Raw genomic sequence first — 107,134 nt, 5'->3', positions numbered from 1 at the left:
CCTGGGTGGCTTGGTCGGTTAAGCGTCCGACTTCGGCTCAGCTCATGATCTCACGGTCCGTGAGTTCGAGCCCCGCGTCGGGCTCTGTGCTGACAGCTCAGAGCCTGGAGCCTGTTTCAGATTCTGTGTCTCCCTCTCTCTCTGCTCCTCCCCTGTTCACGCTCTGTCTCTCTCTGTCTCAAAAATAAATAAACGTTAAAAAAAATTTTTTTTTAATAAAAAATAAAAAAAATAAATCGAAGGTTTGTGAAAACCCCACATCAAACGGCACCGCTTTTCCAACAGCATTTGCTGACTTTGTGTCTCGTTTTGGTAATTCTCGTACTATTCCAAACATTTCCATTATCATTGTATACTTCTGGTGGCTCATGGGAAGAGGGCAAACTATTAACAGTACCAGGAATTTGGAAGTTGTTTCCAACCCTCATGGATGACGCTGAGAGAGAGAGAGAGGCAAACCAAGAAACGGACGCCTTAAAAAAAATTTTTTTTTAATGTTATTTATTTTTGAGAGAGTGAGCGAGCGGGGGAGAGGCGGAGAGGGGGACAGATGATCTGAGGCGGACTCGGCACTGACAGCAGAGAGCCCGATGTGGGGCTCAGACTCATGAACCTTGAGATCATGACCTGAGCCAAGGTCGGACACTTCAACCAACAGAGTCACCCAGGCGCACCTGGGGACGAAGGAGTGCACTTGTCCTGATGAGCACTGGGTGTTGTATGGAAGGCAGTGCTGAATAACTATGTTGTACGCCTGAAACTAACATTACTCAAATTTAAATAAAAGCTTCAAAGATTTTTTAAAATGTTTATTTGGGGGAGGGGGGCAGGAGCAAAGAGGGAGGGAGACAGAGGATCCTAAGCGATCCTAAGCGAGCCCTGTGCTGAGAGCAGAGAGCCAGACGCAGGGCTGGAACTCAGGAGCTGTGAGATCCTGACCTGAGCCTAAGTCCAAAGGTTAACCGACTGAGCCACCCAGGCGCCCATAAATACATATTTTTAAGTACAGTCTACCTCCCAACGTGGGGCTCAATCGCATGACCCCAAGATCAAGAGTCTCTTCGTACTCGTCCCACTGAACCAGCCAAGAGCCCCTGAAATAAAACCTTCTAAATTTTTCTTTAAGGTTTATTCGTTTTTCAGAGGCAGAGCATGTGGGGGGAGGGGCAGGAGAGAGGGAGACAGAATCGGAAGCAGGCTCCAGCTCTGACCATCAGCACACAGCCCGACGCGGGGCTCGAACTCACGGACCGCGAGATCAATGCCTGAGCTGAAGTCGGACACTTAACAGACTGAGCCACCCAGGCACCCCTTAATAGATATTAAGGCGCCCCTTAGATAAATTTTTTTTAATTTTTTTTTAACGTTTTAGTTATTTTTGAGACAGGGAGAGACAGAGCATGAGCAGGGGAGGGTCAGAGAGAGGAAGACACAGAATCTGAAACAGGCTCCGGGCTCTGAGCTGTCGGCACAGAGCCCGACGCGGGGGTCGAACTCACGGACCGCGAGATCATGACCCGAGCCGAAGTCGGCCACTTAACCGACTGAGCCACCCAGGCGCCCCAGATAAATTTTTTTTTTTTTAAATGGAGACGCCTGGGTGGCTCAGCAGTTGGTGGCTCAGTTGACTCTTGTCAGAGTTGACATCTCCTGTCTGCTCCCATTGACACACAGGTGCGATTCCTATCAAAATCCCAGCAAGATTTTTTTTTTTGTAGATTTAGGGAAGATTGGTACAGCAGGCAGGCAGCTTAAGGGGCACGCAGACCTTCATGCGATGTCCCTGTTGTGTCCCCTCTGGACACACGCACTGCCACTCGGGCACCAGGCTCCTCCCTTTCTCACATCCAGACCTTTGCTTAGCCAGGTCCCTCCTCCCGGTGCGCCCTCTGCCCAGTCCCCGCTCAGCACCGAGAGCCTCCCAGTGGCTCCCTCGTCGTCCCCCACTCCAGCGGGCCTCCCAGACTTCTTGGGGAGACCAGAGAGGCTGGGATTTCCCTAGGACCTGCCCGGGCCCAGCACCCGCCCAGCACCTGGCAGGGGAGGGAGCTGGGGAGCTGACAGGAGAGAAAATTCCCCTGGAACCGGTTTCTCTGCTCCCTGGCCCAGCTGGGGCACCCACCCCGGGGAGAGGCCAAGGCCAAAGACCCGGGCCACCATGGCCTCAGCCCTAAGCCCACCCCGGGTCCCCAAACCCAAAGGCGCTCTACCTTCACACTACTACGAGAACTTTCTGGAGAAGAAGGGACCCTGTGACCGGGTAAGGCACTGCTGAGCTCCTAGGCGGCTGCACTCACCTCTCTGAGCCTGGATCTTCACACCGGGCCGAGGGGGCGGGGTGGGTAGAGGCTGGGGCCGGGCGCCTGCTGGGGGTGCTGGAAAAGGTTGTGCCCACCATCTGGCGGTCTCTGACTCTGGTTTATCTCTTTCTCTGTGTCTCTCCCTGTCTGCCTCCCTCTGTCTCCCTCTTGGTCTCTCTTCTCTTTCTCTTGGATACAAACAGATCAGGGACTTCCCCCAGGAAGTGGAAAACCTTCTGGCTCCCAGGTCCCAGCCCCACAGTAAACTTGAGCCTCAGCTGCAGGGGGGGGGTGGGAGGGTGGTCAAGGCCAGGAGAGGTAGCTGAGGGGGCCGCATCTGGCAGGACCAGAGACGGATACAAGCCCAGTCCCTCCTTCCCTGAGGCGCCCCACCCCCCACACTTGTCTCATCTTCTGCTACAACCCCAAACACCCACCCACTGCGTTCCCTGGCCACCCCCACCGCCACTGCGGATTGCGGATTGCGGTCCCCTCCTCCTTTCCTTGTGCCTCCAAGTGCCCACCCCCCACCGCCCCCCTCAGGCCTACACACCATCTAGGCCACAGGGGTCCCCACGTCTTCTTGACTCCCAGCCCTTGTGCAAGGGACTCTCCGTCGTTGTGCCTCGGTTTTCTCTATTACACAATGGGTATAGTAGGGCCGTAACCATGGTTACTGGAGAAGGGGTAGCCTTCAGGGGTCTGGGGTCCTGACTCCACAAGCACTGTTCACCGGTATTAACGCACCCAATTCCTTCAGCGGCCTCTGCGGTAGGTTCCTCTTTATCGCCATTTCATGGGTGGGGAAACTGAGGCACGGAGAGCTTAAATACCTTGTGCAATGGCGTATAGTGGGTACAGGACAAAGCAGGTCTGACCTGCTGAGTTTAATCACTTACTGCTCTGCTCCCAGGGCCGAGCACATGGTAAGTCCTCAGTAAATGTCAGTTAAATGTATCTACGGACAGATGGGTAGGTGGATGGATGGGTATGTCGATGGTTGGACAGACATAGAGACGGATGGGTGGGTGGGTAGATAAGTGGATGAACAGATGGATGGGCAGGCAGATGGACAGATGGACAGGTGGACGGATGATGGCTACTGGGCATCAATATGAAAACTATCCTCATTATCATTACGGACTAATGAAAGTACCTCCTCCTCCTGGCAGTCTTCCCGGATTTCCCAGTTGAAGGGCCTTTCTCCAGATCTCAAGGCCTAGGGTTTGTCCCTCTCGGGGTACTGATTACTCTTCCCTGGAAGATTTAGTATCTATGCTTTCTTTTTAGTTTTTAAACGTTTATTTATTTTTGAGAGACAGTGTGTGAGTGGGGGAGGGGCAGAGAGAGAGAGGAGGGAGGCACAGAATCGGAAGCAGGCTCCAGGCTCCGAGGAGCTGTCAGCGCAGAGCCCGACACGGGGCTCGAACCCACGAACTGTGAGATCGTGACCTGAGCTGAGGGTGGACGCTCAACCGACTGAGCCCCCCAGGTGCCCGAGTATCTATGCTTTCTATATTCTTCTGGAAGACAACCTATTTAGAAACAGAAGCCATGTCCCATATGTAGTATTTTGCCTCTGCAACAGAACTGGGTGCAGAGTAGATGTTCGGGGAATATTTGCTGGAAAAAACCCAAACAAACCCATTCTCTTACCATCTGAGCTGTATCAGCCCCCTTGGACCACCAGAGAGTTAGGACGTTTATAATTCAGAATCCTGGGGGGAAATCCTGAATCGGCAACACTTCTAGAGTCCAGAACCTTGTGAAATTCTGAGACTGCAGACTCAGGCCCACAGGAGATCCCAATAACTATTTATGGGGTGGACAAGGAGAAGGGGGTGTATGTGTGCGAAAATGGGTACATAGACGGGTGGGTGGGTGGACGGTTAGTTCAACTTACTCCTGGATCTCCTACCTCTGTACACTGGCCAGGGGCGGGGCGGGGCGGGGCGCCGCTCTGCATTCCCCATTCCATCAAGGAGGATTCTTTGGTCCTTTCTCAAAGAACAACAGATCCCCAGAAGTTGGGCCATGGATGGGGAGGGCCTCCCAGAGAAGGCAACGTTCGTTCAAAGACCCAAAGCAGGTGATGAAGGAAACTGTGATGATCTGGGGAAAGAGTCTCCAGGCAGAGGAAACGGCCAGCGCAAAGGTCCTGAGGCAGGAGTGGGTGCCATGGAGGTACCCGGATTTCCCTTCTCACCTCCTTCTCTTTCCCTACCTTTGGTCCCCAGGATTACAAGAAATTCTGGGCAGGCCTCCAGGGTTGCACTCTCTATTTCTATAATAGCAATCGGGACTCCCAGGTAAGGAGGGGAATGAGCTGGTCGCCCCCCCCCTCCCCGCCCCCCTCCTTTGACCTCAGGGACCAAGCATAGGGGGCGGGTGTTTCGGCCAAGCCAGAGGGCCTCGGGAGCCACAAGCCTGGCGCTCAGACCCCTGCTTCCGGATCCCCAGCACGTGGAGAAGTTAGACCTAACGGCACTTGTGAAGCTCACAGATGACCCACCCTGGGGAAGCTCCCGAGACCCAGGCACCCATTTCAGCCTGGTCCTCCGGAACCAGGAGATCAAGTTCAAGGTAGGCCCCTCCCTCCTTGTCACACTTACCACTAACACACACTAGCACGTAGTCGCACGGAGGCTACCACTGGGTTGGTGACACTGGCCGAGTCACTTGACTTCTCTAGGCCTTGGGTTCTTCGCCTGCAAAATGGGACAGTACACAGAGAGGAGCCAGAACAGCACGCGAGCCACAAGGATGGGCCCCCGGCCATCGCTCAACCTTGCAGCTAAGGTTGTCGAGCGCCTCCCGTGTGCCGGACATTCTCCTGGTTGCAGGGAACAGGACAGTTAAAACTCCTCACCGTTGTGGAGTTTGCAGTCGAGCGGGGGAGGCACGCAGTACACACTACAAGTGTGTAAAACATATCTGGAGGGGCAGATGGCAGGAGACGCTTGGAAAAAGTGCTAGGGAAAGGACGGAGCACGCTCAGGGTTACCATGTTAAACAGGGCGGCCGGGGAAAGCCTCACTGAGACCCGCCGGTGAGGGAACCAGCACGTAGATACCTGCGCAAAGGCTCGTGTGTGTCTGAAGAGCCTGGAGGAAGAAGAGGAAGAAGAGGAGGGGGGAGGGGGGAGGAGCAGGAGGCTGCTGGGCAGAGGGAGGGAGGAGGGCAGGGAGGGGACAGGGCGTGCGGTGCAGGGCTTTGTGGGCCCTAGGGAGGACTTGGGCTTTTACCCCAAAGCAGACGGGAGCCCGGGGAGGGTTTAGAGCATTGGCGATACAGGATCTGATTTGTATTGTTTTCAAACTTGACGCAGTAACATTAAAGAATTCTATCCCACTTTCCTGAGGACTTATGATGTCCAGACATCCTAAAGTAACCCGGGTCCCAACTCGTTTAATCTTCAAAAGAACCCTTGGAAAACAGTGACTATTATTGCTCGCTCCCATTTCACAGATGAACTGACCGAGGCTCATCGCCACGGGCTCTTTTTCTGTCCCTCCGCAGGTAGAGAGCCTGGAGTCTCGGGAGATGTGGAAAGGCTTCATCCTGACGGTGGTGGAGGTAAGACTGGGTGCCTCCTCGGAGACCCTCTTTTCTCCTCCCACGCCACAGTCCTCAACCAGGCCCCCAGAGTCTCCTACACGGGTCTCACGCTGGTGGCCTCTGAGCCCAACGCAGCCCGCAGACGTCTTCTGTTTTCGCCAACAGTGTTAAAACTGTGAAAGTGATCTGCCATTATTTAAGAGCCAGGAGTTTTTGTCAACATTCCTGATGTCTGCTTTAGTCCTTTGTCCCCTGTCTGGCCCCGCAGCCTGTAAAGTTTTGAGACCCTACATTCGAGCATCTGATCTGTCCTTCCCCTCCCTGAAGTCTCTTCACCCCTGCCCTGAGGAGGCGCAGGGTCGCTCTGGAGCCCCCGGGCCCGGGTTCCCATCCTGGCTGCCTGGGCCCGCACCCCGACCTCAGGGTGCCCCTCGGTGACGGGGGCACCAGCCGCCCGTGCCCTGACGTCCAGGCGCCCTCGGGTGCCTCATCTGCCCTCAGCTCCGCATCCCGTCCAACCTGACCCTGCTGCCCGGACACCTGTACATGATGGCCGAGGCCCTGGCCAAAGAGGAGGCGCGCCGCGCGCTCGAGGTGCCCTCGTGAGTGCCCGGCCGGGCCGCGCAGCCCCGGGACGGCGGCGGGCGGAGGCGCGGGGCCCAAGGGGCGGCCGGCGGGGTCTGCGGGGAATCCCGTCTTCCGGGACTAGGTCCACGTGCCGGGGGCGGGGCTCCGCGGGAGGGTGTGGCCGCGCCCCAGGGGCGGGGCCTGCGCGGAGTGAGGGACGCGTCCCCCCCAGCTGCTTCCTGAAGGTGAGCCGGCTGGAGGCGCAGCTGCTCCTGGAGCGCTACCCCGAGTGCGGGAACCTGCTGCTGCGGCCCAGCGGGGACGGAACGGGCGGCGTGTCGGTCACCACCCGCCAGACGCTCAATGGGTGCGCATGCGCGGCGCAGGGATGGGCGGAGGGACGCGGTCTCCGGGGGGCGGAGCCAGAGTTCGGGGGGGGGGGCGGGCGTGGGATCCCGAGGCCGGCCCCTCCCCGGAATGGGGGTGGGGTCCACGCCTGGGGGCGGAGCCAAGGGCCGGACGGAGGACCCCTTTGGGGGAGTGGTTAGATCCTGAGGCGGGGGCGGGACTCTATAGGTGAGGTCAGACCCTTGGGTGAGGATGGGCTCTTCGGGGCGGAATCGGGGCCGGGTCTGGACCTCCGGAGCAAGGAAGAAATCAAATCCAGGGGTGGTAACCAGCCCTTTGGGCGGAGTCAGGACTTGTGGGTGGAGTCATAGGCCGGTCTTCCCCTTGAACCAGGGTGGTTGAATCAGGCTTTGGAGGTCCACTTTGGGGACGGATCAGAGCCTGGCCCTAAATCCTTCTTTGGGATAGCCAGGTGAAGGGTAGGGCCACATCGAAGGCGGAGTTAGAACCCACGGGCGGGGCCTCCCGGGGGTGGAGCCATCAGGGCGTGGCCCTCCACATCGAAGGCGGAGTTAGAATCCACGGGGCGGGGCCAGAGGAGGGGCGGGGCCTCCCGGGGGTGGAGCCATCAGGGCGTAGCCCTCCTTAGGTGCAGTGCCAAGACAGCGGCGGGGTCTTCCTGGGGGGCGGGGGTATGCAGTCAGTAGAGGGCCTGATTCTCCCGGGAGAGTCACGCCAGGTCGGGGCACGGTCAGTGTGCGGAGGACCAGGTTAGCCCCTCCGTGGGGGCGGAGCCAGGACGAGGGGCGGGTTCCTCCTGGGCCTGCGCCCGCCCCCTCACTCACCACTTCCTGGGCAGGTCGTCGGTGGTCCGGCACTACAAGGTGAAGCACGAGGGCTCCAAGTATGTGATCGACGTGGAGGAGCCGGTGAGCGTTGGGCTGGGGTACGGGAAAACGCAGGGTGGGGGCGCCTGGGTGGCGCAGTCGGTTAAGCGTCCGACTTCAACCAGGTCACGATCTCGCGGTCCGTGAGTTCGAGCCCCGCGTCAGGCTCTGGGCTGACGGCTCAGAGCCTGGAGCCTGTTTCCGATTCTGTGTCTCCCTCTCTCTCTGCCCCTCCCCCGTTCATGCTCTGTCTCTCTCTGTCCCAAAAATAAATAAAAAACATTGGAAAAAAAATAAAAAAAAAAACGCAGGGTGGGGGTCTGCGCCCCTTCCCCAGCAGCCCCAACTGCGACCTCTACCCGCCTCCAGTTCTCCTGCGACTCACTCGACGCAGTGGTCAACTATTTCGTGACGCGCACCAAGAAATCGCTGGTGCCCTTCCTGCCAGACGAGGACTATGAGAAGGTGCTAGGTGAGTGCGGCCTCAGGGAACTCCGGGAACCCAGTACGTGCCTCTCCCTCCCCTGCCCCCACGGGGCACCCCTGGGTCAACCCCCAGCCGCCGCGCCTCCTCTAGGACCACTCTCTGTTCCAGGCTACGTGGAGGCGGATAACGAGAACGGCGAGAGTGTGTGGGTGGCACGCGAGGCCCCCGCGCCCCGAGCCCCAGGTGATGCCCCCGCCCTGCAGCCACCGCTGGGCCATAGTGCAGGGAGACCTGGGATCCACATGGTGCCGCCCGTGTCCAGTCTTGGACCCAGAGTTACAAGGACCCAGAAATTACCCAGACCCTGCCCTCCGGGTTGTGGAGGGGGGGACAGAGCTGGACACACTTCCAGCCCTGTGGGGCTGAACCTGGGGCTGAAGACAGCAGTGCCTAGAGTTGGGGAGAGAAAGGGGGGAGGCTTCCTGGAGGAGGCGGTGTTTGCTTAAGGCCTCAAAGGATTTCAGTAGGTTGAGATGGGCAATGGAGGGGACGGAGGGCTCACCTGGACCGACATCTACCCAGAGATGGGAACCGGGGTGGCTATTGAGAAAGGGGTGGGGGGCGGATCCCGTTTACAAGGCGGGAAGAAGATGCTAGGAAGGCCTCTGGGCTGAGCAGACGCTGGGGGCCCCTTGTGCACAGTGGGCACGAATGTGCACACATACACACGTGAACACTCACAAACACGAATTGCGTCCACCTGCACAAGCAGCTCACGTGCAGACACGTGCACGGACAAGGGCTCCGCACATGCACGAACACTCGTGTCACACGATTCCCGTCCCGCGTGGCGCACATACACATACCTTAAGCCACAGTCACGTGTGTGGACACGAAGGCTCACTGGCGAGCACAAATGTGGACACGTACAGGCATGTGGGTGCACACGCTAACGTAGACAAATACTAGCACCCTCGCGGGTGTCAGGCCCGTATCCACGCATTCGGGTGCGTGTACAAACCCTCTGCCTGTATTCGACTATGCAAATTCACTCGGTGTGCCAGATTATGCGACACAGGGACGCAGACACCGACTCCTGGGTGAGCGTGTGTAAGAACCAAGCACGCGCAGGGTCACACGCGTGAATCTAGCAATTGCGTTTCTCACCAGGTCCCGCGCCCCCCTCGGGTGGCCCCAGGCAGCTGCCTCCCGTGCCCGTCACACCTGTGTCGAGCCAGAACAAGCTGACCCCACTCCCGAACGAGGACGAGAACTACGTGATCCCCATCGCACACACCCCAGCCGCCACCTACGTGAACGGGGACGGTAGGCGGGCGCGGGGGGGGGAGACGGGGACAGGGGAGGAGGCTGAAAGGTGGACGTGACGTGACGTGACGTGCCACACCTTTGTCCACACAGTGCCTTCCCCTAGTCGGCCAGTCATCCGGAAGCCCAAGAATGTGGCAAAGGTTCAGGCAAAGCCTCCAAAGCTACCAAAGCCACCCGTTGTGCCCAAGCCAGGTAGGGGTCCCGCCCCCGAGCCCTTCCCTTGTCCGGTGGAGAGCCGGCCTCAGTCCCTCCTCTGCCCCCTCCTCCAGAGCCCCAAGGCCTCCACGGCGGCCTGGCCAAGAAACCGGCGGTCAACTCAGCGCAGGCTTTCTTCCCCACGACAGGTGAGGCGTTTGGGGGTCCGTGTGGCCGGTGACCCGTGCTGTCACGCGGGACCCACACTCCGAAGGGCCCCACGCTTGGCTTAACGCTGTGCGGTCTTGAAACCCCTCAAGGCTTTTGAGTAGATTTTCATTTTTCACGGGGCCCGCAGATTCTGCGGGTGGGGTGGGGGGGACAGCGTGGGCTGGGGACCCCTGATGCGGCTGAAGTCCCCCCGCCCCCCCAACCAGGCCTGGCGGATTTGACCGCCGAGCTGGAAGAGAAACTGAGGAGGAGACGGGCGCTGGAGCACTCGGCCGGCCACCCTGGGGACCTGTGAGCCAGAGAGGCGGACCCCTCCTCCCAGAATAAAAGCTCAAGTGACCCCGGGGCCTCTGCGTCTGGCCTGGGGGGGGCGGGGCGGGAGGCAGTGAGGGTCTGGTAGACGTCTGCCCACAGCTGGCCCCTCTTAGCAAAACCTGCCACCCGGCCCTACAAGAAAAGCCCATTTTACAGCCAGGAAAGCCGAGGTCCAGAAAGGTTTGGGGCACACTCAGTGCCACCCAGCCCCAAAGGACCATCAGCACGGCCTGGCCAGTGATTGACCTTTATTAGGACGCGAGGTGGGGAGGAGGGCCCGCCCCGGGGCCCGCCGCTCCCCAGTGGTGACCCCCGCAGGAGTTAAGGCTCCAAGCAGCAAGAGAGGAAAGGGTGCTGGCTGAAACACCCGAGGCCTGGGAGGGCCCCCCTCTGGATCAGCCGGGCGGGGCGGGCGGTCCAGGCGCCTAGGTGAGGCTGGTGTTGGAGCTGCTGGTGGCACTCCCCCGCTTCTGCAGGCAGCGCACGGAGCTGGGGACCTGCAGGCCCGTCGTCACCTGGAAACTACCGCACCACACCTGGGGCACAGGGGGAGGGGGGCAGGCGGGCTCAGGAGCAAAGCCGGCACCCGGCGCCGCCCCCCCCCCCCCCACCCACCCCGATCCCCGCCACGGAAGGGTTCTCACCGTGAAAGCGGGCAGCAGTGGCTGTGTGAACTTGGCCTTGAAAGTGTGCAGCAGCTGTTTGGTCCGGGCGTTGTAGAAGGACAGGAGGCCTGGGACGGAGGCAGAGCGACAGGGGGACCGATCAGGGGATCGTGGCGGAGGCGGGACGGGGAGAGGCGGCTGGGGACGCGGCCCGGGGCGCGGGGGTCACCTTGGTGGAAGTCACAGTGCACGCCCAGGCAGTCGGGCACGGGCGCGTCCAGCACCTTGGCCTTGTTGGCGTGCTTGGCGGTGAAGCTGGCCTGCAACCAGTTGTTGACGTGCAGGCACCAGGACGCGGCCGTCTTGCCCAGCTGCTCGAAGCGGCCCAGGCTGCGGTAGGCCACCCCCACGCCGAACGCCTTGCTGTCCGGCTCGAAGCGCACCTCCCAGTAATGCTCCCCGCCGTCGATCAGCGTGTCCCCTGTGGGGCGGGGTGCAGTCGGGTCCCGGGGGGCCTTGCGCCAGGGGGCGGCCACCTGGGTACCCCTCAGTCCTCGGCCGCGGCTTCCGGGCCGTCCCCGGGCCTCAGCCGCCTCCTCTAGATGCTCCGAGGGCCCGGATACTCGCCAAGCCTCAGCTCATCCTTTCGGGTTCTCTGCCGGTGCAGGCTACTCGTTCCAGATACTTCCAGGCCTTGGAAGCTTCCTCCAGAGCAGACAATTCCTCCCCGTGTTCAGACACCCCTGGGTCCTCAGTTCTCTCCGACGCCAGATCACCCCCAAACCCTTGCGCCTGGCGGACTCCCAAGTGTTCCCACCGGAGCGCAGAGTCTCGCCGGCGCGCCGGGCCCCTCTCCTACTGCCCTGTGAATCTAGGGTCTCCCCGGACCCCCAGCCCCTGGTGGAGGCCAACTTCCTCCAGGCCCGACTGCACATCCTCTCCTGCCCCCGCCTCCCTCTCCCGTCTCAGCTCCTCCGCGACCTCAGCTACTTTCCCAACCACAACCGGGCTCCGTCTTCCCAGAGGCCCCGTAGCCCCCTCTCAGGTGTCAGCCACTCTGCAGAACCCCCACCCCTCCCCCTGCTTCCTCCCCGGACCCCACCTCTCGCCAATCTCAGATGCTTTCGGGAAAACCCAGCTCCTCCACAGAACCCCAGCTTCTCCTCAGGTCTTGGCTTATCCCCAGGACGCGGCTACTCTCTAACCCCGCCCCTGCCCGGGTACTACTGACCGCACTGACTCCTGCACCGCCCCCCCCCAGCCTCTTCTGGGAGCCCCCTTCTGGACAGCGACGATCCCCCTGAACCCTGGTTCCTCCGTGGGCCCCATTCACCCCATCGCTAGCTGTCTCCCACACCAGCGACTCTCTCTGGCTCCCCCACAAACCCGGCTGCCCCGTAGGTGACCATTCTTTCCAGCTACTCCACAGACCCCAGGACGCCCCCTGGCCGACCTCCAGGCCACAGCCTCCACAAGTTCTGCCCCCCCCCCACCCCCAGGAAGCCCACCCCCTCCCCCCTCCCCCCGGCCAGTCCTCAATTCCTCCAGCACCACATTATTGGAACCATTCCCAGAAAGCTTTGTTGGTGGCTGCCTCAGTTTCCCCAACCAAAGGAGTTCTCTCCACCCCCCACCATCAGGGCCCTGCCCAGAGTGTCCCCTCTGCCCTCCTGTCTTTGCCCCTCCTTACCCAGCACCGTGTAGGACTCGGCCGTGAAGCGATCCCGGCCCCCACGACCGGAGGGCATCCTCTTGGGAGACGGCACGCCTCTGTGAGTGACAGGGACAAGGCTCAGAGCAGCCCTTACTGTCCCCACAGGAGGGTTTCCCTGGCCCCCCGCCGCCGGCCGCGGTCTTTCTGTCAGTCCTTCCCAGGACTTGGCTCTTTTCACGCACTGGGCCCCTCCTTCCAGAACACACTTCCTCGTCTGGAAAACTACTCAACTGTCAAAACCCAGTTAAAACTCTCTTCTTGGGGCGCCTGGGCTAGTCGGTTACGCATCTGACTTCGGTTCAGGTCGTGATCTCACGGTTCATGAGATCCAGCCCCGCGTCTGCGCGTCAGCGCAGAGCCCGCTTCAGACCCTTTGTCTCCCTCTCTCTCTGCCCCTCCCCTACTTGCACGCACTCCCCTCCACCCCCCCCCCGCCCCGAAAATGAATACACATTATAAAAACAAATCTCCTCTCCCTTCTCGGGCTCCCTCCTTCCACCCCAGCCTTGACCACGCTGGGCTCTGGGTGTCCCTGCCCCGTTTGACCTCCTCCACCAGAAACTCAGGGAGGCCAGGGGGCAGGCTACCTGGCGGGGGAGTTGACGGGAGACGCCGTGCGCCCCTTGCCGTCCTTCTCGCGAGCCTTGATGTCCTGCACCTTCCCGCCCATGGCGTCCCACTCCACGGAGAGATCATCCACCCGCAGGTTCTGGTGAGATGTGGACGCGTCCAGGCGGAACATGAACGCTGGGGCCGGGCAGACGTGGGAGTCACAGAGATGGGGAAACCCGGAGAGACACAGAGAGAGAGACAGAGAGACAGACAGTGACCAAGACAAACCATGTGACAGGGACGGAGAACAGAGAGCGACAGCAGGGACTAAGAGAAAACGAGAGAGGTTGCCGGGCTCAGAGACAGACGGATACAGAGCGACAGGCAGCAGGACACCAAGAAAGACAGACGGGGCAGAGCCGAGGGCCAAGGGAGGGAAGGCTGAGGGCTTGTTGCCTGAGGGTCCCCTAGGTCTGGAGCCATTTTCAAAGCACTGGTGGTGTTTCTGCTGGAGGGTAATCACAGGAAGGGGCCCGGGCTATAGCACGACAGTTAGGCTAGACTCTAGAAAGTCCTCCTCACAGAGCACACAAAGGTGTTGCTGCAGGAGAGTAAGCTCGGGCTTCACTACTGATATCCCATCCCCAATTCTAAGAGCGCTTATCTACTTTTTAGGAGAGAGAAAGAGAGAGGGAGGGTGTGTGTGTGTGTGTGTGTGTGTGTGTGTGTGAAAGAGAGAGAGAGTATAAAACCCATCCAGGTATAATGGGCTCAACTGCAAAAGCAAAACACCATGGCAGGTGTATATTAGACACTCAGGTTAAGGAAGCTACTGGGGACTAAGCTCCGAGCTTCCTGGCAGCCAGAGCAAAAAGAGTCACAGAGCCTCGATTAGAAGATGCTTATTACACACGAGTACCTGGGGCCCCAGGGCGAGGGGTTATGGAGTCACAGCCAGGGTAGGGGTGGGAACCAGTCACCTGGTGTCTCCAGGGTCACCGACTCGGAGAACTCGCCTGCAACTGCCTTATTACAGGCCTTCACACGGAAATTCATGTATTTCATGTCAAACTTGAGACCTAGGAGCAACAGAGGGATCTCAACGTGGCATGCACTTTGAGCAAAAGACTACAGGTCCCTGTGTCCCACGGTGGTCCCAGTACTCATTCTAAGGAGCACTTTGCAAACGACATCTTATCCCTGAGACACCATCCTTGCCCTCATTTACCTGTGGTACTATGGGTACTTGGCTCCGCCTCCAATCCAGACTGGCCAATCAGGATGCTTAGGGACACAGTAACAGCGATTGGTTCAGGAATGGGCACGTGACCCAAACTGGCCAATCAGAAACTTCCCTGGGACTTTGGGCTGGTATTATAGGGAAGAGAGTTACTGTCTGAGGCTGGCCAGCCGGGAGGAAGCTCCTCTAGGGAAAATCTGTCAGTGCATTTGGCAAGCCTCCTTCGGAATGTCGCATCCACACTCAACAAAGGCAGGGAACAAAGGCGAACCAGCCATTTGATTTGCTGGAACCCCTCGATCTCCCCGTGCCTGGTTACTTAAAGATATTCCCTACTTCTAGGATATGTCCCCCGCTTTCTTTCTTTCTTTTTGGGCTCGTTTCTTCCAGTCTTCAAAAATAAAAAGCAGCTACCCAGTTGTCCTTCCCCTCAAGCTAAACCTCTTTGGAGAGCTGTCTACACTCTCACCCCTTCTCTGCTGCCTCGCTCACTCTCCCTCCTCTGGCCTTTGTCGGTCCCCCACCTCGCAGGACCTCCTGGCTGACCACTCCTTCCCTCCTGGAACATTCTCTCCTTGGCAGCCACGGCACTGTCGTCTCTTGGCTCCCCCCTCTGTTTGTTCTCCCTAGGTCTTCTTTGCAGGCACTTCCATCCTCAACACCCTTAAATGTCAGGGTGACTCTGTCTGGGGCTCTTATTCGTGTCACCGTGCCCCTGTCCCCTTCTTGCACCTCAGACATCATCCGTCCACCAGAGCACCCACTGCCCAACCCCTGGCTCAGACCGCATGCCCAGTTGCCTCCTGAGTGTTCCCCCTGGGACGCCCGTCCTCTGATCATCCAAAACAGTACTCAGCGCCCCCTGCTCTAAAACCTCCCATAGCTCCCCTTTGGCCCATTCTTCCTCTCACTTGTCCCCACAGATGTTGTTCTCTCCGCAAACCTAACTTAATTCCGGACACAAAGGCTCGCAGTGCTCACTTTAGCAGCATGGAGACTAAAAGTGGAATCACCCAGGGGTGCCTGGGTGGCTCAGTTGGTGCAACAGCTGACTCCTGACCTCGGCTCAGGTCATGATCTCACCGTGCGTGAGATCGAGCCCCGCGTCGGGCTCTGCACCGGCAGCGTGGAGCCTGTTTGGGGTTCTGTCTCTCTCTCTCTCTCTCTCTCTCTCTCTCTCTCTCTCTGCCCCTCCCCCACTTGCTTGAGCTCTCTGTCTCAAAATAAATAAGCTTTAGAAAAATAAAACAAAATTGGAACGATATAGAGAACGTTAGCATGGCCCCTGCAGAAGGGCGGCATGCAAATTCGGACATAAAAGGCTCAGCGCTCTGGCCTCTGAGCCCTAGATCAGGCTGTTCTTCCTAGAAGACTCTTCTCCACCCTCCCCTCCTCTGTCGGGCCTCAGCCTGGCTGCCACCTCTTCCAGATGCCCACCCAGACTGTCTCCCCCTTGTCCAGATCCCCTTCCCTGAGAGTCCAGTACATTACTCAGCAACACCACCTACTGCCCCAGAGCAGAGATTAATTACCAACCAGAAGGCTCAGCTTCTGAAACCTGGGACCCATGTGCCTATGGGCGGTCTGGACTCACTGTGTGCCTCAGTTTCCTATTCTGCAAACTGGCAATCGCAATGCCCAATCCCAAGCAGGGGTCACGTGAGGACGCGATGAGTCGAGGCATGTACACACCAAACGCTAAACCAAACCCCTCCCGACTTGTCCAAGCAACGGAGACGACAAATGACGACACGGGTTCGTTGCCTAGATGAGAGCATTCGTCCCTATGGACATCACACGCCTTTCAGTGGATTCAACGTCCTGCCCTGCGGAACGCACTCACTAGGAATGTTGCAAAAGGCAACAAGAGGGGGGTGACGAGGGGGTGACGCATCGGGAAGCCTGGGAGGCGACAGACCTCCACGCTGACCGTGGTGGCCGGTACCTGAACTTGCACACGGGACGAAACCGCATACGGGCGTACACACGCGCGCGCGCGCACGGACGAGGGCACGTAGCGCCAGCGAAACGCGGACCCACGAGGCTCCCGTCTGTTCCTTGGTTTAGATATCGAGCTACAGTTACGGAAGCGGATTCTGCGTCTCCTGCCCCTCCCCCACTTACGCGCTGCCTCTCTGTGTCTCTCCAGAATGAATAAGTGTTTAAAAAACTAAAATAAATAAAATAAAAACAAAGCCGGGGTGGGGGTGGGGGGGGGGGGGAGTGGGATATGTTTGTTTTGATTCCCATGCAAAGGATAATAAACCAGTAGCTTCTCAGGCCCTTTTGCTGGCTGCTGGCTTTTCTTTCCTGCAATTAGCATGCTCATTAGTAACCATGCATGCTAATTACAGATAAAGAACAGGCTGATTACAGCCCAAGAGCTGTAGCGACAGTTATCTTGTGGGCACGGCTCTCCCCGCCGCTGAGGATTTCCTCCGGCGCAGACGGCTGCTGAAACTCATCAGGGACCCCCGATTTTACCCTTCTGGAGACACTCCCCTTCCGGCTGGGGGGAATCCCCACGCTTTCTGCTTTCTTACGACTGCCAAGGAAATCCCCCAACGCTGGGAGGATGCCAGCTCCGGGGCGGGACTGTCGCCAGTCTTGCTCACTAGGGCAAGGGCAGCACCGGCAGGCGCTCAACGCCCGGAAATGAATGAATGAACGCTGCATAGGAGACGCGAGACGCCGATGGGGAACGCCTTGCCTCCCCGGGCCTCAGTCCTCTCATCTGTAAACTGGCGGTGAGACGCGTGTCCGTTGTTCGTTACGTGCGGGGCAAACATTTAGCACATAGTAAGCCCTCCGGAAACGGCGCGGTGCCTGTCATCAATATCGTTTTTATTATTATCGCTTCGTTACTCCTGATCAGCCCAGCGGGGCCCCCAGTTGATGGGGAAAAGGAGCCCGGAGGGGGCTGAGCCCAACGGGGCTGGGGGTAGGGGGCGGGGTGGGTGTCAGCAGCAGGGCCGAGCTGCTTACCGGTCAGGGTGTACTCCGTCTGCCGGATGCCCTCGATGACCATCCACGGCTGCTCCTCCTTGAGGCGGGGCGGGCCCTCGAAGTTGGTCCGCCTGTACTCCAGCACGTAGTGGTCGATCTTGCTGTCCTCGTCCGGCATGCGCCACACCAAGGTCACGCAGTTGTCTGCCACCAGGGACTCGGCCAGGTCAATCACAGGGGCGCTGGGCACTGTCCAGGACGGGAGGGGGGGGAGGGGGGGTCAGGTCCTTTGCCTGCAAGGGCGATCTTACAGAAACCTCACCCGCCATTTAGGCCTTCTTGGGGGCCTCCTCTGGAGCCCAACCTTGGGAGCGGGGCCCCTCCGGGCACTGGGGCCTGGGGGTGGAGCTTCCACAGGGTTTCACCAGAGTGGGGTGGTGGGGAAGAGCTTCCTCAGGGTTCAACCAACAAAGGCCTGGGCCTTCTCAGAATACCACCATTTCAGGATAATTTCTAGAATTCTCTCATAGGGGCATGGCCTTCATGGGAGGTGGGTAGGGCTTTTCAGAACTGGGCCACCAGGAGCGGGCTTCCTCATGGCCCCCCCCACACACAGGCAGGGTTATCATCAGGGCCCCACTCCCAGGGGCGGGCCTCCTCGTGGCCCCACCCACACAGGCAGGATATCCTCGTGGCCCCACCTCCCGGGGCGGGCCTCCTCGTGGCCCCACCCACACAGGCCGGGTATCCTCGTGGCCCCACCCAGGCTGGGTATCCTCGTGGCCCCACCCAGACTGGGTATCCTCGTGGCCCCACCCACACAGGCAGGATATCCTCGTGGCCCCACCTCCAGGGGCGGGCCTCCTCGTGGCCCCACCCACACAGGCAGGGTATCCTCAAGGCCCCACCCCCAGGGGCAGGCCTCCTCGTGGCCCCACCCACACAGGCAGGATATCCTCGTGGCCCCACCTCCAGGGACGGGCCTCCTTGTGGCCCCACCCAGGCAGGGTATCCTCGTGGCCCCACTCCCAGGGGCGGGCCTCCTCGTGGCCCCACCCACACAGGCAGGGTATCCTCAAGGCCCCACCCCCAGGGGCGGGCCTCCTCGTGGCCCCACCCACACAGGCAGGGTATCCTCAAGGCCCCACCCCCAGGGGCGGGCCTCCTTGTGGCCCCACCCACACAGGCAGGGTATCCTCGAGGCCCCACTCCCAGGGGCGGGCCTCCTCGTGGCCCCACCCACACAGGCAGGGTATCCTCAGGGCTCTACCTCCAGGAGCGGTGCCTTCGGGATTTCAACGCCAGGTTTACCCCAGCCTTTCTCAGGCTACCCTAGACTCCTGGGCCATTTCCCTGAAAGCCAGGCCGGGAGAAAGTTCCCCTCTCACCAGGTAGGAACTTGAGTGCCTGCAGCATCCTGCGCTCCTGTGCAAAGTCCACCATGAGGTGACTCATGTTGTCGCTGACCTTGGCTTTCAACGACAGCCGGAAGGCAGGCGCCATCGTCACACTGCAGGGAGGAAGATAGAGGCAGCCTGCCTGCAGGCATCTCAAAAGGGCCCAGGCCTCTGGAGCGGGCGCGGGAGACCCAGTCCCCTTTGTTCTGGTTCAGTGTGCTGGGCCAAGGGACCCCACCTTCACACCAGGGACAAGGCACTGGGGTGGGAACCAGATCCCAGTATCTTACCCATCTTTGATTTGCTTGGCAGCCTAGAAAAAGGGACGGAATAAAATTCAAAGTGTTGTCTTCATTGAATCAGAAAGCCACTACACAGACAGGAAGACTGAGGCCCAGAGTGGGCCACTTGGCAAAAAGTCCCCACCACTCGGGCAGAAACACTTGGCTGTGCCCCAAAGGGATAGGGGGCAAAGACAGGCTCCTACCCCCACCCGCAGTGCCCAGTATATACAGCTGGCCAATTTGGCAGATAAAAATGCAGGGTGCCCAGTTACCTCTGCGTTTCAGATAAACAAAATGATTTTTTACTATAAATGGGCCCCATTCAATATTGGGGACATATATTGAATATTTCATGGGATATATTATATTCAAAAATTATTCATTATTAAATTTAAATTTCAGATCAACCACAAATAAGTTAAAAAAATTTTTTTTCAGTTTATTTATTTTGAGAGAGGAGGGAGAGACAGAGCACAAGCAGGGGAGGGGCAGGGAGAAAGGGAGAGAGAGAATCCAAAGTAGGCTCTGCCCTCTCAGCACAGAGCCCGATGTGGGTGGCATTCGATCTCACAAACCGCGAGATCATGACCTGAGCCGAAATTAAGAGTTGGATGCTCAACCGACTGAGCCCCCCAGGCGCCTTCAACCGCGAAGAATTTTTTAGTATAAGTATATCCCATGTGCTCTTTGGGACATACTTCTGAATGCTGCCCGGGCCACACTTACACTAAAAAATCACTCATGGTTGATCTGAAATGCAAATGTAACCGCGTGTCTATATTTTAGCTTGTAGTCCTACCAGTATGGCTTCGGAGGCGCCCACCTGAGGGAAGTCCTCGCTGTCCGTGGCCTGCAGGGTCTGGTTGGCCGTCTCCAGAAGCTCCTCTGAGCTCTCCAGGGCCCGCGTGCAGGCAGCCAGCTGGTTCTAGGAGTAGCATGGCATTGAGGGAAGAGACACCTCACCCCACTGCGCCAAACCCTCGCGGTCTCCCCCGCTTTGTGGGATCGGGGACACCACGCCTTTCTCCAACTCTAGGTTGTGGGGGTGGGGAGGCTGCAGGGAAATCGGGGCTCACTCCGGGCAGCACAGCCGAATCGGCTGGGGAATCCCTTTCTTGAAAACTCACACGCCCAGACCCCACCTGAGCCTTGGGGCCCCAACTTCTCCCACGCTGGGAAATCTGGGATGTTAGGAAGTTGTCCGGGAGGTTCTGATGCAGCCCCGGTGCCTCAGTTAGAGTCCCAGACCCCCTAGGGGCTGTACGTGGCAGGGGTGGGGGGGCTGGCAAGAGGCCATGCTGTCGGATCTGGGGACCCGTGGGAAGGGCCGAGAAATCGGACGCGTTGGGTGAGGACAGGAGGGGAGGAGCAGCCAGACGTGGATGTGGTGAAGGAGAAGGGGGTGGGGGTGGGAGCAGGGACCGAGAGGGAGAGCAGGTGGGTACACGGATCACGGCCAGGGAAGGGGCAGAGCAGAGGCCAGGAAGCAGAGGAGGTGAGGCCAAGGCCACTGGGGTGTCTGTTCTGGATCCGGGAGACACTCGGGGGCACCTCCAAGAGGCGGTGTGGGAGGAGGAGCAGGTGTGGAGGGAGACCCTGAGGCCAGCTGGGCTCTGCTGAGTCTGAGGGGTGCAGTGGGGGGGGGGGGTAGGGTCTGGGTGACGGTCCGGAGCGCGCCCCCCCCCCCACGCCGCCCCACCTGCAGCTCGTAGGTGCGGCTGGCACGGTCCTGCTTGATCTTCATCAACATGCCCTCCTTCAGCTCCTCCAGGAGGGAGAAGAGGGACTGGAACTCTGCCTCCAGGTCTTCCTGCACCTTGGTGGAGTTGGCCTTGGGGAGACGTTGTGGGGTCAGGACGGCCAGGATCGGCCAAAGCCCAGGCTCAGACGGGGACACGGAGGCCCGGACGCGGCAGCCGGGCACAGTCCGACGGGCATCGGCGGCAACAGGCTGGCTAACTCCCGTGGCTGCCCCCCCCCCCCCGCCCCGGCCCTTCTGGCCCACGAACTCCCCACCTCCTTCCGTCCCTCCTGCAGAGGGGACTTCCTCACCTCCACGTTCAGCAGCATTTGCTTGAGGGAGTAGATGAAGCTTTGAATCTCTTCATTCTTCACAGCCAGCGTGGTGATGATCTTCCGCAGAGCCTCCTGCCCCCGCCCGAAGCAGGCACACGCCAAAGCCGGTAAGCCCCTCGGCCAGGCCCGGCACACACACACCCCCCCCAAACTTGGGGCTCCCCACTCCGCCTTCCTGGGATCCAGGAGATGTGGGAGCCACCGTGCCAGTGAGCTTGGGCACCGCCGTGAGGCAGGCCCTGGGCGAAGCTCTGGCCCTACCTCCCCTCGCCTGGCACGTGCCCATTTGACAGGGGAGGAAACTGAGGCTCAAAAAGAGCCTCTGGGGAAGGCGCCGACCCTGGGCCGGAGCCAGGTCGGCCTCGGCACAAAGCCTTCAACCTGAGGGCGGGGCATGATCTGGGGTGAGGGGCCACCTTGGGAACAGGGATCGGGAAGAAGAAAGGAGGAACCTGGGAACGCGGGGCCAGAGGGCCCAGGCCACTGGGGAGCGGGGCAGGGAGGTCTGGGGGAGGGGACGGAGAGAAGAGAAGCCGCGTGGGAGGATCCCGCTGGGGCCTGGAGCCCTGACCCGGGCCTCCCACGGGAGGGACCCCCTCCTGGCCCCTCTTCTGGGGGTGCGGGATCGGTGGGATCACCTGTGCGGAGCCGGAGCGGCGTCCTCAGGGGCGGGGCGGGGCAGAGACCGGACACCTGGTCCGCAGTCCGCATGGAAGGCGTGGGGGATGGGCCAGGCTGGGGCTGGGATGCTGGGCGCCGGTGGGGGGCTTGGAGGGGATGCGCCTGGACCCGGGCCAAGATGATGAGAGGTCGGGGCGACGGCGGGGGGGGGGGTTGGGGTGCTGGGTCCCGCACTGGGGGGCTGGATCCCGGCGGGGTGGCGGCGGGGGTGGGGCCTCGGCCGCAGAGCAGCTGCGGGGGTGGGGGTGGGGGGCGCTGCGGCAGCACCTGGTCCCCTCCCCTGGTCCACCCCCGCCCCGCCCCGCCCCGCCCCGCCCCGCCCCGCTCCTACCCTCTGGTCCTCCATGGCCGCGGCCCAGGTCGTCCCCGGCCCGGCCCGCGGGCCCCGCTCGCTCTTCTGGTCCTCAAGCCGCCTTTGCCGCGACCACGAGCCAATGGCCCGCCGAGCCCTCCCCGCCGCCGCCGCCGCCGCCGCGCCCCCCGTCAGCGCTCCATCACTGGCCGCAGCGCGCAGGCGCGCCCCCCGCGGCAGCCTGGGAAACGTAGTCCTGCGCTGGGGTCGCTGAGAGCCGGGACCCCCCCCCCCCCCCCCCCAGAGCCGGGGGCCGACGCCGGTAGCGATGACGGAGCTGGCGAGAGCCCGGGACTGGGAAGGAGCTTGCCTGGGTTCGACCACCCGGGTGGTGACCTCGAGCCCATCCTTCGTCCCCGTAGTGCCTCAGTCTCCGCACTCGGGCACCCACGCAATTTCGTGGCTGCTCCTCAAACTGGAAGGCCATGCCCACCCCTCCCGCGAGATCTGGCCCCTCACTGCTCACGCCAAGGTCCAAGAGGATGGTCTCCTGCCAATGCCTTCTTTCTCTCTCCGAGAAAAATAGCCGAACTCCTATACATCCCGCAAAGCCCCGGCATCTCACATCTCCGCTTCCAGCAGCCTCTCTGCCTGACCGGAATCCACAAGGCCAAGAATGTCTGTGTCAACCTTGGTCTTCCCGGCCAGCCCGGGGCCAGATCTCCCCAGGATCTCCAGCATTGCCTCTCAGCAGAGGGTGGGGGGAAGGGTAGAGTTTGAGAAAGTCCAAGGGAGGCTGGCAGCCTGCGCCGGGGAGGCTGGGACACTGTATGTGCTACGACAGTGTGGTCAGAGTGCCGCCGCCGCCGCCGGGGGCCATCTGTGGTTGACAGGAACGCTTCTGGGGCGCACGCAGGCCCTCTTCTTTCCGGGTTGAAAAAGAGGTCACACTGTGGTCGGGAGCCAGACACTGAGGCCTAGGGCCTGTCCCCTCCTCCCACCCTGGCGAGTGACAGATGTAGGGCTGGGAGAAATTTCAGAGCTTATGAACCCCCTCAATTGGGCCCCCAAACTTCTCCGCCAGCTATGGGGACAGGGGAACCCCCCCCACCCCCGCCCTGTACCCGTTGGGGGACCTGGTACCCTCAGCACAAATCCATTGCTCTGAACCTCAAAGGACGACATTTTGGGGGCAAAATAATTGAAGCTGGGATTCTGATCTTCAATCCAGGCTCAGGCCTCTCCTGCCTGCTCCCTGCCCCCCCCCCCCACCTCACCTAACCTTCCAACGTGTCCCCCCGCCCCGGCTCAGGTGTGCTTATATAGAATCTGCCAGAAAGATTTCCATTCACTGGGACGCATTATCCCATTCACGTACACGTGCTGCCTTTCAGATTATAAATAAATAAATAACCAAACGAATCTTGGGGGAAACTGAGGCAACAGACGGGAGGAAGTGGAGCCCTAAGAAGCATGGGTCACCTGACTGACGTCTACCGCCTGGCCTGGGCGTCACATCTGCCCCTGTGGCAGGGGCGGAGATTGTGGCCAGAGGTCTGTCGAATTGAATGGGGGGTGCGCACCAGCCAGGAGAAGGGGGGGTGCCCGATGGGCCAGGAATGGAGCCCCTGGGCACAGCGCTGGTCTTCCTGGTGCAGTTCTGGGGTGAGGACGGGGGTCTCCCTCCCCCCTGCCCTCCTTCCTGTTGTCCATCACCCCGGCGGCCTGCCCTCTGGCCCAGAACCCCCGGAAACCTCTCCCTCTGCTCTGCTAGACACGGCCTGTTTCTCTCTGATACGCAGAACCTTCCAAGGGTTGCAGGTTCGGGGCGACCGGGGGCTGTTGATTAAGCACCCGGCTCTCGATTTAGGCTCAGGTCGTGATCTCACTGTTCGTGGGATCAAGCCCCACTCATGCGCTGACAATGCGGAGCCTGCCTGGGATTGTCTCTCTCTGCCCCTCCGCCCCCCTCTCAAAATACATATATAAACTTAAACAAAAAAAACGAACCAAAAAACATCACAAAACAAGGGTTGAAGGTTCTAGCAGGGATCCTCAGAGTGGGGCCCTAGGAGAACATTCACACCACGCCCTGCACACCAGTCTCTCAGCAACGCGCTCCTGCGCGTTCTCTTTCTTGCCCTTGGCTGGCCTGCTGGCTTTTCTTTCTTTCTTTCCTTTCTTTTTTTCTCTTTCTTTCTTTCTTTCTTTCTTTCTTTCTTTTTCCTTCTTTCCTTCTTGCCTTCTTTTTCTTTCTTTCTTCCTTCCTCCCTCCCTTCTTTCCTTCCTTCTCTTTCCTTCTTCTCTTTCTTCTTTTCCTTCTTTCTTTCCTTCTCTCTTTCTTTCTTTCTCTTTCGCTTTCTTTCTCTTCTTCCTTCCTCCCTTCCTTCGTTCTCTTTCTTTTCTTTCTTTTTTTCTCTTTCTTTCTTTCTTTGTTCCTTTGTTTCTCCCTTCCTTCTTTCTTCCTTCCCTCCTCCCTTCCTTTTCTCTTTCTTTCTTTTTTCTTTCTTCCTCCCTCCCTTCCTCTCTTTCTTTCTTTCCTTTCTCTTTCCTTCTTTCTTTTTCTTTCTTCTTTTCTTCCTCCCTTCCTTCCTTTGTTCTCTTTCTTTTCTTTCTTTTTTTCTCTTTCTCTCTTTCTTTATTCCTTTGTTTCTCCCTTCCTTCTTTCCTTCCTTCCCTCCTTCCTTCTTTCTCTTTCTCTTTCTTTTTCTTTTTTCTTTCTTCCTCCCTTCCTTCCTTTCTCTTTCTTTCTTTCTTCTTTCTTTCTTTCTTTCTTTCTTTCTTTCTTTTTCATTCTTTTCTTCCTTCCTTCCTTCCTTCCTTCCTCCCTTCTTTCCTTCCTTCCCTTTCTTTCTTTCTTTCTTTCTTTCTTTCTTTCTTCCTTCTCTTTCTTTATTTCCTTCCTCCCTTCCTTCCTTCTCTTTCTTTCTTTTTTTTCTTTCTTTCTCTTTCTTTTTTCCTTTGTTCCTCCCTTCCTTCTTTCCTTCCTTCCCTCCCTCCTTCCTTCTCTTTTTCTTTCTTTCTCTTTTTTTCTTTCTTCCTTCTGTCCTTCCTTCCTTCTCTTTCTTTCTTTTTTTCTTTCTTTCTCTTTCTTTTCTTCCTTCCTTCCTCCCTTCTTTCCTTCCTTCTCTTTCTTTTCTTTCTTCTTTTCTCTTTCTTTCTTCCTTCTCTTTCTTTCTTTTTTTTTTCTTTCTTTCTTCCTTCTTTCTTTCTTTTTCTTTCTTTCCCTTTTGTTTTTCTTTCTTTCTTTTCTTCCTTCCTCCCTTCTTTCCTTCCTTCTCTTTCTTTTCTTTCTTTCTCTTTCTTTCTTTCTTTCTTCCTTCCTTCCTTCTCTTTCTTTCTTCCTCTTCCTTTCTTTCTTTCTTTCTTCCTTCCTTCTCTTTCTTTCTTACTTTCTTTCTCTTTCTTTCTCTTCTTCTTTTCTTTCTTTCTTTGTTCCTTCCTTCCTTCCTTCTTCCTTCCTTGTTTCCTTCCTTTCTTCCTTCCTTTTCTTTTTTCTTTTCTTCTTTCTTTTCTTTCTTTCTCTTTCTTTCTTTCTTTGTTCCTTCCTTCCTCACTTCCCTCCTTTTCTTTCTTCCTTCCTTCCCTCCTTCCTTCCTTGTTTCCTTCTTTTCTTCCTTCCTTTTCTTTTTTCTTTCTTTCTTTTCTTCCTTCTTTTCTTTCTTTCTTTCTTTCTTTCTTTCTTTCTTTCTTTCTCTTTCTTTCTTTCTTTGTTCCTTCCTTCCTTCCCTCCTTCCTTCCTTTTCTTTCTTTCTTTCTTTCTTTCTTTCTTTCTTTCCTCTTTCCTTCCTTCTCCTTCCTTTCCTTCTTTCTTCCTTTTTTCCTTTCTTCCTTTCTTTCCCTTCCCAACATGCCCAGGTTGATCCCACCTCTAGGCCTTTGCACCTTCTGTTCCTTCCACCTGAAACACCTTTCCCCAGATTTCATCTCTCCAGCATCAGCTGTCATGGCATCTCAAAGGCCAGGCACTTGATGCAAACGCACACATTCCAGGGGGGTCTGACGGGCACCTCAGACTTCTCCTGGCCCCAAGCAAACTCTTCTCTTCTCCTCCAGCCCTGCTTCTCCGCCAGTGTCCTCCATATTGGCCGAAAGCCACCTGATTCACACGGTCCCTGAGGGTAAAGCCTTGGCCATCGGCCACCTCGCCCTCTCTTGATTCTGTCCTTCTTCGGCCCTTCCGGGGGCAACCTTCAAAATCTATTTAGATTCTGTCTGCTTTTCCCCAGGGTCCAGGTCCTGATGCCACTCTCCTGGACCCTCGTCCCACAGCCAGCCCTGATCCTCCCAGCCCACACTCTGTCCTTAACCAGGGCAGTCAGGGCCACCTTTTTAACACTTAAATTGAACCCCGTTTCCTCCCCGCTCCCCTGCTTTCCCATCACACTCAGATTAAAAAGCAAACTGGGGCGCCCGGGTGGCAGTCTATTAAGTGTCCGACCTTTGATCTTGGCTCAGGTCATGATCTCATGCGGGTTCAAGTCCCGCATTGGGCTCCGTCCTGATGGCGCAGATCTGCTGGGGATTCTGTCTCTCCTTCTCTCTGCCCCTCCCCTACTTGTGCTCTCTCTCTCTCTCTCTCTCTCTCTCTCTCTCAAAATAAACTGTTAACAAAAGATTAAAAAGCAAATTTCTCTGCTTTCCACATGCCCACCTGCCCACCTCAGCCAGACCCCACCTTGCGGCCTCCAAAGCCTTGTATAGGCCATCCCCTCTCTGATTCCGCTTCCACCCCGTCTCCCCCGCGCCCACTCTGTTCCGGCCCCAAGGGCCTCTTCACTCTTCCTTTAACCTCCCAGGAGTGATCGTGCCCCAGGACCTTTGCATGGACTGCGCCCTCTGCCTGGAGCGCTCTTCCTCCCTATTTTCCTTTCTTCCCACATGACTGGCTACTTCTTACCATTCCAAACATCACCTCTTCCGAGACCACCCTCCACAACCAGATTCTCCCTCATCTCATCCTTATCCTCCATTGTGATTCGCACTGCACGACTTCCTGGGTCTCTCTCTCTGTCAGCTCCACCATGGCAGGAATGGTTGTCTGTCTCCGTCACCTCTGTGCCTGTGTCTGTGGTGTCCAGAACAGGACCCGGCACACACGGGGCAGGATTGGTGTGCCTCAGTGAGAAGTGACCCTGCAAAGATCATGTAGTGTCACCTGTGTGGGCTAAGAGAGTAAGTCCCATAAACACACACACACACACACACACACAGAAAGGCCTTACTCACGTCTTGTGTCCCCTAGTCCTGCAAGGAACTGCAGGCCTCAGTGTGCAGCAGGGTCCCAAACTGCCGCAGGTGAGGGAGGACAGCCAGGTGACCTTGGCCCGCCAGGTGGTGCAGTCCCAAGCCTGGGGGCAGCAGCTCCGTGTCGGGGGGGGGGGGGGGGGGGAAGAAGGACGGTGTCTTCTTGTGTGACTCACATGTCACCAAAGGCAGGTTCAGCCTGGGGTCTGCGGGCCCCGGTGGCAGCTTTCCTGGGAGTCGCGTGGCAACCTCAACCTGCGGGGACCTCGGGACCCTCAACGACAGCAGGGACCACACGGGCTGGGTGACCGTGGAGATTCCTGAGTTGGAGATGGCTCAGGGCAATGGCACGAAGCGTGTGGCCGACAAAGGTAGGAGGCAAGTGGAGGGAAGATGTGGGCCCTTGGGACTTACAGAATCTTAAGACCCTAGAATCTCAAACTCCTAGAAATCTAAATTCGAAATCCTTCAGATCGGATTCTTACAGAGACCTTGCAAACTCAAGAACATCAAATTCTAGAATCACAGAACCAAAGATATGCTGGAATGGATCATTCTAGACCAGGACTCAGAAAACTCTGTCAAGAGCAATTATTTTCTGCCTTATGGAGCTGACATTCTCTGTTGCCACCACTCCCGGCTGCTGTGGTAGCCGGAAAGCAGCCCTAGACTGGACACGCGTGAATGTGCGGGCCTAGGTTCCAATAAAACTTTATTTAAAAAAAAAACAAAAAACAGGCAGGGGGCCTAATTTGGTCCATAGTCTGCAGTTTGCTGAGCCCTCTTCCAGAATATCGCAATCATAAAGACTCTTGAATATTTATAGTTCTGGAATTCAGATTAAAAACAATCCCAGAATCTTTCTAAAAATGTGTTATTAAAGTATATCCAACATACAGATGGGGCGCCTGGCCGGCTCAGTCTGTGGTGCATGCGACTCTTTTTTTTTTTTTTTTTTTTTAATTTTTAAAGTGTATTTATTTATTTTTGAGAGAGAGAGAGACAGCACGAGCGCCCCACGGAGCATGCAACTCTTGATGAACTTGAACTTGATCCTGGATCCTTGAACTCACAAGTTCAAGCCCCACATCGGGCATAGACATTACTTAATAAAAAAATGAATAAAAATACAAGACGGGCGCCTGGGTGGCTCAGTCGGTTGAGCGTCCGACTTCGGCTCAGGTCATGATCTCACAGTTCATGGGTTCGAGCCCCACATGGGGCTCTGTGCTGACAGCTCGGAGCCTGGAGTCTGCTTCTGATTCTGTGACTCCCTCTCCCTCTGCCCTTCCCCCGCTCATGCTCTGTCTCTCAAAAATAAATAAATGTTAAAAAAATTTATCAGGATAAATAAATAAACCTTAAAAATCAAAAATAAAAGCTCTTCAGGAGGCTGATCATGAAAACGGGTTGGGAAACACTGACATAAAGGAATAGACGATTCTGGAATCTTAGCACGGCAGTAGCTTAGATACTTTGCATAGGCTTTTAGGATTTTCCAGTCTCAGAGTGTGTAAGAGCAGGGAATTCTAGAATCCAGGTGGAAAACCATGGGCTCTCAAGGCTGGAAGGGACCTCGCAGATCGGTCAAGCCAGCTGCCTCCGGTCACAGATGAGAAAACTGAGGCCCAGAGAAGGCTAACACGTGTCCAGGCACGTGCAGCCAGCTTTCTGGAGAGCCCAGCGCGTAGGTTCTCCCCACTCTGCAGGTCTCCTCGCTCTGGGCCAAGCCCTGCACGGGGCAGGGACACTCAAGCTGACCCAGGGCTCCTGCTCTCCCGGCCTGCTCAGTTCCTGGCCCAATGCCCATTCCGCTCCCGTTGGCAGGAGGGCGGTCCGTTAAGGCTGTCCTGCCTGTCCCCACCTTCTAGTAACGTGATGCCTGCGTCCAGCTCCCTACAGCTGGCTTCCCCACCCCGGAACAGCTTCTGGAACAGCTTCTCGGCCGCCCGGAGGGACCAACTCCAGTGTGAGAACACGCAAAATGAAGAGGTCGGGGGCACTGGGCCTCATGTTCGTCGCAGCAACTTTGGCTGGAGTTCACATCAATTACACAGCCCTGGAAACAAAGCCCCACTGGGCCGGTCACTTGCTGTGTGACCTTGGGCAGGTAACTTGACCCCTCTGTGCCTGATTCCTCAGCGATGGGTTAGGTTAGGTGAGTTTGAAGTAATCATATCTACAGAGTTTATTACCGGGTCTGGAACATAAGTCCTCAGGAAACGTCAGCGATTATTTCGATCTGTTATGTGGATTACATTCGGCCAGACTCACAAGTTCAGGCCAGTGTAAGCTTTTTCTTTCGTTTCTTTCCTTTCTTTTTCTTTCGCCCCCCCCCCCCCGAAACAGAGAGAGAAAGGGGAGCTGAGGTGAGCAACACTTTTGCTCAAAGCGGGGCTGAGACCCAGTTCCCTTGTATGCAAAATAGGCTAGACACCAGGATTGAGCTCAAAACCCAGGAGGGGAGGAATCGTGAGGTCCCACGTGGGGTAGGGAGGCTGTGACCCTGAAGGGTGGAGGCTGGACCCGAAGGTGAGCACCGCCACCCCCACCCCCACCCCCGCGACACGCAGGTTCCTCCTCTGCAGACCGCCTGCTGCCCAACGCGAACCACACCTCCAGCCACCCAGGTGAGCCCCCGCCGCGAGTCCCGCCTCCAGCTCCGCCCCCTGTGCCCCGCCCCGCCCACCCCCCTCTTCAGGACTCCTGGTCGCGCCGCCGGTGGCAGGGGCCGTGGCCGTGGCCGTGGCCGTGGCCGTGGCCGTGGCCGCGGGCGCGGGGATTCAGGTAACCGCGCAGGTAGCCGGGAGGACGGCGGGCGGTTTCCGCCGGCGGCCCTGCCCCCGCGTGGCGGAGGCGGGAACTGCAGCTACTTGGCGAGGCCGCGGCGGGCGCCCCACCTGCCCCTTCTGGAAGGAGCGCGGGTGGGGCTGCGGGGTTGGGGGGAGAGACGGAGAATAAAGGGAGAAGTCTGGCCCCAACACTCGTGTTCTGCAGAAGCGGAGGAAGGCTGGAGAAAGCCAGGCGGTCTCCTGGGATTTTTCCCCTGTTAGTCTGTGGCATCCCTCCCTCCCCCCCACACCCGTGCAGGGGATCCTCTCTAGGGTAACGTCCTCTACCAGCCCCGGGGGCGCCCAGAGAAGACTGAGGCGTGGCCAGTGGAGGGGAAGGTGCTGGACATCCCCACGGAGGTCCAGACGGGTCTATTCGATCTCTTTCCCGCAGACCCCAGACCCCCAGCCACGTTTGGCCCAGAAGCCTTGCCCCAGCCCCAGCCCGGGTCCCCCCATCTCTACAGTCGGTGTCTCCCCTGACCCACGCCCCTCTGGGCAGCAGAAGCCAAGAGGGCTCCTTGAAGAGGGATCGGAACCCAGAAAAGACACCCACTCCCCCCCCTCCCCCCCCCCCCCGCCAGTGGCCACGTGAAAATGTGACTGATTTCCAGAAGGGGTCGGGGAGCCCAGCCGCACAGCCCAAGACCCGTGTCCTCACAAGGAGGCTGGATTCCTCCCTCGCCCTCTGGGCACTCAAAGGCTCATAAAGAAAGGAAAGGCAGATTTTGTGGTGACTTGGGGAGCGTTAAAGATATCGGAGCGGTCGTCTGGGGGCCCCTGAGCCCCAGGACGCCTGGAGGGGTCCGCTGTGGTGAGGGGGCTCTGTGATGACAGGCCAGCTCCCTCCTCTTATCCTTGGAGGGTCACGTCCAATTAGCAGAGAAGTGATGCCCCCAACCTCTACCGGGCGCCTTGAGCCGGAGGCACCGCCCTCCCTGGGTAGGCTTGGAGATGGATGGCGAGGCGGGACATGGGGGTCCCTGGAATTTATCAGCCCCCGGGGGGCTCTGGCTCCACTGTCACCTTGAAGTGACACCAGCTGGGACCGGCTCCCCTCCCCCATTTCTGCTGTTTCCATGGGGACAGATGTCCATTCGCAGCAGCATCCGGGCCACGGCTGCCCGCCCCGGCGGAAAGGAGGGGCCGGGTGGGGGCAGGGCTGGCCTGAGAGCCTCCCCCCCCTCCCTCGGTTTCTCCATCTTTGTATCTGCCCGGGATCGGCTCTCTCCGGGTTTTCATCTGACTTCATACTCACTCTCCCTGTTTCCCTCAAGCCCTCTTAGTTGTGGTCCATCCCCCAGCCGGGGTGGGGGAGACCCGTCTCCCTTCTTTCCCTGGGGCTGGGATCCCCGCCTCCCAGAAAGGACACTTGAAACGCACAATAACTTATTTATTTTCCAGGCCAGAGGAAGGCTGGGAGACGCAGTTCTGTACCCTAGAACCCGGGAGAGGGCCAAGAAGCGGCCCCGATGAAGGCCCAGGGCTTGGAGGGGCAGCGAGAGTCTCCCTCCGGCTTCCCTCCAGCAGCGACTCTGGGCCCTCGCGGTGCAGGGCAGGGGCTGAAGCTCCTGGGCTCAGGGCGTCTGCACGACCACCGGGTACAGCAGGGCCAGGTGCTCAGCGCCCTGCACGGGCAGCGGCCGGGAGCTGTAATGCAGGACCAGCTCCGGGACGCTGGCGAAGGGGCCGCTGTGCTGACCCAGCACGAACTGGTTCTCTCGGGTCCGGGCGAACTTCAGGTGCAGGAAGCCCTGGCTGCCCCTGGGGGACAGGCATCGCAGAGCGCCTTGATCACCCCAGACCTGCTCAGGATCTGCGAGCCTAAAGGCAGGCTGGAACACAGGCTGCGCTTTTTCTCCAAACCTTCTGAGCCCGTGCCCTACCCTTCCGGGGCTCCCCACCGGTTAACCTTCAGTCGGGGGTCCCTCTCCTTTCTAAACTGTCTGCCCAATGGAATGATCTTGAACCTCAGAATCATTGTATCCTTAGCATGAAGGAAGCGCTCGTGGCAGGGGCAGGATTGAAACCTATTCTCCAAGCTCTCTTCAACCTTGTTCTTTTAGGGATCTCACGCTCGGATGCCCAGCAGAGTTTGGGGGCTTGTTATAATCCGACACACTTAGAATCTTAGAGACGCACGTAGAGTCGGGATCTCCAACTGAAATGCCCATAAGGGCCACTGGGAGAGTCTGGCCCCGATGAACACAAACGGATACAATTCAACTTTTGGACTGGAGGAGCTGGAAGGAAAGGTCTGGGGGCGCCCGGGTGGCCCAGGCGGTTGAGCTGCGAGTCGATTTCGGCTCAGGTCGTGATCTCACAGCTCGTGAGCTCGAGCCCCTCGTTGGAGCCTGCTTGGGATTCTCTCATTTTTCTCTCTCTGCCCCTCCCCCGCCTGCTCTCTCTCTCTCTCTCTCTCTCTCTCTCAAAATAAATAAACTTAAAAAAAATAAAGGAAACATCTCACCCGCATCCTACATCTACTGGAGACCACGCCCTCCGGCCCTACAAGGCCCGCCCCACTGGTCCCATAAATCCCCTCCACTTTCCTGAATCCGGCCCTCCCCCACCCCCCACAGCCCCGAAAGCCCCGCCCACTGACTGCTGGCGCCAGGCTTGGCTGCCACCGAATTAACCCGAAAGCCAGAGGCGGGCAGTTCTGCGACCCTCGGTCCCTCCAGGGGGGCTGGGGTCTCACCTGAGGGACAGGGAGCAGTCTTGGGGACTGGTCTCGCTGAGCCGCACGAGGTAGCTGCCTTCCTTGCAGAGCGACAGGAGGCTCTCGGCATCGGCCCGGCTCAGTGGGCCGTGGAACCACCTAGGGGGTGGGGACAGATGTCTCCTCAAGGGTCATCCCCGTTCAAACGCACCCTGGGGCCTGGTGCAGGCACAGCCGATTCAGGGACTTGTGACCTCCAGGCAAACAAGTGACAAAAATTACCCCCGGGGTTTCTCAGGGGGAGCCTGGTTTCCAGGCAGCTGAGCCCAGGTCCACGGGGAGCCGCTCCCCCCAGTTCAACAGATACACCTGACCTTGATCTCTACAGCCTCCCCAGGCGAGGTCCCCAGTGTCCTGTGTCCCCTTCCCTAATCCCTCAAACTGAACCACTTGCGTGGGGCTTTCACGAGACTTGCCACATCCCGTATCCCCACCCACCTGTAGCAACCTTTCCCGAATATTTCCCTGCAATGTGCTCAGGGAGAGGTTAGCGGTTGCGAGCCGGGGGCTCAAAGGCAGACGAGCGCCCAACAGACTCGGCGGTTGTTTGCAAAGAAAGACCCTTCTCCCCCGGTGCCCCCTTCTTCACCAGTCAGTTCTGTGTCACGGTTTGGGAACAACCGTGACAAACACGCAGGCTGGTGCCCTCAGGGCTGGACTCGGCGGGCTGTCAGGGACTTCCCGGAGGAACCGCTAGGCTGCAGAGGCACAGAAAGGACCCGGACTCCCCCAGCTCGCGCACCTAGAGGTTAAGCGACTTGCCCAAAGCTGCACAGCCAAGAGACGCAGGGCAGAGGCGTGAACCCAGAATCTGATGCCAGGGGGAATGGCCTAGCTAGGTGTCTGTCACGGGGGCAGGCTCCGGTCCCCAGCGAAGATGGGCAGAGGAAAGAACTGAAGTGAACGAATGAGTCCCAGGAATCTGCAGCTGGTACGGGATGGGGAGGGTCCTCCAACTGGAGCTTTCCCACTCACGGCTGTTTCTCCAGGGGCAGGGCCGGGTCCACGCGCTCTGCGGGCTGGGGGCTTCTGGGTGCGGGTTTCCGGAGCTCTTTGGCCGAGCCTGGGGTCCTTTCCCACTCCGGGCCGTCAAACTGCACTGGAGGGGGGAGGGGGAGGGTTAGAGAGGAAACGGTTAAGTCCAACCCCCACCCGGGAGGGGCGGGACCGGGGCAAGCCAATGCACTCTCAGTAGGGAGGCGGTGCCAGCTTGGGCAACCTATCAGAGTCCCCAGTAGGTGGGGCCGGGCTTAAGGGCTGGGGCAGGACTGGCGCAGGAGCAACCAATCGGCCTTCAGAAGAAAGGGGTGTGGTCACTCAGGTGTGCTGGCTTGCAGGGGCGGGGCAGCTCCACGAGGGACCAATCGGAGAGCAAGGGGCGGGGCTAGAGGGGAGGGGTGGTCATTCTGCAGATTCTGGCCAAGTCCTGGAGCCTAGAGCCCCGCCCCCACCCAGACATGGACAGGTAGAGTGAGGCACTGAGCCCCAGCGTCCCTCCAGGTCACACAACTTCTGGGGCCAAGCTGGGTTTGCACAACTCTCTCTGGCCCACGTTATTTTATTTCTTAAAGCTGACCGTACGGTTACCCTCTTTACAGAAGAGGAAACTGAGGTCAGAGACTTGGCCATGCTTCCCCCACTCAGGACCTGACCCCAAGCCCACCTAATGACAGTTACTAAGAAATGCTACCCTCTACCCCAACAGCACTTTCTACCATTCACTTCGCACGCGCCCTGTTCTGTAGGTGCCAGAATGACCCCCGTTTGAGGGGTAAGGCAACTGAGACTGAAAGATAAAGTCTCAAGCGAGTGACATAAACCCAGGCCTAGCCTATCCCTGCGCAACACCGAGGATAAAGAGTCGGTTCCATCGCCCTCTAACGGTGTTTCTGCTCCCAAGGAAGATACAAGTTCTCCTAGGAAGAGAAATGTATGGTTATCAGTCCTTCACACTTCAGTGAGAATGAGTAAACTATCACGGCGGCAGGCGACTGGGGTCTATTTTGTACGTTGAAGCAGGGGGAAAAGACCAGATCAAGAAATGGAAGGGTGAGGACATTCAGGGCCCGTGGAAGGGCAAGGCCTGGGTCGGAGGGGCACCTGCAAACGCCTTGGAGATGTGGTCTTTCTTCCACTCCCAGGGCTGGTCATACTCATCCGCTGGCCGCTCATCCTCCTGAGGCAGCCGGCTCTGGCGAGGTCTCCTTCCAGAAGAGGGCCCATCTCCTGGCACTCGGTCCTGCTCCTCATAGGGGGTGTCATACAGCTGCACCCCCTTGCACGGCAGTTCTGGGAGGCCGAGAACACTGGTCAGTGCCCACACCCACCAGGGACCCTGCCACCTGCCCCCAAACTCTCACCCTCCCCCCCCGCCCTCACCGCTCACGGCCCTCTGGGCATCGTAGGGCTCCATGTAGCCGTCATCTGAAGGTGGCGGATGAGGCTGGGCATCGAAGGGGTCTGAGTACTCGGTGTCGAGTTCCGACTGGAGAGAGAAGTAAGGAAGTGGCCCGAGGGGAGTGGGGAGACTGAGCCCAGCGGTGGACACCCCCTCTGGAGGGATGGCGCCCCTCTCTGAATCATCTAACCCTTCCGCTCCACGCGGCTCATTTTCGCCGGGGTTGGGAGTCCTCTCCACCTACCCACCAGGATTTGTGCACAGACGCCAGCTTCTCCTCCTCTCTGCCTCCCTGCAGTTCTGACTCTGACACACAGCCCTGCCTCCCTCCTTCAATAATTGTTAATGCTTGTCAGATGAGGAAAGCAAGGCACAGAGAGGGTAAGTGACTTGCTAAGGGTCAAACAGCAGGCGAGTAGGAAGCAGGGTCGTCTGCTTCCCGGAATCCCCGCCCCCTCCTTCCTCTCTCTGTGCTCTTAAACCACTGGGCTCTTCACACAGTCTCTGGCAACCCTCCTCAAATCCTTCTCTGTCTCCACGGAGGGTTTGGGCCGGCTCCCTCATCCTCTAGGGAAAATACTGAAAAAAGCATGGGCATTGGAGGCAGGTCTGGGTCAAGTTCTACTGAGCTAGGGCCCTGCAACCTTGGGCCAGATGCTTCTGTGAGCCTCAGTGTCCACTTCCGTGAAATGGGAATAATAGCGGAGGAGGGGCACTTATAGTGGTGAGGATGTCCCAGGGCTCGGCAGGGCGGTACGGCGGTGATCCCCTCGGATCTGTTTGGGGAGCTGGGGGGGAGAGGACGAGAGGTGTGAGCAGGGGACAGGAGGACAGGGGGACAAAGCGGGGCCAGAGAGGCAGTGGGACCACCAGCGCCGTGCACCGGGAAGGCACAGATATCAAACTCCATTCAGCAGGTGGAGGACTGAGGAGGGCCTGGCTGGGGCCCTGGCCTCCCCATGAAACAAGCTTCCCCAAATCCAGGCAGCCCAGCCTGGCCCTCCCGGCCACGCGGTCTCCTGGGGCCACCCCACCTCTGGGACTCAGCCACGCACCTCTTCCCCAGGGCTGCCCAGCAAGACCTTGGCTCTGGCCATGTCTGCAGCTTCCACCTTGATGAGCCGGTGCTTGGGAGAGTCGTACTTGGCGTCTCCGAGGCCCTTCGAGTCCCCGGCGCCGGCGGGGTCCGACTCCAGGCGGCTCTCCGAGTCCTCATAGGGGTCCTCGAAGTCCAGATTCTTCTGTTCCCGGTAGGCCCTCAGGATGTCGCTCTCCGTGTAGTCGGGGGTGGGCGGCTGCGGAGGGGGCCTCCGACCGCCAAAGCTCAGGTAGTCGCGTAGCCACTTGGCCATTTGTGCGTGTGTCACGCCAAACCTGGCCACCGTCAGAGGGGGACCCACATGCCCCCTTTCTCCGAATAGTTCCCGGGGAGGATGGGGGAGGAGACGGGTGGGGGGGAGGAGGAGGAAGAGGAGGAAGGAGAGCAAAAGTCCACCTTAGCCCGGCTCGGCAAGGACGGCGCGGAAAGGGGGCGCCCCGCAGGGCCCTGAACGCCGAGCGCCGGATGGCCGGGCCAGGGCGAGGGGCATCCGCGGAAGCGCGCGGAGTTTCCGCGGGAAGCGCGGTTCCCGTGCGCCGCTCGGCCGCCCGCCGCCTCCGGGAAGCTCCGGGATTCCCTTCTGGGGTCTGGGGTCGGGGCCAGCGCCGCCCGCGGGCGCCCCCAGCCCCGGCTCAGCCCGGACGCCTGGGTGCTCAGCGCAGCGGGCGGGCTCCCCCGGGGCGCGGGCGCCGCGCGCAAAGTTGGGCCACGGGGACGGTGACCTCCGCGCGGCGCATCCTTTGTTGCGCTCGTCTCCGCTCCGGGGGGAGCCCGGGTCCCGCGGCCCCCGGCCCGGCCGCCTCGATCCCACCCCAGCCGCCGGCACAAAGGGAAATAAAACCTCCTCCAATCCCCCTTCACGCTTTCGGAGAGACTTTACCCGCCGCGGCCGGGAGGTGGGACTTTGGGGAGGGGGCGCGCGGGCGGACGCCCCAGCCCCTGCCGGCCCCCAGCCGCGTCCCGGGCAGCGACGTCAAGGCTTCCCCGCCTCCCCCTCCGCGGCTTCCCCCGCCCCCTCCGCTCCCCCTGCGCCCCCCTCCGAGGTGACTGAGACCTTCAGCTGTTCTGGGAGGGGAGGGGAGCCGCTGCCCGCGCTGGGAGGGGGGGTGCGGGGCGGGAGTCGCGGGGCCGAGGCCGCGGCAGCTGGACACTGACCCGGAGGACCGCGGCTGGCAGGAGCGAGCGTGGAGCGCGGGAGGTGGGAACAGACGGGACTGACCTTGCTCACGAGAGCGAGAGGTGCAGAGGCGGGGGACGGGGCGGGGAGGGGAGGAGGCGAGGTGGAAATTGGCCGGGAGACGGGGGTCTGGATTTGGCCGCGAGAAGGGGTGAAACTGACCGGCAGAGGGGGTGAGAGCCACCACCGTTGAGGGTTGAAATTGAGCCAGCCTCTGGCGGCGCAACTGACCAGCAGACTGTTCCAGAGGTCACTGGCTGAAATTGATATTGATGCCGCGGAAGCAGGCGAGGGGCGACGGGAAGGGACGGGGGCCTGGCGTCCCCTTCCCAGGAGGACGCTTCTCTGCACCCCCCACCCCAGGGGACCAATCGCAGCCTGGGGGAAGGGGGCTGGGGCAGCTGGCCGTGGGAAGGGAGATGCTATCTGTGCCTGGCGCGTGTCCTCAGCATCTGTCCCTTTGTGGCTTCTGGGGGTGGAGGCAGGGAGGGGGACGGAGACGAGAGGGGTCTCGCCTGGCCTGGCCGCCTGTTGGCAGCTGCGGCTGTCGGGGGCCGGGAGGGGGGGTGCGGGGCGGGGGGGGGGGGTTGGTGAGGACGCTAAGAGGTCTGGGGCAAGGGGAGCAGAGAGGTGTGCTGGCCAATTCCAGAGCAAACAGGCCTTTTCTTTCCTCACAAGGGGGCTTGCTCAGCTCCCACTAATGCTGAAGGAAGAGAGGGGTGATCGGGAAGAATGGGACTCCAGGTTCCCTTCTCCCAGTGCCCCCCTCCCCCAGGGCGGGCAGGTGCCTGTGGCTGGGAGGGGGGTGGGGAGGATCAGAGAGAAGTCCGGAGCTGACAGTGAAAATGCCCCTGGGGAACGACAGTGGGTTGGGCAAGGTCTATGTTGTCTGTGCCTTGCTTTCCCGGTTTGAAAAGTGGGGCTTCTAACAGGAAGCCCCCCAGGGAGCTCAAGGAAGGCTTGTGGGAAAGGAGTGAGTTATTTTTTTCCCCCATGGGGAAACCGAGGCACAGAGAGGGGGAGGACTTGCTCAGAGCCAGCCCGCAAGCTCATTGCCTGATTTGGTTTGGCCGGGGTGGCTCTGGAGACCCAGCAGAGTGTCTTTGTGGAATTAGTGGTTCCCCGTCTCCCGCCCCCATGCACACCGTTAGCCCCATTCTGCAGGCCGAGAAACTGAGGTCCAGAGCTGACGAGGCAAAGCCTCTCGGCGCAGCAGAGGCCCCCATGGGCCTTCCTCTTTTCTGCTTTGGCCGTGTGGCCCACATGAACCTGTTGAACTCGGTCCTCCTCCTGCAGCCCATCCGGTCGCCCCCACCCCGCCCCGCCCTCTCCAATCAGCGACAAGGCAGTGTCCCCCCCCAGGGACTGCCGGGGAGCACGGCGGGTAATTGTCCTGTTTTCTGTCAGCCGCGAGGCAATTCCCAGCTCGGGGACGAGCCGTTGACAGATCTCATCAAATCCGAGCCCTCTCCCGGTCGGATAAATACGAGCCGTCTGAGGTATAAATATTTGAAAGGGGCCTTCTAATTACAGCGTGTGTCAGAAATAGCAATTAGAGGCCCCGGAGGCAGAATCAAACGGCGTTTGACTTTCCTGCGCTTCTGAGCTGGCTGCTCCTGGGGCCGGCCCCCGCCTCGTCCTAAGGAGAGGAGCGGGGAAGGGGTTCTGGGAGGAGGGAGGAGCGGGAGACGGTGGATGCCGACAGCCAGGCTGGGGGTCTGGCGACCTTGCGGCGTGCCCTTGAAGAGCCACATGAACTCTCGGGTTTCCGCTTTTTGACTGGGAGAGGAGGGGGCCCGCTGTGTGGACGGTGGGGAGCAGGTGGGGTGGTCTGGGGGTGCCTCCCTTCCCCCAGCACCCGTGGTCCCAGAGGCAGTGTATCAGGGGCGTCTCCTGGGTGTGGCTCAGTGTCTGGAATCCCAGCCCTCCTGACCTTGGGTGGTGACCTCAACTGTTTTCCCCGTCTCTGAGATGGGACAATGACCGCTTACCTCTGTTGAGCGCTTTCGGGACACCGTTGGTGGCACGTTGTTTTCTGTTTTGTTTTTTTTTCCTTTTGAGATACAGTTCGCATACCTACGGTTTACCCACTTGGCGTGTGCGTTTCAGTTTGGGCATGTTCTCAAGATCGTGCAACCGGCAGCACGAATTCCAGAACATTCCCATCACCCCCAAAAGCAACCCCATCCCCATCAGCAGCCTCTGCCTATTCTCACCACTTCTCTGGCCCCGGCACCTCTGATGCACTTTCTGTTCCTGGGGGCGAACTGCCCTGGACATTTCACGCACAAGGAATCACACACTATGTGGCTTTTTGTGTCTGGGTCACGTTTTCAAGGCCCATCCACGTTGTAGCAGGTGTGAGCGCCTCGCTCGTCTGATGGCCAAATAATGCTCTACTGCATGGCACACAGTAGGTGCTCAGTATATGCTTTAGGTGGATGGGATCTTAAGAAGCAGCCAGATGGGGTCCCTGGCTGGGAGCTGTCCCGTCACTCTTGTCTCATGAGCAGCCAGTCTGGAGGTGGGAAGGGAGCCAAGGCACCAGGATAAGAAAGGACCCTTGGGGATGGCTCATGGGGAGGCCTAAACACTCCTACCTCAGAAGACTCAGTCTGATGGAGGATAGGTGCCTGCCTAATAGGCTCCCAGTCTGATAGGGGAGGCGTGATCTGACGCTCTGAAACATTCAGTCTGATGGAGGAGGTATGGCTCCGACCTCAGGGGCTTCTACTCTGATGTGAGAGACGTGGCCCTGCTTTTAGGTGCCCCTAGTCTAACGGAGGAGACGGGAGCCTGTCTTTAGGAGTCCCAATCTGATGGGGGAGGCATGGTCCCAACTTCAAAGGCCCCTAGTCTGATGGAAGAGACACAGCTGTGTCATCACGAGTGGCCAATCTGATGGGAGGGGCACGGCCCAGCCCCTGGAGGCTCTGTCTGCAGGAGTCGCCGCGGAGCGTGGTCATTAAAGGTATAGCCTTGGAGCCTTGCGGCTGCAAACCCAGGCCCTGTCCCTCGCTCATTCTGAGCCCTTGGCCAAGGAGCCTCCCCTCACGGGAATGAGCCAGTTAGAGCTTGGGAAATGGGCCCTTTGTGCAGTCCAGGCTCAGGCAGAGCGGGCTGTTTGGAGGGGGGGGCACCCCCACCAACTCCTCTGATGTACCGCAGCCCCCAGGGGATTGATGGAGGAGATTCCGGATGAGGCCTGACAGCTCCCCAGGATGACAGACACGGAGCTAGTGAGCGAGCAAGCGAGTGCGTGGGGAAAGGGGGAAGGGCAGGCTCTGGAGAGCAGGAGGGGGGGTGCAGGGGGTGTGGGGGAGAGGAGGTGGGTCGAGGCTCTGCAGGATCCGAGCACACACATACACCAGACACTGATGTATGCTATCCTTCTGCCACTGGATCCTGGGCATGGGAACCGGGGCCAAGAGCAGACCTGCTCCCAGGCCAAAGGGTGGGAGAACGAGGCGTGAAGGCCTGCAGGGAAATAGAAGAAAGTTCCAGCGAAGTGGGGGGTGGGGAGGGGTTACAGAGCGGGCAGAACTGCGGGCCTCCGCTCCCTCCTCTGTGAATGGGGAGACACCCACTTAGGCCACAAACATCTATTGAGCACCTACTTAGTGCCTGGATGGTCTTAGGTGCTGGGGATACACCTGTCCACACAGCTACCCTTGCAAAGCTCATTGTTGACAGGGCGCCTGGCAGGTAGACCCTCGGCGGACCTCCAGTGACCCCAAACTGCTGGTGGTCACAGCCATGTGTAATCCCTTCCCCGTCAACGTGGCCGGAACCTGCGGCTTGCTTGCGGCCAGAGTGACAGGGCAAAGGTGATGGGATACCATTTCTCAAAGACTCCTGCTGTGGTGGCTTTCTGAAGCCGGCTGTCGGAGGTCCCTGTAGGCAAGCGCCCTGAGGGTGGCCTCCGCCCAAGAGCCTGTGAGGAGCCAGATCCTGCCAACAGCCACGTGAGCGGGCTTGGAAGGGGATCCTGCCCCAGACGGGCCTTCAGATGAGACCGCAGCCCCGACCAACATCTCAGTTGCGGCCACGAGACCCTGAAGCAGAGAACCCGGCAGAACCACACCCACATTTCTGTTGTTTTCAGCTGCTACCTTTTGAGAGATCTTGTTAGGCGGCATTAGCATATACGGGGGGGGGGGTAATAAACACACCTCGGGCCGGCAACCCCTCAGGCCACCATCTCGCCCCGCTGTGTGTTCGCCCAGAGTTGTCACGGCCTCCGGCACACACGTATTTCCTTTCATACCTTATTGTTATATTTAGGTGGGTTTACTATCTTATCCCCCATCTTCCAAAAATAATGTCACCGTTATGAGTGGGGACTGTTTTTTCTTCACTGCCATTGTCCCAGTGCCTGAAACAGATCTGGGCACAAAGTAGGCGCTCAAAAAAAAAAAAAAAAAAAAAAAGCTACGTGAGCTCAGAAACTTAAATGAGTAGATCTGCCCAACAGCTTGGCACGGGTTTAGCAAATGCTGAGTCCTTCACGAACGTTCGCTCCCATTACTCACCCAACCGGATCCCGCGTACTCCGTCCGGTGCGCCACTGAGAAGAGGGCGGCTGGCGGCCGTCCTCAGGGTGACTTCAGGCAGCAGGGCCGCGGGCACAGCGTGAGCCTGGGGATCGGGGTGAGGAGGGGTCCCGGCCACCCTCCCGTGGAGGCTGGGGGAGCGGAGCAGGAAGTGCAGAGCTGGGCGACCCAGGCAGGGGTGGGCTGACCTGGTGGCTTTGCGGGTCAGAGTCTCTGTCCTCCCTACTCAACTCGGCCACTGCAGAGCGAAGCAGCCATGCTATGTGCCGATAACACTTTATTTACAAAACGAGGCTGTGGGCCACGTTTGGCCCACCGACCGTGGCTCGCTAACGTAGGCGGGAGGATGGAGTCGATACTCTTCACCCTGGTAACCGATGGCACGTGTACGTGGCTACAAGTAGGGTGGCCCCAGAACGGGGACGTCTGCAGGGAGGAATCGGAGCGAACCAGAGAGGCCCAGCCTCCTGCCCTCTTCGGGCTGGACGGTTTACCCTCACCGCTGGTCTGAACAGGCACGTCGGGGGCGTCATGGGCGTCGCGGAGTGTGGGGAAAGCAGGCAGTGCCGGTCTCTGGCGGGGGTGTGCAGCTTCCCAGCACGCGTGGACTTTCGGGGTGTAAACGCTCCAGCCTCCACTTCTCACCAGGCGGGGGTGAGCAGGCTCCTGCCCCCCACCGGCCCTGTCTTCACAGCAGAGGCCCCCGGGTCCTGATCGGAAGCCCTGGCTGGATCCCAGTTCACCTCAAGTCACACTAAAGCACAGAAACCATCGTAGGAAAGCAGAAAGCAGACCCCCCAAAGCGGGGTCTTTTCAGGGCGCCTGGGTGGCTCCCGGGGTGGCGATCTCACGGTTTGTGGGTTCGAGCCCCATGTCTGGCTCTGGGCGGACAGCTCAGAGCCTGCTTCGGGTTCTGTGCGTGTGTGTGTGTGTCTCTCTCTCTGCCCCTCCACCGCTCGTGTTCTCTCGCTCTCTCAAAAATAAACATTAGAAGAATTTTTTTAATTAAAAGAAAAAGTGGGGGCTTTTCATCTCGCAAACAGCGAGAAGCACAAAGCCTCATTATCAAATGCCGAGTGAATGAGTGAGAGGAGGGCTGACGTCCGCGACCCCGGGAGGAGCGGCAGGAGAGATGGGGGAAGGGGGGGTGTCAGGTTGTGAAGGAAGCTGGTGGGAACACAGGACCTTCGACCAGACGAGGCTGAAGCAGAAGAGAATTACACCAGAGTTGACAGCCGGCAGCCTTGAAAGAACGTGAGCTTTGGAACCAGGTTTACTAGTCACGTGACCGTGTCAGCGATCTAGTGCTACATAACAAATCATCCCCAAACTCAGGCCGATCAACAAACCCTGATCGACTCACAGCTTCTGAGAGCCAGGCGCCCACGCTGGCCACGTGTGCTTCCGCGGCCCCGCCTCAGAAGTCGGCGGAAGGGCCCAGGCCAGGCGGCAGCTTCCTTTCACTGGTTTGCAGGTTTCGCGGCGGGAGGGGGCGGAGCTAGCGCGTGGGCGGGGCAACGGGGGCGGGCCCCAAACACCGCCCACCCCTCCCTGCCATCCAAGGGAGGCCGGGGAGTACCGCAAAAGCCTGCTGGAAGCCGAGGGCTGTTCCAGGGATGCCACAGCCCCGGAAGGAGGGCCAGGAGGGCGGCAGCGTGAGCCAGGGACCCCGAGGGCCCCGAAGGCTGGTAGGTGGGGGGACAGGGGAGAAACCGAGTCCGGGGGTGGAAGCCCTCGCTGGCCCGACCAGCCTCCAAGAACATTTGTGTTTGTCCGCTCATGGCCCTGGTTGGTGCCAAGGCCTCCTGCCGACCAGCAGCTGACTACGGACACCTGACCTTGACCCGGAGAAGGGCCTGGGCAGGGGTCTCAGCTGCTGCCGCTGCTGTCCTCGCTGTCCGAATATGCCCCCAGCTGGCTCAGGGAGGAGGTGCCGGGCGTCCAGGGTGCAGGGTCAGCCGCCTTCCCGCTCTTCCTGGGGCCTGGGAGAGAGGCGAGAGCGCCTGGTAGGGGGCGCCCCTCCCTCGCCCCCCTCCGCGGGTTCCCAGCGCGCGGCAACAGCACTGGGGGCGCTGCTGCCACCTGGCGGCCCTCTGAGGTGCTGCGCTCCGATCCCGGGACCCCGGAGCACCTACCGGGGGTGGGTGAAGCCTGGCCCTGCCTGGTGCTGCGACCCGGGTCTGTTTTCTTCACCACGACTAGGCCCGACAGCGGGGGCCTGTTGCCAAGGGTGCCGACGCTCCGTTCCCAGCTCTCCGCCTTCCTCTTGGCTTTTGGAGCCTGGGGGTAAGTGGAGGGGACACGAGTGGGTGAGCTGTCCCAGATCCCCCCTTCACCCGCACATCCTAAGTCACACACCTTTTCACCTCCATGCCTTTACTCACTCCGTTCACTCCACCTGCCATGCCCCTTTTCCTCTAATGCATTTGGCGAACTCCTACTCACCCTTCAATACCCACCCAAGTACTGGCTCCTCTGGGAAACCTTTCTCCACAGTTCAAGCTCAAGTGAGTGCTGTATTTCCACGCCCCCAGCACCCTTTCACCCTTTTCTGCCTCATTACGTATCCCCCCCCATCCATCCATGCTGTGGGTTCCTGTCCTGTTCACAACTGCGTCCACAGTGCCACACGTAATTCTTGGCAGGAAGATGCTCTATCAATATGTTTGATGGAAAGAGGGGAAACGGAGGCACCCACTTTCGGGACTAGTTAGGGGAAGGCAGAAAGGGGCTCAGCCTCACATCCAGCTCTTCAATCGTACTGGGAGGAACCCCTTTTGCCAGTTATGTTGAAACAGAGAAACGAATCCCCTGGATCAGGAGGTCCTGTCTGAGCCTGGCGCTGGAGCTGCCCTCGCGGGGCCCACCATCCGAGGGAGGACGGAGGAGGGACAAGAGTAGGTCACCAGGACAACACCCGTCTTGACAGCAGGACATCAGCGTGGCACGACAGTGGAGGGAACGGCAGCCACTGTTGACAGGGCGGTGGGGACAGGTCTCCTCAGAGAGGGGACCCGGGCTGACATCAGAGCGAGGAGGAGGAGCTACAGGCAGAGATGCGAAGGGGGCTTCGGGCGGCCCTGTCGCAATCTGCGTGCTGGCCGGGGCCCCGAGAGCGGCGACCAGGACAGACGCGGCCCAGCGGCGGACAGAGCAGTTTTCTGACCCGGCATCACTGAACGGTCTCACGCGGCCCCCACAGCAGGCCGGCGCCCGCGCTTGTGAGCACTCGTTCGAAACCCGTCCCTGCCAGCTGCGCTCACTGCCCCTAAACTGAACCAAGGACACAGGGACGGACAGACGAGCTTCCGTAAGGGTCTCGGTGAAGGTTTGGGAAGTCTTGACGGAGGCATATTGTGCAAAAGGAAAGTCGGTTGTCACACTAGGCGTGAACAAGACACCTGTGAGGGGGCTGGGGGGGACGGGACATCAATGAAGCCTTCAAAGATTGATGGGAGGACAGCGCACGACCTCCAGAGCCATTCTCTCTGCTGACCGTCAGGGGCAACTCAGCGGGAGCATGGCTACCCCACGGAAAGACTACCTTTCCCATCCTCCTTTGCAGCAGGATGTGGTCAGGTGGCTCGGCTCTGACCAATGGGATGTGAGCAGCAGGATGTGCGGCGGCCCCGGAAAGTCCCCCTCCCCTGCCCGCCCCTCTCCTCTCCGGCCAGGATGTGAAGGTGGCACTGGGACACCATGCAATGAGGGCACCCCCCTCCCCCTCCCCCCACCCCCGCCGACAGCAGAACTACGAAGAAGGCAGGTGCCTGGGCCCCGTGCTGTGGGGCCACCTTCCATGTCCGGATGGCTGTGCACAACTGTCGCTGGAGAGAAAAGTAACCCCTGTGCAGTTGAAACCCTTGTTACCTGGGGTCCTATCCACTGGCGGGGCTTGCAATCTAGTAACCCGGACCATCGATACGTTTAAATGAAAATAAACGATTTCTCTCATTAACCCCCTTCTTCAGTTAACAAACCAGAGTGGCCTAGGGGCGCCTGGGCGGCTCGGTCGGTTAAGCGTCCGACTTCGGCTCAGGTCACGATCTCACGGTTCGTGAGTTCGAGCCCCGTGTCGGGCTCTGTGCTGACAGCTCAGAGCCTGGAGCCTGCTTCGGATTCTGTGTCTTCCTCTCTCTCTGCCCCTCCCCTGTTCACGCGCTGTCTCGTCTCTCAAAAATGAATACACGTTAAAAAAAAAAAAAAAAAAAAAGAGTGGCCTTGACCTTGGTGGATAAGACAGCTGTGGTGCAAAGTCCACCTGCCACATCCTTCTCTCCCCTCCTTTCTGCCAGCACAGGCCGCCTACAGGCCCCAGTTCCCGGGCTCTCTACAGCTGCCTGTGGCCCGGAGGTTAGTCCAGCCAATGAACAACTTCGAGGGGCTGACAGGCAAACATCGGAGTTCTTAGGTCTCCACCTTGGAGGGTCTCACTTGTTTCAGCGGCTGAAGCAGCGGCCGGTAAAGCAGAGCCCGTCTTGACCGTGAAGTTTTACCGGCACGTGACCACGGCCACTCATGCCCGCAAGATCCAGGGCTGTTTGGGGCTGCGACGGCGGACTTGAGCCCTTACGACACACGCGGTCTGGCCTTTGGAGACCAGGTGAGGCCGACCCCCGGCCCACCCTCTCAGATTAACCCGAGAACAGGCGGAGGTCCGGGCGTGCACTCACCTCCTCCAGGATGGCGGTGGGGTTGGGCCGCGGGGCCGGGCGCGGCGGGGCAGGAGGAGCAGCGTCCTCTTCTGAATCCGAGTCCTCCAACAGCCTTCGTTTCCGGGCTTCCTCCACCAGGGCCCTGTGGGACGGCACGTGGGCCTGGGACGTCCTGCCGGGGCGCGCTGCCCCTCCTGACATCGGCGAGTGCCGGAGGCGGGGTGGGGGCACACAAACGCCTTAAAAACAATCTTCTCTGGGGGTGCCGCGTGGCTCAGTGTGGTGAGCATCGGGCTCTTGTTCTCGGCTCAGGTCGTGACCTCGGTGAGATCGAGCCCCGCGTCGGGCTCCGCACTGAGTATGGAGCCTGCTTGGGATTCGCGCTCTCCCTCCCTCTGCCCCTCCCCTGCTTGTGCTCCCTCTTTCTCTCAAAATAAATACACGTTAAAAAGAAAAAAAAAATCTCTGTCCACTGAGGGCAGCGAGTGGTTAAGTGCTTGGCCGATGGCACCAGCTACCTGAACCCGAACCCTGGCCGGGTGACTCGGTCGGGACCGCGCCTGGAGTGCCCCACACCGCAGTCCCTCGACTGCCAGAACGATCAGGATGACCTCAAACCAGTGCCCGGCACTCAGCAAGTGCCGGATAAACATACACCCTTCTCACTGCGGATCACCGTATCGCCGACCTGCCCACGCCACGGGGACCTACTCCGTGCCCCTGTCCCAGGCCCTGCGAATGCAGACACCCAGCCACCTCAGATTCTGGAGGCGGGAGGGAGGGAGGCCATAAACCGGGAGAAGGTTCCCCGGTGGTAGGTGCCGTGCACAAAGTGTGAACACAGCAGGCCGGGCCTGAGGCTCCTCCTGGCAGATCACCAAACCTGGGCGGGGCCTTGGGGACCCCGACACAGACGCCCTGAGAAAGTGAGACGCGGGGGGGATGGGGGAGGCCTCCCGGAGAAGGCGGCCTTTGAGGGAGCCCGGGAAGACCTGGAAGGGGGGGGTGTTCCAGGCAGAGGCAGGGCCGGAGGTGGGTCAGAGCACCCTGGCCCCCGCCCGGCCCCGCCCGGCCGACTCACGCGGTCTCCCTTTCGTCCTCCTCCTGCTCCCGCTTCTGCCTCTCCTCCTCGGACAGGCGGTGCTGCCGCAGCATGGCCTCAAAGTCCACGTGCGCCTGCCGCTGGTTCAGGTCCTTGAGCTCCTGCAGGTTCTCCAGCACCTCCATCTCCAGCTTGGAGTCCTTGGTTCGGTTCTCCAGCACCTGGCGGGCAGGACACGGGCTGCGTGCGCCTGCGGGGGCCGTGGGGCTCGGCACCCGCCAGGGAGAGACCCCCCCCCCCCACCCCGCCTCCATCCACAGCGCCCGCTCGGGGGCCTCCTGCCCGAGCCGCACCCATCTCACAGCTCCGAACACCGAGGCCCGGGCACGGGGAGTGGTCATCTGAGGCCGCGTGGCTGGTCAGTGGTGGGGCCAGTCGGCCTCGGCTGCCAGCCTGGCTCCAGCATGAAATGGGGGCGCCCGGCCGGCCCAGTCAGTGGGGCGGGCGGCTGGATGTCAGGGTCGGGACCCGAACCCCCGTGCTGGGCGCGGAGCCCACTTAAAAAAATAGTTACAAAAAAGGTTAAAAACGGACACCCTGAGCCACTGTTGTGTGCCAGGCTGAGATGTTTCCAAACGGAAGGTCACTTAATCCTTGCGATAGCTCCGTTTCTGTCGAGGCTCGGAGGGGCAAGGCCAGCCCACGTCTCCGAGACAGGGGCGTTCGGAGCCGGGCACAGCCGGGCGTGGGGCCCGCCCTTGGCCGCTTCCTGGCCGCGTGACCCTGTGCTGAGCCTTTGGGAAGTGGCGGTCCCGGGGGTTTGAAAGTATATCCCCCCGTTCTCCGAGGTTCCTCCCTTGAAAGAGCAGAGCCTGAATTCCCTTCCCGCGAGTGTGGGCCGGACTCCGTGACCCGCTCCTAGGGAGCAGAGCAAGACGGAATGATGGCCTGTCGCTCTGAGGGCGGCGCCTTTCCCGCTTTTCTGGATCCCTCGCTTTGGGGAGGGCGGTGCTGCGTGGTGCGGGTGCTCAGTGCCGGGGGGGTGGGGGGGGGGGTCTCGGGCAGTGCAGTGGAGGGACCCGCGTGGCAGAGACGGAGGCCCCTGCCAGCTCCCTGAGGGCGCCAGCATGGAAACAGCCCCTCTGGTCTCGGTCGAGCCTTCAGAAGATGTGGCTTGACTGGGACTTCATGAGAGACCCCGGGCCAGAGCCCCCCACCCCGGCTCAGCTCCCTGGGGCTCCTGACCCTCAGAAACCGTAGGATCACAGATGTTTCTTAGCTAAAGTTGCAGTTTTGGGGCGACTCGCTAGGCTGTAACCCCCGGGGCCAGTGTGGGCGGACAAGGACGAACGCGACCACGCAGGCAGCTCCGGGCACACGTAGCCCCTGCAGAGCCCGCCTCCCCGCCCCCGCCACCCTGCTGAACCCTTCGCATCAGGTCCCCCGAGGCAGCTCAGAAACCTGGCAGAGGGGCGCAGGAATAGCCGGCATCATGCGGGTCGGGGAGATCGGAAGGGGCACAGATGCTCTCTTTTTTCTGAGAAAGGCAACACAAGGCACAGGGAGGCCAAGTGCCTTGCCCAAGGCCACACAGCCAGCGAACATTCAAGAGAACGGTGCCTCCCACGCTTCTGGGCTCCACGGCCCGCGGTCATCGGAGTCTCCCGCGCTAACACGGCGCCTTGTGTTCTCCAGTCCGACCTCCTGCCTCCCTGTATCACCTTCTTCTGGCTGCATGACCATCTGCCACCAGCTCAGTGGCTTAAAACAGCACGAATCTCCCCATCTGCCCGCTAGCGTGGGCCAGGAGGCGGGTACCGCGCGGCACGGCTGGGTTCTCCGGCAGGGTTTCACCAGGCTGACGGCAAGGGCCAGTGGTCTCACCGGGGGCCCAGGCTGCTCTTCTGAGCTCGCTCAGGCCGCTGGCGGAATCGGTTCCTTGCGGCCGAGGGACTGAGGGCCCCGCTGTCTTGCTGGCTGTTGGACGGGGGGCTGCTCCCAGCTCCTGGGGGCCGCCCACTGCTGCCTGCCAGGTGGCCCCCGCCCCGGGCTTGCTCCCACACGTGGCCCAAGTGCTCGGGACCCAGATCAGGGGGCTCGGGCGGCAGGGCAGGCCCTGGATGAGCTCTCTTCCCTGAGGGTGACTGGCAGCCAATCTAACAAGCGGATCCCAGGAGTCGGGTCCTGTACACGCAGCCCCGGGACCACGCAGGGTGCGCGAGCGGCAGGGAGGGGGTGGCGGGGTGACCTGGAGGGCCGCGGCCCGGGGGCTCTACCTTCATGGGGTTGTTCAGCTCCTCGTCTTCCCGCTCCTTCTGCACCCGCTTCTCCTCCTCCTCCAGGAGCTTCTCCGCCTGGAAGTTCCGGGTGGCCCCGTGCTCCATGCTGTAATCCGTGTTCTCTGGGTCTGTCTGTAAGGCGGGGGGAGTGTGTGTGTGGGGGGGGGGGAGGACAGACGTCAGTCCTGTGTCCTTGGGCGTCAAGAGATCCTGCCAGCCCGCAGCCCGCAGCCCGGGACACCTTCTCTCATGCTTCACTCCTCCTCCCGCCTGTTCTTTTCTTTCCTTTTTGTAAAAAGTTTATTTACTTGTTGAGCTAGTTAGTTAGTTTATTTTGGGAGAGAGAGAGAATCCCAAGCAGGCTCCAGGCTCTGAGCTGTCAGCACAGAGACCGACGCGGGGTTTGAACTCACGCACCCGGAGATCATGACCTGAGCCCACGTCGGAGGCTTAACCGGCTGAGCCGCTCGGGCGCCCCTCCTTTTCTTAACACTCGGCTCGTTTGGTGCTTTCTAGAGCTCCTGTCCCCTTCGCCAAAACTGCCAAATTCTGTAGCCTGGACTTTCACACCTCTCTCTACCCGCCCTCTGCCCCCCTGCCGCCCTCCCCGCGATTGCAAATACGAGTCTCTGGGTCTTTGCGCGCATCCCGTCTTCCTGTCTGCTGTGTGCACGTGCGCGCACACGTATGCCTCTGCTGTGTGTGCGCGCGCCTTTCACAATTCTAAATCACACATCGCGTCCGTGCACAGCGTGCCCCTGTCTGCATTTATAAAACGGAGAGAGGGAGGAAATGTAAGCTGGGCTCCTGGACGAGACCCCCACGCTGGAAAGGTGGCATTGGGGAAAACGCGGAAATCTACATGGCGTCTACGCAGCGCGAAACCAAAAAGGGCCGGGTGGAGGGTGATCGCTCTGCGCGTGCGCGCGCAGCGCTTCTCCTGGACGCCGTACAAGAAACCTCCGAGCGACCGTTTCCACGCACGGGGCCCGGCCGGGCAGAGGAGGGGGCCAGATCTGCGGGTGCGGGGCCCGTACTCCCGTCTGAGCTGTGTCTACCTCACACGGGGACGCGCCCGCCCTCCATGTCCCCCTCGCTACGTAATCGCCTGAAATTCTCCACCAGGAAGCCCGGTTTCGAACATTTTGCCACAGTGCCTCTGGTCTTTAAACAAACTCATACAGGGGCGCCTGGGTGGCTCGGCCAGGCGAGCGTCCGACTCTTGAGGTCAGTGGGGGGTCGTGATCTCACAGCGCGTGCGTGGGTGGGAGCCCCGCATCCGGCTCTGCGACGTCAGCGGGGGGGGGGCCTGCTTGGGATTCCCTTTCTCTGCCCCTCCCCCACTAGCGCTGTCTCTCTCAAAGGCAAATAAAATAAACTTTAAAAAAAAATTTAAAAATTTAGGGGCGGCTGGATGTCCGACTTCGGCTCTCAGGTCGTGATCTCACCGTTCGTGGGTTCGAGCCCGGCCTCGGGCTCTGCGCTGACAGCTCGGAGCCTGGAGCCTGCTTTGGATTCTGTGTCTCCCTCCCTGTCTGCCCCTCCCCTGCTCATATTCTGTCTCTCTCTCTCTCTCTCCCTCTCTCAAAAATAAAGGTTAAAAAAATATTTTTTAATACAAAGTCATCAAAATATGTAATTCTTTCAATGTCCTTTTTCTTCATTTTACCCAAATCTTGTTCATTAACCCAAAGGGAAGAACGTATGGGGAGAAGATAGTACGTAAGGACGTGAAGAGAGAGCGGGAGGCTCTCCTCGTCCTCTCCCCAAATCCTCGCACAGTCGTGAGGGTCACCGGCGGTACAGCTCCTCACCGCACGGTCACTAGCTCCCCGAGTCCCTCGTTACTGTACATGTGGGTTGCTTCTGCGTTTCTGCCCTTACAACTCCCCAAAATGCCTCTGTTTCCTGGGGATCAAGTGAAAGGGGGATTCCCTGCCGGGAGAGGATGGGCGGGGAGCCCCCGAGGGGGCAGGGCCAGCCCGGCTGGCGTCTACCTTGAAGGTGATCTCTGCCAGGCACCGCGTGCACTTGATGTAGAAGCGGAAGATGGGCAGGCCCAGGTAGGCCTCGTTCTGCACGGTCTCCTTGCGCGCGTTGAACTTCTTGCCCTTGTAGATGTATTCTCCGCACGTCTTACACCTGTGGGGCGGGACAGGGGGACTTGTGCCAGCTCGGTACCCGGGTTCCTGCGGTCGGATGCTCGGGCATTCTGGCGGATGGCTGCTTGCATACCTCCAGGGACGGGGAGCTCCCTCCCTCCCACGGCAGCCTGCCTCAGATTCCCCCCATCTTGCCCGTTCTTCCTCCTACCTGCCTGGGTCTTGGTCCCAGGGTCCCCTTCTGGGGAAGCACCCGGACGATCCAGACCCTCTGAGACTCGCCGGTCACACGCTCCCAGAAGCCTGGCTGGCGCTCATGGGGCATCCTAGCCTCCACAAGGTTCGGTGCCACCAGGAGGGAAGGCACAGGAGCCACACGCCTCCGGGCCTCTGCCCTGCACTTCACAGAGCCCAGGACACCCTTCACCTTTCAGACCCCAGCCCTGCTGGCGTGTCTTCTGACGTGTCCCTGACCACATCAGCTAAGCAGCCTCCCTTCCTGCCACCTACTCAGTCACCCTCCCTCATGCCTGATTCACACGTCCCATGTACACCGGGAGTGAATGTGCCCGAACACTGGGTTATTATCTCCACCCCTTCTGACTGTGGGCTCCGCGGGCCAGGGGCTCTGCCGGTCTCCTTCCCCGCAGCATCCCTGGGGCCCAGCCTGGGCCCTGGCACACAGCAGGCACCCAGAGTGATTGCTGAATTAAAAACAAAACGAATGAACGAAGGAGAGCGAGAAACAGACTAACAATATATAAACGCTGAATTTCACTCAACCAGGGGTCTGTGATGGTCGGTATATCTAACTTCTACATGCGGAAACGTGAAAATCTGTAGGACTCAGCATTGCGGAGGCGGTCGCTGGGAAGCAGGGCAGAGGGCAAGATCTGGGGACTGCGAGGGAGAGGGGATCACGGAAGGGGTCAGATGGGGGGCAGGAGGGCCTCTCCGAGGAGGTGAGGTTGTTTTTTTAAGATTTAATTAAAATAAGTAAATAATTAATTTTTTGAGAGAGGGAGGGCGTAAGTGAGCAAGGAGCAGAGAGAGAGAAAGAGAGAGAGAATCCCACGAGGAGCAGAGACAGAGAGAGACAGCGAGAGAGAGAGAGAGAGAGAGAAGCAGGGCTCACCCCAAGTGGGGTTCGAGCTCACCCGACACGGGGCGTGAAGTCACGAACCCTGAAATCATAACCTGAGCCGAAGTCAGATGTTTAACTGACTGAGCCACTCGTGTGCCCCAAAGGTTTCTTGTTTTTTTAATATTCATATTTTTAAGCTACTTATTATTTTTTTGTTATTCTCTACACCCAATGTGGGGCTCAAACTCACAACCCTGAGATCAACAGTCACATGCTCTACAGACTGAGCCAGCCACGCGTCCCTGAGGGGGTGAGATTTAAGCCAAGACCTGAAGTGTGAAGAAAGCACCAGCCACGTGAGAGAAGAAGGAAGAGGGTTCCAGGCAGAAGGAACCGCCCGTGCAAAGGTCCTGGGGTATGAAGGAGCGTGGCTGTTGTGAGGAGGTGAATTAGTACCCAGGGCCCCATCTCCGCTTAACACACTTAACTACCAATGATCAAGATCCGGGGGGGTTAATCCTGAACTGTGAGGAAGGTGACGGCTGGTCGACTCATGTGCTCACTGGGATGTCACGTGGGGGGGCACATGAAGAGGCGCACGGGGGGGGGGCACTCACCTCATGTTGAAGGGAGCCATCAACCTCACCACGTACTGCCGATCTTTGGGGAGCTTGAGCTTGGGGATCTTTGACGGGTCAAAGTCAGGCGGGTAGTATTTCTGTGGGAAGTGAAAGCAGCAGGGAGCTGTTTGAGCCACAGGGAAGGGCTCTGGGGACCGCCAGACCCAGGTCCCCAGGACCGCCCTGGGGTTTGATGACTTCGTGTGACGGCTCCTAGGACTCCGCATACGCTCGTACTTATGGCAACCACTCAAAAGGACACAGAGAGAAATCAGCAAAGGAAACAGGGTGTGTGTGTGGGGGGGGGGGGGGTCCGGGGAGACTAGACGCACTGTTCCAGGGTCTTCTCCCAACGGGCTCACACAGGACGTGCTTGATTACCCCAGTAATGAAATACGACAACACACGTGAGACGGTGTCTCCCACGGAGGCTCACGGGGACCCAGCGCCCAGGGTTTTCGCGGAGGGAAGTTCACGCAGGCCCCACGGCCTCGCAGGTTCTGACGTTCTAGACTCCAGGAGAAGGGCCCACGCGCAGCGTAGACCACGTTGTTCGTACGGAGTTTGAGCCCAGGGAACCATTCTCATCAGGGAACAGTGGGAACCAGCCTGAGATTCAAGTTCCCGGATGCCAGCCAAGGTCCACTCTCGCCAGCCTGCCTTTCTGACGACGGCAGCCTCAGTTCTGCTGTCTTAACCCCGGCACGGGAGGCTGAGGTGGGGCATACGGGGAAGGCAGTTTGGGGTTATAAAAACAACTTCAACGGACAATCAGAAAACACAGCAGCTTGTGTTCTGGGCACCTACTAGGCGCCAGACGCCACGTGGAGCACTTTACCTGCCATGTCCCACAGAATCCTTGCAAAGACTCTAGGAGACGGGGTGCGACGTCCCCATTTCACAGAGGAGGAAACTGAGTCCCTGCGGGGACGGGACTCTGGGGGAAACAGTGGTACAGTGGTGCATAGGTTACGGATCCAGGGACCTGGGTTGGACTCCTCCACCCCGTGGCTATCACCCCTCTCTCTGGGCCTCATTCTCATCTGAATGGACATAACCCGTCCACCTCCTTGATGCGATGTGCGTGCCACTCGCGCAACGGCCGGCGCGTAGAACTATCCACCAGTAAATTAGACAAACGGTTCCCAGTTGGATCCTCAGGATGGAAGGACTTTAAGGGACACGAAGTCCAGCACCTGAACTGGACTGCGAAGGGGCTGGGGGTGCATTCCTAACATGAATGTTTAAAAGATTAGAACGCTGAGCCGCAGGAAGGAGCATCAAACCGACCCTGCAGATCTGGGCTCTTGGCCTGACATCCTGGACTTACCCCCCCCCCCCGCCCCCAGGCTGGGGAGCTCACCCCCTGACATTTCTGAGGGGTGGGGGGTGGGGACAAGAACTGGAAATTCAAGAGCTCTCTTTTCCAGAAGCCGCATGCTGACTTCTGAGCCCCCCTCCACCTCACAAAAGTCCCCGTTTCACAATACAGGTAGGAGGCTCCCCCGCCAGCAGAACGCGAGGGCTGAGCAAAGCCAGACCCGTATGTGGGCGGGGCTTCCGGGAGCCACGGCCCTGGGGCGTGGCGTGGGGAAAACACCGATACTCTTCAAGACGAACCCCCCCACCCAGGGGAAATGATTGGCTAATTCCCTTCGGAACATCCAATCAGAGGACGTGACCTGGTAAATAGCCTAAGCTCCGCCCCCAAACACCGCGAAGGCCCACCCCTCACAGAAGGTGATTGGGAGGTGTCTGAAAGCCACGCCCTGCGGAAGATCGTTGGAGAAAAGAAAAAGGTTCCAATAGGAAAGTACAGGAAGCCCACCTAGGCCGGAGCTCCGAGACGTCCCCTCTCCGGTAGAAAGCCCCAGTCACCAAATACTTACGTTTAAAACTTTTCGCTCCGACATCTTTGCCTCCTACTCCTCCCACAAGGGCCAGAGGACCGCTTAGGCTCGGGGTTTGCCGAACTTCCTTAACCGTCCCTCGTATTTCCGCTGACGTCACTTCCTTCATTCTATTATTGGTTGGAGCATACGCAGGTTCCCTTTTCATTGGCTCAGATCCCCGCCTGTCAAGACCCGACTCCGGCTCTCTCTTCTTCCGAGTTGCAACCTCGGAAGTTGGCAACAAAAGCTCCGGGAGCCGGCTGATTGGAAGTTCAAGGCAGGCGCTCCGCCCCCTAGAGGTGAGCAGGGGCTCCTAAGTATTCCGTCGTGACGCGCCGTGGCCGCTGCTCGCGACATTCCCTACTGTTTGCTCTTTCTTGGCGCGAATACCGAGGTCGGCGTTGAGCGCTTACGCTGTGTGTTGGGCTGCGGGGACCCACACGTGTTCCCGTGCCGCTCACCTGGGGACTGGGGTCAGCGCCCCCGGGCTGCACGTGTCCGCAGAGGAGCACCCTGGACGCCACCCCGTCCAAGTTTACCTGGAGTCCCCGGCAGACACTCAGAGACCAGGCTCCACACCCTCCTCCCCTGCGCGCGCGCGCACACACACACACACCAGCTCCCACACCCATCTCCCCTGCACGTGCACGCACACCAGCTCCAAAGCCACCTGCCCTGCACACACCAGAGACACAGACACACATGCACGCACACCAGCTCCCGTACACACATCCCCTGCACACACATACACCAGCTCCCACACCAAACACCTGGTAAGGGATCTGGGGATAATGCAACAGGGCAGTGTTGGGACAGTGGAAAGAAGGGCTCCCTGAGATGGTGTATGAGCTTCCTGTCGCTGCTGCGAGGTTATTATCACAAGCTCCCTGTCCTAAAACCACACACGTTTACTAGCCTGCAGTTTGGAGGTCAGAAGTCTAAAGTGGATGGGAGGAGGGCTCCAGGGCAGAATGTGTTTCCTTGACTTTTCCAGTTTCCAGGGGTTACCCACATTCCCCAGCTCATGGCCTGGCATCACTCTGGCCTCTGCTTCTGTTGTCACATCACCTTTTCTCTCTCCCTCTGGCCCTTGTCATTATCCTGGGGCCCCCTGGATCATCCAGGGTAACCCGCCTCGATGTTCATTAACTTAATAAAAGATCCTTAATCGTCAAATTAAGGATTCTCATGATTCTTAATCACACCTGCAAAATCCCTTTTGCCATGGTAGGTACTGTATTCACAGATTCTGGGCATTAGGAGTTGGGTATCTTTGGGGGGCCATGACTTTGCTGGCCATAGACGACGTGGTCCGGAAAGACTTCTCGGAGAAGGTGACCTCCGAGTGAAATTCACAAACAAGTCCGTGGATTTTCTCTGGTCTTCGGTCTGCAAGGCTTTGCCCCCTCCTAGAGAAGTCTTCCCAGATTCATGTCATTTTTGTGTCCATCCACAATGAGGCTCACCCCCAGGCAGCTTTTCAGGAGGTAGGTGGTCTGAACGCCTGAACTGAACGGATTCCACCCTCTATCCCAGGCAGAACCCCTGCCCCCAGCCCCAGGACTCCGCCATCCCCAGGCTCTGCCTCCGTTCCAGCCCTGACCCCATTCATAGGAGCTGGGAGTCGCTGTGTGTGTGTCCCACTCCATTCTCTCCTCTCTGGGTCTCATCTGGGTCTACTGAAGGAAGGGAGGAGGAATCCTCATTCCAGCAACAACAGTCTTTTTCTAGTTAAACAATAAAAGACATCACACGTTCACAGTTCATAAAGCCCTGTACTGGGGTCTAAGAAAGAAGTACATCCCCATTTCACAGATTGACAAACTGAGGCTCAGAGGGGGCGCAAAGTGATTTGTCCACAGTGGCCCAGCAACTCAGCAGCAGCGAATCCAGGCCAGTTGGGTCCCATCCGCGGCAGTGGGGAAGGGGGAGGGTTGGACGTCAAGGACCCAACCCCTCCTCTGGGGGTCCTAGAAAGCCCTGCTACTTGTCCAAGATCATGGAGGCAGTGGCAGGGAGACTCCAATCACTCACTTCCCCATAGTCGGTGAGGTCCTGAGCGGCCACCTGGATGCAGTACTTGGCCTGGGGCCTCAAAGCCCTGAGGGTGAAGGATGTGGCTTCAATGGGCCCCACCTGAGAGCAGAAGAGAGGGCCAGGTCAGTGGGAAGGACAAGGCTGGGAGGGGCCGCTGTGCACAGAACTGCAAGACCCAGACCCTCACCCAATCCAAAAGACACGTCCTCTGCGGCCCCCTCCACCGCGTTGGGGCTTCCCCATCCCTGGCCCCAGAGCCGCCCGGTTCAGGATTCCTTGGGGGACTGCACGGGCCCCCAGGCTGTCTCAGCAGCCAGACCCCAGCACCCCACTCCTCCTCCGGGCTCCCTCCTGGCCCCCTGGGTTAACCTTGTTTTTAAGTTTTCGGTATCTTCTGATTCGAGATCTTCAACGTCTTGCTGACCAGGGTCAGCCGAGTCTCAGAGTTCGCAAGCAGGCCAGGAGCCTGCCTCTCACGTACAAACCCACAAACCCGCCGACTGGACTCACACCCCTCTTCCTCTCTCTTTCAAGCCGGCACTCCCCCTGCCTCAAAGCCTCTGGGGCTGGTGCAGCCCAGAGCCCTTCAGACTCGCCAACCCCGAGCTGTCTACCTCGTCCTGCCTTGCCTTTCCGTGGAAATCCCAACAGAGGCACAGCCGGGCTCCCGTTTCTGCCTCCTGACCGTCCTGATGTTGCCCCAGGGCCCCCCTCTGTCGGGAAATCTACTAAATCTTCTTGCCGAGGCACTGACCTCTCCACATCCTCACTTGGCCACCTCCGTAGACGACAACCCATGGGCACGAGGGAGGCACACACTCAGCAATTCTCTGGCCTGATATTCCCACCCTCCCTCCCAGAGCCGGCCCTTTCCTCCTGGCCCTTCCTTTCCTCCTGCCGGGTCCCCCTCATCCTCAAGGACGACCCATCCCAGCCCCCAGAGGCAACCTCCTAGCCCCAGACCTGACTGGCTCCCTCTCGGCTCTGCCCTGACCTGTCCTGATGGTCGCAGGATGTGGTGATTGACATTTCGCATTTAGATTCAAGGTTGCGCAACTTTGCGAATACACTCAAAGCCACTGGCTTCGTATAGTGTTGTGCACTTTAAAACGGCGAGTTTTATGGCATGCAAATTCTGTCTCAGTTTTAAGGATTGCGAAAATATTTAAAATAAAATTAATGAACGCTAAATAAAACTTAAAAGCCAGTTCCTTAGCTCAGTCTGGGTGGCTCAGTCGGTTAAGCATCTGACTCTGATTTCAGCTCAGGTCACGATCTCACCGGTTTGGGAGCTCGAGCCCTGTCCCCCGGTCGGGCTTCTGACTGACCGTGCGGAGCCTGCTTGGGATTCTCTCTCCTCTCTCTCTCTCTCTCTGCCCCTTCCCAACTCGCGCGTGCATAGCCTTCCTCTCCCTCTCAAAATAAATAAATAAACTTAAAAAAAAAAAAAGGCCAGATCCTTGGCTACCCACCCCCCCCTCCTTGCAGACACGTGTGGTTCGCGGTACAATTGTGGGTGCAGACGGAGAACATTTCCATCTTCCCAGAAAGGCCTACGGGACAGGACTGAAGAAGCCCTGAGCTCCTGGTCCCCGCTTCCCAGGCTGTCTGGTACACAGCTGACCTTCTCAGTACCCTGCCCTTATTTGTTTTTTCACTTTGTAAGCATGCAAAACAACGGATTTGTTTTCAAGCAAGGTGAGAGTCACATGACATGAAATTCACCCATCCAAAGATACCATCCAGTGGCATTGAGTACCTTCCCACTGTTGTGCAACCGTCAACTCTCCTTCCAGAACATCCCATCGCCCCAAAAGGAAGCCACGGGCTCATCAGCAACCTCCCCCACCCCGCCCCCCCGGCCCCCGGGCAGGCACGAGCCCCCCTCCCGTCCGTGGATGAGCCTGTTCTGGACGTTTCACACACGTGGGCCCACACCACGTGGCCTCTCGTGTCTGGTTCCCTCCCCGCACGGCGGGTGGGGGCGCCTGGCTCCTGCTCGCGACCCGGGGAGGTGCGCGTGCGCGGTGGACGCGTGCATCGCTGGGCGCGCGCGTGCGCGGTGGACGCCTGTGTGTTTCTGATTCATCCGTTGACGTTTGGGCAGTTTCCACGCTTCGGCTGCTGTGAACGGCGCTGCCGTGAACGTGTATGTGCGAAGATTTGTTCGCGTTCCCATCTGCCGCCCCTTTGGGTAGACAGCCAGGAGTCCAATCCCGGGGCTGCCCCCACGTGGCGCACTGGCTGCGTTTGAGGCCCCAGCGCCCGCCTGCTCCCGCGGTGCCCTCTACCCGGGGACCACCCTCCCCTCCTCCCCTCGTCCTCCTCACCTGGCGGAAGCGGGCAGATCTGTGATGCTTGTATCGGATCCAGTACTTGAGTGAGAAGGTCTCCGGGAAGGGCCAGGACCGGGGGGGTTCCCACTGCACCCACAGCCGCTGCCCAGGGATGGGGCTCAGGCGGACGCCTTCTGGAGGGTCCGGTTTGACTGATGGGCAAGCAGGATGCGGGGTCAGGAAGGGATGGAAGATTCCCTCCTTCACGCAACCAGATCCTTATCGACGGTCTACTGAGTGTCCATTGGTGGCCTGGGCACTGGGGACACAACACAAACCCAACCCCTGCCCTCTTGGAGCTCAGTCAATCCCCTGGAGCGAAAGACCAGGAACAAGAAGCAAATCCGTAGGTCGTGAAGGGTAAGGAAGAAAGATCGAGAGTGCCCGCAGGAGGAGAATGGGTTGCAGTGCTTTTCTGAGCGTCATTCACACACCGCCAAGCTCACCTTCCTGAAGTGTCTCCAGTTCAGTGGTTTTTAGTACGTTCACAGACTTGTGCAACCATCACCACTTAACTGAGTGAGCCCCCCCCCCCCCGGTGCCCCTAGACTTTCTTAATAACCACCAGCAACATATGAGGGTTTGCAATCCAGCAATGTGCTCGGAGAGTTGGCGGGGGTGGGAGGAGCTCACTGAGGAGATGAGTAGAGGCCTGAAGGAGGTGAGGGAGTGAACTCCCCCAGAGAGATCTGGGGGAAGAGGATTCCCGGCAGAGGGCACAGACAGTGCAAAGGTCCTGGGGCAGGACCTGCCTGGTGTGTTGGAGGGACAGAGGAGGCGCGTGTGGCTGCAGTAGAAGGAGTGAGGAGGAGAGAGGGAGGAGGGCAGGGAGGGGATGCGGCAGGTGCGCGGGGCCTTGGGGATCCAGGGGAGGAGGACTTGGGAGTCCTGGAGGGCTGTGGGCAGAGGAGGGCTGGACCCGACTCGGAGGCTCGTGTGCACCCTCTGGTGGCCACTGTGGGGAGGACGGACTGTGGGGGTGAGGGCTGGAGTCTGGGACCCGGGTGCAGGGCCAGACAGGGGCTCGGGATGGGGAAAAGTGGGTCTCTTCTCGAAGAAATACAAAGGTGGGGCTGACGGGACCCAGGATGGGTGGCAGGAGGCGGGTGGTGAGAGGGGGGAGGGGCAGGAGCAAGCTGACGGCCTCCACACCCCCCATCGCTGCCCACACTCACTGATGTGTTCCGGAACAAAGGGCACGAAGCTGCTGCTGGTGCCCCGGGGCTGCACAGCCGTGACGTTGAGTATGTATGGCACCATGGAAAACATCTGGACGTCTGGGATGGTGCAGCTGGTGGCCTCTGGTGTCAGCTGGAGGCAGGGCCGGCTCTCCCCGTGGGCAGCCACGCCCAGCCTGGACACGCAGGGACAGTATGAGGGCCTCGGCCCTTCCTGCCGGCCCGCCTGTGCCCCGGACCCCGTGCGGACAGCACTCGAGGACCACGGGCTGGGATCCTGCTGTTGGCTGGGTGACCCTGAGGGAGCCGTTCGCCCCAACATCGCAGAGCCTGTGGTGACCCAGGGCCAGGGGTACCGCCCCACAGGGAGATGCTAGGGTTCGGATGCTACAGGCTTCTGGAATGTCAAAGTTCCAGCCTTAGAATTGCAACATCCCAAGGTCTATGGAATCACAGGTTTGGAAATAAGAAGATCCTGATTCTGCTGAGTTCTGAGGCCCTGAGACTTCAGACTCTAGAGACATTCCAGAACATTCCAGAGCCTTCCAGAATATTCCACAGGCTCCGACCACGCTGTTGGATGCAACGGTCACCGGCCATGAGTGGCTCTCCACCATCTGAAAGATGGCTGGTGCAACCGAGGGTGTGTTTCTAATTTATTTCATCTACCCTCAACGTCAAGTTCCCAGTTGGGTGAATCGATTTTCCCAGCCACAAATTTTATAAAACATAACCAGAGACCGAGAATTTCCAGTGAATGTTTAGCACGTGAGTTGAAACGTGCTATAAGTGTAAAATGCATGTGGAATTTCAAAGAAGACTAAGCATAAAAAGGTTGTGAAATATCTCCTTAATTTTTAAAACATTGACTACACGTTCAAATAATTATTCTTGAATCCTCTTAAGTAATATCAACTTCTATCATAAACGTAAATACACGGATCATACATAAGCATGTTAAATTACATCCCATCGTATTAAACGAGAAGTCCTCGGGATGTTTAGACGTTACCGAAGTAAGATACCAAAGTCAACTTCACAATTTCCCTTTCCTTTTTAAACGTGGCTTCTCGAAGATTTTAAACAAGGCACGTGACTCACAATCTGTATTTTAGGAAGTGTATTTCCCCTAGCTGGTGCTGCTCCAGAGTCCCGAGGGTTTCAGGTCTCCCTAAGCCTCCAGCTGTCCTGGTCTCAGGGCCAGCAGGAAACCCCCCCCCGCCCCGGAGGCCCCCCTAGCACTCTGACCTGTACGTGGCAATGAAGGAAGTGGGCCTGGTGGGGAGCGGAGAGGCCGGCAGGGTCCAGATGCAATCCACGGCGATTGGGTACCTAGAGGCCCGGCACCGCACCCTGGGCTGGGTGGGGGCTGCTGGGGCCCCGGAGGGAGAGGGAGCAGGGTGAGCTTTCAAAGTCACCCTGGGGATGGTCCGAGCCCTACTGTGTGCCTGGCGCCAGCCTCCCCGCCAGGCACACAGTAGGTGCCTAATAAAGGTTTGTGAAATGAATGAATGAGTGCGTGAGTGAAAGGCACCTGCCTCATCTCCCACCTTCTCTAGCACCTGGGAAGGAAGTATTAGCCCATTTTCCAGATGGGGAGACTGAGGTTTATTTTTTTTTTAATTTTTTAATGTTTTATTTATTTTTGAGAGACAGGGCGCAAGTGGGGGAGGGGCAGAGAGAAGGAGGGAGGCACAGAATCCCAAGCAGGCTCCGGGCTCCGAGCTGTCAGCACAGAGCCTGACGCGGGGCTCGAACCCACGAACTGTGAGATCATGACCTGAGCCGAAGTCGGACGCTCAACCGACTGAGCCGCCCAGGCGCCCCAGACTGAGGTTTAAGGAGCCTCAAAGGGGACCTGGGTGGCCCCTCTCGTAACAACTTTGTTTCGAAGCAAGTGAAATGGATGCTATAATTAAAACGTCTCTCGTTCCCTCCCTCCCTCCCTCCGTCTCTCTCCCTCTATCCAAGCTGTGGCTGCCGCTTCCTGGTGCCACTTTGCGGTGGGACTCATCCTGTGTCTCAGTTTCCCCATCTGTGCAATGGGATGGTAACGGCCTCCCCCCTGCACCGGGTATCCAGTAGGTGTGTGAGCTCCCACCCCAGCTCAGAATGTTCCATGGCAGGCAACCTCCAGGCCCCAGGGAACGTCCCTCTGCCCTGGCCTCCCAGGCCCCCGGGGGTCCCACATACCTTCTCTCCCGATGCAGGGTGAGCAGCCCACACAGAGGGCGAGCACCAGAAGGAGTCTTGAGGCCATGACTCCGCGGGCTCTGCTGTCATGAGCTGGGGCAGGAGCACCTTGGGGAGGCAGGGGACTGGAGTCCCACCCGAGGGGGGAAGCACAGCCCCCGGGTCAAAGCCCCAGCTTCTCCTTCCCCAGATATGACTCCCCCACCCAGTTGGCGGGGCCAGTGGAGAGCTGAGCAGGGGCTGGGGCGGCGGTGGTGGCGGAGGAGGTCCCTTCACTATCGCGGCCACCAGCGGGGCTCTGGAGGCCCCGAGGGTGCGGGCAGGAGAGGAGGCCACGAAAGAGAGAAGTGGAGACCCCGTGGCCTTTCCCACAACAGCCCGGCTGCCAGTCCTTCCTTCCGCCTGCAGCGAGAACGGGGACGGGGAAACCCCCGGAGGGGGACAATGTCATGGAGAAGGATGAGAAAGGAACACTGTGGGGAGGGACACAGGGATACACACAGAGAGGAGAGAGCAAGACACAGAGATGGGAGACCGTGAGACAGGGGCGGAAACAGAGGAGAGACACAGAGACAGACAGAGACCTAGGGAAGGAGACAGGGTGAAGAGAGGCCCGACCGCAGTGGTGGGGACCCACCCTGGCCAGGGCTCCACACGCCAGGCCACAGAGAGACAGAAACGCAGGCCCCGGGGACGGAGCCCCACCTGCGGACCTTATCAGAGCCACAGGGATCCCAAGGGACAGGCTGAGCCCCTACAGACATGGTGCCTTCCCTGGACACCCAAGGAAACCCCCGGGACAAGCCACACTCCTGCCTCCCCTGCCTTAGCTAGAAAGATCCAAGAAACCCCAGGGGATTTCTGGGGACTTGCCAGGGGCAGGGAGGCTGGGGGTGGGATGCCCCCAGCAAGGCAAGATTCAGGGTGAGGAAAGTGACACAGGACGGGCAGACGCGGATCCTGCCTTCACTTGACATCTGGGTGGTTTGTTCCTCATGAGCTTCGACACCACGAACACAGCATTCCTTCCGGGGACCATGTGGTTGGCGCGGGGGGGTGAGCACCTCACCTCCTCATCCCTGCTCGTGGCCACCCTCCCCTCCCTGAGGGGGGCAGCGATCAGGCCACACACTTTCATCCTTGGCTCCAAGAGCTTTTATTTCTGGGGTCCGGGGTGCTGCCTGGCTATGGGACAGACAGGACAGATAGGACGCGGGAGAGGGGACCACAGATTCTCCGGTGGGGGCGGGGGACGGTCAGGGCCGGCCTTGACACTGGCCAGTGTGTGCAGGGGGGCCAGTGGGGCAGTGGACACAGCCAGGGGCGGTCGGGAAGGCCCAGGCTGGTCTGCGAGTTTGGGAGGCCAGTGCGGGAGCCCGGACACCCCTGCGCGGGGCCTGGCGGGCGGAAGGCCAGTGTTCTGATGCTCAGCGGCCCTGAGCCTGAAGCCTCTGCATCTGTAGGATCTGGCTCAGAATCTGCTGCACATCTTCGTCCATCTGACCCTGGGGGTGGGGGGCGGGGTGGGGAGGGGGCGGAGAGAGAGCCTGGGCACTCCCCGTCTTCCCATTCCCTCCCTCCCCACCCCTGGAGGCCCGGAAGCTCTCCCCCCACCAGCCTCCCCCTGGAGGCGGGACTCACCTGAATGGCATACAGGAGGTGGCTCCTATACAAGGCCACCACTGCGCTGTGGTCCCTGGCAGCCTGCTGTGGGTATGGGGGAGGGGGGCTCAGAAAGCGGGACCCACCCTCCCCAAGAACACGCCCCACCGCGCCCTGGAGACCCAGAGCCCCCGCACCAGGGTGACAGCTACTAAAATGCTGAATAATTTTCCTCCCATGGCCGCCGGCCCGGCCCGGCCCTCTCCGGGGATCCCTGCCCTGTGCCCTCACCTCCAGCTGCTCCTGCAGAGCCTTAACCTGGCCCCGGAGGGCCTCCACCTCCGAGAGGCCTGGGGCGGCCGGCTGGTCCTTCAGTGCCTCCTTGAGACTGAAAACTTCCTTGGACAGCTCTGTAATCTGGGGGGGGGGGGCGGGGCATGAGGGGGCATCAAGGCACCCTGAGCCTGGGCGGGCGTAGGGGGTGGGGGCTTTGGACCTCTCCAGGGCGGCCAAAAGCAGCCCGGCCCTGGGGGGGGGGGGCGCTGGGCCAGGCAGCCCTGGGTTTGGGTCCCCTCCCTATCCCCTTCTTGCAGGAGATCTCGGGAAGATGACTCAACCCCTCCGAGCCTCAGTTTCCTGCTCTGTAATGTAAGGGGAAACACAATTCTCACCTTGGAGGGTCACTGTGATTCTGAACAGAGGTTAAGTCTAAACTCTGCCTGGCAGACAACAGGTGCTCAATAAATGCAGAGCTGTACTATTCTACTGTGGATCAGAGGTTCTCTCAACCAGGGGGCCATTCTGCCCCCAGGGGACTCCAGGAGATGTCTGGGGACATCTGTGGTTGTCACACCAGGGGTGCTTCTGGCATGGAGGGGGTGGAAGCCAGGGATGCTGCTCAGCCCCCACGGCACCCAGGACGGCTCCCCGGTGACCCGTCCCGAGTGTCACCAGTGCGGAGAGGGACAGACCCTGCAACAAATCCACCATAATCTCTACCACAATTTTATTTTCATTTTGCAAGAGGCGGTATTGGGCTCAGAGAGGTCGACTGACTTGTTCAAGGTCACACAGTGAGCTAGGGCTGGGTGACCCGGTGCCAATGCACCTGGGGCTCTGGGAGTCACATCCGCTGCCCAGTGACACAATGTGAGACTTTGAGCCGCTCACTTTGCCTCTCAGACCTTCGGCCTGCTCATCTAGAAAACAGGAATAAGGATGCCTTCTGGCTTTCGGGATTAGAAGGGAAGGAAAAGCGATAGGGTGTGAAAACCGCTCCACCCAATAGCCACAGGCTGCTGTTAGCCATCACTGTTCTGGTCCCGGGACCAGAACATCTGGTCCCAAGACCAGAACTTGGGAACCTGGGTTCAAACGCTGCCCGAACCACTGCATGGCTGTGTGACCTCGGGCAAGTGGCATCACCTCTCTGTGCCTCATTTCCGCAAATGGGGACAATAAAAGCACCAATCTTATGGGAAGCTGATATGAGGATTAAATGCGTAGTCCATGTCAAAGGCATGGCAGGGGGCCCAGCATGCAGTAAGTGCTCAATAAACGTTACTGTAGTTATAATTCATAGTTACAACAGTAGCCCGTGTGTCTGAGTTGTGCCCTCCCTTCTCTGTGCCTCCGTCTCCCATCTGGAAAATGGGATGACCTCCCAAGACTCTTTCATCTGGGACATTCTTGGATTTCCCCCAACCTCTGTTGAGTGGGAACCCCTCAAGTGAGCACAGGAGAAGGGGACGCACCTTCTTGTCCTTTTCCTTGGCCATATCCAGGGCCTCCTGGGCACGGCTCTGGGCCTGGCGTGCCCGCTCGGCCTCGGTGCGGAGCCCCCGCAGCTGCTGCTCTGCCGTGGCCAGCTGGGCCTCGGCCGCGTGACGTTCACTCTTCATGAATAACGCCTCCCTCTGGACCTGCAGCCCAAGCCCATGTGTGACCGCAAGGACATGTGGATCCCAGATGCCTGGAACCCAGAGCCTTCTGATGCTTCTATTCTGGCCTGAGGACAGTCAAGCCCGTTTTGACCTTGAGGACTTTGACTCAGGGCAGTTTGGGGTTCTTCCTGGGCACCATGAACTTTCTGACTCTGCCAGAGACTTCTGACCTGCTAGCTGTGTGGCCTTAGACAACTGACTTAACTTCTTTGTGTCTCAGTTTCCTCATATGTAAAATACGGGTAATAACAGCCCCCACTTCACAGAGGGATAACGGGGATAAAATGAGCAAATACAGGAGATCTGCTTAGAATAGCACCTGGCACACAGGAAGTGCTATATTTGAGTTGTTGTGCTGTCGTCATTACTGATGCTCCTTTCTCGTTCCGTGTCGTGAAGGTTTATAGATTTCTTACAACAGGAAAGAAAACCAGAAGGCTTTGGAGGAAAAGCAAACCAACATCCAAACGATGACTGCATTTTCACAAAAATACCAAGATCGGAGCAATGTCAGCTTCACAAAAACTGGTCGTGGGCTGGAGGCTGGGAGAACTTTGGCCTTTATAGAAATATTGGCTCCGGGGGAACAAGGATAATAGGTAGAGGTTCTACTCAGTACAGACTGGCTACACTTTAACAATTAAGAGAGAAAAATCAGAGGTGTCTGGGTGGCTCAGTCGGTTAAGTGACCAACTTCGGCTCAGGTCACGATCTCACGGTCCGTGAGTTCGAGCCCCGCGTCAGGCTCTGGGCTGATGGCTCAGAGCCTGGAGCCTGCTTCCGATTCTGTGTCTCCCTCTCTCTCTGCCCCTCCCCCGTTCATGCTCTGTCTCTCTCTGTCCCAAAAATAAATAAACGTTAAAAAAAAAAAATTAAAAAAAAAAAAAGAAAGAAAAGCAACGATAACTCAGCACCAAAATCTACTGGGCTCAAAATATTAGATGAAAAAAATCTTTGGGCAGGGGCGCCTGGGTGGCTCAATCAGTTAAGCTTCTGATTCTTGATCCTGGCTCGTCATGATCTCGTGGTTTGTGAGTTTGAACCCCACCTTGGGCTTTGTGCTGACAGCTTGGGATTCCTGCTTTCCCTCTCTCTGCCCCTCTCCCAGTCACTCTCTCTTTGCCTCTCGCAAAATAAATAAATGAAGTGAAAAAAAGCCTCTGGGTGTAACATCCTCCTACTTTCGGGCTTAAGCATTGAGAACGATCATAAAACGACAAGCTCTAAACAGCCCGCCGGGAACCACAGGATGTTTTGAACCAGCGGGGAAGATGGATGTCAGGTAAAACCGTCAGTGGTTACAAAACAACGAGTGGGCCCCAATCCCTGCCTCACACCATACACACCGTTCAAAGATGCAGGGTAAATGTGACTGGAATTAAAGCAACAACGTTTCTGAGAGACACTGTGACCTTGGGTGCACGGAGGTTTCATACACAAACCACAGAGAGCCCTAACCTTTCGAAAAATGATGGGGCTGGCGGCTCAGCCGGTTAAGCGCCCGACTTTGGCTCAGGTCATGATCTCCTAGTTTGTGGGACCGAGTCCTGCACTGAGCTGTTTGCTGTCGGCACAGAGCCTGCTTCAGATCCTGTGTCCCCCTCTCTCTCTGCCCCTCCCCTGCTTGTACTCTGTCTCTCTCTCAAACGTAAGTAAACATTTTTTTTTTTTAATTTTAAAAAGAAAAGGAAATCAAAAAAAGAAAAGAAAAATGATGGGCTCAAAATGGCCCAAAGGTTTTTAAAAAGACACACAAACGGAACCACCCAAGAGATCCGAAGGGCTGCAGGGTCGGCCATCCGCCTGGAAACGCCGCCGAGGGTCAAGGGTCTATAGGATCGAAAGCAATGGGGTGGCCACGCCCCGCGGCCGCAGGTCAGACTGCCAAGGCCAGGGGGGTGGGGGTGCGGCGGCCGCGCTCACCTGGAACACCTCAGCGCTGGTTTTCTCGTGCCGTCGCGCCAGCTCCTCCAGCTGCCCCTCCAGCCGGGCCACGTCGGCCTGCAAGGCGCCCACCACGCGCTCGTGCTCCAGGCGGGCCACGCTCCCCGCGCGCTCCCGCTCCAGCTCGGCGCGCAGCCGGGCGGCCTCCTTGCCCGTGGCCACCACCTCCTGCTCCAGGCCGGCCGCCCGGCCCCGCAGCTCCAGGGCCTCCTCCTGCAGCCGGTGGTGCTCGGAGGCCGGCACGGCCGACTGACGCAGGGCCTCGGAGGCCTCGCGCAGCTCCGCCAGGCCCCGCCGGGCCTCCTCGCAGGCCGCCGCCAGCTCGGCCGCCCGGGCCTCGGCCGCATCCCGCGCGCGGCCCAGCTCGGCGGCCACCGCCCGCTGCTGTTCCCCGGCGGCCGCGGCGGTGGCCAGCTGCTCGCGGAGCACCTGCAGCTCCCGGCTCTGCTCCAGCCGCACCTCCTCCCGCCGGGCCAGCTCTGCCCGCAGGCCCCGGGCCTCCTCCTCGGCCAGCAGGCGGCCAGCGCGGGCCTCGTCCAGCCGGGCCGAGGTCGCCTCCAGCTCCCGGAGCCGGGAGTCCCGGACTCGGAGGTCCTCGCGGGCCTGCTCCAGGGCGGCTCGCAGCTGCACCGCGTCGCCGCCGCCGCCGCCGCCGCCGCCGCCGCCGCCGCCCCCCGAGGCCCCGCCACCCTCAGCCTCGCGCATCCGCTCCCGGAGCCGTCCAGCCTCGGCCTCCGCCGCCTGGCGCTTGCCGTGGGCCGCCTCCAGCTCGGCGGCCGCCTCCCGCTCCCGTTGCCGGAGGGCCTCCTCCAAGCCTCGGATCCTGGTCTCCAGCTCCGCTTGCAGCTGTTCTGAGGCCTCCGCAGCACCAGGGTGCAGGACGGCGCCCAGGGGGCCCCTCGGGGCTGTGGCCTCCACGGGGGTGGTCTCTGTGCCCGGAAGCTCCGCCTCCACCTCACCCGCTCCGTCGGCCTTCATCTCTGCTTCCTCGGCTTTTGGCTTTGTGGCCTCGGCTTCTGGGTTTCCTCCCTCTTCTGGAGCCTCTGTTTCTGCAGCCTCGCCCCCCGTGGGTTTTGTTTCCGTGGCCTCGCCCCCCGTGGGTTTTGTTTCCGTGGCCTCGGCGTCTGTGGGTTTTGTTTCCGTGGCCTCGGCCCCCGTGGATGCCGCTTCCACGGTTTCATCTCCTGCAGCCCCGTCGTCTGTGGCCTCACCTCCGTTAACTTTGGTTCCCGGAGCCGTGGTGCCATTAAGCTCCATTTCCATTGGCCCGTCGTCCCTGGTGGTCTTGACTCCCGTGCCCTTGCCCTCCCCAGGGGCCGCCTCCCCTTCTCCAGGGCCGCGCTGTGCTTCCTGTCGCTCCAGTGCCCGCAGGGCGTCGGCGTGCCGCCTGCGGAGCTGGTCAAACTCAGCCCGGAGAGAGTCATAGAGGGCCAGGGGGATGACCTCGGCTGACCCGTTTACTTCCATCTCATCCTTCTCAAAGCTCTCCAGGATCTGGGAGGTGGTAGCAGGGAGCCGGTGGGAGCTTGGGGCCACGGGGGCACAAGCGGCCTTGCCGCCACCTTCCCTGCCCTCAGACTCACCACGTGCCCACGCTGACCCCCGCCTCCCCCCGGGGACGATCCCTGGGGTCCTCAGATCTGTCCCCACCCCACCCTCCGGTGCCGCAGTTTCCCCACCTGGACCTTCTCCATCAGCTCCTGGTTTTGTCTGGTGAGTGCGGCCACTTGTTCCCGCAGCGAGGCCAAGAGCTCCTGGGCCGAGGGGCTTAGCCGTTTGGAGAGCAGAGCCTCGGCCCCTGGTGGGCGCACAGAGTCAGCCCCAAGGGTCCTGGGCCACGGGGACGGGAGCTGGGGGTCTGGAGCAGTGGAGGAGGGCCGACCTCCCTCCCAGCTTCACACTCTCTCCGTGCCTGTGGGTCAAGGCCCCGTTTCCCGGGGACCCCAGGGACAAGGTGGGCAGGGAGGGAGGACGGGGTGGGGCTCACCTGGAAAGTCAGACAGTTCACCCTCCTCATCCTGCAGGGTGGCCACGTCATAGCTCGTGTTCTCCCGCTCATTCTGGGGGGAGGGACGGGGTCCAGCTCGGGTCCTGTCCCCCTCCCCTCCCCAAATTCAGAGTGGACAGGGGTGTGCACATCTCCCGCACTCCCCCGGGGCATCAGACGGGATCTGTTTGGCCCACGGAGTTTACTCAGTGCCTACTGTGTGCCGTGGGGCTATGCTGGGCCCCCGGGGAGGAGCGGCGATCAGCCCCGCCGCTGCCCAAACACGCGACCACAGCCCACTGACTGGAGTCATATGTGCGGCCTGGGTGTGTGGGCTGTGTCCTCACAGGGTCTGCGAGTCCACGCTGGGGTCACGTGTCTGCGCGAGTCCCGGATCAGGTGGCTCAGGGTTTGTGGGTTTGTGGTGAGCACGTGCGTGTGGCGTGCCCCCCCCCCCCCCCGCTTCTCCCGTGTGAGCTCCTGGGATACGTGTGATTTTGTGCTTGTGTTTTACTCTGGCGTGTCTGTGAGTGTTTCAACGTGTGTGTGTCCGTGTGCGCGGGCATGCTTGTGTATGTACCTATGTTTGCGAACGGACGTATTTTGGAGAATACACGTGCGTGTACACAGATCTGTGGCCCTGTCGTCCGCGTGTGATCGGATGAGAAGCGTCTGTTGGGCACACGTTGAGTGTATCCAGGGTGCGTGTGTGATTATGCATTCACAGACTTTTGCTGTGGTTGCCAGCTTTACGGGCAGGGCCACGTGCGGATGACCGTGGTCGTTCATCTCTGTGCGTACAGGCTACGCGTTTTGAGACGTGTCCGTTTTGTGTCCGGGCCGTGTGTCTGTGGGCGTGTTGCCTGTGATGGCACGTTTGCGCCGCGTTTGATTGTTGGGAGTGTGGCTGTGCGCGTGAGAGACCGTGTATGTATTGGTGTGGTTGTCCTGTAGCCGCAGCAGGAGAGGCCCCGCCCACCTCCAGCAGGGACAGCCTGCTCTGCAAACTCTCGACCTCGCGTCCCAGGCTCTCCTTCTCTTCCTGCTTCTCGGCCAGCAGCTGCTGCAGCTCTTGTACCTGGAAGGAGGGCAGTGGGGGGGCTCGGCCAGCCTCCAGGAGGAGACGCTGGGGGGCGGCTGGCGGGGCTGGCTCTCCCCACGGCTCCCACCTACCTGTCTCTCCAGGCTGTGTAGGGAGCTGGCCTCTGTCTCTGGCAGCTGACGGGAAGAAGAGGGGACGGGGCTTGAATCCGGGTAGAAGGACCTCTCCTCCCCGCCTCTGCTTAGTAGCCCTCCATCCCGACCGACCACAGACGTCCGTTGTGTCACCTCCTGCGCACCCGGCACTGCTCTGCCCCCTGACTCATCACGAAGTATTTATTCAGTGTCAGACCCTGTTTGGGGCCGCCCATTCATTCACTGCCTCACTCAAATATTCGCTCATCCAATAAATATTCATCAAGCATCTTCTGTGAGCCCATCCCGGTCAACCATGGCTCCGCTCACAGGCTTATAGTCAAATGGGTGACCATGAATAAAATGTACATCATGTCCAATAGCAGTAAGCACTTTGAATAGAAATAAAGGAAACTCAGGGCGCCTGGGGGGGCTCAGTCACTTGAGCGTCCGACTCTTGGTTTCGGCTCAGGTCATGATCTCGTGGCTTGTGGGATCGAGCCCCACATCGGGCTCTGTACTGACAGTGAGGAGCCTGCTTGGGATTCTCTCTCCCTCTCTCTCTCTCTCCCTTCCTCCCTCACTCACACATGCCCGCTCTCACTCTCTTTTTCAAAATAAATAAATAAACATTAAAAAAAAAAAAAAGAAAGAAAAAATGAAGGGAACTGGGAAGTAAATCCGGGGTGTCACAGTTTTATATAAGGTGGACAGGGAAGGCGTCTTTGGCAAGCGGTTTCTGAGCAAAGACCCAAAGGAAAAGAGGAAGGAAGCCACAGGAATATCTGGAGGAAGCGTGTTCCAAGCAGAGGGCTCAGCACGTGCAAAGGTCCTGGGGCAAGACCAGGCCAGGCGTGTTGGAGGAGCCAAAAGGAGCCCGTGTGGCTGGAGCAGAGTGAGGGAGGGGGGAGGGAGGGAGGAGGGAGCTAGGAGAGACAGGGGGAGTCTTCCCCACAAAACTGCACTCCACCCCAGGCTGAGCCCCAGGCCTGTGTCTCTGGGGCCCCTCACCTCCTGTTTCCTCCGTTCCTGGTGCTGTTCCAGGCCCCGAATCTTCTGCAGCAGGCGGCCCCTCTCCTGGCGCAGCCGCACGATCTCCTCGTAGGCATCGCGATCATCCTGTTCCCCCCAACCCGGGGGCCCGCCATCTTCACATGAGGCCCAAGGGCTGTCCCCTCCCATATCTGAGCCAGACCTTGTCCCCCCCGCCCCCCCGCCCGCCCCTGTTCCGCCCCCACAGCCGGGACACCTCTCACCGGCATGGGGATGCTGGCAGGGGGCTGAGGCGCTTTCCGCTTCTTGGGGGCCCCTCGCTTTTCGTGGCTGCACACAGAGTTCTGGGGGAAGGGGTGGAGGAAGCCCGTGGGGAACCTGTCAGCCTCTCACCCAAAGACACCGGGCCAGCAGGGCCCCGCTATCCGCCATCAACCTCAGCCCTTGCCCTCACTTCCCGTGTGAGCCCGAGCAAGACCCTGCCTCTCCCCGGTCCTCACTTATCCCAGCATAAAAGGGGCCACATCTCCGGAACGTTCCAGATCTTATGCTTTACTCCCAGCGTCTCGTTGTGCCTCGGTACTTGGTACCAGACCAAATTGTCTACGAGTTCCCTTTCCCCGTGGAGCTGAGATGATACACGGCTGGGAGAGAGAAAGAGGCCAGACTTGCCTCCTTGCCCCAGCCCCATGATTTGGCCCCGTCCCCCCCAGTGTTCTCACCCACTTCTGAGAGTTATGCTGTAGATGCTGCTGTCACTTGGTAACAGCATACCCTGAAGGAAGCATTCATCCCAAACAGATCTTCCTAGGTCACAACCCTGGGACAGAAGTCCACCTCTTCTCTCCCCATAAAGCTTGGGACCAGGGGGAAGGTAGCGTGTGCGGGGGGACGACTCATTCACTGCTTAGGGATCCATACCTGAGACGATGCCTCGCCTGAGTCATCCTCTAGGAGGGCAGGGAAGAGAGGGAAGCAGGGTCAGGCACTCCGTTTTAGGGACTCTCTTCCCAGCCCTAGGAAGGGCACTAGTGAGCCCAAGGGACTTATGGCAGGGGTGGGCTCCCAATTCCCCAAGAGTCAGGACTTTTAAAGTAGGACTCGACTACGTTTGCAGCTGCTGATAGGAGGGACCTTGAAACTCTCAAAAGGGGAGGACAGGGGCACCTCCAGGATGGGGCAGGTACGGGGTGCCAATTCTTAGGAAAGGCAAATATCCGAGCATAAGGATGACCCAGGAAAGCAGAGTGGACCCCCCAGATTATTCTAAAAGCTCCGGGGACCCTCGAAACTGTTCTGAGCAGCATCGGCGGAGGCATGCTTCTACGATGCAGTAAAGAGGGATACCTTGAAACTGTCTCCAGCGGAGAAAGGGAAGGAGATTCGCTTTGGCCGGCGCCTGGGGAGGTGGGGGGTGGGGGTGCATACCACTGGGTGGTGAGGGGCGCTGAGCTGCCTCCTGCAGGAGGTGCAGGATGAGTTTGTCTCCCGCCAGGGCGCCGTAGTGGGCAGCATCCTGGCCCAGGGCGTCGGTGATGCCCGGCTGGGCCCCGCCCTGAAGCAGCACCTCCACTGTTTCGGGGCTGGCCCCCTCACAGGCCAGCATCAGGGCTGTCCTGCCAGGAGAGGGGGCTGCTGAGGAAGCGAGGGCATTCTCAAACCCCCAGGCCCTCCTCCATACCCAGGCTGCGTGGGGGAGGGGAAGAGGCAACTAGATCCCCCACCCACAGAGGCTAAGAGACTTGCCCAAGGTCACACGGCATACAAGGGACCAACTGGGATGGGAGATACTCACCTGCCCTGCAGATCCTGGTCATTTGCGGCAGCCCCCTGCTGCAGGAGGAGGCGGCACAGATCTGTGTGACACATCTGAGCGGCTATGATAAGGGGTGTTGTACCTGACTGGTGGGAATCAGGGGAAGGACGAGACAAAATGTGAGAGGCCGACCTTGGGAGGTAGGGAAGCCCACACGACTGCCCCTGAACTTCACTCCAGACCCTTTTGACGCTTTTTAACGGGCGCCTGGGATGCCGCCACTTGGTGACAGCGTACCTCAAGTACAGTTCCCAAAAAGTTCCCGGAGGCTCACCCGATCTCGGGGACTCAGATGTGCCTTGAAAGAGCAAAGGATTTCTGAGCAGGAAATGCAACCGCCAGCCGCTGGAAAAAGAGGGAGGGTAGGTAAGGCAAGGTTTAGACATTTTTTGGTGGGGGGGGGGCGGGCCTTCCGCCTGGTGTGATTCTTATCCCTTATTTTGTGACAGAAGTTCCTACCTTCCCTGGGAGGGCAATAGCAAAGGTACGCCTCCCTATTTTACAGATGAGGAAACTGAGGCCCACCCAGGTGCACGGTCAGCCAGTAGGGTAAGAGACAGAGCTAGGATCAGGTCTGCTAATTCCCTGCCCCGAGTTCCTGCCACATCCCATCATGGCTCTCTTTTAAGGTGGAAGTTTGGGCTAATTTTTATGCATTTCCTCTCTTCGCTTTAGCCTGCAGTACGTGCCTACCATGGGCCAAGCCTCATACAGAGACTGGTAATGTTCACTGGAGGGATCAGACGTCAGCTGAGCCTGGGCAGGCTTCATGGGGTTGGACCTGAGTTCTGAGTCTCGAAGGTGAAAAGGAAGACGGTAGAGGTTTCTTAGGAGCCGTGAAGCGGGAAACAGCCTTGTAAGGTCAAGGAAGGGGGGGGACTGTGGGTCCAGAGCCGCAAAGGAGGAAGGGTTTCATGGCATCACTAGAAATGTCAACAAGAGGGGCACCTGGGGGGCTCAGTCGGTCAAGGCTCGGGTCATGATCTCACAGTTCGTGAGTTCGAGCCCCGCGTGGGGCTCTGTGCTGACAGCTGAGAGCCTGCTTGGGATTCCCTCTCTCCCTCTCTCAAAAAGAAAGAAAGAAAGAAAGAAAGAAAGAAATGTCAAGAAGGCCTATCTGATTATCTGCTGTGTGCTCGAGGGGGGACGGCATTTGGTTTTCTGCTGCAATCCCAGTGCTTAGAACAGAGCCTGACACATCGCAGGAACTTAAATATTTATTGAATGAAATAACCGGCTGAGCTTCCACAGTGTGACCACTAGGTGGCAGCACACGCCAACTGCCCGGAAGTTTCAACCCACGATTAAAACCCCCAAAGCAAATCCCAGCTTATTCTGTGTTTCCAAAAGGTCAGGCATTTCTTGAGTCATGAGCGAAAGTCATTCCCTGATCTCATGGGCATGGTGGACAGATGCCGGGTCGGGTTCTGGTTCAAGCGGGCGGGTCCCTTGGCCTCCCTCAGGAAGGAGTTTGGATTCAATGACTATGAAGGATGCTTGGATCTTTGCCCTTCCTGAGACTCCCTAGGAAAGTACATTCTGGTCACTGTCCTTACCACCACCATCGTTCTCGCCCAGGCCTGGTGCTTGGGGGTCAGACGGCCTGAGTCTTCCCCGCTTTCTCGTGGCTGAGCCTCAACCACCTTGCCTGTCCGATGGGGTGACTGGGGCTCAAAGTGTTCCTGAGGATTAATGCTGAGCCTGGGGACTCGCGCACAGCAGGGACTCGGTGAGGAAAAAGGAGGAAGGAAGCAGAACGCTCACGGCCAGTCCCCCAGGACCCGGAGTAGAATCATCCCCAGCCCAGCACCCTCTGGGTCATGGTGGGCAGGGCGGAGCTGGGCTGCACCCACCTGCATGATGGAGGGCCGTCCATCCACTGCTGTCCACGATATCCACCACGCAGGACGCCTGGGGAGGGAGGGGTGTGGGTCGTTGGAGGCTCTCCAGGAACTGGGACCTGCCCCTTCTTGGGCTCTGCTGTATTTCAGGCTCCCGACCTATCTCTTCCCTCCCCCGTGCCCGCTCCGCGGACCCCACCTCTTCATGGACTCCCAAGTGACTCTCTTCGCTTTTTCATGCAAATTGGTGACAGAGGGACTCATTGGGAGTTCAGGAGCAGCTGGGGGCTTGGGGGCTTGACGAGAGCTCCGAGAGTGGCTGTAGCCACCACCTAGGGTTTGAGGAGAAGCTGGGGCTCAGGAGATACCTGGTGTTGGGAGCATATCTCGGGTGTGTGAAGTATCTGGACACTCAGGGAGTATCTGGTTGTCCAGGGAGTAGCTGGGGCTCAGGAGCAAAGGAGGCTAAGACACACCCAGGGTTCAGGGAGTAGCTGGTGGGGGGGGGGCGCGGTTCAGGGAACTGCTAGAAGTCAGGGGTAGCCAGGGGAAGGGAGTATCTCCGTTAGGGGAGTATCTGACACGAGGGGGTAAATGACCTGTAACAGCTGCTCCAAGCACTGTGGGTGCCCATACTTGGCCGCCAGGTGGAGGGCATTGTAACCTGAAAGGCAGGGGGGGTTCGCTAGGGTTCCACATACTCAAGGAGCTTCTGGCTGCTCCCCAAATCTGTGTCAACTATCTGCGAGGAGTTTCTGTGTCCCGTGGACGCCCCAAACCCCAGGTACTTCTCCAAACCGTGCTACTCCCCGCAGGTGGACACTCTCCAGGCGCCAGCTAGTCTGTGTCCCAGACATTCTCATCTCGACTATACTCCACAGCCCCCCGCTTCTCAGGCCCTATTGCCCCAGCCACGGTCCACGTCCCCAGCCACCCTCCGTGCCGGACAACATGCAGCTCCAGCCCTGTCCCTCGGAATCCCGCTGTTGCGTATGCTCCCGCTAATCCACAAACCCTTGCTATCCCACGGGCGGCCTGTGCCTCCTACGATGTCCCGAAGTTTCAGCCACGGCTATGCTCCCCCCCTAGTTACTTCCAGAGCCCCAGCCACTCCCTTTGGCCACGCCTTCTGTATCAGACATTCCCTCAGAGCCCTCGCTAAGTCATACACCCAGACTCTCCTTTGGTTCCAGCTCCTCCCAGCTACCCCTAAACCCCAGCTACTCCCCATACGTCAGATACTACCTCCCCCTTCCCCCCCAAATTCTACTTGTTATTCTCCCGTCCCCAGGTACTTCGCAAGCTCAGGGAATCCTCTGTTCCAGCGAATTCCTCTGCCTTAACCACTATCTGGGTCCTGGCCACTTCCCGCCCACGGGCTGTCGACTCACCTTGATTGGTGCCAGCTACATACAGTCTTTTTTCTTGTTCACTGCAGCCTGACAAGTCCCTGTGCCTCCCGGGGTGGGGGGCACTGAACGGAACCCCCGCTTTTTCAGCAGGTCGCTGAAGCCAGGGAGCGGGACCTGAGTGGACCTGCGGGCTGAGCCCCCCGTCTGAGCTCCTCATCCCTCCCCCGGGGCCCAGCAGGCAGTACCTGCCCCATCGGTGCTCATGACGTTGGAGCCCTGTGCCAGCATCACCTCTAGGCAGCTGGCTGCTCCCCGCATGGCAGCCAGGTGGAATCTGGAGGTCGGAGGCCAGGGGTCAGCTGCAGGATGGCCGCCCCGCATCCCTCCACCCCCAGGGTGCGGGCACTCACGCGGACTTGCCCTCGGGGTCCAGCTTCGTGGGCACCAGCCCCTTGCGGGTGATGAGGGCGGCCACCCGTGCAGCATCGTCGTTCTCCACCGCCTGTAGTAGTCGCTCGTCGCTTTTGCCCCACTCCTGGCTCTACAGGGCACACCCAGAGGAGAGTGGGGCCGGGCGATCGCGGCCCCCTCCCTGCTCCCCCCTGGCCGGGGCTCCAGGCTTCACTGCCTGCCCTTGGGCACTTGCCTGGCGCCTGCCTCTGGCGGCCGGCTTCGGGATGGGGCAGGGGCCACAGGGCGGGCAGGAGCCAAGGTCAGCGGGGCTGAGCCGCAGCTGCAGGGGGAGGTAGTCCTGGGCGGGGGTCTGAGACAGCGTCCCCCAAGCCTACATCCCCCAGCGTCCGCTCCCAGGTCCACACAACAGCCACTACCATCAATGTCCCATTAAATCCCCCCCCCCCGGCATCTTTCCAGAAATTGTCCCCAGCCAGCCCTTTAGTGAAAGCCACCTTTCCAAACATCACCCCACCTCCAAAATCTTCCCATGGGAACCCCTAAAAGGGTCCCTTTAAATGTCTTCCAGAACCATCTGTCATCTATCCTTCTTAAACTGTCCCTGAAATGCCACAATTGTCCCCTAAATGTCCCAAGATCCGTGCTCTAAACAACCGTAGCGTGAAATACATTCCAAAACGTCTTCCCCTAATTTCCGAAGTTTCTCCAAAATCATCCCCCCAAATGACCCCAACATCTGGCCTAAAAATGTCCTTCCAAAAATATCCCTTGAATGTTCTCTGAAATTATACTCCAAATGTCACTATATTTTCCCGAAAATGGTTCCTTAAAACATAGTCCAAATTATCCCCTCAAATGAACTCACCCAAAACGGGTCCCCGAAACTGTCCCTCCAAATGCCCTCTACATTTTCCAGTGTCCCCTTCTGTTCTCAAAGCTGCCTCCCCAAACATCCCCATGTCTCCCCAAATATCCATCCCTCGACCTCTGCCCCCCTCCTCCCGCACCCCCCTCACTGCCGGTCCTTCCCGGGTCTGGGGGCGGGGGTCCGGTCCTGGCCCAGCCAGGGGCGGGGAGGGGCGGGCAGGGAGGGGAGAGTGAGGGCCCGAGCCCCGCCCGCTCCCGCGCCCCCTCCCCTGGCCCTACCGCGCAGGAGGCGGCGGCGCACACGCACAGCTGCTTCATGGCGGCCAGGGCGCCAGGTGCCCGGCTCGGTGCTCCGGGAGGCCACCGGGCCGGAGCGGGGGGTTGGGAGGGGGGCCCGGAACGCCCGCGGGAGGGGCTGGAGGGGGCCGGAGAGAGGGACAGGGGGTCGGAGGGAAGGGCTGGAGGGGGCCGGGGCGGGGCAGGGGGCGTCGTGGGGGTCGGGCGGAGGGAGGGGCCAGAGGAGACTGGGGGGGGGGGGGGGGGAGGGGCTGGAGGGGTCGGAGGGGAGGGGCCGGAGGGGGTCTGGGCGGGGCTTGGAGGGGTGAGGGTCCGGAGTGCCCGCGCGCCCCGCCCCCTCCCGGAGACCCCCGCCCCCAACGGTAGGGATCGTGCTGGGGAGAGGCTGGAGGAACCGGGAGGGAAGGGCTGGAAGGACCCAGAGGGAGGGGTAGAGGCCTCCGGAGGGAGGGGCTGAAGGGGCCCGGGGGTGGGGCTGGAAGGACCCGGAGGGCGGGGCTGGAGGGGGTCTGGGGGCGGGGCTGGAAGGACCCGGAGGGAGGGGCTGAAGGGGCCCGGGGGTGGGGCTGGAAGGGCACGGAGGGCGGGGCTGAAGGGGCCCGGGGGTGGGGCTGGAAGGACCCGGAGGGCGGGGCTGGAGGGGGCTCGGGGTGGGGCTGGAAGGACCCGAGGGGAGGGGCTCAAGGGGCCCGGGGGTGGGGCTGGAAGGGCACGGAGGGCGGGGCTGGAGGGGGTCTGGGGGCGGGGCTGGAGGGGTGAGGGTCCGGAGTGCCCGAGCTCCACCGCCCTGCCCGTGCGCCCCGCCCTCTCCCGGAGACCCCGCCTCCACGGTAGGGGTCGTGCCGGGGCGGGGCTGGAGGAACCGGGAAGGAGGGGCTGGAGGAGGCCGGGGGCGGGGCAGGAAGGACCCGGAGGGAGGGGCTGGAGGGGGCCTGGAGGAGTCAGGGTCCGGGGTGCCCGCGCGCCCCGCCCCCTCCCGGAGGCCACGCCCCCACGGTAGGGGTCGTGCTGGGGGGGCGCGGGCTAGGCTCTGGGGGCGCAGTGCCGCCCGGGCACTACCTGACTTTCCTGCCGCGAGGGGGATGCGGCGAACGAGGCCCGCCTCCCTCGCCCCCGCGGGCTCCCACTGGATCTCCAGGGATCCGCCTGCGTCGTCTCCGCCTCGTCTGAGCTGGCTGCGGGTCGCAGGTGACTCCGGCCTGAGCCCTCTCGGCGGCGGACGCAGCTTCCCACTGCTGCCTTGCCATCATTCATTCACTCTTGCACCCGTGGGACCCAGCAGTCTGACGAACTTGAATTTGAAACCAGGGCCCTGCACCCAGGCCCCTCACATTTAACGCCTGTGCGACCCAGTCAAGGTACTTACCTGCTTTGGACATCGCCTTCCTCATCTGGAAAATGGGGTTCAAAACAAACAGTAGCTACTGCACGCGGTGTTAGCGAGAGGACTAATGAGGTACTCTGTGCAAAGCCCTCACTGGTGCCCGGTACGCGCGATAAACACGGATTCGTTCGTCAAAGGTGTGCTTGCGCCCAAGTGCATGTCTAATGCTGAATCCTGGGACACAGGCCATAGTAGGTGGTCAGTTAAATCACTGGAAAGCAGAGTGGACACAGCTCCTCCCAAGGGGCTGGTAGGGTCTGTGTTCGTTGGTTGTTTTCTCAGACTGGGAGCCCCCTGACCGCAGGGCCAGGCTGAGGACTCCCTGGCACAGACCTGGCACCCCAGGGTGGGGTGGGACAGTTGATAAACGTTTGCTGAGCGAATGAATGACTCACAAGGCCCTCTGGGCCATGTGAATTTCATTTACTGACTCTGCTTGTCCTACCGGGATGCCTGGTGCTGCACTGGGCCTGGCGCCCAGTGGTGACAAGACAGATGCCGCTGTTATCACTGGGGTCCCTGGGGAGACAGGTACACCCGTGGATTGATGAACCAGGGTGATTGGGGCTGCGATGGGGGCAGTCCAGGCCGGCTGGGAGCTCAGAGAGGACTCCTGACCCTGGGGAGTCCGGGAGGGCTTCCTAGAAGAGAGGGCATCTGAGCTGAAACTTAGAGGACGGCCAGGATCCCCCCCGAGTTAGGGGGTGGCAAGGACAAGATCACGTCCAGGAGGAATCGTGAAGTTATCGCTCGCCTCAACCAGCCCGGTTACCTGTGCCCTGATCCAGGACCAGCTGGATGAGGGTCATAACTGAAGGGTAGGGCAGAGGAAGAGGGGTGTCCCTGGGAGGAGGGGGAAACCAGGAATGTGGGACATCAGGGGAGCCACTAAAGGTTGCCAAATGGCCCACCCTGTTGATGTGGCTGCAAATTCACAAAGGCGCCAGCAGAGGTGGGGAGGGGGGAGGACACAGGGATGAGAGGGGAGAGTAGGGGTGAGTATAGCGATGGCCTTCCGGGACCTGAGTTTAGCAGCAGTGACTGCAGACAGGAGGAGGGGGCTTGAGTCCAGCTTCGTCATGTTCTGCACACTGTGACTTTGGCCTAGGCACGCTCCTCCTCTGGGTCTCAATTCCCCAACCGCTAGATGGGACGGTTAATGCAACAGACGGCGTAAAGCCGGGTTCCTCCCCTCAGGCACCGCGGACGTTTCAGGGCCAGATCATTCTCTGCTGGGGCGCTGGCATGGGTGCCGTGGGGGCTGAGCAGCATCCCCGGCCCCCACCCACTTGAAGCCAGGAGCACCCCCCAATGTGACCACCACAGATGTCCCCAGACATGGCTCGGGAGGCAAGATCTGTCTGGCATTCTTCTTAGACACCTTTGCGCAGGAGGAAGGAGAGGTGGGGCAGGAAGATGGAGGGTTTGGTAATAAGCAGTTGGGGAGGGGTGGGTGTTGAGGGCTCCTGTCTCTCGCACCCAACCCACCAGCCAACCCTGCAAACTCGATCAACGTACCCAATCTTGCCTGTGGGCCAGCCCTGTCACTGGAGGCTCCATCTAGCCCCTGCCCTTCTCTCCCAGCTTCCTAAAGCCCCAGTCAGCTCCCATCTTCCTCCTGCTCAAAAGCCTCCACAACCTCACTCGGCGTAAAATCCAGACTGCTCTCAGGGCCCAAGAGGTTCTACAGAAACTGGTCCCCGGGACCAAATCCCAGCCCCCCTCCCCCAGTTTCCTGTGGCCCAAGAGCTAAGAATAGTTTTTACACTTCTAAGTGGCTGGGGGGAAAAAAAGATCAAAAGGAAAGTAATATCTCCTGATGTGATACGTGACAATGACATGAAATTCACATTGCGCGTCCATAAATAAAAGTTTTCTTGGGGCGGAGCCAGGCCCATCCATTCAGAGCAGCCAATGGCTGCTCTCAAGCTGCATTGGCAGAATTGAGGTCTGAGGGCCCTTGCAGACAAAAATATCACGGCCTGGCCCTTCACAGGGAGAATCTGCCCACCCCTGCTCTACACAGTACCCCCTGGCAACTTCCTGGGCCCATCTCCCCTCCGTTTCCTCTGGTCAGACCCATCACAGTGGCCTCCTTTCTGGTTCTGGCCTCGGCGCTCTCAATGCCTTCTGCCTGGAGCACCTTCCCTCCCCCACGGTCTACAAGGCCTGTTCCTCTCCTACCGTCTGCACTGGACAGCGCCCGAAGAGGGTTTATTAGCCGTTTTTTTTTTTTCCTCCCTGTTCTTACTAGCTGATGCCACACTGGTACCTTCCGAATACATTGTTTCCCTTTGGTCTAACCCCGCCCCCTAGGATGTCAGTTCCGCACCGGCAGGGATCTTTGTCCACCTCAGTCACTACTGTATCCGCAGCTGATAGATACCAGGTACAGATTTTGCAAGGCCTGGTGCAAGATGAAAATGCGGGGGCCTCCTGTTCAAAAATTATTGAGAGTTTCAAGATGGCGAGAAGAGAGCAGTAAACCAAACTGGGGCCCTTCTGAGTGAAGGTCCTGTGAAGCTGGCCCTCATCTCCAGTGACTACAACAGGGCCTGGCGCATAGTAGGTGCCCCATCAATGTCTGTTGAAGGAATTAAAGAAATAGTGACTCTGGGGAATGAACACGCGAGACAGACTTTCCAGGAAGCCTTGAGGAACTGGGAATCTATGGGTTTCTAAAAACTCCCATCTTCTTGCTTGTGGGATTTTTCTAAAACTTGAAATAAGGGAGAGGCAGGGGGGGAAGCCCAGGACTAGGCTCACGGCTCCCAGTTAAATCCCATCTTACAGATAGAAAAACTGAGGCCCGGAAGGGTTCCAAGAAGGCTCAGAGCGGGTATCAGGATGTGTTGGGGCCTTGGAGAAAAGGCTGGTATTAAAGAAGCAGAAAGGGCGGGGGGCGCCTGGGTGGCTCAGTGGATTGGCCGTCCAACTTCAGCTCAGGTCAGGATCTCACAGTCTGTGAGTTCGAGCCCTGCGTCGGGCTCTGTGCTGACAGCTCGGAGCCCGGAGCCTGCTTCGGATTCTGTGTCTCCCTCTCTCTCTGCCCCTCCCCTGCTCATGCCCTGTCTCATTCTGTCTCAAAAATAAATAAAAACATTTAAAAAAAATAATAAAGAAGCAGAAGGGGCGGGGTGCTTGGGTGGCTCAGTCAGTCGAGCATCCGACTTTCACTCAGGTGATGATCTCACGGTTCGGTTCCTGAGTTCGGGCCCTGCATCAGGCTCTCTGCTGTCCCAGGCACAGCCCGCTTGGGATCCTCTGTCCCCCTCTCTCCCTGCCCCTCCTCCGCTCACGCTCTCTCTCAAAAATAGGCATTAAAAAAAAAAAAAGCAGCAGCAGCAGCAGCAGAAAGGAGTGGGGAAGGACTGAGCAAGAGGGTGGTGGCTGGACTGTGTCCTGAGAATTGGGAATGAAAAGCCCCGAGAGACAAGGGGGGTGGGGTGGGGAGGGGGAGGGGGTGTCTGTGCGTCTGCAGTCACGAAGTCACGGGTGTTTGCTTTCTTCCCTCAGGGGAGCGGGCAGAACAAAAGCTGAACTTGACTCCAGCTGTCTGCCCAGAAATTGGAGCCTCCGGTGGAGGGAGGGACAGCGAGATGCCCGGTGGGGGGGATGGAGCACAAGCTTCTCCCCCTTCCGCCCCCCCCTGCCGCCCCCCCCCCCCCCCCCCCCGCCTCTCTCCGCAGGCTCCTCCCTGCCTCCCAGACACCACCCCCACCCCCCACACACCCGGTCTGAGGTTTCTAACACCTGTCTGCCCTCCACCACTCACCCCCATACCTGTGTGAGACCCCCTAACACACCCACTTCCCAAATTAGGAGTCTGGGTTTGCTTTTTGTCTTTTTGTTTTAAACTGCACAAAGTTTTTGAAGGATTTGATTTTGATATAATTTGCCTTTCGAAATTAAACGATTATACGCTTTGGTTTACCACCGGCTACAACATCTCAGGAGTTCTTGGGGGGTAAGTGTGAACAGTCCAACTTAGGAACTGATTCCAAACAGGATGACGAACTTTAGGATCCTTCCACAATGAATCAGGCTGACTCCGGGCCACATTTGATAGGGGCTAATGAGCCATTTATTCCTGTCTCTGTGTCTCTGTCTCTGTGTCTCCCTCTCTCTCTGCCCCTCCCCTGCTCGCGCTCTGTCCTTCTCTCTCTCAAAGATAAATAAACGTTAAAAAAAAAAAAAAAAGATGAATAAAACCCAAGCTAGGTGAAATAAATAAAAACAAATTCACTGACGTTACATTTGAACTTTTAAAAATTAAATTCAAATAAATGAAAGGAAAAGCGACGTTAAGCTTAATAACTAACAAATAAATAACGTCAGTTGGGAAAACTGAGGGGGCCACAGGGGACTGGTGACAGGCCCGCAGTCACCCAGCTAGTCAAGCAGAGCCAGCTGACCTGGGTCTCTGTCCTGTGACTGGGAGAGGCGAGTTAACCTCTCCAGACTTTGGTTTCTTCCTGTGGCGAGTGTGAGGTCACGCGTGACCAAGGCCAGGCGCAAAAGGGTGTTCTAACCCTAGATTCTCTCAGTCTGTGCCCTGGACTTGGGGGGAGGGTGTCAGGGAGGAGTGAGTACGACTGAAGACAGAGCATCTCTCCTGGGGAGTTCACAGTCCAAGGAATGGCTGCATGGGAGCCAGCTCCGGCCCACCTCAGGGCCTTTGCACTGCCTGCTTCCTCCGCCTGGGATGCAATTCTTGGAATATGCGCACGCAATTCCCTCCCTCTTTCCCTTCTAATCTTTGCTCGATTATCAGCTCCTTGCTGAGGCCTTTCTTGACAACTTGCTTTCAAACTGCAGCCATCTCCCCTGCCCTAGATGCTCCAGTCCCCTTTCCTTTTCTTGGTCTCTGTGGCAACAAACATGCCTTTTCAGCTGTTTATCCTGTTTAGTACCCATCACCCCCCACTCAGCTGTCCGCTCCACCAGGGGCAGGGATTTCCTCAACGCCCACCACAGTGCCTCCTGCAAGCATTTGCTGAACGAACCCCTCAAAAGCAAGAGATGGGGGTCCCCCAGGAAAGTGAGTCCTCAGAAAAGCAAGCGGTCACTGGAGCTTGGGAGAATGGAGATTCTTTGGGACAAAGAAGAGTGTTACTGAAGCCAAACAGGGTGGGGGCCGTGGAGGGTCGGACAGGCAGCGATGCAGGAGAGGGCTTCCTGGTGGAGGGAACAGGAGGGGCTGGAAACTGAACAGGAAGTAGTGGGGACATGAGGACAGCAGGGGGCAGTAGACAGGAAAGGGAGGAGAGGGGACAGAAGCCAAAGGGGGGGGATTTGAACCTGTGGGTGGTGAGGAACCACAGGAGGGTCCGAACAGGGAGGGGGGTGGCCTGGTCCCTACTGAAGCCGCCAAAAGGATGCGATGAGGGGCAGAGGACAATGCTCCAAAGGCCCAGGGGCTCCTCGGCCAGGCCCCGGGGCACAGGGGCCTGAAGATGGGGGGCACTGAGCATCTCAGCGGCCTCAGACTCACCTCTGTCTTCTTAAATCGTGCCCGCAGGGTCTTCATGGCCAGCGTCTGGCGTTTCTCCTCAGCCCAGGCCACCTGGGAAAGCACCAGAGTGGGGTGGGAATGAGGGACCCCGTGAGCAGGAGGGCCACCTGCCTCCCCCTTCTCAGAAGGACAGCTTCCTCTTCCCTGGGCCATCTCAGACCCTAGAGCAGGACAGGGACACAGGACGCCCCATCCCGACTGCTGTGTGTCCTCTGGCAGGTCTCTTGTCCCCTCTGAGTTTCACTTTCCTCACCCTTAAAAAGACGGACACAATCCCCTCTTGACCAACTCGTGGTCAGTTTTCAGTGGCGTCCTTAGCATATAGTAGGTGTGCAGGAAACGCACCTGCTGAAGCAGCTCAAGCCTTTTCCGGTCTCCAAGCTCTCATCTGCGTGGTTATTCCTGCACGGGGTGCCCGTTTTTCTCCATTGTCTCTGGTAAGCTCCTATTCACCCTTCACAGCCCATTTCCAAAATCCCGTGTTCTGATGAGCTTTGCCTGTCGTCCACAGGCTGAACTCTAACTCCCCCAACTGGGTTCCCCTACCCCTACTTGGGTCCCTTGCTGTGCCCCAGCCCTGGCTTCGTAGGCTGGAAGTGGTCTGGGCTGGTACCGTCTTCCTGAACAATGAGGGGCCCCTGGGGGCCAGGCCCAGAGCTGAGGCCTCTTGGCACAAAGGCTTGTTTGGGACTCCTTCCTCTTTTGAGTGGGATTTCTTTTTTTTAAGTTTATTTATTTCGAGAGAGAGAGAGGGAGGGAGAGAGAGAATCCCAGGCAGGCGCCGCACGGCCAGCGTGCAGCCCGACTCGGGGCTTGATCCCGTGTACTGCGGGGTCGTGACCTGAGCCAAAGTCACGCGTCGTCGGAGGCTTAACCAACCGAACCACCCAGCCGCCCCGAGTGGGATTTTTATGAAGGCATGTCCCACACCCGTCCATCCTGCCTGTGAATTCTCGAAGCCCTCCTCCCATCTGTCTACTCACCCATCCACCCCCCCCCCGCATTCATTCATCCACTTTTCCACCTACCCACCCTATTATCTGCTGCCCACCCATTCATTCCCCCACCCCTCCACCAATCACCCTACCCACACTGTACTCACCCCACCCTCTCTCTTCTGCCTCTGTCTCAATCAAACCTAGAGCAGGAGGTAATAAGATAGCCAAGGGGAGTCCACAGGTTGCCAGGGCAGGAGGGAAGCCAGGGGCTTGGGGGACGAGAGTGGCTTTCTGGAAGAGGGGATGATATATAAAGCAGGACCTAGTGGCCAGGCAGGAGGCTGAGCAGGGCGGCAGCCGTTAAAAGAAGGTAAGGGCCCTAGACAGTGCAAAGGCTGGGAAGTGGGAGGTGTGTGTGTGTGTGTGTGTGTGTGTGTGTGTGTGTGTGTGTGTCTGTCTGTCAGGGTGTCTGGGTAGCTCAGCAGCACAGCTAGGACATACACACACACCTCTCCTTTCTCCCACACACCAGGGCTCCAAGGCAAGAGGCTGAGGCCCTAAGGCGGGGGTCTCCATCCCAAGCTTCCCTCACTTCCTCCTCTCCTACCTCCTGCAACGCCAGGGACTCCAGCACCCGGCCTCCGCGCCCACGGCGGGCTCCAGTTACCTGCTCCCAGCCGGGCCACCAGTCACACCGGCAGCTCCAAGCGCTCAGCTCTGACACCCGATCGGCTCTGAGGGCAGCCGCCCCAGGGGGCCGGGGGTGAACAGAGGGAGGAGACGAGCCGGCTGCGGGGCTGCCTGCTGGCCGACGAGCTCAGGCGGGAAGACACCTACTGTTCTCTCACCACCCTCCACCTCTCCTCCTAGCCTTTGTCCTCGTTGTGTCTTCGCCAGCAGCGCCCTGTCTGCGCCCCATGTCACTCCCAACCGGCTCACTCGCCCCATCTCATTTCTGCTCGCTCCTACTCACTCTCTGGATCTTTGCTGCAACACCGCCTCCTCCAGGAAGCCTTCCCGGAGGCACCCAGGCTGAGCTCCCTTATATGGCTCGGGGCCCTCATGGCACCTTAATCGGTCTAAGTCACCACTGCCCGGTCACTTGTGTCCATCTTCGCCGCAAGGTGCCGCCTTTGTTCCCCGGTGTTTCCCGGGCACTCAGTAGGTGCTCAACACGTGTTTCTTAAATGCATCCTCAAGGCCACCAGCCCCAATGGCCTTGAGCAGTTTCTCTAGCGGTGCACCAGTCCGGCTGGGTGGAGACTGTCACCCACCTGGATAACGTTCGGGTAATTCAGGGCGGCGTCCAAGACCCTCCCACATCCCGCCCCCCCCCCCCGCAGGGTATTCGTGACTTTGTAAACTTCTGAAATGTGCAGCAGACAGAGCCTTGACTAGAAGCACGAGCTCCCTGTCGTCCCGAGAGGCGTGGGGACCTCAATGTACTCATTTGCAAAAAGAAGAAAGGGGAGCACCGGCCGCTTGTGCCCCTCACTTTAGAGGTGACTGCAGAACTCTCACGTGGACGGCTGGCCCCGTTTCCCGCTACCTAAGGAAGCGGGCTCCTCTCTGCCAGCAGTTGAGATGGCGCCTGCGGCGTCAACGCGAGGCGCATGCGCCTTGGAGGGAGAGGCTGGCCGCGCAGGGCGGAACGCGGCTCCTCCTTCCTCCCCGCCCTGCCCCGTTTCCGGCGGAAGCGGCCTCAACAAGAGAAACTTTATTGTTCCCGTTGGGGCGGCGAGGATGTCGGTGAATTACGCGGCGGGACTGTCGCCGTACGCGGACAAGGGCAAGTGTGGCCTCCCCGAGGTGAGCGCGGCCCGGCGGCCCGAAGGCCGCCCCCAGCGCCACGGGCTGGGCGGGGCCGGGCAGCAGCGGGGCATTGTGGGAATCTCGGGAGGCACTGAGGCTAGACAATGGGAGGGACTTCCCAGTGGGGAGGGGGCGGGAAGTGACGCCCCCTGCTCTCCCGGGGACTGGAACAGCCCCCCCCACCCCCAGCCCCGGGTCGGCCCGGCGGGATAGAGGGAGGGGCCCGCGTCGGTGGAAAGTCCTGAAGTTCTCTGATGGGGGAAGCCAGGGACGGAGTTGCCGGCGGAAGGCACCGCAGGGGCGAAGGCGAGGAGATGGAAATAAACACGCTTGGGGACCAAACTAGGCCACAGAGGTTTCCAGAGCCAGGGCCGGAGGGGCCTCCCGTGCCGGGCTGGGGAGCTGACACTTTATCCTGGGGGTGGTGGACAAGGGTTCTAGGCGGGATGATCGTAGGTACGTGTCAGAAAAGACCCCCTCGCCCACTGCAGGACTTGGGGCGAGTCCTTCCCTCTGGGTCCCCTCTCCCCTTCTGGAAGCTGGTGGGGGGGAAGATTGCCCCCATCCCCCAAAGGCTGGTCTGTGAGGTATTTAATAGCCCTGCCAGTCTATTAGCTGGATTCCACAAACATTTATGGGGCGCCTACTGTGCACCGGGCACTTCCTAGGCCCCGGGGCCCCAGTAGGGACCGAGACAGACAAAAACTCCTCATTCTAGAGGGGAGACAGACAAAGGGCAAGTCAATGCAAGAAGTCAGATGATAGCAAGCTTCAGGGAGACCAGTAAGGCTGGGAGTCGCGAGGAGAGCCGGGGCTGCGTTGAAACCAGGGCCCAGGAGGCACCACTCAGATGACTTCTGTTTTTTCCTTTTTTTTTATTGTGGCGAAACACACAACGTGAGAGGTACCATCTTCCCATTTTTTAAGTACACAGCGCAGTGGTACTGGATACGTTCACGCTGTTGTGCAGCCACCCCCACCCTCCATCTCCAGAACTTTCCATCTCCCAAAACTGAGACTCTGTCCCCGTGAAGCACGGACTCCCCGCCCCCTGCCCCACCCCTGGCTCCCACCATCTGCTCTCTGTCTCTGTGGACGGGACGCCTCCCTCTAGGGACCCCCTGTGCGTGGGGTCGCGCAGCGTCCTTCCGTGTCTGGCTTCTGTCACTGTGCACGGTGTCCTCCAGATCCATGCACGTGGCGACAGGTGTCAGGAGGTCCTTCCTTTTGGAGGCTGGATCATAGTCCAGTGTGTGGATGGACCGCACTGTGTTTATCCTTCATCCGTCGGTGGACACTGGGGTTGATTCCATGTTGTCGCGGTTGTAAATGATGCTGCCATGAACGTGGGTGTGCAAGTGACAGGACTTCTCAGCCAAGACCTAAAGGGGATGAGGGAAGAGCCATGTGGGAGAATTCCAGGCAGAGGGCACAGCCTGTGCAAAGGTCCTGAGGCAGCACCAGGCCTGGCGTGTTGGGAGGAAAAGTGAGGAGGCCCCGAGTGGCTGCAGCAGAGAGGGGGAGGAGTTGGGCAGGTCGTGTAAGGCCTCAGGCCACCGGGAGGACTTAGGTTTCTACCCTGAGGGATGCAGGAGCCTTGGAGGCCTGTGGGCAGAGGAGGGACATGAGAACAAGCCACTTTTTCCAATCACTTCTCCGCCCTGGGCAAGGCAGGGGCATCCCCATCTGTGGCTAGCCGCCTTGCCACAATGGGACATGTTTTGACCCCTCCCTTCTGCTCTGTCCCCGGACAGATCTTCGACCCCCCGGAGGAGTTGGAGCGGAAGGTGCGGGAGCTGGCGCAGCTGGTCTGGCAGTCCTCCAGTGTGGTGTTCCACACGGGGGCCGGCATCAGCACCGCCTCGGGCATCCCCGACTTCAGGTCTGTGGGCACGGAGGGGAGGTTGAGGCCGCACCTGCTGCCATCCCCCCCTGGGGGATGTCGGGCCGGGAAAGACCCTGCCCTTACAGATGTGTCCCTTTAAGTGGCGCCACATCCCACTCACACCCCATTGGCCAGAATGTGGTCACCTGACCCCACCTAGCTGCAAGGGATCCTGGGGAATGTAGTCTTTTGCCTGGGCTCGCTGGACCTGCCAGCCTATTGGGATCCTCTTACCTTAGAAGATGGGAGGATTGGTATTAGGGGTAATCAGCTCCTAATGCAAATATCTTTCTCTCTTTTCTCTCTTTTTCTGTCTCCCTGATCCCCGAACTCTCCGTGTCTCTCCCCGCCTGCCACCTTCAGGGGCCCCCACGGCGTCTGGACGATGGAGGAGCGGGGCCTGGCCCCCAAATTCGACACCACCTTCGAGAGCGCGCGGCCCACGAAGACCCACATGGCACTCGTGCAGCTGGAGCGCGTGGGCCTCCTGTGCTTCCTGGTCAGCCAGAACGTGGACGGGCTGCACGTGCGCTCCGGCTTCCCCAGGTGACGCCCGCGTCCGGCCCCGCGCCCTCCGGGCCTCGGTTTCCTCGTCTGTAAAAGGGGGGGTTTTGAGGGGCCGATGCAGGGGGGCAGCCGGGAGCAGCGCTGGGCACTGGGTGGGAGCCCAGAAACCAGAGCTGTCCTGTGTCACCAGAGCTGCCCGGGCACAGATCGAGAATTGGGGTGCCCTTTCCCGGTCCCGGGGGGGGGGGGGGGTGTGATTCCAGCCCTGACCACTCGGGGCCTCCGGCGGCCCGGACGATGGCCCAGACTGCCCTCGGGTCCTCAGCTGCCAGCCCCACAGCCTGGCCACGGGCCGCTATGACATCCCCCTCGGGGCGAGGCCGGGGGAAATTGGGCGTGGGGAGGAGGGTGCTGAGAATTTAGAATGTTCGTAGTTGGGTTTTCGTATCCCTCGTTACTGCCTCCATAGTGAACGTGAACCCTAGTAGGGCAAAGGACTGACTTTTTTTTAGGTGGTTTTTTTTTTTTAAGTGTATTCATTTCTGTTGAGAGAGAGTGAGTGAGTGGGGGAGGGGAAGAGAGCGAGGAGGAGAGAGAGAATCCCAAACAGGCTCCACACTCAGTGCGGAGCCCGGCGAGGGTCTCGAACTCACAAACCGTGAGATCACGACCTGAGCTGAAATCGAGTCAGACGCTTAATTGACTGAGCCACCCAGGAGCCCTCCCCCCCCCCGCCCCCAAAGATAAAATTTCTCTAGAAGTCTGGCAGTTCTCACAACCTAGAGATGTTGCCACGTTTGGGGACTTCACCCTTTCGACATGTAAGTACCTCAGGAACTAACTAAGCCTCCAGCCCCCTCTGGCTCAGGGTTACCGTCGGGCTCCGGTCTGGGCCGGAACCACTGGCGTCTTATCCTTCGGGTCAGGCCGATTTACTAGGCACGTGGCTACAGGCCTGCCCCTCGGGATCTGTGTAGACATTTCTAGAAACAGAAGCAAACGTTTTCTCACTGTGTAGTGAGTACGTTCAGCGGCACGGGAGGATAGGGCTTTTACGGGCATGTGGGGAAAGCCGGCGACGTCTGTGTCCCCAAACAGCCGGACAGCGCAGTGGGGTGGGGGCGCGTCAGCAGATCGGGAGTGGGGCACAGCCACCCGCTGGCACGCTCCTTCCCGGAGGCGGAGGGCAGCGCCTTGGGGGGGGCCGGCGGGAGTCCACCTGGGGACCGCAGTGCCTCTGACCTCCTGCACCGTGGATTGCACACCCGCGTGTGCCCAGCCATCCCTGGCACGCACCGCCCACGCCTTCACTGCGTCACTGGTGTGTGTGTGTGTGTGTGTGTGTGTGTGTGTGTGTGTGTATGTGTGTGTTGGAGGAGGAAGCACTAATCCCCCAGCACCCGCTGTGTGCGGACAGGAGCAAAATGGGTCACAGCCAACAACTGTTTGACCCAGCGTCCACCGTGTGCCACATGCTGTTCCAGACATAGGACACAGAGTGCACAGGACAGACAGAAGCTCTACCCTCCCGGGAATCATGTAGGAGGGAGGAAACAGGCAGAAGACGAGACAAACCAGCCAAGTAAATTCTGTGTCAGGCGGTGATCCTTGCCGTGGACCCAAAGGGGAAAGTTGGGCGGGAGTTGAAGCCTCTACCAGTTAGGTCAGGGAGGCTGTGACATTTGAGAGGTGACAGAGGGAGCCAGGGGACGAGCCTTCCAGGTGTGATCATTGTTCTTCCAAATAACCCAGAAGCTGGACACTGTGGTCCCATTTCACAGATGGGGACTGAGGCCCAGAGAGGCTAAGCGACCTGCCCAAGGTCACACAGCTGGGAAGCCAAGGGAACCAGGAGTTGACCCCACATTCCTCTCCTCAGGCTTCTGATTTGCAAACTGGGGATGAAAATTCCTGTCCTGCAGCCCCCGGTAACACTTGGTGGTTCCAACACAATTGTGGATGGCTTTTGTGAAGGGAATGGTCTGCCCATGTGCAGAGGTAGGGTCAGCCATGAGGGCCAGCAGTCCCTCCGGCTCAGAGAGGTTGGGCCATCTGTAAGGCTGTGGATGGTGGGGTCAGCAGCAGTCCAGAGGCACTGGAAGGAGGGAATCTGCTGATCCTAAGGTTGAAGCTTAGGGAAGGCTTCCTGGAGGAGGAGGGCTCAGTGCTCTGCCCGAAGCCTCAGGAACCAGAATCCCACGCCGTGGCCAAGTGGCTCTCTCCTTCCGTAGGGACAAGCTGGCGGAGCTTCACGGAAACATGTTCGTGGAGGAATGCGCCAAGTGTAAGACGTGAGTGCCACCGGAGGGCGGGGGCGGGGCGGGGGGGCGAGGCGTGGACAGCCCGGGCCGCTTACTGCTTCGCTTCCCATCACAAGGAAGGGCCTTGTGAGTCGCTTCAGACGTTGCCAGGGACCCAGGGAGGGGCAGGGCTGGGGCCTGAGCCTCCAGCCCGTGAGGCTGGGGGCACGAGTTCCTCCCGGAGAGGGACGTTCGTCCCCTGCACCCGTAACAGACAGCCAGAGTCTGAAAGGCGTAAAACAGAAATCTGTCGGCTCCCAGCCTGATAATTTTTTTTTTAATGTTTTGTTTTTGAGAGAGAGAGAGTGCGAGCAGGGGAGGGGCAGAGAGAGAGGGAGACACAGAATCCGAAGCAGGCTCCATCCAGGCTCCGAGCTGTCAGCACAGAGCCCGACACGGGGCTCGAACCCACGAACCGTGAGATCGTGACCTGAGCCGATCTCTGGTGCTCAACCGACTGAGCCACCCAGGTGCCCCACAGCTCCCAGCCTGGAAGCGAGAAGTCCAGAAGGGAGGCTGTGGGGGAGGCTCCTTCCTGCCTCCTCGTGTTTTCTGGATGTTTCTCACGGTCCTTGGCTAACCACCCACCTTCCCCCGTTGTCACGTGGCCTCCTCGCTGTGTGTCTGGGTCTGTCACAGGGGCATCAGTCCTGTTAGATTGAGACCACTCTACCCCAGTGTGGCCTCGTCTTGACTCTATATCTGCAATGATCCTGTTTCCAAATAAGGCTACACTCTAAAGTATTGGGGGGTCAGGACTCCCAACAGATCTTTTTGGAGGGACACAATTCTACCCATACCAGAGTGTGACAGAGGTTACCGTTTTGCCACACTTTGTTGGTACTTGCTGTGCTGTTGAGGGGTAAGTGGCAGACCGCCTTGCCCACGACCCCAGAACCCTCGAGACTCTACCTCCCTCCCAGGAGCTGTGCTCTCCCGTTGGCACGGCCGCAGCGAGCTGTAAAGGAGGTCAGGGTAGTGTGATCACTCAGGGCCTGGCCCGTGTTCCCAGTGGCTTCTGGTTTTTTTGTTTCCTCGTCCGGGATCCCACCCAGGGTCACGCTTTGCATGGTTCATCACATCTCTTCAGGCTCCTCTGTCTGGAATGCTCCCTGCCCCTTCTGCTTCCACGCTGTTGGCTTTGGGGTGCGGCCCAGCCAGCTGTTTTGTGGAAGGCCCCCGTCCCCTGCTCTGGGTTTGTGGGATGTCTTCTCGCGCTTAGAGTCTGCCGTGCGGCCCCCCCCCATTCCCCTGGGACAACAGCTCCCCCCAAAAGAACAAGAGACACGCCAGTGGGACCCCTGAGCGGGTGCCCCGGGAGCAGGTGGTGGGCTGACCCAACCCCTGCGGGTCCCCCTTCCTCCCCCGACACAGGCAGTATGTCCGGGACACCGTCGTGGGCAGTATGGGCCTCAAGGCCACGGGCCGGCTCTGCACCGTGGCCAAGGCCAGGGGGCTGCGTGCTTGCAGGTAAGTGACCCTTTGCTGCGCCCGGGCTCCAGGGGAGGGTGCGCGTCTCCATCTGACCCCCCTCCCCCCCCCTTCAGGGGTGAGCTGAAGGACACCATCCTGGACTGGGAAGACGCCCTTCCTGACCGGGACCTCACCCTCGCCGACGAGGCCAGCAGGTCTGACCCCACGCGAGCCCAGACCACGAGGTTCCAGCACGGGAGGGAGCCATCAGGAAAGGCTTCCCCGAAAGGGGTGGCCGCACCCTCACTGGGCCTCGCTGGCCCCATTGGTGACAGAGCCTTCTCACACCCTGTACGCCAGTCTCCTGCGGCGGGCAGGGAAACAGGCTTCAGCAAGCGGATGCCTCTGGCCCATGAGTCCCAAGCGTCGGAGGTCACGCCCGCATCGGCAGCCCTGCTTCTGGCCGGGTGGGGAGGCTGCTCCGGGCGGACGGGAAGCTGGCACAGGTTGTGGGCGCCCTTGAGAGCAGAGAAGGGTGTGGAGCGAGCTGCCCAGGCTGGTCTGGGCGTGTTCCGGAGCACCAGGCGGCTGGTGGAGCACTGGGGCTGGAGCCAGGAGGGGCTGGCGGCCTCTCGCACCTTGTGGGACAGGAGTAGGGCTGCCGAGACCTTTGTGGGGGGGGGGGGTGGCTCAGTCTCACCTTTCTTGTCCCAGGAACGCAGACCTGTCCATCACCCTGGGCACCTCCCTGCAAATCCGGCCCAGCGGGAACCTCCCACTCGCCACCAAGCGCCGAGGAGGTCGACTGGTCATTGTCAACCTTCAGCCCACCAAGCACGTATGTGCTGAGCCCACCCTGACGTACCCCCTGCTCCAGCCTCCTCCCGTCCAGACCCCTGCCTAAGCCTGGCCTGTCTTTGCACCCTGCCCCCCCCCCCCCCGCAGGACCGCCACGCCGACCTGCGTATCCATGGCTATGTGGATGAGGTCATGACCAGGCTCATGGAGCACCTGGGCCTGGAGATCCCCGCCTGGGACGGCCCTCGAGTGCTGGAGAGGGCGCTGCCCCCCCTGCCTCGCCCGCCTGCCCCCAAGCTGGAGCCCAAGGAGGAGGCCCCCACCCAGCTCAATGGCCCAGCACCCGCCAGCCCCAAGCCGGAGCCCTCCGCCGAGCCCTGTACCCAGCACAACGGCTCTGGGCCTACCAGCCCCAAGAGGGAGCCGCTGGACAGTCCTGCACCCCACAGGCCCCCCAAGAGGGTGAAGGCCGAAGCGGTTCCCAGCTGACCAGGGGGCCCGGGGAGGGTGGGGCTTTTTGTAGAGACCATGGAGTCATCTTTTCTTACTGTTCTCACTTTGTTACTTGTACCCGCCCTTGCGGGTGGGGGGCAACCTCAGGGTGCTGAGAGCTGGGCTCCAGGCCCCAGGGCAGGCCCACCCCCCACTGCCTGTCTCTTTATCTTGAGGGGCCTGTGGTGTGGGCCTGGGGAGGAGCATTTTCACCCTGGACGCTGACCTTGGAGCTGACCCCAGGCACCTGCTCCTCCCTGTGCCCCAGCCTCTGACTCAGGATGCTCTGGGGAGGTGTGGCCAGGCCCTCCCTAGTTCCCAGCCTAAGCAAGAGTTAACTCCCTCTGCCCCGGGGCCCTCACACTCCCCATCCCCTGCCTCCCCCAAATCGCCTTCATGATCCCTCCGGGAAGGTAAGGGGGGGGCAGAGCCACCTTTTTGGAGCCAGACTTCTTGGGGGCACAGACAATAGAGGCTTGCACTGCCTTTGGGGCTAGAGGGAGAAAGAGGCGTGTCCACCTGGTTCCTCCAGACTTCCAGAAAAGTCTTCAATGCAATAAAAGCAGAAATTCTTGCATCTGAGTCTGTGTTTAACATCCACGACTTTGTGCCGGGTCCTAGTCCCGGGGAGAGCGGGGCAGGGGGTGCAGAATGCACGGTCCCCTTGCCCCCTGTGGAGTCTGCCTGGGCCTCCCTGCAATCCAGGCCTGGGGGGGCCGTGGAGGAGGAGGGCAATACCGCAGCGGGAGCTCCTGGCGCCCTCTGTGATTATACACTCCTGTGCATGGTTTCTGGATATTTTCCCCCCACTGCTAGGCTGTGAGCCCCTTGATGAGAGCTGCCAGTGGCCTTGGGCCTCGTTCCCAGCCCGCCCCCCACCTCCCTGCACCTGCGCAAAGCGGGTGGGGCGGGGCGCATTAGGAGAGCGCGGGCACAGCCGGGTTCCGGTGAGATCCCTTCACTTCCGATGCCTCGGTCTCCTCGTCCGTAGAACGAGCGAGGAGGGCAGCGCGGCCCCCCTCCCAGGAAGGCAGCTGCCCTAGATCGTCCGAGGACGCGGTGAAGGGCCTCCTGAGGCCCCCAGAGACCTCGGGTTCCAGGCGCGCGCGCTCACCGCTCGAGGCCGCTCTCCAAGGTGCTGAAGACACTCCCGGCGCCTGGCAGGCAGCCTTTCCACCCTGGGTGGGGGGTGGGGGGGGCCGCACCCCACTCCCCCTTCCGAGGCTGGCCCAGACGCTCCTTCCAAGAGCCGAGGAGCCCTAGACAACGCTTTGTGCCAACGTGTTCTGTCAAAATACTTTATTAAGGATCACTGCAATCTTAGAAAAGAGGCGCGCTGTGGGCTGCGGTTCTGGGGCCAGGGTCCCCGCAGACTCAGCCAAGCGTGCAGGGGACAGGAAGGAGTCCCGGGGCAGGGGAGCTGTCGAGGCGTGGTGTGTGCGTGTGTCTGTCTGAGTCTGTGGATCACTCTGTATGTGCCCGTTCCTTTCTCTGCCTGGGTGTGTATTTCTCGGGCTTCGTGGCCCTGCGCCTGTCCTGTGTCTGAGCGTGTCCGGTGTGTGCCTGGGTCCGCGGGCGCGTGGCTGTGACTTTGTGCCATCTCCATCGTGGCACTTCCGCCAGGGTCTCACCTCTCACCCCCATGCCCGTTGCTGTCCACAGAAGGGCCCCTAAGCAGAGAGGCCCGGGGGCACATCCGGACGGTGCTCACAGCTCCTCCCCTGCTGCCTCCAGTCCCCCGCGCCCAGGGCTGAGCGCTGGCTCAGGGGCAGTCCAGTCCAGCAGGGTGGCCCGGTTCAGCTTCTCCGTCGAGTTGTCTGTGATCAGGGTCGAGTTGTCCAACACCTCCGTCAAGTTGCCCAGAGCCGACCTGCCCTGAGCTTCCCAGTCTGCCCTGGGGCTGCCTGGAGACCCTTCCTGGGACGCGCCAGCTTTGGGCCGTGGTCCTGGGACCTCGGAGCCTGGTGTGGCGTCGGGGGCCACACGGGACGCAGCGTCGTTGTGCAAAGTTCTGGAGAAAACTGAGCAAGGGTTGGGAGGGTCACGAGGGACGGGCTTGGGGACTGGAGTCCCTCCGTTCTCTGACCCCAGTCTCAGGGAGTAGCAGCAAGGAGCCCCCCTCCCCCTGCCAAGCCCCAGAGGCCCAGTGCAGGGGCTTAGGGAACCAAGGGGATTGTGTCCATGGTGCAGCCCAGAGGGGTTTTGAGGGCACAGCTTCCCCGGCCCACCTACCTCGAACGGGCGCGTAGTCTCCGGCGCTCTCGGCCTTGCTGGCGACGAAAGGGCTAATGGAGGGCAGGACGATGAGGGCAAAGGAGAGCAGCAGGACCTGGCGGAGACGGGGGAGGTCACCCCATCCCTCCCCCACCCCGTGAGCAGAGACACCGAGGCCCAGAAGACACCGGGGGCTCACACTGCGCTGATCTCGCCACCCGGACCCCTTTGCCAAGGCCGAGGACGCCCGTCATCCTGGGGACCGGGACTTACCGCTATGCAGGTGCCTGTCTGGGCCGACTTGCTGGTGGACTGGACCACAATGGCCTGGAGCTTCTTCAGCTGCTCCAAGAGGGACCTGGGCAGGAATGGGCAGGCCTTGGCTGAGCCCCCCGGGGCCGTGATCTGGCCCCCATCCGTTTCCGGGGTCCCCCCAGCCCGGCTGACGTCTGAATCCCATCCATCCCTCATGGCCCCGCTGGTCTTTAAAGTCCCAGACTCTCCCTCGTCGCTTCAACAAATCTCCCTGAACATCCCACCCACCTGAACCCACCCACTTCTCTGCCACCCCACCCCCGTGACCCGGGCTGCCATTATCTCTCACCAAAATGCCAACCCCAGCCTCTACTCTGGACCCCCAAGGCCTCTCTTGCTCCCCTAGGGTTCACGCTCCAAGCAGCAGCCAGAGGGCACTTTTCAGACATGAGCAGGCTTCTCTCGACCCTGCCAGGGCTCCCACGCCCCTGGGGTCAAAGCCCAAGTCTTCCTCGTGGCCCCCAAAGCCCCCCGCATGACCTGCCCCACTCCCTACCTGCCCTCTCCTCCTCCTCCTTCTCCCTCCCCCTCGCTTACTCTGCTGCAGCCACACGGGCCTCCTGGCTGTAACTCCAACGCGTCAGACCCAATTCTGCCCCAGGACCTTTGCACAGGCTCGTTCCCTCTGCACCAAGGACATTAGTCCCCCAGATCTTTTTGTAGCTGGTTCTTTCTCATCCATCAGGTCTCATCTCAAAAGCCATCACATCCGACCTCCCTGCCCAGAGTAGCGCCACCCCCCCCCCCCCAACTCGCTCTCCGGGCCCTTAACCTTGCTTCACTCTTCTCCTCAGTGGCTATCGCTATGTGAATTATCTTTTACGTATTGCCCTTTGCCTTGAGTCCGTCTCCCACCAGACCATGAGTTCTTTAAGTAGGGAGGCTGTCTGTGTCGTGCTGTGGTTCCGGTGCCCAGAACTACGCCTGGCACAGACGAGATGCTAAACAAACGTTGAATAGACGGCCGCGCCGTGCTTCCGGCCTCTGGCCGTCCGTCTGCCGTTCCCTCCACCGCAGACGCCTTTCCCCAACTCCAAGTGCCCTCCTCCGTGCACCCCACACCCTTGCTAGGTGGAGCCCCTACCCCCTGCTCTGCTTTGCCATCGCAGAGGCTGTCCCCCACGTTGTCCCCCCTCCTGCAAGGGACTCTGGGGGCCGGCGCCCCTGTCCTCTCCCATAGCTGGACCGAGACTCACAGGTTCTGCTTCTCCAGATGCAAGACCTTCCTCTGAAGCTCCTGGTTCTGGGCGGTGCAGGCTGACATCCTGCAGGGACAATGCCACAGTGACCTCCAGAACCCGTGCGTCACCAACTAGCTCGGCTGACATCTCCCTGGGGGGGGTCCCATTTTACAGGCAGGGGACCCAAGGCCAGAGAGGGGAAGGCACTCATCCAAAGCCACCCAGCAAGTCTGTGGACAGGGCCCCCACGTCTGCACTGATGTCGGGGCATCGCTCCGGTCTGTGCCCCGAGGACGGGCCGTGGAATGCCAAACTCGGGCAGCGATGCTTCCAGAAGACTGAGTGGGAGGGTGATGGGGAGTCCACGGGGAACCAGGTTATAGTCCTCACCCTCCCTTGTGACCTCAAGCCGCTCTGCTCTCTGACCTCAGTCCCCTCACCTGTAAAAAGGGGCTACGATTACCTAGTTCACAGGGCACTTGGGAGAACAACACGAGATAAAGCTGATCAGGGGCTTCGCAGATTGCATCTGAGGACTAAGACAGTGGTGACCGAGTCCATCCGGGGGTTCCCAGATCCAGGCTGGGGGACCCATCTTTCCCACCTGTATCCATCTGTGGGCGTGGTCTGGCCCCAGACCACCCAGATGTGGGATTGAAATACTCAAATCCCCGCATGACGATATGTCCCGGCCAAGAGAGTACACCCCCCCCCCCCCAACCACGGAAAGGCCCTCCTTCTGGATGACTCACGGGATAAAAATAAGAATCCAGGACATAAATTAGAGAAGATTCAAGGGCCAGATGGTAATGCCAGTTGTGTAAATCACGATTCGAGAGGTGCAGCTAACACAGTGCGGAGAGGGACAGACCTTCGCCAACCTCCACGCAGCTCAACAAGCTGGACGCACACGTGTTGAAAGTTCGCAAGAGAGCAACATAGCAACCCCCCCCCTCCAAAACCAAACATCAAGGTGGGGGGGGGGCATACCAAATCTAAGAGCAGAAGTGGAAGAATACAGAAGCACAGGTGGGTAGGAGGTAAAAGCCAGAAAGCCACGCTTTGAAAAGAATAATTCAATAAATAAGTCTCTGGCAAGATTAATCAAGAAGGCAGGGGCGCCTGGGTGGCTCTGTCGGTTGAGCGTCCCCCTTCGGCTCAGGCCAAGATCTCACGGTTTGTGGGTTCGAGCCCCGAGGCGTCGGGCTCTGTGCGGACAGCTCGGAGCCTGGAGCCTGCTTCGGATTCTGGGTCTCCCTGTGTCCCCCTGTCCCTCCCCTGCCGACAGCACAGAGCCTAGCAAACTAAAACGAGAGAACTGGGAACCATTGGATGTCGACGCGTTTGCAGTGAGCAGCTTCCCGGACAAGTACGGCATCCCAAAACTGACATGGGAAGAAAGAGAAGACCCAGGTAGACCTGGAACCTTCCGTCAGGCCACTCCCGGCTTAGAGAGTGGGTTTGCTCGCGCGTTAGGCTTCTGTTAAAGAAGGCAAAGGAGCCCGTCCCCTTACAAGAGTTAAGAGAGCGGCAGTTGGTGAGAGTGGGGTGCGCGGGGTTTCGGAGGCGGATGTTCTGCCGAGAACGATCTCTCCTCTGTCCTTGCCACACACAACACGCACCATCAGGGAAACGACGGCAGCTCTGAGGACCCGTGGGGCTCACGCAGGGGGGGTAAGCACCCCAGCTCCAGGCAGAGCCCCAGGGCAAGATGGGTAATACATCCTCCTTTCTTGGTGCCTCACGTTCCAGGGCATAAAGGGACCCGGAGCCTGACCTCTGCCATCTCCGGGCATCTTCCCACGCTTGTAATTCACATGACAAATGACCTCTCCCCGAGAGAGAAAGGAAACCTCTCATTTTCTCAGCCCCCCCCCCACACTGTGACCTTAGCCCCATTGCACGGCTCTCCCTGGGTCTCGGTCCCCTTCCCGCACCCCAGAAGGGCACCCCGGGGGCCCCAGCCTTACCGAGTTTCCAGGCCGTCAATATATTCCTTCTTCTTTTTCCGGCTCTCTTGGGCCGACTGCTTGTTCCGGATTTTCCGGCGGATTTTTTTCAGCGCTCGCTCTTCATACTGCACAGTGACACGGTGGGGTGGGGGGAGGGTCCACCCTGTTGCCTGGCCCCCATGACCTCACCCCTGCTCCTCCGGGGGGAGCCCTCCCAGACCCAGGGAGCTGGGGGCAGGCTCCCCATGACTCGAAGACCGCTTTCGTCCCCCTGAACTCGTGCAAAGTCTCCGGGGTGGGTGTGGGGGGGGGGGGGGGTCCCGGGTCCTGAGAATTTTCCCAGATCCCAGTCCCAGGTAGGAACCGGCGGCCACACTCTGAGCGCTGGTGCGAGTGCGCCACCTTCTGGCCATGTCTGGGCACAGCGCCTTTCTGGGGCCCCGCGGACGTTCCGGTGGCGATGGCGAACCCAGGTCTTGACATTGAGCGAGAAACAGGCTGGGCGGGGGGGGGGGGGGGGCTGCGGGCGGAAGTGTGGGCGTAGGGGGGGCCACGGCCATGGAAACAGTGTGTGAACACTCCTGGCCAGAGACATTTTGGCGACCGATTCAAGGCGTGACAAAAATGCAGCGCGGCCCAGTCGAAGTCCGTGTGCGGGTCGAGGCTTGGGGGAGGGGGCACAGGTCACCCCTTTTGGGAGCTGTGGCCTGCCAGGGGCTACGAGGCAGCGCGAAAGGCACAAGGGAGGCCTCCCGGGGCCCAAACCGCTGCTGCCGGAAAGGCCACCCTTGGCCCCCCGGGTGTGGGGCTCTGCCCGCTGAGCTGGGCTCAAGGACGAATTTCGGGGCTCCAGGGAAGGACGCGTCCTAACACTCGAGGGCGGGTGGCCGCAGAAAAGGGGGCGAGGCCCGGGGCCAGGGCTCACCTTGGTGAGGGGCAGCTGGGTGGGCAGGGTGAGGCCTTCTTTGGCCAGAAGCTTCTTCTCGTCCTCTGTCAGCACCAGCTCCTGGCAGTGCTGGGTCGCAGGCCGGGGCAGGTGAGGGGCCCCCGGGTGATGCTGCTGCTGTGGGGGAGGGGGGGAGGGGGACATGGCTGGGGGGGCGGCGGGGAAACAGCCTCCCGGGGGCGAAAGAGACACCGGACCTGGGACACTGTGGGCGCGTCTGCTGTGGGGCCCCCGCTGGCCCTGGGGCCGCAGAGAGCGAGCACCAGCCCCCAGAGCCGGCACTTCCGCATCCGGGAACCCAGTGGGCGAAACAGCGCCCCGCCGCGGCGCAGGTCACGATCTCGCGGTTCGCGGGTTCGAGCCCCGCGTCGGGGCTCCAGGCTGGCAGCTCAGAGCCCGCTTGCGATTCTCTCTCTCCCCCTCTGCCCCTCTCCCCTGCCCCCACCCCTCTCTGATAATAATAATAATAACGGGAAAAGATGACGCATTTAAGGCATTTAAAAGAGTGGCCCGTGGTAGGTACTTGGTAAGTTTCAGCTGTTTTAAAAAACGTTATTACGACGACCCACCCCGTGTGTGACTCAGTCTTCCCGTCTCCGAAATGGGAGGCATCGGGGCCCTACGAACCCCGGCAGCCCCGCAAGGGCTGAAGTTCCGGGGCGTGGGGTCCGGGCTGCTCACCAGGTCGCCGCCGCCGCCGCCGCCGCCCGAGAGGAGGAGGTCTTTCACTGTGAGGCTGCAGCTCGAAGGCAGGTCGGCCAACTCGGCCCGCTCCTCACGACGGAGGCCCTGGCTCCACATTTCTGAGCAGGGCAGATGGAGAGACAAAGACGCGGAGGGGTGACGCGCGGGCCCCTGAGCTCCCCGCTTCTACCTGCCTCCTCCAGCAAGGCCGCCAGGATTGACCGCAACGCGCTAGGGCCCCAAGGCCCCGGGTTGAGGGGAGCATCCCCGACCGGTGCCTCGGTCTTCCCTCCGATGGAAAACGGGAAGCCGATTCATCAGGACCCACTGATGGGTCCTGGCAGTTGAGGGACCCACTGCCGAGCCAGGAGGGACCGGCTGTTATTGGCCAGGGTTACAGGCTAGGTCTCCAGCCGGCTTGGCCTTATCTCCCCCTGGTCCTCGCCCAGGTCTGATTCACCTGCGGCTCCCTTCCCCCTGGCACCCGGCAGCCTGGAGGCAAGGTGCTCCCCAGAGCACAGACTCCGGGGGGGTGCTCAGCTCTCGGTTCTTATCCCGACTGTGCAGAGCTGTGTGGCCTTGGTGAAGCGACCAAACCTCTCTGAGCTTCCGTTTTGTTAACTCTCCAGCGAGTCTAATAAGAGCTGAAGGGACAGAGGACGGCCCTGCCGGCGGGGAGGGGTGTCGTTCGCATCGGGCCAGTTTTCCCCAGATCCAGGAGGGGAGCGTCTGAGGCCTGGGGTCCCCGGACCTCACGCCCTGTCACTGAACGTCTACTATGGTCCCGGCATCGAGGTACAGAGATGTGGTTGGAAGCCCGGCTCAGCAGCTGTGACTCACGGCCTCGCCTCACGGGGACTCCATTTCACCGTCCGGGAAATGGGCCCATGACAGCATCTGTGTGTGAGTGTGGGCGCCCAGCGCCTGGCACGGGCAAGGGCAGTGAACAAAGAAGGAGGACCCACCCAAGTCTATGGCCACAGACGCGTCCAGCACTTGGGCCACTGGTCCGGGGGGCCCGGCGAGGCAGGGGGCTCCCGGGTGGTAGGAGGGGCAGCCCGCGGGGGTGGTGGCTGCCCCACCGCGTGGAGGGGTGTCCTGGGAGTCGGAGGGCAGGTCTTCAGAGATGCCACTGTCACTGGCTGCGGGAGACCAGATCGGGGAGCTGGGCACCGAGTCTCCAGAAGCCAGGATGGAGTTGAGGAAATCATCTGAGTCTGGGCCTGGCAGGACCTGCCGGGGCAGAGAGAGAAGGGTGGGCATTAAAACCTCTATGCTGGGGGCGCCCGGGGGGCCCAGTCGGTTGAGCGTCCGACTTCGGCTCAGGTCACAATCTCGCGGTCTGTGAGTTCGAGCCCCGCGTCGGGCTCTGTGCTGATGGCTCAGATTCTGTGTCTCCCTCTCTCTCTGCTCCTCCCCTCGTAGCACTCTGTCTCTCTCTCTCTCAAAAATAAACAAACATTTAAAAAAAATTTTTTTTAAACCCTCTATGCTTTGTTCCTGATTGCTGTGTGACTGAGCAAGCCACTGATCCTCTCTGGGCCGCACTTACCCCTTCTGCCAGACAGACGAGCTAACGCTCCTTCCTCTGGGGTTGTTGGAGCCTCAACACAATCTCGTAGCACGGGTACCACCCGAGGCCCAAGCCCCGGGCTGGAGTTCAAACCCACCCCCAAACTGCTGTGTGACCCTGGACGAGTTACCGCCCCTCTCTGGGCCTTGGCTTCTCCACCTGTAAGAAGCTAATGTCAGCCACCCCTTAGGGTGGCTGAGAGGCTCAGCACAAGGATGTGCTTTGCTAAGAGCGGGCGCCGTGAGCCCTAAGCGCTGCACGGAGCTGAGCGAGGCCCCGGGCTGAGGCCTGGCGCGCCCTCACCTGGTCCTCGAGGTGGCCCCAGTCCTCGCCCAGCTCTACGTGTCTCAGGATGCCGTCCTGATGGTCAAACAGCAGGTCCAGAAGCTCCAGGCTGCCAATGGGGCCCATGGGACCGGTGGAGGAAGCCATCTGCGGCACGGAGGGGACAGGCGTGAGGGTCACGCAGCCCCCTCTCCTCCCACCTCCCACCTGCACACCACCCCGAGGGCCGTGGGCCTCAAGTCCCCGCCCCCCACCCCCCCTCGGCCCCCAGGCCGGCCCACCGCTGCCCCTGGAGTTTCCTTCTCCAGAAGGGCCAGGAGCTGACACGGGCTTCCTCAGGGCATGGGAGCTGATTTCTTTAAAAGTGCCAGAAGGTGCGGGCACGGGGGCAGGGGGGAGGGGAGCAGCCTGGTGGACCCCCGGGGGGGGGCCGATGAAACTAGCTCCCTCTCCCCCCTGCCCATCCCTACTCTCCCCTCCCGGAGGAAAGACAAGGGCAGCCCCAGGATGGAGGCAGGACTTTCCCGTGGCACGCTCGCTCCGAGCCCCGGTCTTCCCATCCGTGCAATGGGGGCGCGAGGCTCCTTCCACCTCTGGGAGTCTGGGGACGGTTTCCTGGCTGAGACCTCCCTCTCCCGTGGCCCCCCCCCCCCCCCCCCCCCCCCGGGCACAGCTCACCTTTCCAGCTGCTAAATCCCCATTCATGAGGCCGGCCAGCTCTGCCCCCAGCCGCCTCCTGAGTCTGCCCAGATCCGGAGCTCACCCCGCAACCGGGCTCCCAGGCTCCCCGCGCTCCTCTCTGCGGCTCTGTAACCGCCCCCAAAAGATGCTGAAATAGCGTGGGGAGGTCCCGGCCCATCCCCGGGTGCCGATTGGGGGACCGGCACGACGGACAGGGTTCAGGGCCAGTGGCACCAGGGCAGGCTGGGGGAAGGGAGGGAAGACCGTTATCTCGATGTTTTGTGCTTTCCTGGCCTGCAGTGGGCAAAGGCCAAAGTCTGGGGTGCCTCAGCTTTGCCATGACCTCTCCCCTACTTCCAGGGACTGTTTCTCCTCTGAGTCCCGGGACGTTGGGCTCCAGGAGAGCCCAGGGCCCCTGACTGGGTCCGGTCCACCCTCGGGACAGGACAAAGCCAAGAGGCACGGCCCAGGCCTTTGCTGAGGTCGCCCCCTCCTGCCAGAAGCTGCCTTCCCCCGGGGGCTGGCAACCTCCTACCCACCCTCCAAGCCCTCCACAGACAAACTTGAGCAGCGCCCCCCCCCCCCTTCCTGCTAGAATCTTCTATGGGTCATTTACTCACTGAATGTGGATTGAGCCAAACTGGTTCCCACCCCAGGGCCTTTACACTGACTGTTCCCGCCGCCCAGGACTAACTCCC

The 107,134-nt window shown here is 59.9% G+C and overlaps 8 protein-coding genes and 1 pseudogene across 15 annotated transcripts; 3 read left to right on the top strand and 6 right to left on the bottom strand.

Annotated features, from left to right (window-relative positions):
* The first annotated feature begins 2,155 nt into the window (after positions 1–2,155).
* STAP2 (signal transducing adaptor family member 2) lies at positions 2,156–10,122 on the top strand. 3 transcript variants are annotated; one of them, XM_042977262.1, is made up of 13 exons: positions 2,156–2,260; positions 4,538–4,609; positions 4,761–4,883; positions 5,820–5,876; positions 6,360–6,460; positions 6,658–6,792; positions 7,633–7,702; positions 8,030–8,132; positions 8,256–8,330; positions 9,258–9,413; positions 9,507–9,608; positions 9,686–9,760; positions 9,989–10,122. In XM_042977262.1, the coding sequence occupies exons 1-13, from the start codon at positions 2,159–2,161 to the stop codon at positions 10,075–10,077; spliced, it is 1,260 nt and encodes a 419-aa protein (XP_042833196.1). In that variant the 5' UTR covers positions 2,156–2,158; the 3' UTR covers positions 10,078–10,122. The 3 variants fall into 3 exon arrangements, with proteins under 3 accessions (XP_042833196.1, XP_042833198.1, XP_042833197.1); XM_042977263.1 differs by lacking the exon at positions 2,156–2,260 and adding an exon at positions 4,315–4,389; XM_042977264.1 differs by lacking the exon at positions 8,256–8,330.
* Positions 10,123–10,464: 342 nt separating this feature from the next.
* On the bottom strand, positions 10,465–21,986 carry FSD1 (fibronectin type III and SPRY domain containing 1). Of its 4 annotated transcripts, none has more exons than XM_042977257.1 (13): positions 21,924–21,986; positions 20,888–20,983; positions 20,535–20,666; positions 19,659–19,760; positions 18,842–18,864; positions 18,543–18,664; positions 17,194–17,403; positions 13,949–14,047; positions 13,004–13,163; positions 12,393–12,472; positions 10,932–11,183; positions 10,742–10,830; positions 10,465–10,633 (listed from the first exon to the last, which is right to left on the bottom strand). In XM_042977257.1, exons 1-13 carry the CDS (start codon positions 21,936–21,938, stop codon positions 10,523–10,525), a joined length of 1,491 nt encoding a protein of 496 aa, XP_042833191.1. In that variant the 5' UTR covers positions 21,939–21,986; the 3' UTR covers positions 10,465–10,522. The 4 variants fall into 4 exon arrangements, with proteins under 4 accessions (XP_042833191.1, XP_042833192.1, XP_042833195.1 ...); XM_042977258.1 differs by having other exon boundaries at positions 12,393–12,493; positions 13,028–13,163; XM_042977261.1 differs by having other exon boundaries at positions 13,028–13,163.
* On the top strand, positions 15,441–15,539 carry LOC122236804 (annotated as a pseudogene).
* A 9,352-nt stretch (positions 21,987–31,338) lies between the features above and the next one.
* On the bottom strand, positions 31,339–36,838 carry SHD (Src homology 2 domain containing transforming protein D). Of its 2 annotated transcripts, none has more exons than XM_007075151.3 (6): positions 36,138–36,838; positions 35,064–35,169; positions 34,785–34,973; positions 33,660–33,783; positions 32,664–32,783; positions 31,339–31,726 (listed from the first exon to the last, which is right to left on the bottom strand). In XM_007075151.3, the coding sequence occupies exons 1-6, from the start codon at positions 36,432–36,434 to the stop codon at positions 31,540–31,542; spliced, it is 1,023 nt and encodes a 340-aa protein (XP_007075213.2). In that variant the 5' UTR covers positions 36,435–36,838; the 3' UTR covers positions 31,339–31,539. The 2 variants fall into 2 exon arrangements, with proteins under 2 accessions (XP_007075213.2, XP_042833723.1); XM_042977789.1 differs by having other exon boundaries at positions 36,165–36,838.
* A 6,328-nt stretch (positions 36,839–43,166) lies between these two features.
* On the bottom strand, positions 43,167–55,768 carry YJU2 (YJU2 splicing factor homolog). Its single transcript, XM_042977780.1, has 8 exons — positions 55,583–55,768; positions 53,691–53,791; positions 51,885–52,029; positions 49,885–50,019; positions 47,648–47,829; positions 46,585–46,708; positions 44,047–44,191; positions 43,167–43,893 (listed from the first exon to the last, which is right to left on the bottom strand). Exons 1-8 carry the CDS (start codon positions 55,604–55,606, stop codon positions 43,781–43,783), a joined length of 969 nt encoding a protein of 322 aa, XP_042833714.1. The 5' UTR covers positions 55,607–55,768; the 3' UTR covers positions 43,167–43,780.
* A 1,593-nt stretch (positions 55,769–57,361) lies between these two features.
* Positions 57,362–63,640, bottom strand: EBI3 (Epstein-Barr virus induced 3). Of its 2 annotated transcripts, none has more exons than XM_007075152.3 (5): positions 63,330–63,640; positions 62,385–62,508; positions 61,134–61,312; positions 59,953–60,110; positions 57,362–57,721 (listed from the first exon to the last, which is right to left on the bottom strand). In XM_007075152.3, exons 1-5 carry the CDS (start codon positions 63,394–63,396, stop codon positions 57,569–57,571), a joined length of 681 nt encoding a protein of 226 aa, XP_007075214.1. In that variant the 5' UTR covers positions 63,397–63,640; the 3' UTR covers positions 57,362–57,568. The 2 variants fall into 2 exon arrangements, with proteins under 2 accessions (XP_007075214.1, XP_007075215.1); XM_007075153.3 differs by having other exon boundaries at positions 62,385–62,505.
* An 803-nt stretch (positions 63,641–64,443) lies between these two features.
* Positions 64,444–88,510, bottom strand: ANKRD24 (ankyrin repeat domain 24). Its single transcript, XM_042979443.1, has 26 exons — positions 88,487–88,510; positions 87,991–88,065; positions 86,440–86,511; positions 81,718–81,788; positions 81,391–81,464; positions 81,053–81,119; positions 79,544–79,679; positions 78,394–78,524; positions 78,229–78,317; positions 77,231–77,295; positions 76,644–76,701; positions 75,065–75,135; positions 74,770–74,876; positions 74,403–74,590; positions 73,896–73,924; positions 73,238–73,318; positions 72,993–73,100; positions 71,979–72,023; positions 71,785–71,883; positions 70,806–70,878; positions 70,498–70,616; positions 68,798–70,312; positions 66,686–66,853; positions 65,223–65,348; positions 64,971–65,036; positions 64,444–64,834 (listed from the first exon to the last, which is right to left on the bottom strand). Exons 1-26 carry the CDS (start codon positions 88,508–88,510, stop codon positions 64,757–64,759), a joined length of 3,735 nt encoding a protein of 1,244 aa, XP_042835377.1. The 3' UTR covers positions 64,444–64,756.
* Positions 88,511–89,093: 583 nt separating this feature from the next.
* On the top strand, positions 89,094–97,182 carry SIRT6 (sirtuin 6). Its single transcript, XM_042977775.1, has 8 exons — positions 89,094–89,207; positions 90,965–91,092; positions 91,459–91,641; positions 93,834–93,893; positions 95,277–95,372; positions 95,450–95,530; positions 96,030–96,153; positions 96,261–97,182. Exons 1-8 carry the CDS (start codon positions 89,142–89,144, stop codon positions 96,600–96,602), a joined length of 1,080 nt encoding a protein of 359 aa, XP_042833709.1. The 5' UTR covers positions 89,094–89,141; the 3' UTR covers positions 96,603–97,182.
* Positions 97,183–97,896: 714 nt separating this feature from the next.
* CREB3L3 (cAMP responsive element binding protein 3 like 3) lies at positions 97,897–106,627 on the bottom strand. The gene is made up of 10 exons (XM_042977771.1): positions 106,434–106,627; positions 105,774–105,902; positions 104,863–105,130; positions 103,895–104,016; positions 103,193–103,330; positions 102,286–102,392; positions 100,331–100,399; positions 99,093–99,177; positions 98,838–98,934; positions 97,897–98,626 (listed from the first exon to the last, which is right to left on the bottom strand). Exons 1-10 carry the CDS (start codon positions 106,458–106,460, stop codon positions 98,313–98,315), a joined length of 1,356 nt encoding a protein of 451 aa, XP_042833705.1. The 5' UTR covers positions 106,461–106,627; the 3' UTR covers positions 97,897–98,312.
* Positions 106,628–107,134: the final 507 nt, after the last annotated feature.

Source organism: Panthera tigris, chromosome A2 (assembly GCF_018350195.1).
Source record: "Panthera tigris isolate Pti1 chromosome A2, P.tigris_Pti1_mat1.1, whole genome shotgun sequence".
NCBI lineage: Eukaryota > Metazoa > Chordata > Mammalia > Carnivora > Felidae > Panthera > Panthera tigris.
The sequence above is the reverse complement of the archived record's forward strand: the minus strand, read 5'-3'. Positions and strand labels throughout refer to the sequence as shown.

Coding starts and splice junctions, on each gene's coding strand:
- STAP2 (XM_042977262.1), top strand. CDS start 2,159: ATGGCCTCAGCCCTAAGCCCACCCCGGGTCCCCAAACCCAAAGGCGCT. Junction 4,610..4,760: donor ATAGCAATCGGGACTCCCAG/GTAAGGAGGGGA, acceptor CCGGATCCCCAG/CACGTGGAGAAGTTAGACCT. Junction 6,793..7,632: donor ACCCGCCAGACGCTCAATGG/GTGCGCATGCGC, acceptor CTTCCTGGGCAG/GTCGTCGGTGGTCCGGCACT.
- FSD1 (XM_042977257.1), bottom strand. Junction 19,761..20,534: donor GCCGCACCTACGAGCTGCAG/GTGGGGCGGCGT, acceptor TGCTACTCCTAG/AACCAGCTGGCTGCCTGCAC. Junction 10,831..10,931: donor GCACTGTGACTTCCACCAAG/GTGACCCCCGCG, acceptor CCTCCGTCCCAG/GCCTCCTGTCCTTCTACAAC.
- SHD (XM_007075151.3), bottom strand. CDS start 36,434: ATGGCCAAGTGGCTACGCGACTACCTGAGCTTTGGCGGTCGGAGGCCC. Junction 34,974..35,063: donor TGCCCAGAGGGCCGTGAGCG/GTGAGGGCGGGG, acceptor TCGGCCTCCCAG/AACTGCCGTGCAAGGGGGTG. Junction 33,784..34,784: donor CATCTCCAAGGCGTTTGCAG/GTGCCCCTCCGA, acceptor TCCCCCCTCCAG/TGCAGTTTGACGGCCCGGAG.
- YJU2 (XM_042977780.1), bottom strand. CDS start 55,606: ATGTCGGAGCGAAAAGTTTTAAAC. Junction 52,030..53,690: donor ATGGCTCCCTTCAACATGAG/GTGAGTGCCCCC, acceptor CCCGCCCCACAG/GTGTAAGACGTGCGGAGAAT. Junction 46,709..47,647: donor GAGGACGAAAGGGAGACCGC/GTGAGTCGGCCG, acceptor GCCGTCCCACAG/GGCCCTGGTGGAGGAAGCCC.
- EBI3 (XM_007075152.3), bottom strand. CDS start 63,396: ATGGCCTCAAGACTCCTTCTGGTGCTCGCCCTCTGTGTGGGCTGCTCA. Junction 62,509..63,329: donor ACCCTGCATCGGGAGAGAAG/GTATGTGGGACC, acceptor CCGGGGCCCCAG/CAGCCCCCACCCAGCCCAGG. Junction 57,722..59,952: donor GATCTGCCCGCTTCCGCCAG/GTGAGGAGGACG, acceptor TTCTGCTCTCAG/GTGGGGCCCATTGAAGCCAC.
- ANKRD24 (XM_042979443.1), bottom strand. CDS start 88,510: ATGGACACAAGTGACCGGGCAGTG. Junction 65,349..66,685: donor CCAAGGAAAAGGACAAGAAG/GTGCGTCCCCTT, acceptor CCCCCCCCCCAG/ATTACAGAGCTGTCCAAGGA. Junction 65,037..65,222: donor CTCTGCAGGAGCAGCTGGAG/GTGAGGGCACAG, acceptor CCATACCCACAG/CAGGCTGCCAGGGACCACAG.
- SIRT6 (XM_042977775.1), top strand. CDS start 89,142: ATGTCGGTGAATTACGCGGCGGGACTGTCGCCGTACGCGGACAAGGGC. Junction 89,208..90,964: donor GCAAGTGTGGCCTCCCCGAG/GTGAGCGCGGCC, acceptor GTCCCCGGACAG/ATCTTCGACCCCCCGGAGGA. Junction 95,373..95,449: donor AGGGGGCTGCGTGCTTGCAG/GTAAGTGACCCT, acceptor CCCCCCCTTCAG/GGGTGAGCTGAAGGACACCA.
- CREB3L3 (XM_042977771.1), bottom strand. CDS start 106,460: ATGAATGGGGATTTAGCAGCTGGAAAG. Junction 105,131..105,773: donor GGGGCCACCTCGAGGACCAG/GTGAGGGCGCGC, acceptor CTGCCCCGGCAG/GTCCTGCCAGGCCCAGACTC. Junction 100,400..102,285: donor ATTGACGGCCTGGAAACTCG/GTAAGGCTGGGG, acceptor TTGTCCCTGCAG/GATGTCAGCCTGCACCGCCC.